This window comes from Toxorhynchites rutilus, chromosome 1, assembly GCF_029784135.1.
Source record: "Toxorhynchites rutilus septentrionalis strain SRP chromosome 1, ASM2978413v1, whole genome shotgun sequence".
NCBI lineage: Eukaryota > Metazoa > Arthropoda > Insecta > Diptera > Culicidae > Toxorhynchites > Toxorhynchites rutilus.
The window spans coordinates 88,726,038-88,870,216 of NC_073744.1; the positions used below are offsets into that span (position 1 = coordinate 88,726,038).

The following is a 144,179-nucleotide window of genomic DNA, read 5'->3' on the forward strand; positions in this document are numbered from 1 at the left end:
CTTACATTCCCCGTATTTTTAACCGAAAGTACTCAAAAGTCAATTGCATGAAAAGATACTTCACTGATGGGTCTCGCCTCAATGGATCCACTGGCTTCGGTGTTTTCAATGAAAATTCGAGCGCCTTCCGTAAACTGCAGGAACCTTGTTCCGTTTATGTTGCTGAGCTGGCAGCAATCGACTTCGCATTGGGGATGATCTCCAACAAGCCTGCAGACCATTACTTCATTTTCTCGGATAGTCTCAGTTCGCTTGAGGCTCTCCAGTCGATGAGAACTAGTAGGCACCCATCTTATTTCCTCACAAAAGTGAGGCTGCAGATGAGTGCACTGATCGAAAGATCTTATAAGATAACCTTTGTATGGGTCCCCTCTCATTGCTCAATTCCTGGCAATGAGAAGGCGGACACTCTAGCAAAGGTGGGTGCCCAGGAAGGCGAATTGTTTGATAGACAGATTTCATACGATGAATTTTTCCAATTACTGCGTCAGAGTTCCCTCTTGAGTTGGCAAACCGATTGGGACACTGGAAGTCTTGGGCGGTGGTTATATTCAATTATTCCAAAGGTTTCTTCGAGAGCGTGGTTCAAAGGTTTGGACGTAAGTCGTGACTTCATTCGTGTAATGAGTAGACTTATGTCCAACCACTACTCGCTAGATGTGCACCTCCACAGAATAAATCTTGTTCAAAACAATGTCTGTCGGTGTGGAAACGGTTACGATGACATCGATCACGCAGTTTGGCAATGTACGGATAATTACGCAGCCAGAGAGTACCTTTTGAATGCCCTTGAGGTCCAAGGAAGACAACCCTATGTTCCTGTTAGAGACGTGTTGGGAACTCGCGACATCTGCTATATGCAGTTGATCTATATGTTTGTGAAACGGTCTAGTATAAGAATTTAATGCTTTTGTGTTTTTTTTCTTTTTCGTTATTAGTTTGTTTGTATTGTCCCCACATCTCACCGTCGCCCACCCTCGACAGCTAGTCGAACACCAGATGCTTTCCCTGGTCATTATGCACAATGCTACAGTGCGTGCGGCAACCCTCGGTTGAGACAATGATACCTCATATCCATATCCCTAACCTGACCCGTCCCACAAAAATTGTTGCCCCTCTAACCTCGAGTAAACCGCGAGTAATCGGTCGAAACCTACTAAACATAGATTTAAGATGAAATTTTTGTATAAACAAAACTTGAGTTAGCGGCTCCGCAAAGCTTATGCGATTGAGGCTTACAAATAAACGAATTGGAAAAAAAAAAATTTATTCTAATCGGTTATAGAGGGCCATTAAATCCGTCAGGATAAAGACACCCAATAACTCAAAGAATGTTGGATTTTTTGTAGTATGAAAAATCACGACTTAGGTGCGGGTTGAATTCAGCTTTTGCTCTTGATGACAGAACTGTTTGTTTTTTTTTTTTGGATTTCTGAACATTGAAATATTGAAACAACAAATTCTTCCATGAGTGTACGGGCCGTATCTCTGGAGATCTATTTCTTGCAATGATGTTGTTCTTCATTGATGTCTGGTAATTTTTGTAATACGCTTCTTTTGAGTTGTCTGGAAAGTTCATGCTGCTACTGCTGATTAATTAAAAGAAAAGATTAATCCTTGATGCACATGAATTAGCAGATTCGCTACAGATGTCGAATCACCGTTCATGAGAAACGAAACATCTTGAAAAACATGCAAACAAGCAACATTGCATGGACTACATATTAACCCATATTACAGAACCCGATCGGATTTGACATATCGCAATCCGAACGAAATAAACTTTTGCATTCTGCATTTCAAGGTTGCAATATTTGCACAATCCGATAGAATTTGACTCGATCAGATTAAGGGGGACAGAGACACGAATTTCGGACGTTTCTTCGAACTCCGAAAAAGTAAAACAAGAATATTTTTACCATCCATTATATCACTATTTATTCCTCTATCTTTCAACAATAAAACAAAAATTGAACGGGGGAAAAAATCCATAATTAGAAGCTGATCAAGTGAGGTGGTCCAAAAAAAAGTTGTGCCATGGCGTACACGATTCCAGCTCTTCTGGTTACCTGAAAACAAAAAAAACGAACAGATTCTGAATCAGTAAAGATGCCACTATCGCATGAACCTCGGACCAAGAAGCTGGAATTGACAGGTGGTTCGTTTTCGACAGTATGGGGATAAGGCATGGAAGATGCGAGAGGGGATGAAAAATGACAGCGACTATTTTTGTTTATAAACAAAGCAGGTCTAATTTTTATGCTACATAGCGGTCCACATCAACATATACCTACGCTGGGCCGGTTTCAATCAAACTAGCTGTTGTGTCTCACAACCCGCACGATCAGGTGAGTCTCCAGCTAAAGCAACAGTCGCCGGGAAACGATATGCATGGATATCCACAGCGTATCGCTATCACTCAATCGTAATGGGTCGTCAACGACTAATGCCACCAAAACGAATGGAACTTAGAGCAGTACGGCACAAGCCCGCCAGTAGTGGCTCTTTTATATACCTACTAGTAAAGCTCCCACAATCGCTGAATTGCCAGTCCCAGCAGCAACGGCAACAACCCTCAAGTCCCATAAAACAGCAATGCAGACAATAACTTGCAGCTTCGTTAGAGGCGAATGAACTGAAAAGTTTAAAGCCTCTTTAATCCAACATCATCATCATAACTTGCAGCAGTCACCGAAACACAACAATGATGCCAACAGCGTAAACAAAACCAACGTTTATGCACAGCAAACACATAGCGGTATGCGCTTCTCATTGCATGCCATTCGTTATCCTCTTTCTCGGAAAAACCTAGCCGTTCGTTTGGCCGCTGTCAAATCGAACTCAAGTAATGGCTGAACAGCAGTTCTGACATAACGTTCCACCTTATTATACCGCCTTGCCTCGGACAAGTCAAAAACGTGTTTTTTGACAAAATGGCGGAAATTTGAAGATAAAAAAATGCTGTTTAAAACATTTTTTTCAAGTTTCTCGATTTTTTTAAAATAGTAAAGTTACGAAATTAGGATTTTTTATAGGTTTATGCGATAGAGAGATGCATACAGATTGTATTCATATAAACATAGATCGGATAAGTAGAACTTGAGATATCGTGTAAACCAGTTTGAAAAAACATGTTTCGAGAAAAACGCGTTTGAAGTTCATTGTATGGCCGTACTAGATAAGATATCGCATAACTAAAATGGCTATAACTTGGTAAATGATGAGATTTTCGAAAAGTCACATCTATGATATATTCTTAAATGTCTGAATTAGAGAAATATGAACAAAAAAAAATTGATTTTTTTTCAAATTTCTAGACCAGAATACCCTATTAAAGAACATAACATTTTACTAATTTCAAATCCGACCGGATTCCGGAATAAGGGTTTTTTACCGAAAAACACTTGAAGGGACTTATCTCAATCTGCGATTCGTTTCATAAACGCGACGAAATTACATATTTGTGGCGAATTGTAAAGGGCAAATCATTCACAAGAATGTTGTGTTGAAATAATCTTAGCAAGTGAATGGAACCTCGAAACAGGTTTTCGCTTGAAGAAAGTTATGACTGGGTCTGGTAGGACTGGAAGAAAATCTGTATCATTAGCTTCTACCAAGTAACTAGTTTCGATGAATTCCAACAAGTACTGCTAGCAGCTGAACGTATTAAAATCAAAGGTCCAGAACGCTTCTAGAGCACTTCTAAAACTCCACCCGCCTTACTCACCAGATATTGCATCTTCAGATTATTAACTGTTAAGATTCTTGTAAGAACTTCAACTTACTGTATAGCATAAGTTCTGAGAGGATAGAATTCTCAAGTTGCATGAAGGATGCTGAAATACTGCGGTGTATCTATGATCGAAAAGATGTATGTCTACAAAAATATACTTTTGGTTTTTTCCTTAGAATCGGCACGAGCCATCAGCCATCAGGCACTACCGAACCTGTAAAAGCGAAAGTCATTGATGTTTAGACTAGAAAATTCTGTTTTCAAACAAAGTGCTAGATTTCATTGTCGATTTTTTGAAAACTCAAACAGCCAGTCAGCTTTAATACTCGAGAATAAGTTCACAATCGATATTTTAAAATAGATATGGAGATAACGTAAATGGAATTCGGAAGAAAATAATGAGCTCCCGGACAATGTTGAAAAAAATCGAAGATTTCAAGAAAAATCGTTACCACTGGTAAGGCTATAATTTTTATCAATAAAAATATGGAATAGAAAATAGAAACAAACTTGAAATGAAATTTAAGCGAAAAAAAAGAATTTCTTGATTTTTTCCTCAAAACCGGAGGAATGTCCACGTGGACAACAGGAGGAGGGGTATAAGGAATGTCCACTGAAGGGGGTGGGGTGTCTAAAATCATGCTTTTTCTGTCCACGTGGTATGTGGACAGCCTCTTAAAAGGACTATTGAAACGGTAAAAACGTGAATGAAAAATTCGCTCGGTACAATAAAGGGTGTGTCACATCAAATTGCATCACGGAAAAAACGCTGTAGAAATTTAATTTTTAGGAATTATATCTTCAGCTTTCGCATATAATCAGATAAGAGTGTATAGATCACGTTGGCCATGCTTCACTGTCAATTTTTCGTAAATTTGGAAAAATGTCGTCGAACGAAAAAGAGCGTCGTGAATTAATCTTGTGCACTCATTTCGAGAATCCGGAGTTGTCACATCGGGACATCGGTAAGATGCTGGGAATCGTCCAATCAGCAGAGTACTAAAACGATACTTCGAGAACCTAACCATCGACCGGAAGATGAAGAACGGCAAAATGGATGCTCCGTCAGTGAAAAAGATCACAAGCGCGTAGTTAAGCAGTTTAGACGTGATCCGAGAAGTTCGGTCCGGGATGTCGCCAATAAGCTGAATTTGTCAAGTTCATTCGTCCAGCGGACCAAGCAGCGGGAGGGCCTGCGTACATACAAGGTACAGAAGGCTCCTTACCGCGACGAAAGGCAAAACATGGTGGGCAAGACGCGAGCCCGGAAGCTGTATACCGAAATGCTGACGAAGCCGCATTGCCTGGTAATGGACGACGAAACCTACGTCAAAGCGGACTTTCGTCAGCTGCCGGGCCTGTTGTTCTTCTCTGCAGAGGACAAATTCAGCGTTCCGGAGGAGATTCGCAAGCATAAACTATCCAAGTTTGCCAAAAAGTACATGGTGTGGCAAGCGATCTGCTCTTGCGGAAAGCGGAGCGCCCCCTTCGTGATGACCGGCACGGTAAACGGCCAGGTTTACCTTAAGGAGTGCCTACAGAAGCGCTTACTACCACTATTGAAGCAGCACGAGGGCCCGACCATCTTCTGGCCGGATCTCGCTTCGTGCCACTATTCAAAGGACGTGTTGGAGTGGTACGAAGCCAACGGGGTCACCTTCCTGCCAAAGGAAATGAACCCGCCCAACGCGCCGGAGCTTCGCCCAATAGAGAAATATTGGGCGATTATGAAGCAGGCCCTCCGGAAGAACCCAAAAGTTGTCAAATCGGAGGCGGACTTCAAGAGAAAATGGATTTTTGTTCAAAAAAAACTACAACCTGACGTTGTACAGAACCTTATGGACGGGGTAAAGAGGAAGGTGCGAGCATAAGGGCTTGGGCTCGAAGTATGAATAAAAAGAAAATGCCAAAAGTTGTTCAATAGTTCTTATTTTACTGTCTAAAAGTTTCAAAAGGATCGGTCTACTGAGCGAATTTCTACAGCGTTTTTTCCGTGATGCAATTTGATGTGACACACCCTTTATACGATTGTGATATAGCAGTGGTGCCAATGATGTGTATGTGCGTTCCAGAGTGTAATATGTGTAAAAAAAACCATTCAACAATTCATCCACTGCTGATATGCCTCTTTTGGTGAGCGACAATTCATTCCAAAGTAAGAACGATTAATTCAAAGAAATTCTGAATATTGATTCCCCTACAATTCACTTGATGCTATAGATTTTCCAACAGATCCCTGTAATATAAGAATGCGAGAAAACAAACATGTTCTGGTAGAGTAAAATTTTTAAACTGTGTGAAAGATAGAGGCGAATGAAGTGCGGAATTTAAAGCCTCTTTAATACAAAATGCAGAGTAAAGTGCTGCCATACAAATGAACCACAAATTTCTGCATTACTCGAGAATTAATCAAGGAAATGAAACTAAGTTTGGCGTGTGGAGGTTTTAGGGTGCAATAAATGTTTCTATGGTGGTTAGACTCCACTCCCCTCTCTAAGGAGGAGCTGCCATACAAATGAAACACAAATTTCTGCATTACTCGAGAATTAATCAAACAAACGGAACCAAATTTAGCATGTGGAGGTTTCAGGGTGCAATAAATGATTCTATGGTGGTTAGATACTCCTCCCCCATCTCTCAGGGGGGAGGCTGCCATACAAATGGTCGGGTTAAGCCGCAAAATATATATATATATATATATATATATATATTGTTGGATACAAGAGCAAGTTCAATTCGGTGAACACCCTGGCACAATAAAATTTGCTGCATAGGTCGAATCATTTGGTTTCCGAACTTCACTCACATATACATAAACATGGAAATAGAAGCAAGAAAGGAAAGGAACAGAAATGAGAAAAACAATAAATACAAGGGATTGTATTGTGACTATTGAGGATAAAATTTCAAAAGGTGACCCAAAAAGAACTCCTATCATTACAATCAAGGAAGCCTAGGAAGTTAAACCAATTTTCAAACCCAAAACCTATTCCCAAACTATTGTAAAATATTGTACATAAAGAGTGAATTGTAGTTATATTGTGAATAGATTCAAGTTGTGTAAATAGGCGTTTAAACCGAAAGAAGTGTTTTCAAAATTAAATTTACCAACAGAGTGATTGCAGTCAGAGTGGACCATGTACGTAAAGTCAGCCAAATAACTGGCTTTTTAGGCATGATACTTGATGTTTTTTACAAGTAGTATCTAACTTTTCTGAGAACAATATTGAACGAAAGAATTAAATGGGCAAGGGGCTGCCATACAAATGAAACACAAACTTTTACATAACTCGAGAATTAATCAAGCAAATGGAGCCAAATTTGGGAGGTGAGGGTTTTTGAGTATAATAAATGTTTCTATAATGGTATGACACCCCTCCCTCCTCTGGAATGGAGAGGGGGTCGCGTAAGAATAATACACATATCTCAACCAAACATATTCCAACGAACATAACAATTGAAAATTTTCGAAAAACTCTGAAGTAAAATGGGAAAATTCGAAAAATTCAATTCGCATATGTTCTACAATTACATATTGACAAGCGTTGTTAGTCCATTTGATGTTTGCGCTAGCGAAATTATTCTTCGCTCTTAAGTGGAAATGGATTTCAATGTGATAAAACGCACTCCTACGCAAAACTCGAGAAAGGAATTGTTCGATTTAGGGCTGTTTTTATTCTATCATATTTTCTGTATAAAACATTTATTCCATGTAACGGACAACTCTGGCACGATAATTGTGCCTGAAAGTAATATGATATTATAATGTCGAGTTTTGGTAGAAGTACTGAAATTTTATAGTAAAACATGATTTTAAAGGGTAGATTAGAAGATCAATCAATGAACACATCTGCGATTGGAACCATGAACGTGCGCTTAGTAAGAAAACGTGGATGTGATAACGAAAAATAAATTTTGGGCGGGACGAAGTTTGCCGGGCAGCTAGTATAGAATAAAATCGAAAATATGTAAGTCTGCCTATAAAAAATGATGCCTTTGTTTTTCCAAAAATCGAAACGTACTTTCCGGACAACCCAATATGAACTATCCTTATTTCTTCCTGATTTTTTTTTCAAATTATAGTTGGTTATGCAGTGGATCAGCATAGATAATCAATTGCCGGTGCCAGTAGTGTAAGCATAACTGTTATACCTTACCGTTGAAAACAAGACAGGGGGAGATTACGGTGGTCGATGAGTTTGGTCATGCATTACGCCAGTCCCATTGCTGGTCAATCGCTGCGAGTCGTTTTCGATTTAGCTTTTTCCTCAGACAATCAGGTCGTCGCCTTTAGGATGTGCAAGGTTCGGAAATATTTGATGGTATTCAGTTTCGTTTGAATGTATCTGCATTCACATGGTTTGTCACTATCACACGAATGCGACTCCCTGACATCACTGCGTTTGATAAACTTGACAGATATTCGGAAAATTGTTCTTTAACCCTTTGCGGTCGGAATTAATTTCCCTTTAAAGAAATCCCTTTATCTTTCCACGCTAATAATATTTGGTTTATACCAAGTACCGTTACCTATTACTCAGAGAAACTCGGTATAGATTCGTGAAAAAGGTCACTAGACATTAAATTTCGATAAAATGTAAACTATTACATCGTTGAATAAAGTATTTAACATGATTCCTTGGCGGCTGAGAGCAGACGAACGACCGCAAAGGGTTAAATTCTTTTTTGGTGAAATGAAACGGATCAAACTTCCAAATGAATATCTGCGAGAGTTCTGCACTGCACTTTGACGATAACAATAACTAGAGCCCATTAGATAAAATTCAATGGTCAATGAGATTTTGTGTTTTTCAAAATTAAATAAAACGACAGCAGAAATGAACAAAATAGAAAAATCGATGTTCGACCATTCGTTGCATGATTTTTTCTTTATTGGTGAAATAAATGACGATCAACTTAAAATGAACTTGCTCTTTTATAAAAGGTGTATTTCATTTCTTGGTTTGCAATATACCAACCCCTGTGCTTAAAGACTGCACGAAATATTGTAATCTTGGTTTCTTTTTAATTGGCAGCTCATATGATTCAATACGAAATCCATGAATGACCCCCGAAATTCCAAATTCATAGAAATATTAATATTATACCAAATACCAATAGCATTGCTAACACAACCTATGTCATGTTTATGTGCTATTGATGCAAACATATTTGATCGTCTGAAAGATAACTACAATCAGTGAACGCATAAGTGCAAGGTAATTCAGCGCACAGAGCGCACGCATGTTTGACTCACCGACTAAGAAGATCATCGTGTCTCAGTCACATAAAAGAATTTGTGAACAACAGTTGTGTCTCACATTACGTACGAACGTCATCTTTGTCATCTCAGTGGTATTAATTATTTTTAGACTCAACGATAAGTGCACATCTTTCACAAATCGGTAAAAAGAAAAGATAAAATAAATAATGCTATGGAAATATTCAAATGGCAATGGTCATTAGGCAGTATTATTTGCATTGTTTATCTTATCTGTGGTCAAACTGTTGTAGATAAAAGACAGGTAAACAACATCCTCAATTTGATTGGTCTTAAATTAAGCATTTGATTAGTGTGCAATTGACCTACTCGTTTACTGTTTACAGAGAACGTTCACCATCGACTATGATAACAACACGTTTTTACTTGATGGCGAACCGTTTCAATATATCGCAGGATCGTTCCATTACTTTCGAGCTGTGCCGCAATCATGGAGTCGAATATTGAAATCGATGCGAGCTGCTGGCTTGAATGCAGTCACAACGTGAACGATACATTCATATAAATCAATTAATAATATTATTCAAAATTGAATTTGTCGGTTGCAGCTATGTAGAATGGTCGCTACACAATCCAAAGGAAGACGTTTATAGTTGGGAGGGAATTGCCGATATAGAGCATTTCATCCAATTAGCACAGAGCGAAGATTTATTCGTTATCCTAAGACCAGGCCCATACATTTGCGCTGAGCGCGATATGGGTGGTTTCCCTTATTGGCTGCTTCATAAATATCCAGCAATTCAACTGAGAACTAGCGATATAGGTTCGATGTTTGTTTATCACACTATGTTGATTTTTTTCTAATGTGTTTTAATTTAATTTGTTTCATTTTCAAATGATTTTAGTTTAGCCTTTCTCTATGCATTTTTCTTCAAAAAGGCTAGTGTTGCATTCGTAGATTATATTTTTTTCATATTTCTTCGATAATTTTAGCTTATCTACATGAAGTACGAACTTGGTATGCTGAACTTTTTTCGCGATTGGAAAGGTATTTCTATGGAAACGGAGGGCCCATTATAATGGTGCAAGTAGAAAACGAATACGGATCATTCTTTGCTTGTGATCATAAGTACATGACTTGGTTACGTGATGAAACGGGTTCGAAGGAAACCAAATAATTTGTTTTTTTTTCATTTATTCATTTTCTATCGTTATTTCAGAGAGATATGTCAGAGGACAGGCAGTTCTGTTCACAAATAATGGTCCCGGATTAGCGGAATGCGGAGGCGTGGATGGTGTGCTGAATACACTGGATTTCGGTCCTGGAACAAGTGAGTGAACTTTCGTTGAAGAAAAAATGTGCGTTGAACTGTTGACATTTAGCCGAGGAAATAAATGACTACTGGAATGAACTCCGGAAACACCAGCCGAGAGGACCGTTAGTCAATGCCGAGTACTATCCGGGATGGTTAACACACTGGCAAGAACCAACGATGTCACGCGTAGCGATTGCACCCGTTACCGCTACACTGAGGTTGTCATCCAAGACAATGGTTTTTCTCCTCTATATAACAATCTATTTCGCAGAGAGATGCTGAGTGCCAAAGTTAACATCAACATATATATGTTTTATGGAGGAACGAACTTTGGTTTTACTGCTGGAGCTAATGAGCAGGGGGCAGGTCACTTTGTACCAGACATAACTTCATACGACTATGATGCTCCTATTGACGAATCAGGAGATCCGACTCCGAAGTACTATGCCATTCGCCAAGTCATTTCAATGTTCTTTCCTATCCCCAACGTTCCCGTTCCAATACCACGTAAATGCTAGAAAGATGAATTATTATACATAACTCAAATAACCATTTTTATAGTGCAAAAAATGTCCCTACCATCAGTTTTGCTAACTCCCATTGGTAGTGCATTAAATAGAGGTATCCTACGCGTAATAGGATCGCCCAAAGTAACGAGTATTTATCCTCTCACATTTGAGGCATTAAATCAATATTCTGGAATAGTTTTATATGAAGCTCTTCTGCCGAACAACATCAAAACAGACCCAATGAAATTAACCGTTAGCAAGATACATGATAGAGGCTACGTTTACATCGATTCTGTATGTACTTGAGTCAAATGCTAAGCAAATATCGTTAATGAACCCTTTTTTTCCAGACTTTCGTTGGTGTTCTATCAAGACAAAATGCAATTGATGCTTTGCCCATAATTTTAGGACTGGGAAGGAAGCTTCAAATCGTCGTTGAGAGCGAAGGACGTGTAAATTTCGGCACACCGAACGATTTTAAAGGCTTGATTGGAGATGTTTTCATAAATGAACAGAAGATTCAAAACTGGACAATGATAGGAATTCCCTTGGACAATATAGAAAAAATACAGAACTTATGCAACAAACACCGGTTAGAAAAACATTTTTCGAATATTGCTAGTAACTTTGGTGCAAAACCTGGTATTGTAAGGGGTCCTACGATATTCCACGGTACATTTGACATCGCAAAGGTAGATATTTTGGACACCTATGTAAATCCTATTGGTTGGGGCAAGGGAGTTCTCTTCATTAATAAACACAATTTGGGAAGATATTGGCCAGGAGTTGGTCCTCAACTGACATTGTATGTACCGAAGGCTATTCTGAAGAAAACAGCGAACGAAATTATTCTTATTGAATACCAAACAGTGAAAAGTCCCTCCATGACAATTGAATTTGATAGCTCAGCTAAATTCAATTAGATTCGTAAGACTGTATATTTGAGTTAGTAAATTTTAATGATCACCTTATTATGCTATTTATTTTGAGAAATCTCCGTTATAGTGAAACGATGTATTCGCTTAGTAAACTAGCGATAAAGAATTGAATCCAATTAGCACAGAAATGTAATTTCTCAGTTTGGGTACACTCACAAAACTCCCATTCAAAAAACCTCAGGGTCAACATACATGATTAACTTTGATGTCAGGCAGCATCTTTACGGGCCATCACGGTAGCTTTCCACCCACTCTCTTACAAGTCACACTCACGTGTAGTTTTCGCGGGAGGCTGAACTAAGTTGTCATGTAGACGATCGTCAAGTACTTCTAGGATCCTTGAGAACGGTGATCTTGAAAATTTAACTTCACACGCGTTTTTTTTTTAATTCAACTGTTCGATTTGAACGCCTTTGACCTTATAGTGCGGTTGTTACCCTGTTACCGACCAATGACGCAACAGGGAGGGCAGTTCAAATTTTGTTCAATTAAATGTAGTAATCGTTCAAAAATAGTCTTTAAGTAAATTGTTTGTTTTGTTTATTGTTGGCTGGTTCATTAATAAGATTGTCGTTAAATGTAATTTTTTTGTATGAATTGTTAATTGTAATAACTAACATTAGTTTAAGTGTATATTGTACTAACTCAACTTTGTAATTTGCCACGATCGAAAGCCCCCTTGAGTAACATCGGCGGGCAAGCTGATGGTGTTCCGGAAGTAGGAGAGAGAGAGAGAGAGAGAGAGAGAGAGAGAGAGAGAGAGAGAGAGAGAGAGAGAGAGAGAGGAAGGAATGAGATAGAGGAATATTTGGGAGAGGAAAGATTGAGAGAGGAGAGTAGACGGAAAAAGGAAGGAGGATTAAGGTTTCGTGGAGGGAAATGAAAAAGGCCTCAAGGACTTTAGCTGGAGTTTGGAAGCGACCAACACCTATCTAGGAAATAGCAAAGAAAACCCCGTTAAAAGTTTTGATTGAGGGTGAGTCGAACACTATCGGGCGTGTGATAAAAACCAGGGACGTTCCGGTTCACGCCACGCTGTTTCCAAGCGTGCCCCGGATTACGAACCTCCAGCCACCCGTGTGCAACATAAGTGCTGCAGTGATACCGAATTCTGTCACGGATCCGAAAGCCAGCAAGCGAGCTAACCAGTGGAAGCGCATTTTAATCCACGAAGAAGGTACGTGCTACAGTCTCTCCTCTCTCTCACCGTTATCCAACCACGTGTCATCGAAGGGCCCCAACGGTCGACGAACGGCGCCGGAACGAAGAAATCGAGTCAAATAAATTGTAAATTGTAAAACAATTATTAGTTTTTTCTACATAGTTTTCCATTTCGAACCAGCCCTATTGAACTTCTCTTTCGGTTGTGGTAGTGTCGTCCGCGGTACAGGGAGTCCCCCGTAGTTCGGAAGCCGACCCTGAGATAAATAAGATAGAGGTGAGCTATGCTGGGCGGTTATGGAGTAATCCATAACTTTCAATTGGCGATCCTCGAAAAACACAGAAAATATTCTAACATTCTGTTAGAATATTTTCACCGGACCTACGGGAGACTCGAGACTTAAATTGTCATTCGTCTCGACATACATAAGTACGATAACTATTCTTGAAGTTTAACTTTGATCAACGGATTCTGTTAGAATCTTTGCTTCGAAAAACCGATCGCGTGAGAATTGTCTGTTGAAAACGCCGTGAAAATAAATTACTAGCGATTGCTATACGTAACCTACTGTTAACGATTACTTTGTGCTTGAGATTGGATTGTCAGTGTTTCTCACCACTACATTTGTGAAATACACCAGCGATTAATTGCAGTTAGAACGCAATAGTAGAAAATACGATGGAGTCAGAAAACAGATTTACTGTAGATAATGTGCAGGATTTCTATTTGAAAATGAGAGTAGATTTTTTGGATGGTGATGAGTTGGATCATGAACTTGGTATGCGTAATATTATTCTTTCAGGAGATACGTCGATGACTAGACGAAGACGAATAATTCGAGATGCTTTCAGACAGGAAAGAGAGCAGGGAATAGTGACGAAAATGTTGATAAACGATGCGGTAAAAGAATTGGATATTTGTCAGCTGAAGATTTCGGATGCTGAATTCGCTTTGTCGGGTAATCAGATAGCCCCGAAAATTTTATCGGTATTGTTACATTTGGCGAACAGATTGAGGGTGTTAAGTGATAATGCGAGTGACGTTGTGAAACAAAACGCTGAACGATTGTTGTTGAAAGTGATTGGGTATCTAAATAGATATTTCGGAAGTGATGACACTAATACAACTGTTATTGAAGTATCGCAGGAAAGAAATTCCGAAGAAGGTGTCCGTGGAAATGTTGAATCAAATGATGATGAGAATGTTGAAGTGATGGGTGTGTGTAGTGTACCGGATCCGACAGATGGAAATAGGGAACCGCTAAAGGAACTCCAGTGTAATACAGCAGAAGTAGATATGATTGATTGCCTACGACGACTAGGTGTGTTAGACAAGTCGCCTGAGCAAACCGATATGAACAATATTCGAGACGCTTTATTGGCATTAGAGAGCGAACTCAACCAATCTAGAAAATATAGCAACAATTCTTGCTTACGAACGGTTCAAAGTAGTGTGGTAACATCGTCACACTGTCTTTCGAATACGGTTTACACTAACACCAATCCATCCACTTCAATTAGCATGTACACCAGGACAACTCCTAAAGTTTCGTTTTCTTCCATAGTTAACACGATTACCGTGTCTCAATATTCTCGACCGATAGTGTCTACTTCCATTCATCCGACAACTTCCGGACATTTAGATGGTTTTCATTTGAATTTTCCTTCAAGAAACATACCCACCCCTACTATTCACCACGTTCATCAAACCAACGAATTACCCTACTCCAGAATGAACATCCACAGTTCATTCGTGAACAAATGTTATGATCCATCTCGATGCGAACAAACGAGAGGGAATGAAAATGATCCTTATTCTGCGCGTAGCTCAATTCAATCCTATGTACCAAATAATGCGTTACCTGTGAACAGTTTCATTTGGCAACCTACTAACCTTCAGGCCAACCCTTCCAGATTTTCGGTGAATTCCTCAACAGATAATGCGCGTGCTACCACGCTTCATCGAACATTACCAGTTTCTCAATGGAATATAGAGAAATATTCAGGAACGGATCAGGGGTTGAAGCTCAATGAATTTTTATCCCTTGTACAACAGCTAGCTCTCTCCGAACGGGTTTCCGATGAGGAACTTTTTGATTCAGCGTTTCATCTGTTCACCGGACCAGCTGCTAGTTGGTATTTATCTATGCGATCCGGTGGTAGATTGCTCAACTGGAATCATTTGATGTACGAGTTACGGAAGTCCTTTGTACATCCGGAACTTGACACGTTGGTACGTTCTCGAATATATCAGAGACGCCAGCAAAGAAGTGAGTCTTTCCAAGAATATTATTTCGATATGGAAAAAATGTTTCGATCCATGATAGTCTCAATGGATGAGCGAGAAAAACTTGATATATTAAAAAGGAATTTACGTATAGACTACAAAAAGGCTCTGTTATGGCAGCCGATTTATGATATCCCTCAGCTTATTGAAGCAGGTCATATTATTGATGCGTCAAATTTTTCATTGTATCACAAGATGTTTGGTACAGAAAAATCAGTGAATTTAATAACCCAAAAGAACCCACCCACAACAAAAATGAACTCGATTAATCGAAGTGCTTATCAGCCCAAAACTGACAGTTGGAAATCTACTAAGTCGGAAAGGACTTCGAAATCACCACAAACTTTTGTATCAAATCACGAAACAATGAAGAAACCAGTTACAAATCACAAAAAAAACTCTGAAAACCCAAGAGAAGGTCCAGCCAAACCGTCGCGTACGCTGGAATATTTGGTCGCAGGATACAACCCACCTTCAGTAAATGTATGTCTGAATTGCCGTCAATCATCCCACCACATTGAAGAATGTCGTTCAATCGTAGGATTGATCTGCTACGTCTGCGGATTTAAAGGTTTCGATTCGCAGCACTGTCCGTACTGTCGAAAAAACGGTCTCCAGGCGACCGAAAAGCGCCGGCCGTCGACGGATTCTGCGTAAATTCAAATTTGTTAGTTCCAATTTCTGAATTTTGTGAACCAGTTTCTCAAAATCTATATTCCAACAGTGTACCTCAAATTTTACAAATCATGTTGCCCAATTCGGAGGATAATCGACCTTTTGCTCAGGTCAGTATCCATGGTATACGTGTAAAGGGGTTACTTGATTCCGGTAGTAACCGCACCTTAATTAGTGATTTGTTGTTTTCGCGTTTACCTCGAGCTAAGTTAAGGAACCCAGCCCAACCGATAAAGTTACGAACAGCGAATGGTAATTTTCTCGACATATTAGGAGAAATACATTTACCCTTCCAATTTAATGGAAAAATTAAAGTTGTTCCTACCATTGTAGTGAAAAATTTATTATTAGATTGTTTATTGGGGATGAATTTTTGGTCACGTTTCAAAATTTTTCCCCAAATTCAAAATGTTGTCGCGGTTCACGATTATGAGGACCGCTTAAGGACACCTGAGACTGTGTCCATACTTTCCTCTGAAGAATCACGTAGGCTCGCTGAAGTGAAAAACTCTTTCAAAGTGGCCACACTAGATTCTTTATCCATTACCCCTCTATTGAAACACTCGATAGAGATCCAAGAGCAATGGAAAAACAGTCCTCCGGCACGACAGTATCCGTATACGATGTCACCAAAGATTAGAGAAAAAGTGACAGAAGAATTGAATCGTATGCTTAAGTTAGGAATATTAGAGAGATGCCACTCTGAATGGTCATTAAATGTAGTACCCGTAATCAAGCCTTCTGGAAAGATTCGTTTGTGTCTAGACGCGAGAAAAATCAATGAACGCACTGTCAAGGACGCCTACCCTCTGCCCCATCCTGGTCGTATTTTAGGTCAGTTGCCAAAAGCCAACTACCTGAGTACGATCGATTTGTCAGAAGCTTTCCTTCAGATCGCTTTGGAAAAAAACTCACGACGATACACAGCATTTAGCATTCAGGGCAGAGGGATGTTCCAATTCACGCGTTTACCATTCGGCTTGGTCAACAGTCCCGCCACTTTGTCGAGACTGATGGACCAGGTCTTGGGACACGGTGAATTGGAACCGAACGTGTTCGTTTACCTAGACGACATCGTCGTGGTAAACGAAACGTTCGAGGAACACTTGCGGTTGCTTTGTGAGATTGCGAAGCGTCTAGAGAAAGCGAATTTATCTATAAATTTGGAAAAATCACGATTCGGAGTCAAAGAGTTGCCATTTCTAGGGTACCTTCTATCCACGGATGGAATAAAAGTGAACCCGGACAAAGTTCGACCGATTGTCGAATATGAACGTCCGACTACAGTGACAAAACTACGTAGGTTCCTAGGAATGGCAAACTATTATCGCCGTTTCATTAACGATTTTAGTGGTGTCACTGCACCACTTACAGATTTGCTTAAAACCAAAAGCAAAATTTTGGCATGGAATGATGATGCGGAAGAAGCCTTCTGCCAAATCAAAGAGAAACTTATTTCCCCACCATTATTGGTTAGTCCAGATTTTAGCCAGGAATTTGTTATACAAACTGATGCTTCGGATATTGCGGTAGCCGGGGTATTGACACAAACATTAGATGAACAAGAGCGGGTGATTGCATACTTCTCACACAAACTTACCACACCCCAAAAGAACTACCACGCGTGTGAAAAGGAGGCCCTTGCGGCTCTCTTGTCTATCGAAGCGTTTCGTGGATATATCGAAGGATCTCACTTTACCCTAATCACTGATTCATCGGCCTTAACACATATGCTCCACACCAAATGGAAAACCTCATCACGTTGTAGCAGGTGGAGTTTGACTCTACAGCAATACGACATGACCATCGTACACCGGAAGGGGAGAGAAAATGTTGTCCCCGATGCGTTATCACGTTGCGTTGCTGTAGTGTCAAACGAGCCAGACTCGACGTGGTATGAGAGCATGAAGCAGAAAGTTCTTGAGCAGCCAGATGAATACGCTGATTTCCGTGTAGAACAGGATATATTGTACAAATTTGTATCTACACCAAACCATCCATACGATTACAGATTTGAATGGAAAATTGTAGTTTCTCCAGATAAAAGGAGAAATGTTTTAAAGGAATGTCACGATCAGGCAATGCATTTAGGCTTCCAAAAAACATTAGCAAGAATTAAATTAAAATTCTATTGGCCAAGGATGTCACGAGACGTCAGAGAATATGTGAATGCATGCTCAACATGCAAGGAAGTAAAAGCTTCTTGTGTGCCCACGGTCCCCACTATGGGTGACCAAAGAATCACCACCCACCCCTGGCAAATTATTGCTACCGATTTTATTGGACCTTTGCCAAGAAGTAAACGGGGAAACCAATACATACTGGTAACGATTGATCTCTTTAGTAAGTGGATAATGCTGACTCCAGTCAGAAACATCAGCAGTCATTCGTTGTGTCAAATTTTAAAGGAGCAATGGTTCTCCCGGTTTTCTACCCCGGAAGTGATCATAAGCGACAACGCTTCCGTATTTCTATCTCGGGAGTTCAAAGGCTTCCTCGAGCAGTTCGAAGTCAGGCATTGGCTGAATTCGAAATACCACTCTCAAGCCAACCCCGTAGAGAGGGTAAATCGAACAGTCAATGCTGCCATTAGAACATACGTTCGAGAAGACCAGAGACTCTGGGATAGTAAACTGGCCGAAATAGAAACCGTACTAAACACTTCAGTTCACTCCTCTACGGAATTGACACCGTTTTTTGTAATCCACGGTCACGAAGCATTTGCAAAAGGTACCGATCACCAATATGGTGCGAAAGAAGATGAAGCCTTCATCAATAAGAGAACAGAGTCACGAAAACAGTTGTTCAGTCGTATTTATGACTTGGTACATAAGAACTTGGCAAAATCACATGTAGCGGGGAAAACTCGGTACAATTTGCGACACCGAACTTATGCTAAAACTTTTCAAGCGGGTCAACTCGTATACAGACGCAACATGAAGCAATCGAATGCGAGCGAAGCCTATAACGCGAAATATGGTCCACTGTTTTTACCAGCACGAATAAAGAGAAGAATTGGTAATTCTTCTTATGAACTAGAGGAAATCGGTGGAAAATCCTTGGGAGTGTGGCCTGCTGCCCACTTGAAACCAGGGTGATTTATTTGTCCTTCTAACATAACAGGTTTTGTTTCACAACACATCATCGCTGAAATCGTAGAGTTTCACTGATCCTTCCATTTCGGTCGTATTTTTGAAAATCGCGTCTGTTCGCCTTCCCGATCGATCGTTTGATCCACCTAGAAATAAAAAGGAGATTAGTTGTATATCCTTAGAAAAGGCAAAATACTTTTCGCCCCACGATGCTTCTAGTTCCATTTCATAATAACAAAACAAAACCACTTGTCATAAATTTGACAAATGTCTTTTTCATTGTTCGTTTCATTACGATCTGTCACATAGCAGATCACATCTCTAAACACTGTTTATTCAGTGATGCTAGACGATATCTGATGACAGACTAGGCAGAATTCACCAACTCAGCATTTGAAAACCGCGGTTCGAATAGTTTGATGTTGGAATTTTGATTTTTTTCAAAAAATTCTCAATGAATAGGGGATCCGATCAACTGACAATAATGTGGGTTCGCTGGAGACCGGAGTCATCGAGACGCTGATGGTCAGTAGCAGACAGTTCTCATCAGAATTTGTGCTGGAAACTGAGCGGAGTTGAAATATTCAACGTTGATGCCTTATGACCCCGAACCACATGATATAGTTGTTCGGAGAACTTATAAGTGGAGGTAGTAATAAATACATTACCCCTTTAGGGTTACGCGTAGTTATGAGAACAGGAACGGTTATTTTTGTCTCGAACGATTAGACTTAGGGAATGAATGGGAACTGGTGAAAGGAACGAATGAATGGTTTTTTTAGACGGACGCGTCTTTTGAGTGTAGAGAGTAAATGGTAATGCTGGTAATTAGTTAGGTTTTTCTCGGTTTAGAACAGAGAGGATGAAAAGGAATTAGGCAGAAGCTGGTGAGTAGTAATATGACAATTTTTCTCTGGTGTAGAGTGGTCGGGAGCAAGTATGGCGAGATATGGCAGTTAAAGGTATGGAAATGGATCGAGGTGATTAACAGATACAAGAAAAAAAAACATGATCCAGAATCCGATTCAGAGTTTCACGGATGGAGTGGGTGTTGTGCGAAACTATGTTTGGACGAAAAATTACTAGCATAATTTTTCTACCCTACCGAGGGGAGAATTGTTACCGACCAATGACGCAACAGGGAGGGCAGTTCAAATTTTGTTCAATTAAATGTAGTAATCGTTCAAAAATAGTCTTTAAGTAAATTGTTTGTTTTGTTTATTGTTGGCTGGTTCATTAATAAGATTGTCGTTAAATGTAATTTTTTTGTATGAATTGTTAATTGTAATAACTAACATTAGTTTAAGTGTATATTGTACTAACTCAACTTTGTAATTTGCCACGATCGAAAGCCCCCTTGAGTAACATCGGCGGGCAAGCTGATGGTGTTCCGGAAGTAGGAGAGAGAGAGAGAGAGAGAGAGAGAGAGAGAGAGAGAGAGAGAGAGAGAGAGAGAGAGAGGAAGGAATGAGATAGAGGAATATTTGGGAGAGGAAAGATTGAGAGAGGAGAGTAGACGGAAAAAGGAAGGAGGATTAAGGTTTCGTGGAGGGAAATGAAAAAGGCCTCGAGGACTTTAGCTGGAGTTTGGAAGCGACCAACACCTATCTAGGAAATAGCAAAGAAAAACCCGTTAAAAGTTTTGATTGAGGGTGAGTCGAACACTATCGGGCGTGTGATAAAAACCAGGGACGTTCCGGTTCACGCCACGCTGTTTCCAAGCGTGCCCCGGATTACGAACCTCCAGCCACCCGTGTGCAACATAAGTGCTGCAGTGATACCGAATTCTGTCACGGATCCGAAAGCCAGCAAGCGAGCTAACCAGTGGAAGCGCATTTTAATCCACGAAGAAGGTACGTGCTACAGTCTCTCCTCTCTCTCACCGTTATCCAACCACGTGTCATCGAAGGGCCCCAACGGTCGACGAACGGCGCCGGAACGAAGAAATCGAGTCAAATAAATTGTAAATTGTAAAACAATTATTAGTTTTTTCTACATAGTTTTCCATTTCGAACCAGCCCTATTGAACTTCTCTTTCGGTTGTGGTAGTGTCGTCCGCGGTACAGGGAGTCCCCCGTAGTTCGGAAGCCGACCCTGAGATAAATAAGATAGAGGTGAGCTATGCTGGGCGGTTATGGAGTAATCCATAACTTTCAACCCTCGGGGTCCGTGATCGAGGTCATGATTTTTCGTACATCTATTTGTATTCGGTCATAAACCAGTGCCGCCTAGTGACGGATATTGAGGTCCTCGGTAAGCGCATGGGAGTCGTCTTTGTGACTCTGGCATTGGGCAGCAAAAAATCACGCTAGTCTCAATCGAAAGTAATCAAAGAAAATGACAAAAAATGCCATTCGTCATCAAAGAGAGCATCTCTCGATCGTTTGAAAAAACACTCGATTTGATGCTAAAAAAAATAGATGGCCGGTTTCAGAACCATGAGAAGGTACACTTCTTATTTGAGCTCTGTTTTTCCCTTTTTTACATTTATGAACCATTTTCACCATCAAGTATTTCCCGCTAGACGGACAGGTGGCATCTATATTGCCACCAACATTTTACGCTAGCCAGGCAGGTGGCAGCTATATTGCCACCAACATTTTACGCCAGCCGGGCAGGTGGCAACTATATTGCCACCAACATTTTGGGCTAAACGGGCAGTGGCAACTATATTGCCATCAAATGTTTTTAATTTTTTTGCGCGTTGAAAGAAATGTTTGGTGTATTTTAGCATGATAACATGTCGTTGAAATGGAGTTTGGTAATTTTATTGTCACCAACATTTTACGCTAGCCGGGCAGGAGGAAACTATATTGCCACCAAAATTTTGCGCTAACCGGGCAGGTGGCATCTATATTGCCACCAACATTTTTCGCTAGCCGGGCAGGTGGCAGCTATATTGCCACCAACATTTTACGCTAACCGGGCAGTGGCAACTATATTGCCACCAATTTTTCAATGTTTTTGATTGTTTTGTGTATTTAAAAAAAATAGTTTATGTATTTTAGCATGTCGTTGTATTGGAGTTTGCGTTGATTACATGCCTAGTGCTCATGGCCTGTTAAAGGGTTAAAAACAGAAAACTTTGAAGTAGCTCGTTTGCGAGTAGCCTCATACATATAAATCAAATGTTAAATTTTGCGGTATGGATATGTTTATCATTCTTCGGTACGTTTAGCGCTTAACTCGCACCGAGTAACTGACAACGTATAAACCCGGCTTTACACCGGACACCAAATTTCGCAGTTACAGTGAGGTGAAAAATTTCGTCGGTCATAGCGATGGCTAAAATCAACGAAATTAAGTTCAAATTGTTCCTCAACAACATATTTCCAAGATTTCACCCCCAGTGGCTGTATTTTTTTATTCTGATCATACACATATAAATTTTGCAAGCCAAATGAGTATTTCAATGGTTTTGACGAAACGAACTAGGAAAATGTTATCACTGCGTTGGAGAAGCGTTAGGAAAAAAAACTCATTACTCTTGCCAGATATTGTGTTGGACAGAAAACGAAAAAAAAGTCCATAAACATAATGTGTTCACCTACTAATAAGTTTTGAACATCAAGGACTTCGATTTATGAGGATTAGGATGAGGACTAAAACGACTCCTTCAAGCATTGCTACTAGAGGAACGAAAACACTGCAACTCCCAGCGCATTTCATCTCAAATGCATTCCGTTTTGCAGTTAAAAAATAAAAGGTTGAGTAAAGTGAACAAACTACAAGCACTCGCGATGTTCGGCATTTCTTTTGTCGATAGTATTTTCTCTCCACTGCTCTGCTGCAATTGATCCTACTTTACGGTTCGGTGAAGAAGATCGGCGAACCCGAACAGGTTTGCTCACGATTGGATCATGAATCAATTATTCCCTAAAACAGGTTTCATACAAACTCTCATCGCGTCCATCAGTCAATGTCTCGTGTTGCGTTAGATAATTTTAATTCTTCTTTTACTCCGAATTCCTGCGTCCTGTTGTTCGTTTATCGCAGTCTTACGCGGGCCAATAGATAATGCAGCACACATGATTCTATGCATAGGGGACGACGGGTAAGACGGACCACTTCTAGTTTTATAAGAAACTAGCTGACCCGGCAAACTTCGTCCCACCCAAAATTTGTTTTTTGTTATCAATACCTTCAAACATCACGTTTTCTTAATATGAGCAAGTTCATGGGTCCAATCGCAGAACTGTTGTTCTTCTAATCGAACCCGTTTAATTTTGTATGGCAGCTCCCCCTTAGAGGGGTGGGGGGGGGGGGGGGCTGGAGTGTCTAACCACCGTAAACACATTTTTACTTTTACTTACTTAAGTATCTCTTCGGTTAACCGATTCCATCCACCTGTAATTTGACTACGGGAGATGGAATGAAGAGAGAGAAGTAGGAAAGGTGGCGATTTTATTTTTTACTTAAGTATCTCTTCGGTTAACTTCGGTTAATTAATTGCACCCTAAAACCCTGCGCGTGGAATATGGCTGGCCTTTTCAGAAGTTTGTGTGTAGTTTTTGAACAACCCTAAACATTTAGTACCTTAGACAACACTGCTCCTGTTATTTTTACTAGAATAAACTGTTTGAAAATAGTATCGCTCCGTCTACCCACGGGTGATCCTTCTTACCCCGCCAGCAGAATAAAAAGTATTTTTTATCATTTCAAAAATTAATGAAAAAACGCCGAAAAATTTATGCAATTATGCAATATACCAAATGATATGTAGCACAACAAATAAGGGAAATCCTGAAATACGTTTAACTGAAAATTGATTTTCTGAGGGGGCGGTCTTACCCCGTCTTCCCCTACGTTTAGCGGCTTTGTCTTTCATTGCTCCTGATGGTGGTTTCACTATTTCTGATGAATTTCAACAGTAGTACACGAACAGCAATCCGGCGGAGTGTATCGGTTTAAATAACGAAAGCCACACGAAACTGTAAGTATGTTTTCGGGGTTTTGACTAGACCGGTGCGATAGAACAAATTTATCTGCTCAGTCATGACTTCAGTTTCAAATATACGATACGTTGTTGATTATAGAGTGTTATACAGTGGAATTTGAATTTGATTCCATAAACAATGCATTACATACGTTTGTGAATAACGTCGTTATCCGAGGACTTGTTTCAATTCGGTGTCAAATTATATGCTTTGGGAGAAAATTTATATAACAGTACCAGTTCAAAATAAACTACCATCAATACTTGAGCTTACAAAATTTTTTCTAATATCGTTCTAAACAAATTAATATGGAGTAATATGAAAAAACACGTGTTCAATTTTTTTTTATCATGCAACCCAAAACTAATTATTTGGTTTCTTCAAGGGGGCTGAAATTAAGTCATTTTGACAAACAAGTTTATGCAATCTTGAACCATCCTCGAACTGTGTGGTTCACTAATCCTAAGTGCTATTCACTGTTTCTGTGTGCAATGTCGCTGGTTCAGGTCAGTCAACTGTAAATGTAGGTCTATTCAAATCCATGTTCAAACTCTTGAGCCATCAACAAACTGTGGACAGTATTAATGCCTACAGGGAACGAAAACACGAAAGAAGACAGAGAAATTGGAATACTCGGATGGAAGATACAGTTCACAAACGGTTTTGTTTAACAAAATATATTCAACTTGTTGCTCGTGCTAAAAAGTTTGAACGAAGAAAGGATCATTTCACGCGAAAAAAATATTTTTGTTGACAAAGTTGGTAGTGAATTCGGTAGCGCACATTTGGACATCACATGAGGCAATCTAGAAGGACACGGCACATATGATGTCTACTCTCAAAGCACCTTCTCAATGAGTTCTCAACCTTCTGGTTCGTCGACATCACTTGACACTTATGTTGACACTTTTCAGAATGTCCATCATATTGGATATGATAGGATTCCCAAAATATCCCAAACTAGCCTTCACTGACATATGTATGATTTCAATACATTGGGAGCGGCATTTCCATAAGAGAAAATAAAGATATTGGCATGCCTGTACATATTACAGTAGCAGTTATTTCAGCTATTCCCATTGGAACTGACTTGTAGATTTGCTCATTTCATTCAATCATTTGTTGTTATATTTTCTCCAGCTTTTCCCGAACTGATTTTTGTGTATTTATTTGTCTGGATCTAGGCCTCACTATTACCGAATAGTATCCAGTTCAATTTCCCGCCTTTTCCGAATATAGTTGGTTGGGGAAAAAGTTTTCCATTATTTTCTCGGTAGCTGGCTTTAGTGATCAACATCTCGCGTAATATCGGTCATACAATTTCAAGTTCAAGCTCGTTGTAAAAGTGATATTGCACACTAAAAAAAATCTCTGGCTGTTTTTTATTTGTTTCATTCAGTTGTGAGTTACAGGGTGTTAACAATAGAAGTCAACAAAGAGAAAATTCGGTACATTCTACACTTTTTCTTTTATAAAGGCGAAAATGCAAGCAAAATTGGAAATTGTGAATGGTGTCTATGGTGCCGATAGGGTAGGGCGGGGCTAGTTGGTCATATGGGTAAGTTGGTCAGTGACGATATCTTGGAATCTGAGCGTCCAAAATATTAGCGATCTATGGATGAAAAATAGCGAATTGCTGATACAAAAAAATAATCAAATCGGAAAAACGTATTTATTAAGTAGGTTAAAAAATACGGACATGGGTCCCATTTCGCCCAAAATCATTCACGGTTTGCGCATTATAAAATGTGTTCTAAAACTGGTTAATAACCATGAAAAAATCGGCTCAAACGTAAAACAAAGCTTTATTGTACGTATTAGCTTTGAGTGTTAATGAAAATCGCTTTTAAAATTTTTTTGTTGAATTTTTATGAATATTCTTTTTCATATATAGAGGGGCTAGTTGGCCACACAAATTGATCGCTTGAGAGCAACGCATATAAAATTTTCAGGTATGCTGTGTTTCATTACGCAACCTATAAACAAATATAGAAGGCATATGTTTTACTGCTTAACGCAGTGTATTTGAAACGAGATAACCACCACACAAACCACTTGCAATATAATTGTGATATTTACATGTTTTGTTGTAAAATTTTCATTAAATATAATAAACGCTAAGATTGAATATCAGAACTCACAAATAATGCATTGCATAATGTAGCATACCTGGAGGCTATTTCTATATACTTTGGGGCGAACGGTACAAATGTCATCAAAACAAATGCAAGCAAGAATGCAAGCGGTTGTGCGTCGCAGGGATGCCAGGTGATTTTTTTTTCAAAAGTCTTGACATGGTACGAGCAAATGTCTTCATCATAATATCGGAGGAAAGTTCTTCACACAAAAACGGAACTGTGATAACTCTATTTGTTTATTTTAGCTTTGAAATTTTGGTTGTAACTCAAACCATATCCATGAAACTAATTGTAGAAAAGGCATGTAACCGGGAGACCTTCGATTTGTGAAGTGGTCGTTTGAAAGATTTAGGTTAATCTATTGTATAGTAGGGCCAAAATAATAGAAATTGAATGTCAAAATCATTCGAATTTTCGAGCGCAAATGAACACTCTCTTCTAGAGAGAATATGTGTTCGGACCGCTTCGATCGCTGAGACTAAAGCCCTACTTTTTTGACGATATTTTCGGCCAATAGTTAAAATTCCATGGAAATAATATCTTTTAAAAATCCACGTACGCTATCATACTGAAATTTCTTCACATATTTCATAATGTCTTAACAAAATCAAATATCTTCAAAATGAAGACATGTATTCGAACTTGGCATCTGGTTCGCCACGAACTGGAAGAGAGACGAAATCGCTAGAAAAGACTGTCTGAATAATTTTCAACGATGATAATTTGAAATTTCAATTTATTTGTTTTATTACTTGCTACATGATATGAGTTAACTGTTTTTGTTTTGATTTTATTAATTTATTTAAAATGAAGGAAACTTCTAATGGAAAAACGCTTATTATTTGCTCAAAAATAACATGCCTATTATTGACCAATTTACCCCGTGTGTGGGGTTAGTTGGTCAATTTATTCTGAAATACAAAGACGTTAAATAAAAGAAAAATGTGAAATAATTGATTATCTTATTTATTTATTTTTCATTGAAAGGGTAAAATGTAAGCTTCATTGTGGTACATAACATTCTAACGCAAAACTTCGTACTACAAAGTTATAACTAAATTTATTCTAAAAGGACCGACTAGCCCCGCCCTACCCTACTGCAACAGTAAAATACGTGCAATTTCATGTATTTTTTTTTCTTCAACACACTGAATTCAGATATCTACTGTCAACAAATGGATCGGTTGATACTAGCGATTGACCAGAAACGCTTGATTGGTATGTTTTAGTGCATCCACCATATAGTCCGAAACTGGCACGGTTACCACCTTTTCTCGCATTGCAATATTTCCAGAGTGATAAGAAATTAGGATCAAGACAAGATTGTAAAAATCTATTACTAGAGTTTTTCGCCAATAAGGACCGAGCCTTCTATGATAGAGACTCTTCGTATAACCCTTCTTACCATCATGTTGGCAGAAGAGAATTCTGTTGAGTAATGATCAATGCATATGTCCCACCAAAAAACTGACGATTATATTGAGAAAACTCATACTCTGTTCCTGCAAGCAAATTAAAAGGAGCGTTTTAAAAGTTTTAGCCTTGCCCTCTGCTTCATCATTAGTTGTACGGTATTCTGGACTCGTCAATCTATGTCGTATGCCATCCGCTGCCAGGATTTTTTTTTAACATCGGCTGCCACAACATGGGGGCCATACTAGTTCGTCAGGATTCTCAGAATGTCGGTTTCTTAGGAACAAACTGATTAATTGCATAGAGAATCACATGGGACATGGATATTGTGGCTTCTTCAATGTTGCGGTCATTCAGTATATCATTCCAGTTAATAATTGAAAAGAAACGATTCATCAGTGAGAAATCCGATTTACGATAGTTGAAATGAGTTGAATCGATGATGTTTGCAAAAAACGAGCGATGACAATTCAAGTAATGAAACCAGAAGCGGAGGACGATGATGATGAATTTCACTAAAGCAGCTGAGCTGAGCTGAAGCTATTGTCGTATTATGGACCACCTCTAAATTGACAAAACATAGATCGAGAATACGATTGTTGTTGTTAAAGATTCTGTCCGCTGCAATAATATTCCCCTATCCGCTAGGAATTTCTTCAGTCGAGCACAAAACTACTTGCCCCCACTATCTACACGAATTACTTTGGGCGAGTTACCAAACTGAGTCTGCATCAAGTTGGTATATTGTATCATCTTCTCAGTAGCTTCCGACACGTGACGCTTTTGGGAACGACGACCTAGCCATTTTCCCCTCATAGCATACTCCACATTCCGACTCGACAGCATACTCACGCAAGTCCAAACCAACACCTAAATTGTTCTGCATAATTTTATTCACAGCCTGGTAGTCTCTGTAGCCCAGGCGCCGATGCCATACGTGTATGCAGTTACTATCATGTCCGGTCACCGCCAACAGCACTCGCTGTACACCAGGTTTCGGGTGATAAAGGTTACCACTACGAATTCGCGTAATCAAAACTCCATCATTTTTCTTTATTCGACAACCATCCTTATCGAAGATAACACTTGGGGATGCACACAGTTTACTCACTGAAAGAAGGCTTCCCGTCAGCGCAGATACGTGATATACCTGCTTCAGCTTGACGACAACGTCCTTTCCATATCCTTTTGTCGATTGAAATTTTGTGGAACCAAAACTCGCAACAGAGATCTTCTTCCCTTTAACGAATTCCAAGTTCAAGTCGTCCTCTGGTCGGCTTTCCAAGGCGGTTATCAACCCATCGTATGACTCGTGCAGACTGGATAAAATAATCGCCACCAGCCAATAGTCCTTCGGTGGATCGCCAATACTCGAAAAACGACTCTAGAGCTGAGTGATTTCGACGAGATTTTCAGCCATATTTCCATGTTCCGGCATGGATATGTTTTCGCACGACTTGAATTTGCATCGATGAAATCGTCGAACGAGCGTGATGTTTTTTATTTCCGCGAATACAAATACAACGCGATTTCTACCGACGAGTATATTAGGCTGTCAAAAAACTCCTGCGGTATTTCCGCGAGGTGTCGTTGTAAGCGCGTAGTTCTAGTTGTATTCATTGTATCGAGTCATACTATAGCTTGTCGGACAGTGTTTTGTTTGGTTAAGTCGTTCGTGAGTTATAGTGTCGCAAATATGGAGCAAAATAAAGAGAAAATCCGACATATTTTACAGTACTACTATGACAAAGGCAGAAATGCATCTCAAGCTGCCAATAAAATTTGTGCAGTTTATGGATCCGATACAGTTTCCATTTCCACCGCACAACGATGGTTTCAACGTTTTCGTTCTGGAGTAGAGGTCGTCGAAGATGCGCAATGCTCCGGAGCTAGGTAGTCAGAAGTTAGCCACAAAAGAGGCCTGTGAAAATTGGCTATCCGAGTTTTTTGACAATAAGCTTCTATAACAGGGGTATTATGAAGTTGGTATCTCGTTGGGAACAAGTCATCGAACAAAACGGCGCATATTTGACTTAAAACAGATGATTGTAACTAATTTTATGAACAAATGAAAATTCAAAAAAAATACCGCAGGACTTTTTTGACAGCCTAATATTTTCCACCCGCGCGACACTGGACCCATAACCTTTTGGGCAAAAACAGATTTTACGAAAAAATAATAAAGGTATGTTAATACAAAAAAAAATTCACGCCTTACTCCCACACCTTATTCTCCGGAACGGAGAAAAGGGAAAGGATTTGTGTAATGGTAAAAAAAATAATTTTACAAAAAAAACTATTATTAATTATGTTCAATGATTTCATATCGATGTGTATCATTGTTATAACACGAATTGCAAGAAAAGACAAATATCATGTACAGGGCCAAGTCGAAACGTTGCAGTAAATTGAAATATTCTATATCATAGAGATGAACCAGTCTACGACTGAACGTCTTTATAAAAAAGAGAAAAAAAATATAAAAAGCATGCGACATAATATTTCATTGCAGGTTTGTCGATCCTTATCAGATATGGTAGTAAGAACCTATGTACTGTTGCTGACATTCATTTTCCTTTTTGTGGAAATCAAATCTGGTGATCATGGAATCAATGTGAGTTACGATTTTAAATAAAAACAAGTATTTGATAGATTTCACTCATTGTCAAATCTTATTTCACAGAGATCATTTTCGATTGACTATGAAAAAAACACATTCTTAATGGATGGAAAACCATTCCGATTCGTTTCCGGCTCCTTCCACTATTTCCGTGCATTACCTGGATCATGGAGGCATATATTGCGATCCATGCGTGCTGCAGGATTGAATGCGGTCATGACGTAAGATGATTGATGCTGTAACATAGATGCAATATATAAAAAATAATTCATAGTTATATCGAATGGTCCACCCATGAACCAACAGAAGGCGAATACAAATGGGATGGCATAGCTAATCTTGAACAGTTCATCCGTATAGCAGAAGAGGAAGATTTATATGTGATATTGCGGCCAGGGCCATATATTTGTGCGGAACGTGACATGGGAGGATTTCCCTACTGGCTTCTCACAAAATATCCAAATATCAAACTGCGCGAGTACGACAGCGGTATGGTTTTCATACTCAATTTTCCAAGATAAATTACATATGTGTATATTTGTTTAGATTACTTAAGAGCGATTGATAAATGGTACAGTATGTTGATGCCTCGCATTCAAAGACATTTATACGGTTCAGGGGGACCTGTAATAATGATTTCAATCGAAAACGAGTATGGGTCATATTCAGCGTGTGACAGGAACTATTTACTTTTCTTGAAAAATATAACAGGTACGTATTAGATAGAAGGATACTTACTTTTTACTTTGTTGCCCGACGGGCCGTTCGCCGGTCTAGGGCCTAACGAATTAGAGATGTTCAGCTTCGTCTGTCTTGGGCAGCCAGCGCAAGCAGATCGTGCATCCTCTTCCACCGCGCACATCCACCTAGTGCGAGGCCTACCACGAAGTTGACGGCCTCTTCCTGGTTCTCTGCTGAAGATAGTTTTGGCGGCTCTCTCGTCAGGCATTCTGGGTACATGTCCAGCCCACTGCAGCCTGCCATGCTGTATTACCTTCACTATATCAGCATGTTTGTATACCTGGTACCACTCAGGCGCATGAATCACTCATGCGCCTGTGCCACACTCCATCTTCCAATTTACCGCCAAATATCGAGCACTCGTCGGTCAGCTTCCTTCAGCGTCCATGCTTCATGTCCGTAAAAGGTCACCGGGAGGATCAGCGTCCTATACAGCGCTAGTTTTGTGTGAGTTTGCAAACTACGGGACCTTAGCTGGTTATGTAGCCCGTAGAAGGCCCTGTTCGCAGCTGCAACTCGTCGTTTCCCTTCACGGCCATATCGTTGTTAAAGTCATAAGCGTACCAAGATAAACGAATTCATCAACCACTTCAAATCGTTCCCCATCAATCCATCACCAGTGAGAAATTCACAAGCGTTTACATATGCTGAATTTATTCAAGTTATATATACCTCGAATAAGTTTATCATATTTATTCTCACCCGTTTACACATATTTTCACGTGAATAAATCCATCTATAGCTATAGATCTCCCTAATGTAAACCCGCCATTAGCCCTGATGAAATTTCGACCTGTGTGTTGAAAAACTGTGCTGACGCTCTTGTCTATCCTCTGGCTGTTTTATATAGAGCTTCTCTGGACCAAGGTAATTTTCCCATTTGCTTGAAGTTTTCTGGCATGTTCTCAGTGCACAAAAACGATGATAAGGCTGACATTGGAAACTACCGTGGTATCACATCACTTTGTGCTACTTCGAAAGTATTCGAGATCATCGTAAATGATGCAATGTTTGTCAGTTCTCAACGCTACATCTCCACTGAACAACACGGATTCTTTCCAAAGCGATAGGTATCAACGGATCTTGTTCAATTCATCACCACATGCTTACGTGGCATGGATTCTGAGGCTCAAGACGACGCTATCTATACGGATCTCAAAGCAGCGTTCGATCGTTTTGATCATGGAATATTATTAGCAAGGCTGGCGAAAATTGGAATGTCTCCCGCTTTCGTCACATGGTTTAGATCTTACCTGTGTGATCGCACGCTGTGTGTCAATATCGGATCTGAATTATCTGAAACATTTTCCAACTCATCCGGAGTACCACAGGGGAGCAATTTGGCGCCATTGCTATTCGTATTGTACATAAACGAAATCGACATAATCCTTCCACCTGGATGCCGGACATTTCCCAAAATGTAGCATCATTTCCTCACATCGAAAGACTGCGGTATTTTTAATGACAATTTTGAGCTATTTGATTTTTACTTGACTACTAAGACGTTCCAACAACGACTTTATTCAAGACGATAACTGTTTGTTAGTATAGTTTCGCGTTCGTTACCTATGTCTTTGTCGATTAATCCGTTCCGTATTTCTAAATTTGTTGTTCGTGGTTAGGATGTGTTTCGATATGCTACCTTACCATGGTCGCGATACCTACATCCTGCTGATGAGGCTGCCATCTTAGGTGTAGCTGGAGGGATACAGCATTTCATTCTCAGCCGCTCGCTCCGAAACAGACGCTGTTTGGGCCGCTCCTTCTGGAGATCAAACGCACCGATTTTTTTTTTTGGGCTGAGACGCTTATGGCGGCATCAACTCGCCTTTTAGGAGTCGTTAGGGAAGATTGTGTAGAGCCCACTACGCATCTCCGGCCGTAATTAACTCTTGCTGCTTGTTCGGAGGTACTTATTCATTGTATTCGCACCTACCCTCCATATCTGGAGGCCGTTTCGCTATCCACGACCTGCGACCCGTCTGATTCCTTGCAGCTAGGCTGTGCATATTGAAACTCACATTGAACAATGCAAGAAGCGTTTTGATCCCTGTGATGTTATCACTACGACACCCATATTGAACCCCATGAGAACCACTATGGCACTCGGAAGATAAAACATTATTTTTCCCCCTAGAAAGATACGTTCAGAACAATGCAGTTCTTTTCACGAATGACGGTCCCGATCAACTGCGTTGTGGTAGAATTCCTGGCGTACTTGCTACATTGGATTTTGGAGCAAGTAGGTTTCAATTTTCAATACAATAGCGATAATGAAAATACTATGTTTGATTAAACACAGCTAACAATCCTGAAAATTATTGGAAGAAATTACGGATGTATCAACCCAAAGGGCCACTGGTAAACGCTGAATTCTATCCAGGTTGGCTTACACACTGGATGGAACCAATGGCCCGAGTACGTGCCGGCCCAGTAATAGATACATTACGCATGATGCTGAGGCAACAAGCCAATGTCAATTTCTACATGTTTTTTGGAGGAACCAATTTTGCATTCACATCCGGGGCTAACGATGGAGGTCCTGGGAGATTCAATACTGATATTACTTCATACGATTACGACGCACCATTGGATGAAGCCGGTGATCCAACTCCTAAATATTTTGCACTTAGAGATGTTATCTTAGAGGTAATATAAGATCCACCGTTTATTGTGATAAAATGCTATCTACGATTTATACTCTTTCAGTTCCTACCGGATCCTGGTGTACCCGTACAAATGAAACTGCCTAAGATGAAATTACAACCAGTTAAAATAAAACCATGTGGAACACTTCTATCCGAACAAGGTCGGCAGATTCTGGCTAGATCAGTTTTATCTAGCGAACGTACATTAAGTTTTGAAGAACTTAATCAACACTCTGGATTCGTTTTGTATGAGGCTAATATACCAAAAGAACTTCATCGTGATCCGTTGACGCTGAAAGTTACAAATCTTCGTGATCGGGCGTATGTTCACGTGGACAATGTAATAGAATAATGTACATAATAATTTTCAAACTGCTCTATTTTTTCCTTTTTGTATTTTCACAGAATTTTATTGGCGTATTATCCCGGGAAAACGCGATTTACTCAATTCCAATCAGTTTGGGTATGGGTAATCGGCTACAGTTGCTCGTTGAAAACCAAGGTCGTATAAACTATGGTATCGCTAATGATTTTAAAGGAATTTTAGGTGATGTTACACTCGACGGGCAACAAGTATTTAACTGGACAATGACCAGTTTTCCGCTAGATGATTATTTTTCTATACAGAACTACATTGAGCAATATTCTGCACAAAGTCTGACGACGAATTCAACAACGGCTTCCACTGTTGTTTACCACGGAAAATTTACAATTGATGCCGATGAAATACACGATACATATGTAAACCCGACAGGATGGGGGAAGGGCATAATATTCATTAATGGGTTCCATCTGGGAAGATACTGGCCACTGGTAGGACCTCAGATAACGTTGTACGTTCCACGTCATATTCTTTCTCAAGGGGAGAACACAATTGTTATTGTGGAATATCAGAAAATAATGCAAGGAGATATTACCATCACATTTACTGATGAACCCATATTAGACGGCCCATAACTTGTTTAGGCTTTCGGTTGTAAAGAATTAAATAAAAAAGACGGGTGGGTAATGTCGGTGACATAACCGGAGTGACGTAGGACTATACAAAGGGGACAGCTTTTACTAAATATATATTTTAAATATATTGTTTTATTTTCTTCTCCTACGTGAATACCTACCTATCTACCTGAAAAATGGATTAGTTTACTGTTTACTCTTTATGAACATGTTGGGGGTTCTGAAAAGAACCTTTGGTGTTGTGTTTTTGCGTTTTTTTTTACAAACTTGATTCTTGATTTTTTTCTGAGGGCTTTGTACTTATTAAATGTTCAACGTCGGGCATCTTTCGGCGTATGCACATATCGTACAATCAAAATGATGGCTGTGATAGGAAATGCATAGGTGGTCATCAGCTCGTTCACTACCATATATTTCACTATTGAGCACATTACCGTACCTTAAGGTGAAGGTGGAAGCTAGCCATTGTAGTAGTATAGGTAAATCCACGAGTAAAAATGGGGTAATAGTGTTTGTGAGAGAAGAGCAAAGCACACGTAAATAGATCAATTTACTTATCAGACTGTGTGGCGCTTCATTGACACGAGTCTTTGAATACATTTGAAAAAAAATAACAATTCAATACTAAAGTTAAATGTATGAACGATATGTTCCGATGAACAATTGCAAATATAAATATATATAGAAGGTGCATTTGCATATGAAGCAAAATTCTGATTATACGCGAGCGTAACATGAGCAAATTTATAACACATGCGAATTGGGGGTCTTTTGGTATTAATTTGGTTATTCCGCATAGTAACTCGATGTTGATAATTCCTTAATATTTTCCTTCGTTGATCGTATTGTTTTCACATATTCACGTTGGAGAGCCTTAATTTTGATTGAATGTAATACTTTTCCGTTTACTGTTTTTGAGAGCATAGGCAGCCGTGGCAGTGTTCCGAGCTCTGCGATACAATTTTCTTACCCAATGTTAAAGTTGCTAAAACATACATTATAGACCCATTAAACGTAAAAATAATAATCGTATTGATATCAACACAATTTCATTCTATTGATTTTCATGACATGAAACGCTATGACTCACAAATAACATTTTATTGAGTGGTTTTTATAGCTGTTTCGATGATGTTGTCTGGCATCAGTGTCGAAAAAATAACGATGCTTTCACCAATACAAACAAAACCAATGCCGAAGATTGAAAAACGAAAATTTAACTTTCAGAGCACTTGCTAGAGTTTTCCGACGTTTTTCACTATACAGCGCGACAGCAGATGAAAATTCAACATCTTGTAAGTAATCGATTAGAATTTGGTTGATATTATTTGATGGGAAGTGTGCGAAAACGATCATTTTCTTCACACTGTTTCGCAAAATTATTGATTTTCGGGCGAGAGGTGAGGGAGGGAGATGAATGAAATGAGCGCCATTGTGGCAGCCATTTGTGGCTAGCTTCCACCTTCACCTTAAGCTGTGGTTTCGGAGACGAATGAATTGTAAGATTTGTAGTCTCCGCAAACAAAGTAAATAAAAATGAAAAAGAACTGAGGTTTTGGAGACGAACTTTACGATCTGTCGAGAAATAAACGAGCTATAAGCGTTCTGAAAAACCAACAGTAAATACAGGGACGGATGTCCTTCGGATTAAAGCCCTTTAAAATAAGAACAGAGCAGCAGGAAATACATAGCTCATCGTGTTGCTCCTTAGTTATTTATCTATGCAATGCATATGTAACGTCAGTCAATTTTCAACATCAGTTATCAACCAAAGAAAGCAGTTCTTGCTACCGAGAAAATTCGTTAATGCCATCCTGCATACAATGTGTTGTAATTTGAAGCCACTTTTAATTCGGAAACCATACATGGGTTTGTAAAAAATGAATGATCAATTTAAAAGAACCCAACCACCAATAAGTTCAAGAACAAGCATAAACAAAAAAAATCAGTTTATATCATATGTCATATTATGTCACTTATAGTGTATTGGTATTGTGAAAAACTTTTAATAACTTTTATTTGAAAGGTTTAATGGCCCTGAAAAGCACCGTGTTTTACGGTGGCTGGTTTTGCCACCAAAGCAGTCTGTATAAACAAACTTTTTCTTTCTTCTACCTGCTGCCGTTTTGCGATTGCGTTTGCCTCTCGCTGAAACTAGTTGTTGCCTTGATGAGCGCCGAACCGAAGCTGCTCTGTTCTTGATGCGTGTTTTCTGATTGTCGTGAGCAGCTTTGCAAGCCAACTCGAGCACTCCGACGGCCGAAACTCTATAATCGCTGTTAGGTATACTGGTGCTCCGGCACCAATCCGTTCGGCCTAGTTACCCTTGCGGAGCAATCAGTGAATGCGACCAACTGGGAACTGGAGACCTGCACGGTTCGAGTGAGACTTTGCCTTTCCCTTAACTTGTCCTCCTTTGTTACGTCCACACGTCCACGTTGCTGCTTGTTTTGACGTATGACTACGTCTAACCGGAAGATATAGGGGGTGAAATGGAAATCTAGGCACTGAACAAGTAGGGAAAAATGCAAGATTTGGAACGCTTATAACTCGAGCATTTCTCAATAGATCGCAAAGGTTTTTGCATCAATTGATAGGAAATATATCTACGCATCTATCATAACGAATAACATTTCATTTTTCTTGAGATAAATAACTGAATAATTGTGAAATATCAAGCATTGTCCAAATGCACTATGCGCCCATTTTTGATTGGTCCATTTTGTGCTCCTCAAATCGTACCGACCAAAACGGGCAACCAGAGCAGCAGCGAAATAGAATGAAGCACGATTGGAAAGGAAAAAGAAAAAAAATGAACGAAACATTGGTCGCAGTCTCACACATGCGTAATTCTCGAGCCAGCCAGTCAAGCTAAAAATCCCCGCTCCGCTGCCGTAACGATCATTCTCATCCAAACCGTACACCACATCGGTTCGCATCACAACACATCAACAAACCAACCCAAGCAGCCATGTCTGGACATGGTAAAGGAGGAAAAGTGAAGAGAAAGGCAAAATCCCGCTCGAACCTTGATCTGGAGTTCCCGCTCGTGTTGATCTGGAGTTCCCCGCAAGGGTAGCTAGGCCAAGCGCGTTAGTACCAGTGCACCAGTCCACCTAGCCGGCGTTATATAGTTTCGGCCGCCGAAGTGATTGAGTTAGCTGACAAAGCTGCTCGCGACGATAAGAAAACCCGCATTCGGAACAGAACACATTCGGTTCGGTGGACATCAAGACAACAGGCAGTTGCAGCGAGTGGCGAGCGGCAAACGCAATCGCAAAACGGCAGCAGGTAGCAGAAGAAAAAAGTTTGTTCTTTCTACAATCTGCTTTGGTGGCAAATCCAGAACAAGGCGGCATCGAGGGCGTTCGAAATGGTTTTTTTCAAAACCACGAGTACAAAGTTTTCTAAATTGGAACCATTCCATAAACCAAGGCGCTTTTCAGGGCCATTAAACATTCCAAAAAAGAGTTTAGGAAATACAGTTCAATGCTTTCTAAAACAATATCCAAAATAATAATAAATCCCAAATTGATTTTTTCATAATTTGTTTGCCAGGATCTGATGAATATGTGAATTTGGCAGTTGTTCTGAGCTTATTGATAGTTGGGGACTTTCCTGATTATTCAATTTTCACCAATTCTTAAATTGTTTCCAGATTTAAAGTACAGTAATTTACAATTAGTTCGACATTTAGCTAATTGGACGGACATGTAATGCGACTTATTTAGTTGGACATTTTTGTAAACATAAAGATCCAAATTATGACCCCACATTGAAAGTCGACACTGTACCACTGTCATCGCAAATGTTCAATTACAGGTTAAAATCGCCTCCAATGCGACACTGAGTGGCGCTTCGGCACGTCGCATTGAATGTAATTTACTGTACAACATGTCACAAAGCTGGATGGGAAGAAATTTTCCAACTGTGAAAGCTGTGGCGAGTGGCAACAAATCGCTAAACAGGAAGGTTTAGCAGAACAAGATGGGGATATCGAGTGATAACAAAACAATAAACTCTTTAGATTGAAGATAATTTTGTGATCCTGAAAAGGACCCTTTTTAGCATGTGCATGTGAATGTGAATCCAACGAGCGAACAAATCGTAATGAATGTATTTTTTTGCCATCGCTCCCTTTTAACGCTTATTCGTTCGTCTCGTTGGACTCGCCCCTCTGGCTGAGTCTGCCGATTTGTCTCTATCCTGTGGGTGTGTACCGCTAGAGTATAAAACACGCGGACCCCAAAAAAATATCTTATTTTCTTTCAAACCGTAAAACCGTGTGGTTGTACGGCATCCGCATCGTGGACGTAACAAAGGAGGACAAGTTGAGGGAAACGCAAAGTTCCACTCGAACCGTGCAGGTGTGCAGTTCCTCGTAGGTGTATCCGCCAATTTCTCAGCAAGGGTAGATCGGCCGAGCGCGTTAGTACCAGTGCACCAGTCCACCTAACCGGCGTTATATAGTTTCGGCCGCCGAAGTGATCGAGTTGGCTGGTAAAGCTGCTCGCGACGATAAGAAAACCCGCATTCAGAACAGAACACATCCAGACAACAGGCAGTTGCAGCGAGTGGCGAGCTGCAAACGCAATCGCAAAACGGCAGCAGGTAGCAGAAGAAAAAAGTTTGTTCTTTATACAAACTGCCTTGGTGGCAAATCCAGAACAAGGCGGCATCGAGGGCGTTCGAAATGGTTTTTTTTTTCAAAACTACGAGTACTAAGCTTTCTAAATTGGAACCATTCCATAAAACAAGGCGCTTTTCAGGGCCATTAAGCCTTCCAAAAAAGAGCTTAGGAAATACAGTTCAATGCTTTCTAAAACAATATCCAAAATAATAATAAAACACAAATTGATTTTTTCATAATTTGTTTGCCAGGATATATTGAGTATGTGAATTTGGCAGTTGTTCTGAGCTTATTGATTTTCTCCCAATTCTTAAATTGCTTCTAGATTGAAAGTACAGTAATTTACACTTATCTCGACATTTAGCTAATTGGACGGACCTGTTATGCGACATATTTAGTTGGACATTTTTGTAAACATAGAGTTCGGGGTCCAAATTATGACCCCACATTGAAAGTCGACACTGTACCACTGTCATCGCAAATGTTCAATTACAGGTTAAAATTACCTCCAATCCGACACTGAGTGGTGGTAATGCGACGTGCCATTGAATGTAATTTACTGTACAATATGTCACAAGCTGGATGGGAAGAAATTTTCCAACTGTGAAAGCTGTGGCGAGTGGCAAACGCAATCGCTAAACAGAAAGGTTTAGCCGAACAAGATGGGGATATCGAGTGATAACAAAACAATAAGCTCTTTAGATTGAAGATAATTTCGTGATCCTGAAAAGGAGCCTTTTTAGCCTGCATGTGAATCCAACGACCGAACAAATCGTAATGAATGTATTTTTCTTTCTTTCTTTCTTTGTTTTTAAGAGGCTTTAAACTTTGCAGTTCATTCGCCTCTAGCCCAGTGAAGAGCCACAATAAAACCAGCCCAGAGGGGACTGGCGAAAGGGAAACCAACAAAATCACTCATCAGACCTGTCCGCTCGACTCTCGGTTAAAGAAGAAGGTAGGAAGGGATCCTATGCTTCATAAGATATTTAATATATGCTGTAAAGAAAAGTAAAAATTTACTGATCCGAGGACCAAAGCAGTAACGAAGCACAAGTGACCCAGCGAAAGGCGTTTTCCAAAGCCAAAAAACAAAAAGGCCCTTCTCAGGAGGATAGGGAGGAAAGGAGTGGAAAGGATTTGGGTGGGATTAGTGGAGTGGGAGGGGGTGGGAGTGGTATGGGAAGGAAAGAGGGGAGGAGTGGGTGTGGGGTGGGGTGAAATGAAATGAAATACAGTTTGAATAGATAATAAAATATAGTGGTTTTGAATTCAATGGTATATAGTATAGCTGAAAAATGGAGAGGTTTATTTAATGAATTTATCCTCCTTGGTGAGTGTGGCTGTAGGAATAGGAAGTTGATTAAAGTATAATGTAATGGATAGAAGATAGATGTGGGTATGAAAGTATATATTATATTATTTGTTATTTATTATTATTGAATGCGTGTATATCCATGTATGAATACCTTCCTTCCGACCCGTACATACATGTGTATACACACATAAACACGCATACATGACTGTGAAGTGGCGAACTTTAATAAGCAATTTCCAAGGTATTTAGTATTTCGGTTTAGATTTTACCAAAGAAGTCGGTTTCTTTCAGAAACGCAATTAAATTGGTTTCTTGGGTCTCGTCTCTACTGAGGATATCTCGGAGACTCTGACCTATGTTGTGTCGGACTCGAGCATCTTTGGTATGTTGACATTCAAGTAAAAGATGGCTAACGGAAACCGGAACTTCGTTGCAAGCACATTGGGGTTTTTCGGCTCTGCAGAACAAGTGTGAGTGGGTGAAGTTAGTGTGCCCAATTCGAAGACGGGTAAGGACTTGCCTTTCCCTACTATTGAGACGGTCCTCCCAAGGGAGAGTGGAGTTTTTGATTTTATGAAGATGAGTGGGACGGCTGTTTATCCAACCTATGTCCCAACTTTCACGGACTTGCTGTTTTACCCAGCGGACAATGTCAGATGGAGGACAGGGCATGTCTGGGGGTTCTATTTTGCTGCCCTTGCCGGCCAGTATGTCGGCGGCTGTGTTTCCGCGGATTCCTGAGTGACCAGGAACCCAGCAGAAGGAGATGTTTTTATTTGAAGCAGCCTCTTCTGTTTGCTTAATCCATGGGTGTTTGCTGTTTCCACTTAGAAGATCGTGGAGACAGCTAGCTGAGTCTGAGAATATTGTGGTAGGAAGAAACTCATGGGTGCATTCTTGGGTAGCTATTAAAAGGGCGAAAGCTTTCGCACTGAAGATGGAGCATTGCGGTGGAAGAGAAAAGCTACCAGTGTATCTACTCTCAAAGATTCCACATCCAACTCCATCGGCACTGACTGAACCATCTGTGTATACCTGGTGGTTGATTTGAAAATTGGATGCAACGAGGTTATTGAAGCAGGCTTTGACTTTTGGAGAAGGGTCTCCCGCCCGAACTGCCTTGAGAAGTTCAAGGTTAATGTTCGGCGGTTTGACGTTCCAATTTCTTCCCGTCGCAGATAAACGTTCACATATATCGGGAAGATCTTTGTTCGTGAGATTTTTGAACCATGTTTTAGCCCTATTTATTAATGGGACATTGTGGTCGCTTTCGGGGAGAGACAAGTGACGGATGGCTTTATTAGTGATGGCTTTTGTTACCAGGTGGGTGAAGGGAAGTTGCCCACTTTCTGCCATTACAGCAAGAGTAGGACTGGTGGGAAAAGCGCCAATTGCGAGCCGAATTGCTTTATTGTAAATTGGTTGAATGGTGTTTAACACCCTGTCCCCTCCACGGCTGAAGGTGCCTATTCCGTAAAGGATTTGTGGGACCAACCAAACATTTACAACATTTAGCAGCGTCTTTCTATGGCCAGAGGCTAGGTTGCCTGCGATAGCCTTGATGATGTTCAATTTCTTTCTGGTGGCTATTTTGGTCTTTTGGGAATGTGATAGGAAGTTGAGTTTCTTGTCGAAAGTAACCCCTAGTATTTTCAATGTCCTCATTGTAGGGATCGGGATTTTGTTGAGCTGAAGATAGGTTCTCCTTCTGAGAGCTTTTCCGATATGTATGTGTTTGGATTTCTCCGGGGAAAGTTTGAAACCTGTTTTTAGAGCCCAGTTTTGGATGGAGTCTAAGGTTTTTTGAAGCCTCTTTCTCTGAATTAAGCCGAAGCAGCTCGTAGAGATAAGAGTGATGTCATCTGCATAGACTATGACCTTTATATGGTCCGGGATAATCTCGAATAGAGATTGCATGGCAATGTTGAAGAGGGTTGGTGAAAGTGCTGAGCCTTGTGGGAAGCCGTTTTCTGGGATTTTTAGAGAAGATTGGTGGTTGTTAATAACGGTTTTGAAAGACCGGTTTTCTAGAAAACTTTTAATGAAGAGACCTAATCTCCCACGAATCCCCCAGTCGAAAAGGCTTTTCAGCACTGGGTACCTCCATGCCCGATCGAAGGCCTTGGATAAATCCAGGGAAACAATATCAATGTGATGTAATTTTTCAGTTGCGTCGTCTAGGATTTTTTCGATTGCTACAAGGCAATCTTCTGTACCTTTTCCCGCACGGAAGGCGAATTGTCTGGGATCAATCAGCTTATTTGACTCTAGAAAAGTCGTTAAGCGTCGATTGATCATTTTTTCCAAGACTTTCCCAACACAACTTAGAAGAGTGATGGGGCGGAAATTGTCAAGAAGATGGTTGTTCATGTCTGGTTTCGGGATACAGATCATTAAACCCTCTTTCCAGCAACTGAGGAGGGTTCCACTGTCCCAGACTTTGTTGAGGAGCTTCAGAAGTGCTTTTTTCCCGAGATGGGGTAGATTCTTAAGCATAGGGTAGCTGATGTCATCAGGTCCTGTGGATCCTTGTTTGACTTTGTTCAGTACCCAATCGAGCTCTTTGAGGGAGAGGTTTTTGTTGAAGTCAAATTCCACATCGGTATGAAAATCGATGGGAATTCTTTCGCATTCCGTTTTGTGGGTTAGAAAGGTTTGGTCGTAGTTTTGATTGGAGGAGGCGGAAGCAAAGAAATCTCCAAACGCCTCGGCGATGATTTTCCGGTCATTGGTGTATTGACCGTTAATTAGAAGATTATATTCTTTGCTTCTTTTCTTTCCATGAAGCCTGCCAATCTTACTCCATAACTCCTTTGTTGACGCGTTGGGATTAATTTCGCTGACGAATTTAACCCAACTGTTGTGCTTGGCTGTGTTGATAGCAGTCTTAGCTTCTTTGCGAGCCCTTTGGAACTCTGCAAGCAGAGTGGGTCTCAGTGGGCAGTCCGGATGGGCCTTTCTTAATTTGCGTAGGGCCTTACGTCGACCTTTGATCGCTGCCTTCAGCTCAGGCGACCACCATGGGACACATTTCCTGCCAGGGATGCCACTGGTTCTGGGGATATGTACCATTGCAACTTCTAGGACAACTTTGGAGAATTCCTCGGCTGTCCAATCTCGTTTAGCGGAGAGGCGGTTTTCAATGTCAAACTGATAGCCAGCCCAGTCAGCGTATTCAAATTTCCATCTTGGCCTTGTTGAAAACTCTGGAGAAGTTTGGCCGAAGGAAGTGAAGATTGGAAAATGATCGCTTCCGCAAGTATCATCGTGGATGTTCCAAGAAAGTTTTGAAGATAGTTTGTCTGATACTATAGTGAGATCGATGGCTGAAGTAGTACCAGAATAATGGATTCTGGTGTGTTGGCCGTTGTTAAGAAGGAGTAGAGAATGGTCGGATATGAAATCCTCAATGATGGATCCTTTTCGATCGAGGTATGCACCTCCCCAGGCGTATGAGTGGGCGTTGAAATCACCCATAAGCATGATTGGGGCGGGAAGTTGGGCGAACAGATGGTCCAGTTGTCCGCGTAGAGTGTTCGGATCGGAATCATTAGTGATGTAGATGCTAACGACGGTGATTGGAAAGGGGTGTTTAATGCGCACTACCACTGCCTGAAGATCAGTGGTAATGGGAAGAAGATCATGTGGAGTGCCATCTTTGATTGCGATTGCAACTCCGTTTTTTGAGGGGTTGGGACCCTCTTTGAAATATGTGATATATTTTGAGATGAAGTGTTTATTGAAATTGTTTGGTGTCATAGTTTCTTGAAGGGCTATGACTGTGGGATTAGAGTTTGAAATAAGCATTTTCAATTCTAGAATATTTCGTCGGATACTTCTGATGTTCCATTGTATCCCGAATTTCTGTGTTGGAGTGAATGTGTTGGTGTTTTTAACTCTAATTCCTAAGTCTTAATTGTGTGTATGTTTGAACTATTCAAAGAGAATTAGTTCGATGGTCCTTTACCCTTGGAAAGAGAAGCTTTCTTTGAGGTATTGGTGTTGTTTTTGTTTGGTGTAGAAGTCTTTGGAGTGTTTGTTGTGTTTGTATTGTTTTTTGTTGAATGTGCGTTGCTGTTGTTGTTATTGTTGTTTTTTGTTTGATGTGTGTTGTTGTTGTTGTTGTTGTTGTTTTCTGTTGGTGTTGTGTTGTTATTTGTTGGTGGTGTAGTTCTTTGTTCATTCTTAGTTCTTTTCTTGTCCTTGTTTGTTTGGATTTCATCTTCGGATTTTTGATCTGAATCTGAAGATGATCCTTTCGCCATTTTCCTTTTATTTTTATTTTTGTTTGGAACATCAGAAGTGTCCATTGAAATGACTGATTCGTTTTCGGATTCCGTTGTTGAGCTGTCGGTTGTCGACTCTGTCATGGAAGTATCGATTGTAGTGTCAATTGGGGGAGTGCTTTCGTGGCTAGAAGAGGCCGAAGCGGCCGAGGCGCAGTTACATTTGCAGTTGCAGCTGGGTGTTGGCTTTTGCAAGTTGGAGAGTCTGTCTTGCAGAACACTTGCAAAAGTTGGTCCATTATTTTGACCGTTGTGTTTTTCTTTCGCCTCTTTGTAGGAGATACCATAATCGATTCTGATTTTTGTGATGTTGTTCTCGGTTTGCCATACGGGGCATTTCCTATTCGAAGAGGAATGGTCCCCTTGGCAATTCAAGCAAAATGTTGAAGCGTTGCAGGTTTTAATTCCATCCTTTTGTTCTGGATGTTCCTGTCCACAATTTCGGCAAAGCGGGTTCTCGCGTTTGCATCGTTTGCTAGTATGTCCAAATTTGTAACACTTAAAGCATTGCATTGGGTTGGGGTAGAAATTTCTAGTGTGCTCCCGTGGCCGAGTGGTTAGCGTCGTAACTAACATGCCGGGTGTTCGGGTTCGATCCCCGTTCTGGTCGGGGGAATTTTTCGTCAAAGAAATTTCCTCCGACTTGCACTGTGATCACGCGTATTCTAGAGCTTGCCACTCAGAATGCATTCAAGGCGTGTTATTTGGCATAGAAATCTCAACTAAGTACTAATAAAAATGACGCAAGTAATACTACGTTGAGACGGCGAAGTTCCTCTAGGAACGTTAGTGCCATTGAAGAAGAAGAAGAAGAAGAAATTTCTAGTCCCAGCCCGAATAAATCCAAAATTAATGAAATCGGGAACAACAGTTCCACGAATCGTCAAAATAAGAGTGGCAGTTGGCACAACAATATTGTTCTCCTTTCTGGTGATGCGCTTGACATCGATCACACCTTGATCGGAAAGCTCTGTCACCAGTTCGGATTCTTTGATGTCCATGACATCACGGCAAGTAACAACACATTTGCGTTGGTTAAGGGTTGGGTGGTAAATCACTTCAATAGGGGTTTCATCAATTAATTTGTTGATTAAGAGGAGCTTACCAATGATATCTTCGTCTTTGGCCGTAAGGATATATTGCGTCCTCTTCTTGTCGTCTCGTTGCGGTCGCGCTGTGTAGTACTTCTTTCCTACAGCGTTGGCGATCGTCTTACTCACCCCGAACGCGTTAGCCGGGATCACGTTCTCTCCTGTGGCACGTAGTAACAGGATCTGTAGGTTGCCGTTCAGTGGGTCGGCCCATCTTGGAGCAGTACGTTGGGTAGGTTTACCCTCGTACAAATTTGTAGCCCGGCCTCCCGGAGATACTGGAAGCCATGCTGTTGTCAGGCTATCCCCTAGGTATAGCCGACAGTGGGTTAATCTTCAGATGAAAACACTGAGAAATTTTGTTGGGTCTTTACACTTGGGGATATGTGTCCAGAAATTCGCACTTTTTTAGCAAGAGCACAAAACCACCAATTATTAAAACTGTTTTTCCTACTGTCACTTCACTGTCCGTATGCGCGTGTTATTTCTTTTTTTTTTTAATTATAACTAGAGATCACTACAATCACTACAAAATAATTGGCAACACTCCCCGGAAAAAGGGGGCGTGGCGTCAGTGACGCCGTAAAAAGCGCGCGCCTTTCCGGTTTGCCGGTAAGCGCCCGCTCTCCACGGTCGAAACGAGCTATTGCCTTTTCCCGCTCTCCTTCTGCTGCCACTTAAAGATAATTAAAAATAACTCCTTCGGAATCGCCAGGGGGAGACGTCCTAGTCCGCTGTCCAAAACGCCAAACTGCCGAGCTGAAAAAAACGTGACCTTCTCGGTCGGAGGTTAAAATCAGTATGATGTATTTTTTTGCCATCGCTGCCTTTTAACGCTCATTCGTTCGTCTCGATGGACTCGCCCCTTTGGCTGAGTCTGCCGATTTGTCTCTATCCTGTGAGCGTGTACCGCTAGAGTATAAAACGCGCGGACCTCAAAAAAATATCTCATTTTCTTTCAAACCGTAAACCAGTGTGGTTGTACGGCATCCGCATCGTGGACGTAACAAAGGAGGACAAGTTAAGGGAAAGGCAAAGTCTCACTCGAACCGTGCAGGTCTCCAGTTCCCAGTTGGTCGCATTCACTGATTGCTCCGCAAGGGTAACTAGGCCGAACGGATTGGTGCCGGAGTACCAGTATACCTAACAGCGATTATAGAGTTTCGGCCGTCGGAGTCAGAAAACACGCATCCAGAACAGAGCAGCTCCGGTTCGGCGCTCATCAAGGCAACAACTAGTTTCAGCGAGAGGCATAAGCAATCGCAAAACGGCAGCAGGTAGAAGAAAGAAAAAGTTTGTTTATACAGACTGCTTTGGTGGCAAAACCAGCCACCGTAAAACACGGTGCTTTTCAGGGCCATTAAACCTTTCAAATAAAAGTTATTAAAAGTTTTTCACAATACCAATACACTATAAGTGACATAATATGACATATGATATAAACTGATTTTTTTTGTTTATGCTTGTTCTTGAACTTATTGGTGGTTGGGTTCTTTTAAATTGATCATTCATTTTTTTCAAACCCATGTATGGTTTCCGAATTAAAAGTGGCTTCAAATTACAACACATTGTATGCAGGATGGCATTAACGAATTTTCTCGGTAGCAAGAACTGCTTTCTTTGGTTGATAACTGATGTTGAAAATTGACTGACGTTACATATGCATCGCATAGATAAATAACTAAGGAGCAACACGATGAGCTATGTATTTCCTGCTGCTCTGTTCTTATTTTAAAGGGCTTTAATCCGAAGGACATCCGTCCCTGTATTTACTGTTGGTTTTTCAGAACGCTTATAGCTCGTTTATTTCTCGACAGATCGTAGAGTTCGTCTCCAAAACCTCAGTTCTTTTTCATTTTTATTTACTTTGTTTGCGGAGACTACAAATATCAACCAAATTCTAATCGATTACTTACAAGATGTTGAATTTTCATCTGCTGTCGCACTGTATAGTGAAAAACGTCGGAAAACTCTAGCAAGTGCTCTGAAAGTTAAATTTTCGTTTTTCAATCTTCGGCATTGGTTTTGTTTGTATTGGTGAAAGCATCGTTATTTTTTCGACACTGATGCCAGACAACATCATCGAAACAGCTATAAAAACCACTCAATAAAATGTTATTTGTGAGTCATAGCGTTTCATGTCATGAAAATCAATAGAATGAAATTGTGTTGATATCAATACAATTATTATTTTTACGTTTAATGGGTCTATAATGTATGTTTTAGCAACTTTAACATTGGGTAAGAAAATTGTATCGCAGAGCTCGGAACACTGCCACGGCTGCCTATGCTCTCAAAAACAGTAAACGGAAAAGTATTACATTCAATCAAAATTAAGGCTCTCCAACGTGAATATGTGAAAACAATACGATCAACGAAGGAAAATATTAAGGAATTATCAACATCGAGTTACTATGCGGAAGAACCAAATTAATACCAAAAGACCCCCAATTCGCATGTGTTATAAATTTGCTCATGTTACGCTCGCGTATGATCAGAATTTTGCTTCATATGCAAATGCACCTTCTATATATATTTATATTTGCAATTGTTCATCGGAACATATCGTTCATACATTTAACTTTAGTATTGAATTGTTATTTTTTTTCAAATGCATTCAAAGACTCGTGTCAATGAAGCGCCACACAGTCTGATAAGTAAATTGATCTATTTACGTGTGCTTTGCTCTTCTCTCACAAACACTATTACCCCATTTTTACTCGTGGGTTTACCTATACTACTACAATGGCTAGCTTCCACCTTCACCTTAAGGTACGGTAATGTGCTCAATAGTGAAATATATGGTAGTGAACGAGCTGATGACCACCTATGCATTTCCTATCACAGCCATCATTTTGATTGTACGATATGTGTATACGCCGAAAGATGCCCGACGTTGAACATTTAATAAGTACAAAGCCTTCAGAAAAAAATCAAGAATCAAGTTTGTAAAGAAAAACGCAAAAACACAACACCAAAGGTTCTTTTCAGAACCCACAACATGTTCATAAAGAGTAAACAGTAAACTAATCCATTTTTCAGGTAGATAGGTAGGTATTCACGTAGGAGAAGAAAATAAAACAATATATTTAAAATATATATATAGCAAAAGATGTCCCCTTTGTACAATCCTACGTCACTCCGGTTATGTCACCGACATTACCCACCCGTCTTTTCTTTTTATGATGTGATGCGATGCGATGTTAAACGATGCCGTACAACCACACTGGTTTACGGTTTGAAAGAAAATGAGATATTTTTTTGAGGTCCGCGCGTTTTATACTCTAGCGGTACACGCTCACAGGATAGAGACAAATCGGCAGACTCAGCCAAAGGGGCGAGTCCAACGAGACGAACGAATGAGCGTTAAAAGGCAGCGATGGCAAAAAAATACATTCATTACGATTTGTTCGCTCGTTGGATTCACATGCAGGCTAAAAAGGCTCCTTTTCAGGATCACAAAATTATCTTCAATCTAAAGAGCTTATTGTTTTATTATCACTCGATATCCCCATCTTGTTCGGCTAAACCTTTCTGTTTAGCGATTGCGTTTGCCACTCGCCACAGCTTTCACAGTTGGAAAATTTCTTCCCATCCAGCTTGTGACATATTGTACAGTAAATTACATTCAATGGCACGTCGCATTACCACCACTCAGTGTCGGATTGGAGGTAATTTTAACCTGTAATTGAACATTTGCGATGACAGTGGTACAGTGTCGACTTTCAATGTGGGGTCATAATTTGGACCCCGAACTCTATGTTTACAAAAATGTCCAACTAAATATGTCGCATAACAGGTCCGTCCAATTAGCTAAATGTCGAGATAAGTGTAAATTACTGTACTTTCAATCTAGAAGCAATTTAAGAATTGGGAGAAAATCAATAAGCTCAGAACAACTGCCAAATTCACATACTCAATATATCCTGGCAAACAAATTATGAAAAAATCAATTTGTGTTTTATTATTATTTTGGATATTGTTTTAGAAAGCATTGAACTGTATTTCCTAAGCTCTTTTTTGGAAGGCTTAATGGCCCTGAAAAGCGCCTTGTTTTATGGAATGGTTCCAATTTAGAAATCTTAGAACTCGTAGTTTTGAAAAAAAACTATTTCGAACGCCCTCGATGCCGCCTTGTTCTGGATTTGCCACCAAGGCAGTTTGTATAAAGAACAAACTTTTTTCTTCTGCTACCTGCTGCCGTTTTGCGATTGCGTTTGCCGCTCGCCACTCGCTGCAACTGCCTGTTGTCTGGATGTGTTCTGTTCTGAATGCGGGTTTTCTTATCGTCGCGAGCAGCTTTACCAGCCAACTCGATCACTTCGGCGGCCGAAACTATATAACGCCGGTTAGGTGGACTGGTGCACTGGTACTAACGCGCTCGGCCGATCTACCCTTGCTGAGAAATTGGCGGATACACCTACGAGGAACTGCACACCTGCACGGTTCGAGTGGAACTTTGCGTTTCCCTCAACTTGTCCTCCTTTGTTACGTCCACGATGCGGATGCCGTACAACCACACGGGTTTACGGTTTGAAAGAAAATAAGATATTTTTTTGGGGTCCGCGTGTTTTATACTCTAGCGGTACACACTCACAGGATAGAGACAAATCGGCAGACTCAGCCAGAGGGGCGAGTCCAACGAGACGAACGAATGAGCGTTAAAAGGGAGCGATGGCAAAAAAATACATTCATTACGATTTGTTCGCTCGTTGGATTCACATTCTCTTGCACATGCTAAAAAGGGTCCTTTTCAGGATCACAAAATTATCTTCAATCTAAAGAGTTTATTGTTTTGTTATCACTCGATATCCCCATCTTGTTCTGCTAAACCTTCCTGTTTAGCGATTTGTTGCCACTCGCCACAGCTTTCACAGTTGGAAAATTTCTTCTCATCCAGCTTTGTGACATGTTGTACAGTAAATTACATTCAATGCGACGTGCCGAAGCGCCACTCAGTGTCGCATTGGAGGCGATTTTAACCTGTAATTGAACATTTGCGATGACAGTGGTACAGTGTCGACTTTCAATGTGTGGTCATAATTTGGATCTTTATGTTTACAAAAATGTCCAACTAAATAAGTCGCATTACATGTCCGTCCAATTAGCTAAATGTCGAACTAATAGTAAATTACTGTACTTTAAATCTGGAAACAATTTAAGAATTGGTGAAAATTGAATAATAAGGAAAGTCCCCAACTATCAATAAGCTCAGAACAACTTCCAAATTCACATATTCATCAGATCCTGGCAAACAAATTATGAAAAAACAGGAAGTGGGTTATATCTATGGTATAACCGCAAGGGTGACGTAGGACTATCGTTGATTTAGAAATCATTTGTTTGAAGTTGAATCTAAATCCATTCTGAATGAATGAATAAATGAATACTTGGGGGACTTCGAAAACGAGAGCGTTACGTTGGAGGCACAAGGTTTTATGCATCCAATATAGGATACGAAAAACCTTGTTCTGAAGAATAATCTTCAGAAGCTTTCATGCTAACTGTACTTGATTGACAAATCACAAACCCAAATGTATTATATGGATATTTTATGGATAGAAAACATTAAAATAAACTCTTTCGCTTGAATGTAATTTTCAATTCCAAGGGGAACTGGCAGATTATTTTCCAGCAACGATTAGATATTTCCACATTTTCCTCGATACTGGAAGCCCACCAGTGGTTAATGCCAACTCGATAACTCGATAATAGCACTTGATTGAAACATATTTGGTCACAGTGTTACATGGATAGAAAACATTCAAATAAACTCTTTCACATGAATGTATTTTTAAATTCCCAGAGGAACTGGCAGATTATTTTCCGGATCTTTCTCGATGCTGAATGGCATCCAAACGGAAAGAATTCCGTGCGTGTATGTGTGTGTGTAGCGGCTGTTTCGATGGTCACCTTCTCTTCTCCTGAAGGATCGGCTTCTCTGTGCTCCCTCACAGTTTCAAACAAACTGCTTGCGTTTCAGGGCAGATCTCGATCCATCGCTGTCCAGCACCCTCAGCAACAATGTTGTCTTGTCGATGTCCTCACGAAAAATGAATGCCAGAAAATCGCTTAAGTATGCTTTTTGTGCGTGATTGAATCGAGAGAAGGCGTGGTTTACGATGGCAATTTGGAAGGCAAACTAGAGGGGAATGAACTCTCTGAGCTCGGAACTTTCGGCGACTGAGCAATAATCGATTGCGGGCGCATACAATATTGGAAACGGAAATATCCTACTGATGAGGAAGAATAATCTTCAGAACTTTTCTACAGCGACAGTTTGAAATCTTTGCCAGCTGGTGTGAAGCAAATTGTATGTCGCTGAACTCATCAAAATGCTCTGTCATCTCTTTTTCTCGCAAACACACAACGATACAGTACGATTATGAGCTTTTCGGATCGATACTCAACAGAGTCACATGTATAAAAGACCTGGGAATTATTTTAGATTCGAAGATCACGTTCAGCGAACATATCGCATACGCAGTCTCAAAGGCTTCCAAGGCTCTTGGATTCATTTTCCGCACTACTAAACACTTTACGGACATACAATGCCTTAAGGTTTTATATTGCTCTCTGGTTCGCTCGATTTTGGAGTACGCTTCGGTCGTCTGGGCTCCATATTACCACAATAACATACAAAGAGTGGAGTCTGTGCAGCGTAAATTTGTCCGTTATGCACTGCGTCGTCTCCATTGGAATGACCCTCAAAACCTTCCAAGATATGAAGATCGTTGTAAGCTCCTGGGTTTGGATCAGTTATGCGTGCGACGTAACACAGCTAGAATTGTTTTCGTTTACGATCTCATCCAAGCCAACATCGACTGTTCTGGATTGTTAAGTTGCATTAATTTCAACGTCAGAAGGAGAAATCTGCGTAACCACGAATTTCTCCGCCTTCCAACTGCACGAACTAATTACTCTCACCATGAGCCTGTTGCTAGCATGGCTCGAACATTCAATCGCCATTTTGAAAACATCGATTTTCATATATCAAGGAACAGAATAAAAAATCGTCTTAGACAAGCTCAAACGTTATTAGGTTAAGACAATTAGTTAAGTAGTTAGTATCATTAGGGTTCAATGTCAACCTGTTGATAAATAGTTAAATAAATAAAGAAGCTATCCTGTTAATTGCGATTGATTGAAAAACCACAAAACCAAATGTATTTGATCACAGTGTTACATGGAAAGAAAACATTCAAATAAACTCTTTAACATGAATATATTTTGAAAATTCCCAAAGGAACTGACAGATTATTTTCAGTAACGATTAGATATTTCCACATTTTCCTGGATACTGGAAGCCCACCAGTGGTTAATGCCAACTCGATAACCACCTGTTAATAGCACTTGATTGAAATATATTTGGTCACAGTGTTACGTGGATAGAAAACATTCAATTAAACTCTTTCACATGAATATATTTTGAAAATTCCCAAAGGAACTGGCAGATTATTTTCCAGCAATGATTAGATCTTTCCGGAACTTTCTCGATGCTGAATGGCATCCTAACGGAAAGAGTTCTGCGCGTGTATGTGTCGATCCTTCGCCGTCCACCTCCTCCAGCACGTTAGGCAACGATGTTGTCTTGTCGATGTCCTCACGAAAAATGAATGTGTCTCACCACCAGAATATCGCTTAAGTATGCTTTTTGTGTGTGATTGAATCGAGAGAAGGTGTGGTTTACGATGGCAATTTGGAAGGCAAACTAGAGGGGAATGAACTCTCTGAGCTCGGAACTTTCGGCGACTGAGCAATAATCGATTGCGGGCGCATACAATATTGGATACGGAAATATCCTACTGATGGAGAAGAATAATCTTCTGAAGCTATCCTGTTAATTGCGATTGATTGAAAAACCACAAAACCAAATGTATTTGGTCACAGTGTTACATGGATAGAAAACATTCAATTAAACTCTTTCACATGAATATATTTTGAAAATTCCCAAAGGAACTGGCAGATTGTTTTCAGTAACGATTAGATATTTCCACATTTTCCTCGATACTGGAAGCCCACCAGTGGTTAATGCCAACTCGATAACCACCTGTTAATAGCACTTGATTGAAACATATTTGGTCACAGTGTAACATGGATAGAAAACATTCAATTAAACTCTTTCACATGAATATATTTTGAAAATTCCCAGAGGAACTGGCAGATTATTTTCAGTAACGATTAGATATTTCCACATTTTCCTCGATACTGGAAGCCCACCAGTGGTTAATGCCAACTCGATAACCACCTGTTAATAGCACTTGATTGAAATATATTTGGTCACAGTGTTACATGGATAGAAAACATTCAATTAAACTCTTTCACATGAATATATTTTGAAAATTCCCAGAGGAACTGGCAGATTATTTTCAGTAACGATTAGATATTTCCACATTTTCCTCGATACTGGAAGCCCACCAGTGGTTAATGCGAACTCGATAACCACCTGTTAATAGCACTTGATTGAAACATATTTGGTCACAGTGTTACATGGATAGAAAACATTCAATTAAACTCTTTCACATGAATATATTTTGAAAATTCCCAGAGGAACTGGCAGATTATTTTCAGTAACGATTAGATATTTCCACATTTTCCTCGATACTGGAAGCCCACCAGTGGTTAATGCGAACTCGATAACCACCTGTTAATAGCACTTGATTGAAACATATTTGGTCACAGTGTTACATGGATAGAAAACATTCAATTAAACTCTTTCACATGAATATATTTGGAAATTCCCAAAGGAACTGGCAGATTATTTTCCAGCAATGATTAGATCTTTCCGGAACTTTCTCGATGCTGAATGGCATCCTAACGGAAAGAGTTCTTCGCGTGTATGTGTCGATCCTTCGCCGTCCACCTCCTCCAGCACGTTAGGCAACGATGTTGTCTATTCGATGTCCTCACGAAAAATGAATGTGTCTCACCACCAGAATATCGCTTAAGTATGCTTTTTGTGTGTGATTGAAACGAGAGAAGGTGTGGTTTACGATGGCAATTTGGAAGGCAAACTAGAGGGGAATGAACTCTCTGAGCTCGGAACTTTCGGCGACTGAGCAATAATCGATTGCGGGCGCATACAATATTGGATACGGAAATATCCTACTGATGGGGAAGAATAATCTTCTGAAGCTATCCTGTTAATTGCGATTGATTGAAAAACCACAAAACCAAATGTATTTGGTCACAGTGTTACATGGATAGAAAACATTCAATTAAACTCTTTCACATGAATATATTTTGAAAATTCCCAAAGGAACTGGCAGATTATTTTCAGTAACGATTAGATATTTTCACATTTTCCTCGATACTGGAAGCCCACCAGTGGTTAATGCCAACTCGATAACCACCTGTTAATAGCACTTGATTGAAACATATTTGGTCACAGTGTTACATGGATAGAAAACATTCAATTAAACTCTTTCACATGAATATATTTTGAAAATTCCCAAAGGAACTGGCAGATTATTTTCAGTAACGATTAGATATTTCCACATTTTCCTCGATACTGGAAGCCCACCAGTGGTTAATGCCAACTCGATAACCACCTGTTAATAGCACTTGATTGAAACATATTTGGTCACAGTGTAACATGGATAGAAAACATTCAATTAAACTCTTTCACATGAATATATTTTGAAAATTCCCAGAGGAACTGGCAGATTATTTTCAGTAACGATTAGATATTTCCACATTTTCCTCGATACTGGAAGCCCACCAGTGGTTAATGCCAACTCGATAACCACCTGTTAATAGCCGCGCGTGTATGTGTGTGTAGCGATGTCTTCCCAGGGAACCGTTTGTGGCATCACTCTCCTCCTGATAGATTCCCTTCTGGCCTAGGGTGCACAAACAGGCTCTTGGTGACACCGTTCATCCGCGCTTTCATGATAAATAAAGAGCTTCACCGCAACAGCGACAACATGCTCCAATCGCTGTTCAATTAGAACTGAGTGGATTTCCGAGCGCCGCTCGCTTATATACCGATTGGTGATTTCAATAGCCTGTTTTTAAAGCAATTTTAAGACTATTGAAACAAGTTTTTGGATCAAAAAGTAACAAGTATATAACGCGTAGACATTTTATCTTTCGAATGAAGTGTTTATCATACCATTTCGTTCAGTTGTTTAGGAGCTATTAACGCTCAAAATCTCGGTCTCCGGCGTAACGCTTTCGTTTTCGAAACTTTGATTTTACACCCCGGTATAGAAATGAAAGACGTAGTCCTACGTCAAAATCAATTTGTGATTTATTATTATTTTGGATATTGTTTTAGAAAGCATTGAACTGTATTTCCTAAACTCTTTTTTGGAATGTTTAATGGCCCTGAAAAGCGCCTTGGTTTATGGAATGGTTCCAATTTAGAAAACTTTGTACTCGTGGTTTTGAAAAAAACCATTTCGAACGCCCTCGATGCCGCCTTGTTCTGGATTTGCCACCAAAGCAGATTGTAGAAAGAACAAACTTTTTTCTTCTGCTACCTGCTGCCGTTTTGCGATTGCGTTTGCCGCTCGCCACTCGCTGCAGCTGCCTGTTGTCTTGATGTCCACCGAACCGAATGTGTTCTGTTCCGAATGCGGGTTTTCTTATCGTCGCGAGCAGCTTTGCCAGCTAACTCAATCACTTCGGCGGCCGAAACTATATAACGCCGGCTAGGTGGACTGGTGCACTGGTACTAACGCGCTCGGCCTAGCTACCCTTGCGGGGAACTCCAGATCAACACGAGCGGGAACTCCAGATCAAGGTTCGAGCGGGATTTTGCCTTTCCCTTCACTTTTCCTCCTTTACCATGTCCAGACATGGCTGCTTGGGTTGGTTTGTTGATGTGTTGTGATGCGAACCGATGTGGTGTACGGTTTGGATGAGAATGATCGTTACGGCAGCGGAGCGGGGATTTTTAAGCTGACTGGCTGGCTCGAGAATTACGCATGTGTGAGACTGCGACCAATGTTTCGTTCATTTTTTTTCTTTTTCCTTTCCAATCGTGCTTCATTCTATTTCGCTGCTGCTCTGGTTGCCCGTTTTGGTCGGTACGATTTGAGGAGCACAAAATGGACCAATCAAAAATGGGCACATAGTACATTTGGACAATGCTTGATATTTCACAATTATTCAATTATTTATCTCAAGAAAAATGAAATGTTACTTGTTATGATAGATGCGTAGATATATTTCCTATCAATTGATGCAAAAACCTTTGCGATCTATTGAGAAATGCTCGAGTTATAAGCGTTCCAAATCTTGCATTTTTTCCTACTTTTTCAGTGCCTAGATTTCCATTTCACCCTCTGTATCTTCCGGTTAGACGTAGTCCTACGTCAAAACACGACTGATCAAGTTGGCTGTAGTCAAACTAATAAACACATCAGTTTATTTTCTCAATTATTCGATCATTGTATTTGTTTACTACTTTTCTCTCGCTACCAGGTTTGGACACAAAGGTCGAATGAGAATAACTCCAACAACCCTCACCCCTTAAGCTTCTCGACAGAATAATTGAATTCATCATTCGAAAGTTCAGGCTTCTTTTCTATTAGTTCAGAGTGATATAAAATCAATTAAAACAAAATACAAAATCATCACATCTATTGTTAGTTTTGTTCCTTTTCGACCGCCATACTGGAGGCGTCCCGGTGATCTTACGCTTCCGCGACCTTGAAGTTCTTTCAAACTCAGTTTCTTGTTGACTTTGCTCTGGAAATTCGAATTCAGTCGGGCTGTTCGAAAAATATGTTACCAGGGCTAAACGGGCGCATCGAACAAATTTGGGTCCGATACAAATCCGTAAAAGCTGCTGGAGTGCATTCTCATTACCTTGGATAACTGGCGTTCTAGCGAGGCTCGATCGATTAAAATCCTTGTTCTGTTTAGATTTCAAGGATCTTTCACTAAAGGTGTAACCAAACGTTGGGTTACAATGCAAAATTTGGTGGGAAGGCCAACCGTCTGTTTGGACCTCCGCAACATTGTAAATACATTTTGTAAAATATTTGTTTGTGCTGTCTTGTCATTTGAGAAATTTACAGTTCATGTCCACATCTTGTGTTTGACTTAATGTTATTTCTCATATGACAATAAAAAAAAAGTAGTATTGGGAGTCTGTGATTAACTGTCGTAGAAAAGATGACGTATGAGTCCAATTATTGCAATAAACCAAATAAACAGTTAATCGCAGACCCCCAGGTTGGTGTTTCACAATAGATTATTTTTTTTGTTAGTTAGTTTTTTTGTATTTATTTATTTAGTAGTAGGGAAGAAAGATATTTATTTACTTATTTATATATTTATTTATTTATTTATTTATTCATCTATTTATTCAATTATTTATTTATTTATTTATTTATACATTCAAAGTTTATTTACAATTGCGTGTTTGATTTATTCAGTTCATTGTTTATTTATTCATTTATATGCGGAAAGCAAGTGCTAGGTTTAATTGTCCAGGTATAGCATGCTGCCTTAAATGTTTATTTATTAGTCGTGACACCAACCGAAACCAATAGTATTAAGTTGTGTTTGTATTGTACTAATCCGACGCCTTCTCTGTCATCGCATCGAAAGGGGGACGGCTCGGTGTATGAATTGGAAACGACCCTTAGTGGAAAAATACCAGGGAACCTGAATAGGGTCGAGAGCTTCAATAGGTTGAAAGAATTTCAAAAGACGAGCAAAGAATTTAAAAAGGAAAGAAAAGCGTTGAGAGGGGGAAATTAGCGAGGATCCAGGAGTCTTCGCGAAGATTTGGAACAGCACGGACGCAGTTGTTATCGCTGCTGAAACATTAAAAGAATCCCGCCATCTAAAAGGGATCCGGTTATCCGTGCTCGTGAGCTAGCATAGCAATTTTGCTAGGCTCTTAAAAAGTGGTTCCGGAACCGTGTGTGAAAAAATTACAAGCCGTCTCAACTCTCTGACCGACTAGTGTTGCCGGCCATCGTCACATCCGGCCGTGCGACGTGAGAAATAAGTTTGATCCCCCATCGTCGTGTGACCGTCCCTGAGTCCTGCCGAAGCCGTCCCGTTCCCGCCATCGCTTGTTCCAGCCCTCGAAGAAGAACCGGAAGTCGACCAACGCAGTGAACGGCCGCAACGAAACCGGTGAGCTCGAGCCATAAAAAAAACCAAAATTTGTAATAAAACAAAAAAAAATATATGTATAAAAATCAATTTATTTCTTAAGCGTGAATTGTGTGGCCATCCAAACCGCGGTGTCCTTTGTTTGTTAGGTTTTACGTAGCTAGTCTTGTTTTCCGCCGACGATAAAAAGTGTTGTAATTGTGCTTTTCCACCATTTTGTTCCGTGTTCCGTGTATCGAGTTATTGTTCGAAGTTTCCCCAGAGATCCCTCAACAGACGACCCAAGCTGCGTCGAAAGAACCAGCTAAATCAAATAGAAAACTATCAAAGGTAACTGTTGCTTATGGGCGGAAAACAGTCGATCGTCAAGAGAAACCTGGAAAATGTTCGTTATGAATCAAGTGAAGTGTTCGTGTATTTTAGTTATTGTTTAAGGTATATTTGAAGATGTATTTTCCATTTTTTGAGTGCACAAATAATGATTATGACGCTGTTGACAGCTGGATGCGTAGAAGCTATCTGAAAATCGACCTTGCTGGGTCTATCAGGTATCGGATCTGAAGCAACAGGGTGTCGTAGAACAAATCCCAATGAATATTTTAAAACTTTAGGATAATACCTAAAGTGTTACATAGTAGTTTTTGAAAATTCTGGAAATTGCCAAAACGGCGGTCATTTTTGTTAAAAATGAGGTATTTTTCATGAAAAACTTCTAAATAGCGGTTTTTAAAAAATCGAAAAAATGAGATATCAAAAAACGGCTATGAAACGCCTTAGATAATTCATTTTTACATGCTGATTAAAAATTTCAGCCAAATCGGTCGAGTAGATCCTGAGATATCGATGCCACCAGTAATACCATGGTTTCAAGAAAAACGCGTTTTAAAGTTCGTACAGCAATATTATATCCCTTGAGGTGAATTCATACTTTTGGCTGTAATTTTCCAACGAAATCAAATATCTAAAAATCCTTTTATGACAACATTTCTGAGGGTATAAGCTTCCCAAAACTGCAAAAAACAAAAGTTCATTTTTTTCGATTTTTCAGACCGGGATCCCCCCTTATGAATCTAGCTTTCAACCACCTACGAATATTAGTAGGGTTGTGGTTTTTATAACACACTGGATCACCTGCTCTCAGTTTTATAAATGGATCATGCAGTGGGACATCTGCTCCATTTTGGGAATATGCTTCATCATGCTTTGATTTAGTTATTTGTAGTGTTGTAGTGTGGGTTAATAAGATTCAAGTGGGTTTGAATGTAAAAACTCGTTCTGAAGGAAATTGACCGTTGTCCAAACAAGTATTCCGATAATTGAAAAGGAAACTATTTACTTTTACCTCTGTGTCCATCTTCTTCATCTGCGGGTTTAAAAAATACTTTTTAAAATACCTCTTTGATCAGTCGCACAATCCTCTCAGGCTGTCCATTGCTTTGCTTGTTATATGGAGGACTTTTCAGAACCTTTATTCCTTGATTCTCCAGAAACGTAATGAAAAGTGATGAATTGAAAGGAGGAGCCCCGTCCCTGACAACTACATCCGGTAATCCGGATCATGCGAATACGGTAATAATTTTTTTTAAACCTTTTTGTAATCGGTTCCATTTGGCATTAACTCCAGTTCTAACCATTTGCTATAGCTGGCAACTATTTTTCAAAATACCTTTTTTTTCCCAAAATATATATTTTACTAAGGCACATGTGGCGTTAGCCTGACGGGGCCGGGAGTCCAATATTTTGACAATTTTTGTCTTACAATTATGTTAGTAATATGTAACCGATTCCTCGCGGTTGGCTCGAGGTAAGTATTACAAAGATTCTCATAATTGGGATGTTGCAGTCTCCAGTACTATGTATGTGTGGCCGACACGGGATACTTCCTATTGGGGTGCAACCTACCGTTGATCAGCAACGCCCCTCTAGTCTGTACCTCATATCAATCGCGGTGCATCTCTCTTGACTTGAGGAATCCAGGGTAGAATGGTCACTGGGCGGTACAATCTTCAGCTCGTGTAGAGTTGTCATGAGCGGTACAACCTTTGGCTCTTGTTGAATGATCAGTGGCCTGCACAACCTTCGACCTGTGTATCTGTAAAGAGTATGTGTATGTAAAAACCTTTTGTTGGAAATAAAAGAAATCAACATGCAGATGACTGAAAGGACGCGTTGTGAGAATTCAAGAGTTTTTGATCTTAGGTTTTGGGACAATAGACGTACGACAAGCATTGTTTTCAATATTCAATAATGCTCTCGTGCAATCTTCGACATAGAGTTCTTGCTTCTGCCGCTGCGTATTTGTCCCGCTCAATCAACACGTTTTCTACATGCTGACAATCGATTCTAAGTTGAATAAGTCCTAACAAAGCGTTGAGGGTTTCTGTGTGAGATGATACTTTTGACAGGACGCCTTGGATGTAATTGTGAAGATCAAGTTGTGAGTTTCTCGGATGTGCTTGTTTGGGGAATTCCCCCAGCGTAGCTGTCCTGATGCAGGAACGTCTTACCTCGTGCTCGGTGATGGTTAAAAGTGAAGTGAAGTGCCAACGGTTGCTGCGCAACGGTTTATGTGGTGTCGGACTTCTACACCGCCATTATGTCGACACAGTTGAGTGTACGCCTGCGGTTAATATATATTTGAGAGAATACTTGTTGAAGTCAGTCGTTCTCTTATAGAGTACCACACATCTTCCCTCTTCTCAAAAAAAATTAAACGGAAAAAATTGTTTATGTTTATAAAAGTAATTGCTTTCGTTTGTACAAATTGATGTGAAATGCGGAATATTTCTGAAAATAATATTTTATATGCGATCGAATAATCCTCAATTAATATCGACTTGATGTTTCACACGCTGATTTTTAATCGGAATCATCACCTTTGTCTTGTTGTATTTGCACTGGGATACCGAAAAATGCTGCTGACCATTCCCCCGTCAGGAATACATGCGAAGTGAAGTGCACCAAAGAGAATGACTGAATGAAAACAAAAACAAAAAGAATGACATTTTTCGAAAAACCAGATAATCTCAGAGAGTAAACAAATGATCATCGGTTAAAGTGGTTGAAGCTCATTCTTCTCTGTTTGTTCTCGCAGTGTCATGTTGACCTTGTTGATTACCGTTATGAAATAAACAGACGCAAAGACTAGATACCTGTCTATGGTTCAGCATAACAAATTTATTTAGAATAGATATATTTAGAGAAATATTAATTTATTTATTTCAGGTAGGAATTCCCGGAATACTAATCGGTGTCAACTGACTGAACGAAGTCATTAAAATGTGCTGAAGTTCTTCTTTCCCGTGCTTTCCGAGAGGGTGATGATTCTTGTTGTATGGGATGTTTCCCAGGGAGATTCTTGACCGCAAGTGGTGCTTCAGGTTTTCGCCATTTGGAAACCTTCCTGGTTTGAGAGATGTGACGTTTCACTGCATGTCCGTTTTCGTCATTGAGCGTGAGGTTGCCGTTAACGATTTGGAAGCAAAGCTTATAATTCTCGTCGAACCATGCTTGTCCTCCTGTACTAGGACAGCCCCCGATGCGATCGGTGAAGCATCTGTATACACAATCGTTTTGTCCTCTTCGCAAAAATATCCTAACGACACGCAACAGTTAGCAATTCGCTCTTTGACTACCCTGAAAGCATGACTCTGTGGAGGGCCCCATGACCATGATTTTGTAGTGATAATCGTCCACAATGGGCTAGTGATATCAGCGAAATTCTGCACATGTGGGCTGATGTACGATGCCAAACCTAAGAAACTCCGCAACTCTGATGCGGTTGTGGGTTCACGAAAATTCCGAATGCTCTTTATCTTTTCTTCGTCCACGTGGAATCCCTCTTTGTCGAGCTCGTGACCAAGAAATTTGATTGCGGTTCTATCAAACTCACACTTTTTGGCATTCAACGTCAGGTTGTTTGTTTTGAAAATTTTCAGAACTCGGGTAACGGTTTTCCGTAATTCCTCTAGGGTCTTTGCGAAGACTAGGACGTCGTCTATGTAAACGATAATGTTCTCTACATTTTCTAGTATCCTAGTCATCTCCCGCTGAAAAATTTCGGGGGCACAATTTACCCCGAACATTAGCCTGGTGAATCGAAACATACCGTTCTCAGAGATGAATGTGGTGAGATCGCGTGATTCGCTGTGAAGTTCGAGGCGGCAAAATGCATTGTTTAGGTCGAGTTTTGTGAAGTATGCGGACCCGTGAAGCTTCACTTTCATTTCGTCTAATAGAGGAAGACGGAAATACTCCCGTTTGATAGCTTTATTTGGTGCTCTCATATTGACCACCAGGCGGAAGTCATCTTTTCCCTTGGAGACTGCAGACATTCCGCTAATCCAGTTTGGAGCCGTGGTCACCTTCTCTATTATACCACGAGACTCCATTTCCGCTAATCGACGTCTCGCTGCGTCCCGAAATGCTGCAGGGACGTTATAATATGCGTTCTTTACGGGTGGCACGGATGTATCCACGCTAAACTTCACCTTTACTCCAGGCATTTTTGGAAATTTCGTAAGGCTATTCAGTACATCTAGGTTATTGATATTGGTTCTTACGTGCAGTAAACCTATTTCGTTCGCCGTAGATCGGCCGAGCAGCGATCTAATCCCTTTCCTAACGACATAGAAGGACGCCCTTTTGGCTGACAACTCGTATCCTGGCACAGTAATTTCTGCTTCAAACATGCAGTCTACAATCAAGGAAGATTGGGATCCATATGCATGTAAGTTTTTCATGCCGGGATTTTCAACAAACTTGAGTTTGACCTGACCTGACTCGAACTCTTGCTTCAAGTGTGACCAGTCTGACCCACCGATGACGTTCACGTCTGCGCCCGAGTCGATTAAAAACTGAATCGGTCTGGATGCTCCTAAGCGACAATTTACCAACACATCTTCAAGAGAGAGAGCATTTACGCGCTAAAATAGGAAAGTAAGAATTTTAGATTGAAACAAATATTTTTCGAAATGGGAATACTATATTTATTTCCGCCATGGGGTTTCTATGAAATTCAATCGTTTATTACCTGCTCATTAAGCGTCATATTATCGCGTGTGGGTGAGCCATTGCTCTTGATTTGCACTTCTCGGATATGCTTCTTACGACAAGCCACTGCAAAGTGGCCTAGTTCATGGCAAAAGTTGCATTTTCTCTGCAACGCTGGACAAGGATAGTTTTTGTGTTGGAATCCGTAGCATCTCGAGCATCGGGCGCGACGACCTCGTTCCTGTAGGTCTCGGCGGTCGTGTCGATAACGCTTCGCTTGTTCTCTAGTATTCCATTCATCTGACCTTCCTCGTTTTCTGTTCGTTCCGTGATTCGAAAAATTTTGATTTCGCCGATTGACTGCATACACTTCTGATTGCTCATTCACGGGTGTTTCCGCTTCGAAGGCTTCATTCCGAGTCGCTGCTTGGACTATATAGTTCGTGTCATGTCCATATGTTCTGGCTGCCTTCACAATCTCTTTGTTTCTCAAACCCTTTAGGAGTTGTGAGCGTACAAACCTATCTTGATCGTCGGGATTATATCGACATAACCGAACTTTAGCCACCAAGCGGGAATGGAATGCAACCGCGGACTCGGTTCGTTCCTGCTTCAAGTTCGAGAAAGCTTCGTGTTCGGCCGCAGAGTCAGTCATTGACTGGAAATAGTTTCTGATGTTCGTTACAAATTTATTATAGCAGTCAACGTCCGTTAAGCTGGGCCTTAGTTTTGCAGCTCTTATAATCCCTTGTAGTTCATCTCCGATTGAGAAGAATAGCAGCTGAGATCTCCGGACAGGGTCATTGGCATTGCTGAGCGTGGCCGCGATCTCGAAGTTCTCGATGTAGCGGTTCCACTCTTCCCACATCTTGTTAGCAGGTACTCCGCTTGGAAATGGCTTTATGTTGTCCCAGCGGATACTCGGTGCAACGTTATTGGATGACCTGTTTAGAGCAACGGAGCTACTCCAATTTTGATCGGTTTCCTTATGAACATTAGTGTTTCCTTGAAACATGCTCAATGCCTTCGTTAGATCAGCGAGAACGTTTTCCACTCTTTGGAGACGTTCACTCGTTTTAGTGGGTTTTTTGCTGCCCTTCGGTCAACAACTGGACGGGATCATTCGACGTGTCCAACTCAGTAGTCCACACGTTTCTATCGCTGCTTTCGTCGGTATCGTAATCCTTAGTTGTGTCCTCTAGGAGCTCCGGCTGGTCTTGCTCATCTTTATAGTCGCTATTTACTACCTCGAGGCTGACGGGAGCCCGAACGTACTTTCCAGGTGCTTCCATTTTTTGAGAAGGAATTTCCTCTATCTGAAAATTTATCATATGTGTTCAAACACAATCGAGACATTAGCTTTGAGTATTGAACGTGTATTTACTACTTAAATAAAACAGACGCCTATCGAAATAATTATCAATCATCTAAGACTTTCATCGTTTTCTTTTGCAACGACATTTAAGCCAATTTTATTCATTGAAAATTCATTCTGCGGACATCCCGTTCCGCCATGTCACTGCGAACATCCCGTTCCGCCATAACTCTACGTACATTTCATTCCAACAAATATGTACGGACATCCTGTTCCGCCATATTCCTGCGGACATCCCGTTCCGCCATATCCCTGCGGACATCCCGTTCCGCCATTTCCTTGTGGTTCCGCCACAACTCTTCGGACATTCAATTACGTCAAATCTCAGCGGACATCCCGTTCCGCTGAAACACAAAGGTCATTTTGACCCTTCTATCTTCCGCGGACATCCCGTTCCGCTACAACACTTTTAGTCTTTTGTTGATAAAAAAATGACATAACCTCAATCTAATTTTCCAACTAATTTTTTGTAACGCTGGGTAATTCCCTTTTTCGTAATTATTAATTTATTGAAACCTTGACCATAATTTACCAAGTTACAAGACTTTTAATGTTGCTATATTAAGCAACTCCTGGCAGGATCGCCAATGTGAGTTTCTCGGATGTGCTTGTTTGGGGAATTCCCCCAGCGTAGCTGTCCTGATGCAGGAACGTCTTACCTCGTGCTCGGTGATGGTTAAAAGTGAAGTGAAGTGCCAACGGTTGCTGCGCAACGGTTTATGTGGTGTCGGACTTCTACACCGCCATTATGTCGACACAGTTGAGTGTACGCCTGCGGTTAATATATATTTGAGAGAATACTTGTTGAAGTCAGTCGTTCTCTTATAGAGTACCACACACAAGTGTTTTCAGTGCTCTGTAAAAAGACAAATTTAATATTTATTACATTCCGTCAAACACCTCTGTTCGTTGGGAATACATAGTATATTCTGAATATCGAGCTACGCACTCGTACACAAGAACAGAGACCAGTGATCTGTAAAAGTTCTTGTTTTGTCGAGAAAAAAAAAAAAAAAAGACGGGTGGGTAATGTCGGGGACATAACCGGAGTGACGTAGGACTATACAAATGGGACAGCTTTTGTTAAATATATATTTTAAATATATTGTTTTATTTTCTTCTTCTACGTGAATACCTACCTATCTACCTGAAAAATGGATTAGTTTACTGTTTACTCTTTATGAATATGTTGATGGTTCTGAAAAGAACCTTTGGTGTTGTGTTTTTGTTATCACTCGATATTCCCATCTTGTTCGGTTAAACCTTCCTGTTTAGCTATTGCGTTTGCCACTCGCCACAGCTTTTACAGTTGGAAATTTTCTTCCCATCCAGCTTGTGACATGTTGTTTAGTAAATTACATTTAATGCGACGTGCCGGAGAAACACTTTGCCACTCACTGAAACTAATTGTTACCTTGATGAGCGCCGAACCGAAGCTGCTCTGTTCTTGATGCGGGTTTTCTGATTGTCGTGAGCAGCTTTGCAAGCCAACTCGAGCACTCCGACGGCCGAAACTCTATAATCGCTGTTAGGTATACTGGTGCTCCGGCACCAATCCGTTCGGCCTAGTTACCCTTGCGGAGCAATCAGTGAATGCGACCAACAGGGAACTGGAGACCTGCACGGTTCGAGTGAGACTTTGCCTTTCCCTTAACTTGTCCTCCTTTGTTTCGTCCACGATGCCGATGCCGTACAACCACACGGGTTTACGGTTTGAAAGAAAATAAGATATTTTTTTGGGGTCCGCGTGTTTTATACTCTAGCGGTACACACTCACAGGATAGAGACAAATCGGCAGACTCAGCCAGAGGGGCGAGTCCAACGAGACGAACGAATGAGCGTTAAAAGGGAGCGATGGCAAAAAAATACATTCATTACGATTTGTTCGCTCGTTGGATTTACATGAAGGCTAAAAAGGGTCCTTTTCAGGATCACAAAATTATCTTCAATCTAAAGAGTTTATTGTTTTGTTATCACTCGATATTCCCATCTTGTTCGGCTAAACCTTCCTGTTTAGCGATTTGTTGCCACTCGCCACAGCTTTCACAGTTGGAAAAATGTCCTACTAAATAAGTCGCATTACATGTCCGTCCAATTAGCTAAATGTCGAACTAATTGTAAATTACTGTACTTTCAATCTGGAAACAATTTAAGAATTGGTGAAAATTGAATAATCAGGAAAGTCCCCAACTATCAATAAGCTCAGAACAACTGCCAAATTCACATACTCATCAGATCCTGGCAAACAAATTATGAAAAAATCAATTTGTGTTTTATTATTATTTTGGATAATGTTTTAGAAAGCATTTAACTGTATTTTCTAAACTCTTTTTTGGAAGGTTTAATGGCCCTGAAAAGCGCCTTGTTTTATGGAATGGTTCCAATTTAGAAAACTTAGTACTCGTGGTTTTGAAAAAAACCATTTCGAACGCCCTCGATGCCGCCTTGTTCTGGATTTGCCACCAAAGCAGATTGTGTAAAGAACAAACTTTTTTCTAATGCTACCTGCTGCCGTTTTGCGATTGCGTTTGCCACTCGCCACTCGCTGCAACTGCCTGTTGTCTTGATGTCCACCGAACCGAATGTGTTCTGTTCCGAATGCGGGTTTTATTATCGTCGCGAGCAGCTTTGCCAGCTAACTCGATAACATCGGCGGCCGAAACTATATGTCGCCTGCTAGGCGAACCGATGTGGTGTATGGTTTGAATGAGAATGATCGTTGCGGAAGGAAGGAAGGTATTGTATTATAGAGACTTTAAACTTTTGCAGTTCATTCGTCTCTAGCCTTGAGAAAGACCGTTTGAAAACTCTACTCTACTCTACTTCAGCGCTACCAACTCCGCCCTCTTGCCTTGAGAAAGGCACTCGATCCCTCGCCGTCCAGCTCGTCCAGCAACTATGTTGTCCAGTCGGTGTCCACACAAAGAATGATCGTTACGGAAGGAAGGAAGGAAGGTCTTGTATTATAGAGACTTTAAACTTTTGCAGTTCATTCGTCTCTCGCCTTGAGAAAGGCCCTTTGAAAACTCTACTCTACTCCAGCGCTACCACCCCCGCCCTCTTGCCTTGAGAAAGGCACTCGATCCCTCGCCGTCCAGCTCGTCCAGCAACGATGTTGTCCAGTCGGTGTCCACACAAAGAATGATCGTTACGGCAGCGGAGCGGGGATTTTTAAGCTGACTGGCTGGCTCGAGAATTACGCATGTGTGAGACTGCGACCAATGTTTCGTTAATTTTTTTCTTTTTCCTTCCGAATCGTGCTTCATTCTATTTCGCTGCTGCTCTGGTTGCCCGTTTTGGTCGGTACGATTTGAGGAGCACAAAATGGACCAATCAAAAATGGGCACATAGTGCATTTTGACAATGCTTGATATTTCACAATTATTCAATTATTTATCTCAAGAAAAATGAAATGTTATTCGTTATGATAGATGCGTAGATATATTTCCTATCAATTGATGCAAAAACCTTTGCGATCTATTGAGAAATGCTCGAGTTATAAGCGTTCCAAATCTTGCATTTTTTCCTACTTGTTCAGTGCCTAGATTTCCATTTCACCCCCTATATCTTCCGGTTAGACGTAGTCCTACGTCAAAAGACGGGTGGGTAATGTCGGGGACATAACCGGAGTGACGTAGGACTGTTGCGTGTTTTCTGATTGTCGTGAGCAGCTTTGCAAGCCAACTCGAGCACTCCGACGGCCGAAACTATATAACGCCGGCTAGGTGGACTGCTGCACTGGTACTAACGCGCTCGGCCTAGCTACCATTGCTGAGCAATTGGCGGATACAACCACACGGGTTTACGGTTTGAAAGAAAATGAGATATTTTTTTGAGGTCCGCGCGTTTTGTACTCTAGCGGTACACACTCACAGGATAGAGACAAATCGGCAGACTCAGCCAAAGGGGCGAGTCCAACGAGACGAACGAATGAGCGTTAAAAGGCAGCGATGGCAAAAAAATACATTCATTACGATTTGTTCGCTCGTTGGATTCATATGCAGGCTAAAAAGGGTCCTTTTCAGGATCACAAAATTATCTTCAATCTAAAGAGTTTATTGTTTTGTTATCACTCGATATCCCACCTTGTTCAGCTAAACCTTTCTGTTTAGCGATTGCGTTTGCCACTCGCCAAAACTTTCACAGTTGGAAAATTTCTTCCCATCCAGCTTGGGACATTTTGTACAGTAAATTATATTCAATGGCACGTCGCATTACCACCACTCAGTGTCGGATTGGAGGTAATTTTAACCTGTAATTGAACATTTGCGATGACAGTGGTACAGTGTCGACTTTCAATGTGGGGTCATAATTTGGACCCCGAACTCTATGTTTACAAAAATGTCCAACTAAATATGTCGAATTACAGGTCCGTCCAATTAGCTAAATGTCGAGATAAGTGTAAATTACTGTACTTTCAATCTAGAAGCAATTTAAGAATTGGTGAAAATCAATAAGCTCAGAACAACTGCCAAATTCACATACTCATCATATCCTGGCAAACAAATTATGAAAAAATCAATTTGTGTTTTATTATTATTTTGGATATTGTTTTAGAAAGCATTGAACTATATTTCCTAAACTCTTTTTTGGAAGGTTTAATGGCCCTGAAAAGCGTCTTGTTTTATGGAATGGTTCCAATTTAGAAAACTTAGTACTCGTGGTTTTGAAAAAAACCATTTCGAACGCCCTCGATGCCGCCTTGTTCTGGATTTGCCACCAAAGCAGTTTGTATAAAGAACAAACTTTTTTTTCTTCTGCTACCTGCTGCCGTTTTGTGAATGCGTTTGCCACTCGCTGCAACTGCCTGTTGTTGTTTTGATGTTCACCGAACCGAATGTGTTCTGTTCTGAATGCGGGTTTTCTTATCGTCGCGAGCAGCTTTACCAGCCAACTCGATCACTTCGGCGGCCGAAACTATATAACGCCGGCTAGGTGGACTGGTGCACTGGTATTAACGCGCTCGGCCTAGCTACCGGAGCATTATTGGCGGATACACATACGGGGAACTGGAGACCAACACTGTTCGAGCGGGATTTTTCCTTTCCCTCACTTTTCCTCCTTTGCCATGTCCAGACATGGCTGCTTGGGTTGGTTTGTTGATGTGTTGTGATGCGAACTGATGTGGTGTACGGTTTGAATGAGAATGATCGTTACGGAAGGAAGGAAGGTATTGTATTATAGAGACTTTAAACTTTTTCAGTTCATTCGTCTCTAGCCTTGAGAAAGGCCTTTTGAAAACTCTACTCAACTCTACTCCAGCGCTACCACCTTCACCCTCTTGCCTTGAGAAAGGCACTCGATCCCTCGCCGTCCAGCTCGTCCAGCAACGATGTTGTCCAGTTGGTGTCCACACAAAGAATGATCGTTACGGCAGCGGAGCGGGGATTTATAAGCTGACTGGCTGGCTCGAGAATTACGCATGTGTGAGACTGCGACCAATGTTTCGTTCATTTTTTTTCTTTTTCCTTTCCAATCGTGCTTCATTCTATTTCGCTGCTGCTCTGGTTGCCCGTTTTGGTCGGTACGATTTGAGGAGCACAAAATGGACCAATCAAAAATGGGCACATAGTGCATTTGGACAATGCTTGATATTTCACAATTATTCAATTATTTATCTCAAGAAAAATGAAATGTTATTCGTTATGATAGATGCGTAGATATATATCCTATCAATTGATGCAAAAACCTTTGCGATCTATTGAGAAATGCTCGAGTTATAAGCGTTCCGAATCTTGCATTTTTTCCTACTTGTTCAGTGCCTAGATTTCCATTTCACCCCCTATATCTTCCGGTTAGACGTAGTCCTACGTCAAAATGTTGATCGCAACATGAGAAACGACATCGAATGTTTTTTTGTTGATCGAAGTAGTCCTTGAATTTAAATATAGCAAATAAATCATTAACCGTTGCAATCAGATATGTCTTCTTTTGAGTAATGAGCCCAGTTGCGGCTAAGCAACGAACAAACAACGGACGAATTTTTTTTCACGCTAGTGATGTGAATATTTTTGTGAAAATCGGATGAAAAATGTCGCTTCAAAAATGTCCAGAAAGAACTAAAGGTGGTGCGATTGCAGGAGAAGTTCCAGGTGCTGGAGCAACGGCCGGAGCAGCGTGCGGATGGAGACGATGGAGGCGTTCATGGGCCGAACCGGATTCTATCGGCAGGAGGAAGCGTAAATTTACCCGATTACATGGTCAAGAAAACTATAGCTCTTGGCCTTTTTTGTCATCAAAATGGTTATGATCCGCGAAGGAACGTGGTTAGCCATCCGAGCGGAAAATCCGTCAGAGGAGCTTTCGGAACGTGCGCTTGCAAGCTGACAAAACTGTAGCTGTTCTTGTAATTCCAGAATCTGCTGCAAAGTTGGCTGCTGAATTTTCTGGCAATCTTTCAGCTTTTGTTGTAGCAAACGAAAGGCATCGTTTTTAGTTTCGACTGATGGAACTCTATTCGCACCTTGGATCCCACCTACTGCTCCCTCGTTCGGTTACATATTACTAACATAGATAATAAGAAAAATTGTCAAAGTATTGAACTCCCGGCCCCGTGAGGCTAACGCCATATGAGCCTTGATAAAAATATATATTTTGGAAAAAAAAAAATCAATAATTCATTCCGAACTCCTGCAGACCAATTGCTGCACTTTTGAAATTCCTGTATGATTTATGTGCAACATACTGATTTTTGTTATTGTAAAACTTTCGGAATAATTACTCTATCTTGAAACAGGATACATCCATCTACTATTTCAAGGTCCTGACAATGTGCCAAAATGCCAATGAGTGGTTTGTGGTCGTTGTACATTGTAAATTTTTTCCCATAAAGAAACTTTTGGAACTTTTTAATAGTCGTTACTACCGCCAATTACCAAGCGAATATCCTGATCTTTTTTTTACCATCACTACAACAAGCGAGGCCCACTCACTTGCTTCTATAGGTTTAATCATTCCATCCCTTTCTAGAAAAATCAAGGTGATCAAGAACTTTTTGTTTAAGTCTCAAAGGAACTTGATAAGCTTTCTTAAAAATAGGTCTACCTTCCTTCAGAATCAAATCTCCTTCAAACCGGATTATGGGATCAGTAAAACTCTTTTTGAAAATGTGATTGAACTTACACTTTACATCTTCCACAGCATTTCCAATCTCCCTCTCCGAGATCTGTATTATTCTCGAACCATAAAATGGTGCACGCCATTCTGGGAAGAACAAATCAAGCCATTTTCTTTTATTATTTTTTAACTGCACTTCACTTCCTCTATAACTTTCTTTAATCCACGTCGCCACTTTGGGTTTTCTGTATTAAAGGATTCAATAAAAAAAAACTGATCACGTTTCTCAACTCTTCGATCACTGATACACAGATTTTATCATTGTGTTTGTTTACTACTTTTCTCTCGCTAGTGGGTTTGGATACAAAAGTCGAATGAGAATAACTCCTACAACTTGTTCATTTATTTATCATTAAACTTTGTATCCATGTTATATAAAATTCACAAAACCATTTTTCATCTGGTATAAAGTTTGAAAGCCTTCATACCCAAATAAGTACCATATAAAAATAACGAAGCCAGGCAAACATTTTTGAAAATATAAGTCTTCTTAAGATATTTTGGCCAATGTCTAAACGTTTTGTTTAACTGTCCCTGTCCGATTTTATTCAAAATGTTGTTTATATAAGCCGTTCTCTCGTGCAATCTTCGACATAGAGTTCTTGCTTCTGCCGCTGCGTATTTGTCCCGCTCAATCAACACGTTTTCTACATGCTGACAATCGATTCTAAGTTGAATAAGTCCTAACAAAGCGTTGAGGGTTTCTGTGTGAGATGATACTTTTGACAGGACGCCTTGGATGTAATTGTGAAGATCAAGTGTTTTCAGTGCTCTGTAAAAAGACAAATTTAATATTTATTACATTCCGTCAAACACCTCTGTTCGTTGGGAATACATAGTATATTCTGAATATCGAGCTTCGCACTCGTACACAAGAAGAACAGAGACCAGTGATCTGTAAAAGTTCTTGTTTTGTCGAGAAAAAATGTTGATCGCAACATGAGAAACGACATCGAATGTTTTTTTGTTGATCGAAGTAGTCCTTGAATTTAAATATCTATCTATATATATAAAAATGGAGTGATGTCTGTCTGTCTGATTCTTATAGACTCGGAAACTACTGAACCGATCGACATGAAAATTTGTTTGTTGGGGTTTTTGGGGCCGGGGAAGGTTTTCGTGATATTTTGAGACCCCTCCCCCCTCTCTAAGGGGGGGCTGCCATACAAATGAAACACAAATTTCTGCATTACTCGGAAATTAACCAAGCAAACGAAACCAAAGTTGGCATGTGAAAGTTTTAGGGTGCAATAAATGTTTCTATGATGGTTAGACAGTCCTTCCCCCACTCAAAGGGGGGGCTGCCATACAAATGAAACACAAATTTCTGCATTACTCGAGAATTAATCAAGCAAATGAAACCAAATTTGGCATGTGGAGATATTAGGATGCAATAAATGTTTCTATGGTGATAAGATACTCCTTCCCCCTCTCTTAGAGGGGGCTGCTATACAAATGAAACACAATTTTTTGCATTACTCGGAAATTAATCAATCAAACGAAACCAAAGTTGGCATGTGAAAGTTTTAGGGTGCAATAAATGTTTCTATGATGGTTAGACAGTCCTTCCCCCACTCAAAGGGGGGGCTGCCATACAAATGAAACACAAATTTCTGCATTACTCGAGAATTAATCAAGCAAATGAAACCAAATTTGGCATGTGGAGGTTTTAGGATGCAATAAATGTTTCTATGGTGTTAAGATACTCCTTCCCCCTCTCTTAGAGGGGGCTGCCGTACAAATGAAACACAAATTTTTGCATTACCCGAGAATTAATCAAGCAAATTAAACCAAATTAGGCATATGGAAACTTTAGGGTGCAATGAATGTTTCTATGGTGGTTAGATACCCCTCCCCCCTCTCTTAGGGGTGGCTGCCATACAAATAAAACACAAATTTCTGCATTACTCGAGAATTAATCAAGTAAATGGGCGGGACGAAGTTTGCCGGGTTAGCTAGTAGCAAATAAATCATTCTAGTGTAATTAACCGTTGCAATCAGATGTGTCTTCTTTTGGGTAATGAGCCCAGTTGCGGCTAAGCAACGAACAAACAACGGACGAATTTTTTTTCACGCTAGTGATGTGAATATTTTTGTGAAAATCGGATGAAAAATGTCGCTTCAAAAATGTCCAGAAAGAACTAAAGGTGGTGCGATTGCAGGAGAAGTTCCAGGTGCTGGAGCAACGGCCGCAGCAGCGTGAGGATGGAGACGATGGAGGCGTTCATGGGCCGAACCGGATTCTATCGGCAGGAGGAAGCGTAAATTTACCCGATTACATGGTCAAGAAAACTATAGCTCTTGGCCTTTTTTGTCATCAAAATGGTTATGATCCGCGAAGGAACGTGGTCAGCCATCCGAGCGGAAAATCCGTCAGAGGAGCTTTCGGAACGTGCGCTTGCAAGCTGACAAAACTTTAGCTGTTCTTGTAATTCCAGAATCTGCTGCAAAGTTGGCTGCTGAATTTTCTGGCAATCTATCAGCTTTTGTTGTAGCAAACGAAAGGCATCGTTTTTAGTTTCGACTGGTGGAACTCTATTCGCACCTTGGATCCCACCTACTGCTCCCTCGTTCACGCTATCAACGTTCGGAATTGAACTGTTTTGCTGTACGTTTAGTGGTACAGCTAAGGAATCGCGTGGCACATTTGAAGATAGTTGTTCTTCTGCTTGGTTCTTCACCCAGTCAGTAACATGCTTCCGAGACTCAATCTCATCGACCGAACACTTTTATTCTCGATCTCTTCGAGCAGTGAATTCTTCATCAACCGGTACTTCTCATCGATGTATTTCCTCTCCAACTCCAATCGTTTTCTATCAAGCTCTCGTTTTTCCTCCAGGCGCTTCATGCCCAGCTCCAAGCGAGCTTTCCGGGACGCTGACGAGGCGTTGGAAGCTGTTTTTGCTGGTGATGGGATACATTTGAGACAGTACCACTTCTGTTGCTGCACGGAATCATCCACTCCGACACACGAATAGTGCCACCAACTCTCACACTTGTCGCAGCCGACAAGGATATCGACGGAGTCAGGCCTTTGGCAAACAGGGCAACTCTAAGTGTTGCTATTATCCTTGAACTATTAACCCTTTCGTTACGAGCGTCGTCTATAGACGACATCCGCGCGACGTCCTGTGTGTACGAGTGTCGTCTATAAACTACATCCGCGCGACGAGCTGTGTGTACGAGCGTCGTCTTTAGACTTTAGAAATTCATACTGCTCTTCGATCACACCAGCGCGATGTTCATACTTTTCAGCGCAGTGCTCCGTACAGGGGTAGCACTTCGGCGGAGCACACTGCCGTAATGAAAGGGTTAACCTTGAACATTCATTGTGATGAATTTCTTAAAGTTTTGTTCGGGAACGGATGAAATAACGCACGATTCGCGTTAGCGTAGTGCTTTAACCCTTTGCGGTCGTATTAAATTTGGGCATGGGTGTCGTACTGGTCGGAATTATGTTTCTTTGAAAAAGCAGTGATACATGCAAGTTTTATGAACTATACTGCCGTTCTAAGCATATTTGTCCCATGTTACTTTTTGACAATTTTCACTTTTTGTTTTTATGTCTGATTTCCTGGAAAAACACAATAAAAAGTTATTATTTGTTCCCAGCTTTCACAAAAACAACATCAATCTCAATTGTCCCATATTGATATTCCAGGAATATCTGTCCCACTATGTATTTGATCCATAATAAATGAATTGGTTTTAGAACAAGAATTTCATGCCACGCTAATGCACGTGCAATTTAGTTGGTTCAGGTCAATCGCGGAGAGCAACTACGAATTGTACAGTCTACCCAAGCCCAAGCTCAAGCTCAAGAATTTCATGCCACGCTAATGCACCCATTTCCGGTTTGGAAAAATGACTAATTCTCAAACAAATAAAACAAAGTTTAAAAGAACACGTGTACACCTTGTTAGCGAATGCCTAATAACAATTAGATTTTTATTATGCAAAGGTGTTGCAGATTACTCCTTTCTTCATAAAACGTTGTTGTTATGCTTAATATTCCGGAAAAACACAAAAAACCTACTGTTTGTTCCCAGTATTTCAGAAACCAACATCAAGTTCAATTGTTCCATATTGATATTCTAGGCATAACTGTCCCACCATGAATTCTAACTAACAATCAAGCTTGATGGATTCAAGTGAAAGGAACTTTTCACATTTCATTTCATTTCTTTGGAATATACAGTCACCTCTCCCTAACTCGATGTTCTGTATCTCGATATTTTCATGGCACCTTCTCGATGGATTTCATGGCACCTTCGATTTTACAAGCATTCTTCTCTCCATAACACGATACCTCCCTAACTCGATGCCTCTCTTACTCGATGTGTTTTGATTCATTTTTCCATGTATTTTCACCTTCCTAACTCGATTGATTTTCGCGTACATGTTTTTGTGCGTTATTACCTCAGATTTCAATTGCCCTTGAAAGTGAAGACAGAGTGTTCGTGTCATCAAACAATTTCTTTTCAAGTATGGAAAACCACGAGAAACCTTTCAAGCGAACAATCAAAACGCTAACCATTGCGCAAGGTTTGAGCATCATCGAGCAGGTCGAAAAATATGGACGGAATGGGGTCTGAAGCTGCAAATAATTTCAGTATTGCACAAAGTGCGGTATCAACACTACTCAAACTAAAGTAAAAATGGAATCGGAATGGAAAATTGTATCTAGACCAAAAGCATATAAGGTTGGTCAGAATCGAGAAGCTGGAGCGGTCAATGAATTTTTGTCTTGTCAAGCTAGACAAAATAATTTACCCCTCTTCTATTCTTCGGGATATGGCTTGAGAATTTGTCCAGAAACTGGGAAATCCTAACTTTAAAGCACAACCAACATGGACGGGAGTGATATTCCGCTGGCATAATTAATGTGTCGTGAGCGATGTCGACGGTACAATACCGTTCGATTGCTCAATGTCTTTTAATAATTAGTGCAAAAAGGACCAAAACGTGATTTGCTGTGATCTGATGCCAGATACCGATATACTAGAAAGTGTTGAAAAACCTGAGAAAAACGCTGAAGATAGTAGTTCTATTGAGATGTTAATTCGAACGTTAAATCAAACCTGAAGAATATGTCCGGAATATTGAAATCAACTGAAAATGTTCCTGTGAAACTATTCGAACATTTCTTTGTGATTGAACAGTTCCTGCGTGATCGTGACAATTCAGTTTGAGTAACATACTTAATCAATATTTTCTTTGTTAACCTAGTGCCTCGTGCAAGTCGGACTCGATTATATACAAACTCGATTATATATGATTCGATTATGTAAAATTTAGGACTCGATTGTATACAGTTTGAAAAAAAAAGTTTTTTTTATAATTCAAATATGAATAATTTCAAGAAAAAAAATTAACCTTTCAGCATTAAGGTGAAATTTAAGTGGCTTTTATAAGTACAGTGGGTTAAAAATCGCGATTTTTGAAGATTTTGATTGAATCTTCATCAGGAATTGTTTATATCGATATTGCAGCGAAATTAAGAGAGATAGAAGTTGGGCGTCAAAGAACAAATTGTAGAGAGGTTAGAGAGCTTTAATTTAATTGATAGAAACAATCAAGTTTAGTATGAATTTTTAGGATAAAATTAATAATTACAAATAAAAAAAAACTTTTAAATTTTCCACTTCAAAAATGTTTAATCCACTAATTTAGATGTTCCACTACTATATCCTGTACTAAATTTTCTCATCTTTCAAATGAAAGCAACAAAATCGGATTACGTAGCATACTTTTCAATGTAGAGTCAGTTTGAGCCAACAGAATCCGAAACAAAGAAAAAGTTCTATAAGTCTGTCATCGTTGAAATTCTAACATATGCGTAGAAGGATTTTTTTCGTGAAATATAACCGTCTATCACCTCCTGAAAGATTCTGGAAAAAATATTTTTTTTATATGAGAAAGGTGTTTTTTCACTTTAAGGGAATGAATCAAAAATTCAAATTCATACCATAATTGGGACACTTACCCTAATATATGACAATTTGAGACATAAAAAAAAATTAGGAAAAAATGTTCTGTATCTCGATACCTCCCTAACTCGATGGTCCCTTTGGATATCGAGTTAGGGAGAGTTGACTGTATATTCAATAGTCTACGGCTCATAAAAAACCCGGTGTATTGCTAAACCGAAATGCTTGAAGCTTTTGGTTGATTAATAACTTGAATTATTAGCTATTAACATAACATTAAATTTTAACTTAACAATGTATTTTAATGTGATGTTTTTATATAAAAAAATAATTTGTCGCTTGAGACATTTATGCAAACAGAAGTTCTGATACTTATGAACAATCTTTTCCATCACATCAAAGTGTTACAATGGCTTAATTCTGCTGTTATGATTTTTGTCCCACATTTCTTTGCATTCAACGCACTATCTTGTGTGGGTGACTACTTTGTTTGTTACTGAATACCGTTATCTATTACTCATAAGAGCGTCGTATTGATTCGCGAACAGGTTCACTAGACATCAAGCTTCGTTTAGGAAAAGCATAAACTGATACTTGGTTGAGTGAAATATAATATTAGCATGGTTTCTTTCTGTGGTGGCTGAGAGCAGACAGACGACCACAAAGAGTAGAGCTACAAAAAATATTTATTTACATTTTTTTCCTTTTTTATAATGTATAAATGATGCTTACAAATTCAGTGCTTTTATGTTTCCTATTACCGCGAACAAATCAATTTTAGGTTAGGTAATAGTAGTATCGCGTGTTAATCCTATAATATATCGTTATTATTTGTTTGAAAATGATTTGCTCACCTCTTATTCGAGAGAAATAAAAAATTCTATCTAATCAGCCAATTATTAGAACCACAATTTACCTCTAGTTTTAATTGAATGCTAAGGTGTTGCCTATTGTTTATTGAACGTTTCTGATTTATTCGGTTGGTATTGGATTTGTACTAGAAGCGTTGCCAGTAGCAACAGTGAACTTGTAGGTGGCTTACAATTCATTGCACAGTGTACCAAACCCGATATTTCGTTTGCGGTGAACGCGGTCAGCAGCTTCTGTAGCAACCCAGGCGAAGCTCATTGCACAGCAACCAACCGCGTACTGCGGTACCTTAAAGGAACGATAAATGTCCGACTTACATAAAACAATGGAAATAAAGAACAATTCCACGGTTACACGGATTCGGATTGGGGCAATGATGCGGAAACAAGGCATTTAATAACAGGTTACGTGTTTATGCACTCAGGCAGGTTGCGTGGAGTTGCAGAAGGCAACCTACAGTTGCTTTATCCACAACAGAAGCGAAGAATCATATAGCAGCAAGCCTTGGGAATAAGGTGACGTATATTTCAAATCATCACGAAGAAAAACGTATTTTCCGTTCCTTTTTTCTCTCTGTGATTTTCAGTTATATTCAAGACTATTTTTGACGGTATTTCGAAAGAAGCCGGAACGATATACTGAGAAGAAAGAAATTTTCTTGAAGTCGGAATTATTTTTCAAGTGTTTTTTTTTGGAGTGTGAAGTTGCCATTGGACCCGCTTCAAGGATTTTAGAAGTTCTCTATCATTCATCTAGATACATTTAAGATAAGTTTTCGTTTTATTTTTCTTTCACGCATACGTATACATATACATATACATTCACATATTTCATTTTATTAATTTTTTATTTTTTTTTATTTTTATCATTTAATATTTACGTGTTCTAAAGAATCTTCTCTCTCATTTTTACGACTCTTTCGACTCCTTTTTTTTAAATGGAGGGTAATGAACCCTTCGATGCTGAAATGAGGGTCTTAGACCCTCCTCCAGATGATTTTACGGTTTCTTCAGGAAAAAAACAAAAACAATCGCAGTCAAACTCTTCGTCTGTACCAAATAGTGACTCTGTTCTACACTCTTCGACTCAATCTCTGCCTAATTCTGCTCAACTTCCACGTATTAGACAATACCAGAACGCCCCGGCATCATCGAAAAACCGTTGGGTGGTATTTTTCCGTCCGAAAGGGAAACCTCTAAGAGTATCTCAAATTTGCAAAGACCTGACGTCTAACTACTCAGATGTCTTAGAAATGACGAAAGTCAATAAAGATAAACTTCGTGTTGTGCTCTCAAATTACAAAGACGCTAACGCGATAGTGAAAAACTCTTCGTTCACTAATGAATATAAGGTTTATATTCCGGCTCACATTGTTGAAATCGATGGTGTAGTTACGGAAAAATCTTTTCAACTTCAAGATTTTTTAAAAGCTAAGGGTATCTTCCACAATGCAAATATTCCACATGCTAAAGTTTTGGAGGTGAGATCTCTGAACTCTTTGAAATCTGAGGGTACAGAAAAAAAAGTATTATCCTTCTGGCTCTTTTAGAATTTCCTTCGAAGGCACAGCACTTCCAAATTATGTGCTTATTGACAAACTTCGTCTTCCAGTTCGGTTATATATTCCTAAAATAATGACTTGCTTAAATTGCAATCAGTTAGGTCACACTAAAACCTACTGTTGTAATAAAACGAAATGCTCAAAATGTGGAGACGACCATGACGAAGTCACTTGTAACAAAGATGTTGATAAATGTATTTTTTGTGGAGATGTTCCTCATACAATTAAGGATTGTCCGAAATACAAATTACGTTCGATGAAACTCAAGCAATCACTTAAGGATCGTTCTAATCGATCCTTCGCTGATATGCTCAAGGCAGCTTCACCTCAGGTACCCGAGGCTTCAGAAAATCCTTTCTCTGTTTTATCAGAGGATGATGATTCGGATTCTCAATTTGATCCAGTAATCACAGGAAGAGTCAGGAAGAGAAAAATTGCTTCTTCATCTAAGCCATCTAAAAAAAGAGGATTGATCTCTAATAATCCAGAATCTTCTAATTATTCTGCTCCACCCAAGAATAACCCTCCTGGTTGGAGATCTTCAAATTATGACGTTCATTTCCCTGAATTGTCAAGCCATTCTCAATTTACTTCTCAATCGGTTCCTGAATCCTCATCTTTTTCAGGAGGTATATCCTTTTCATCAATTGTTCAATGGATTCTTGATTTTTTCGGAATATCAGATTCAATGAAAGGTTTAATTTTTGCTTGGCTTCCTTCTATCAGCCAGATAGCTAAACAAATGACTTCAAAATGGCCCCTCCTGTCGTTCATTAATTTCGATGTCTAATTTATTGGATGAGCCAGGAAAATCCTCTATTTTGCAGTGGAATTGTAGAAGTATTCTTCCTAAACTTGATTCTTTCAAGCAAATGCTCCATTTTTTGAATTGTGATGCATTTGCTCTTTCTGAGACATGGCTTCGTTCGGACAATGTGTTAAACATCCATGATTTCAATATTATCCGTTTAGACCGCGATGATTCCTATGGAGGAGTTCTCATAGGTATTAGAAAATGCTACCCATTTTACAGGATTCCCCTGCCTTTAGTCACAGGAATTGAAATTCTTGCGTGTCAGGCACGTATCAAGGGTAAAGATTTATGCATTGCTTCTATTTATATTCCACCAAGAACTATGCTTAATTATAGAAATCTTGTGAATATTGTTGAACTTTTACCGCAACCTAATCTTATTTTGGGAGATTTCAACTCTCATGGAATTGGATGGGGTGAGTCTTTTGATGATCGTAGGGCCAATTTGATTTATTATCTTTGTGAGGACTTCAACATGGCAATTTTGAATACAGGTGATGTAACAAGAATTGCTCCATCTTCAGGCCGCACTAGTTGCTTAGATTTGTCCCTGTGTTCTTCCTCTTTTTCTTTAGATTGTTATTGGAATGTCATCCAAGATCCACATGGAAGTGATCATTTGCCAATCACTATTTCCATTTCAAATAATTCAAAATCGTCTGAAACAACAAATATTCAGCATGATTTATCTAGAAACATTGATTGGAAGAGATTTTCTTCAATTATTTCAGAATCGGTGGCATTAGTTCATGAGTTACCCCCGCTGGAAGAATATAATTTTCTAACTGGTTTAATTCTTGACAGTGCTATTGATGCTCAGACGAAGCGCTTTCCTGGTAATTCGTTTCGTAGACGTCCTCCTAATCTATGGTGGGACCAAGAATGTACAAATCTCTATAAAGATAAATCGAATGCGTTCAAGGATTGGCGAAAATTGGGCACCCGTGAACGTTATGATAACTACATTTATCTGGAGCGTAAATTCAAAAGATTCATTAAAGCTAAAAAGAGAGGCTATTGGCGTCATTTTGTAAATGGGCTTTCACGAGAGACTTCCTTGAGCACTCTTTGGAGAGTTGCCAGACAAATGAGAAATTCATCTCATTCAAATGAAGAAGTTGAATATTCAGAAAGGTGGATTTTTTACTTTGCCAAGAAGATATGTCCAGACTCAGCCCCCGCACCTTCTCCTTCTTAGAGACATCTGATGATGTTGAGCCTCCGTTCAGTATGACTGATTTTTCTCTTGCTCTTCTTTCTTGCAACAACACGGCTCCAGGGTCAGATAGGATCAAATTTAATTTGTTGAAAAATCTACCTGATAATACGAAGAGACGTTTGTTGAAACTGTTCAATGCTTTCCTTGAGCAGAATATTGTTCCGCATGAGTGGCGACAAATTAAAGTTATAGCTATTCTGAAACCTGGTAAACCTGCGTCTGATTATAATTCTTATAGACCAATTGCAACGCTATCTTGCATTCGCAAATTACTAGAAAAAATGATTCTCCATCGTTTAGACAGCTGGGTTGAATCTAATAATCTTCTCTCGCCTTCGCAGTTCGGGTTTCGTAGAGGCAAAGGAACCAATGATTGTCTTGCGCTTCTTTCATCAGAGGTTGACTTTGCCTTGTGTAGTAAGCAACAAATGGCATCAGTGTTCCTAGATATCAAAGGTGCGTTTGATTCTGTTTCCATTGAAGTTCTTTTTCAAAAACTTCGTTGAAATGGGTTTTCCCAGAAATTAAATAGTTTTCTGTTTAACCTAATGCGTGAAAAACATATGAGTTTTTCTCATGGTTCTTCGTCAGTTTTACGCATTAGCTACATGGGTCTTCCTCAAGGCTCATGTCTTAGTCCAATTCTTTACAACTTCTATGTAAATGATATTGATGTTTGTTTATCGGGAAATTGTACTTTGAGACAGTTTGCAGATGATTGTGTAGTATCGGTAATGGGCAAAGACAGCACCGATCTTCATAATCCTTTGCAAGATTCTCTTAACAATTTGGTTGATTGGGCCTGTAGATTGGGTATTGAATTTTCTACTGAGAAGACAGAGATGGTTGTATTCTCAAGAAAACATAATCCTGCACAAATACAGCTTAAACTTTTGGATAGGCCTATTCGTTGCTCGATGTCATTCAAGTATTTAGGAGTTGTGTTTGACTCCAAAGGAACATGGGGTAAACACATAGGCTACTTGAAACAAAAATGTCAGAAAAGAATAAATTTTCTTCGATCCATAACAGGAACTTGGTGGGGAGCTCAACCTGAGGATTTGATTAGGTTGTATAAAACAACCATTTTATCTGTTATGGAGTATGGTAGTTTTTGCTTCAGGTCCGCTGCCTGTTCCCATATTTTGCATCTGGAAAGGATTCAATATCGCTGTTTACGTATTGCTCTAGGTTGTATACTTCCCTGGCATACTTCCTCTTTCCGTACGTTTTTTCGAGTTATCATTCCGTTTTTTAATACGGTGTGAAACACTTAATCCGAAGGTGATAGCAAACTTTGAAAAAATGTTGATCTCAGGCTTTCGATCTAGGCGAATGTCTCTATATCATGAATTTATGACTTTGGAAAGTCCATCTACTTTATCTGGTTTCCAGATCATTCCTTCAATTTTGTTCAATTCCTCTATTACTATTGACCTGTCAATGAAGGATTATGTGCATAATATTTCAGATGATCTCCGCCATTTAGTTATACCTGCGATATTCCTGTCAAGGTATAAACATATTGACCCAACCAAATCTTTTTTTACTGATGGATCTTGTCTTAATGGATCCACAGGCTTTGGTATATTCAATATCAACTTCTTCACTTTCCGTAGGCTTAGTTTACCTTGTTCGGTGTTTGTTGCAGAATTGGCTGCAATATACATGGCCTTACTCCATATTCAGACCTTGACCCCAGATCACTTTTTTATTTTTTCTGATAGTCTCAGCTCTTTAGAGGTACTCCGTTCAGTGAGAACTAGATATGCGTCGTATTTCTTATCTGAAATCCATCAACTTTTAAGTGCTCTGATAACTAGTTCATTTAATATCACTTTTGTATGGATTCCGTTTCATTGTTTGATACCAGGAAATGAGAAAGCAGACTTTCTTGCTAAGAAGGGCGCTATGGAAGGAGACTTATTCTATAGGCCTATTACTTTCGATGAATATCTTCATTTTCCTCGTGAACGGGCACTTGTATCTTGGCAGTCAAGTTGGAATAGTAGTGATAAAGGCCGATGGCTATATTCTATCATTCCTAGGGTTTCTCTCAAACCATGGTTTAAAGGGTATAATTTTTCTCGTGATTTTATACGGGTAGTGTGCAGACTCATGTCTAACCATTATTCTTCGAATGCACATCTTTTTCGAATTAACATCAGTGATAGTAACCTATGCGTGTGTGGTATAGGATATCAGGATATTGATCATATTGTGTGGTTTTGTTCTGAGTTTCAAAATGACAGGTTATCTTTAATAGAAATTTTTCGCAATAAGGGAATGCCACTTAATTTTCCGATTCGCGACGTTCTGGCTACTAGTAATATTGATGCTATTTCTTTAATTTATGATTTTCTCAAATCCATACACTTTCAAATATGAATATATATGTGTTTAGTTTTCCTTTATTGTTTTGATTTTTATTATTAGCGTTTCCTTTTCTCTATTGCAACTTTCTTCTTCAGAATTCGAAAAGTGAGCAGATTTTCATCCCTTCCTCAGTCCCAAGGTGATAGCAAGTTCCTATGAGATGGACATCTCTGTAACAAGAAGCTTAAACAAGAAGCCTATAATATTATGTTATTGTGAATTTTGTCATTATCCATATTGTAACATTTTACGAAAAGATAATAGGGTTTTTATGCCTTTTTGAGAAAGAACATTGGAATTGTTCTACTCAAATAGGCTTTTCCCTATTCATTAACTCGGCTCATTGTTACTTAATGTTGCTGAGCCATTTGAAAATAAATTTAGTACAAAAAAAAAGAAGCGAAGAATATGGCTATTGCAGCAGCTGGTTAGGAAGCTTTGTGGGGGCGCTCATTTCGGGCTGAACTGAGCGGTACTAAACCAACAATCTCATTACAATGCGAAGTGCTATCTCTTTAGCCGTGAAGGATAAAGGATATTCGGCGCGAACAAAACACATCGATTTGCGTCATCACTTCGTTAAGGAGCAGCTGGAAAAGAACACCCTTGTTCTTCAACACGTTACTTCCGGTCAACTATTGGCAGATACCATGACGAAACCATTCCAACTCCAAAATTTCAAGATGTAAGGCAATCACTTGGATATATTATAGATATACTATAAGACCTTATAGTCTTATAGAAATTGTACAGAGTGTAGAATCGAAGGAGGTTTTAACACACTCCCAGGAAATCCACAATATTTTCGGTGTTCGTAAGCCACCTCAAAGTCAGGATCAGGCTAACAAAACCATATGAATTTCTCTCTCAAATGTAACCAGTCAAATTTAAATACATAAACACATTTTTCTTGAAGACTATTCAAATATTGACTAAATTCAGTTAGTCTCGTTCTTTTTATAGATTGACTAATTTAGTTAGTCTCGTTCTTCTTGAAGATCACCACACGTTTTCGATGCGTTTCGTCACGAGGAGACCATTGAATGTTTTTTTTTTCATAAAATCTCAAGTGTATATTTTTTCGAAAAGGAAAATGATACTCTTATTGCCACTCACATTTCGTAGTGTTCCACCTGGTTCGGGAGGCAAGAAATTTCAGCCAATACCTCTTCTCTTATTTTTGTATTTTTTAGGCCTAGAATGGTTAGGTCCTCATCAACCAGGCCAGAAAGGTGCTCGTACTTGATTCCATACTTCCTAAAAAATACAATGTATATTACTAACAGTTTAACAAGTATGCTGTGATAAATACCGCAATTCTTCAGTTAGATTTTCTGCCTCTCCACCAATACTCGACAATAATGCTGCGATAGGATCGAAAAAATCAGTTGTTAGTGTAAACCCATTATCCTCGTCTCCAGAATCATGGGTATCGTCAACATTAACTGAACGCAAGGCTTCATTCATTTCACTTTTGCTTGATGTACCAAATTTATGTATGTCGTAAATAAAAAATAGTCGTGACAGAATAGAACAGCATTCGACTAACAAAGCCGGTATTTTTTATCAGCAATGAAAGCTTTCTCCAAAAGCTTGTTCGAAACCAAAACATGAGAACAGAGTAGAGTTGCCAGATGTAAAAGCATGTTTTCATTTTAACGACATTTTCTTCGCGTTGAGGGTTTTAAGGGCGAAACACATACAACGTCACCGTCACCGTTCCATCAACTATATTATGTTGACTTCATGATGACGGGAAGTTGTACGCATAGCGCACTTTAATCTTTGTGTCCCGTTGGTGTGGAAAAAGTAATGGATTTTCAGATGGAATAAGAACACTTTTAACACGTTGAGCCATGCACCGTCATTGTTGCGCATAGACTTTTCGAGATCTCGCACATCACGCAAAAGAAACAGTGTGCTTCGCGTTATCCAGTCTCGCATCTCACAAAGTCATTGGGAGCTGTTACAACAAATGAGCGAAGCAGAAGGCAGCCGAGCGAGCACACTTCCTGTTGTATCGATTTTTTCCCTTACAACCCAGCAAACATTAAATCGTATAATTTTGCACGTGCCAAGTCTTACAAGAAATCCGAATAAATCATAATCGCCTATAATATCAATCAAAGTATGTATCGTGTATATTTGAAATCGTATAAAATGTAAAAACTCGATTTTATATACCATTATCAAATTAAGTCGCAATTCGGTATAATAAACATCGGTTTTATGATGTACATTGTCGTAAAATATTTTTAATCCGCATCATATGCGTATATTACGCTGATGCAGTTTGTGTGTCGTATAAGCGTATAATTTAAACCGATTCAGTACTGTAGTAAATCGTGTTGCATGTTGAAGAAAATCATCAAACAGTAAATCATATTAGATCCTAATAAAGAACATATTACATCATATTGAAATGTCAATGATGCACTCGAAAGTTTTAACCGCTGTTGAATTAAATTTCAGATAGCCGCGCGAGATAGCTGGTGGATGATATACCAGACGACCGGAGTTCGAACCCACAACGGAGCAGTTTTCACCAAACATCAATCTGTGGCATTTTAAACATTCATATTCCACTCCCAACACAAGTCAATCAAACAATTATTATTTCTACGAACATAAATACTCATATATAAAAATGGCGATTCGTGAGGTTGTAATAAACATTTCACAAAAATATTTTGCGCCATTTGTTTTTTTCTTTGTCTGTAATAAATCGTATATAAGTATGGCAAAAGTCGTATTTGGTGCTTTGACAATTCATGAATATATTCATATTCAGTGCTTGGAAATATCAGTTTCACATCAATTTTTTCAGCTGAATTTCAGACCACCTTCGATCATTATACCATTGTATTCGGGATATCGAAAATGAACCAACGCCAAGCCTCACAATAACAGCAAGCCACTGACAGTTGATTCATTCACTTTCGTTCATTCCCTCTTTCGCTCTGCTCTGCGTTCACGGAGTGTAAACAAAAAGAAATATCCCAAGTTTTGCCATTCATTGATATTAATGCACCAGTTCATTCAATATCAACATTGTTCTCGGACATTGTCATACTGTTATAGAAGATTATTCACCTAACCAGGGATGCAAATTGCAAACTATAAAAGCGATGCTTCGCTGCAGTTAACATTCAGTTTTGTCTTTCTATCTATGCGATTGATTTGCAAAGAAACATCTACATTCATTCATAACGTCCGATTGGAGAACTGGATTCCTGTGTTTGATGGTCCGTCCGCGGGAACCGCTTTGTTTCCCAGAGTACGAGAGGAAGGATTTGTGGTGGAGCAGTTACAACGAATGGCCATTGATATTCCGTTGAATTATACGGCTTCACAGGCGGATGTAGAACAACGAATGGCTTACTTCCGGGAATATATCGGGGTGAATCTTCACCTGTTCCGGACCCCACTTCCCTGAAATTTTGAACAGTGCCACAAACAAGATCTATGCATCTAGGAATAGAAATACATCGCTAAGCGTAAGCATTTCGATATTTTTGATAAAAAATGTTCTATAAAAAAATTGATTACTGAACGTAAATAGACCAGCTGATGCAGTTGGAACAATTTTGGAAATTGAAAATTGAGTTGCTCGATTTATGGATGCAGTCCAATCACGAACAGTAGTTGAGGTATTAAACGATAATAGTTAATTTGGATATATGTTTCAGTATTTCTCATTTCAGCCGGATGGTGAGCGCCTCCCTCTCGAAGATAGTAACGGTATAGACATCCCCGGATATCTAATGGAAATTATATTCTACTCTATTCTATCTGTGACCATACTATGGAAACATCCATTCGATATTGCATAAATTGTTAGGATTCGCTCATGTTCCAGACATTTTGTACCTGGAAGGACCTGGGGTGATCGGTGAATTATCGACAGCGATGTGTGATCCCATTTTCTATCGACTGCATCAGTTTATCGATGATCTATTCGAACAATACAAAAAAGGGCTTACACTCTATACTGAGCAAGAACTGGGATTCCCTGGTGTAGGGATTGGAGACGTTTCGGTGCAAGTTACCAATGGGAGAGCGGCAGTGAATCGTCGGCTCACGTCTGCAGACATATGGGTTTCCCGTTTGATAGGTTCATCGACAAGACGATTGTTCAGATGGAAGATTTCGTGAGAGCATTTCCCAACATGAAGCGAACGTCATCCGTGGGGAATATTTTATACATTATGTATTAGGAACGGTACTTCTGGATTTGAATTCAAATTAGATTGGTGCAAGATTGCGTAATTAAACAAAAAGTGGATTCAGCTACAGTTGAAATAAAAATATTTGAGAAATGACTAAAAAAATATAAATTTATTTTATTTTCATTTTACGTAGGAAAAATCGAAGCATTCGAATCTACAATGGCTTAGTTGTTGTGGTTACATCCTTTCACTTATATAGTGTTGGCAGTATCTGATCGAAGACGTCTTTATTCAGTTTGACGATCATAATATTGGCCAGAGTCTCTTCCTTCAAGCATGTTCTCTGGTTAGAGAGCACCAGTGCGAGTGCGCTAAATGCCCTTTCCACTGATACCTGACTAGAAGGAGTAGCAAATACAACCTTGACCACTGCGTAAAGTTCAGGATGCGAACTCTTTCTTTTGATCCATCGAACATCGAAGTTATGCTTCTTTCGAGGCTCGATATCCAGCGCTTTGAGCTGAAGTTTGAATGCTGATTGATTTGTGTCTATTTTAGCAGCAATTGAACCCTCGAAAAACTCGGTGATGTAGCCATCGCTTGCATCCATGGCATCAGATGTCGAAGACGTAGTAGTTGAAGAGGCAGCATTATCATCAGTATTATTGAGTCGACATATGCGGTTCCAAGTTTCTGTGATGAAACCCTAGAATAATCGAATGCATCAGTACAATTTTGGAAATAATTTATTTTTCAATTTGACATACCTGAATAAGCTCCTTTTCTTAATAGCTGAATTGACAAAATTCAGTCTTGGATCCAAGTACAGGGCCATTCTGAAAGCTTGAGATAGTCGCAGCCTGGAAAGCCTGCTCTGAAGAGTTTCATAGCCAACGGATTTCTATGAAATCGACGAACTTCGCCTATAGCAATCAACCATGCTATACAAAAATCTGAAAGCGATACGTGTGAGCCCTGCAGATTTTGAGAGCATATGTACACTGGCTTGAATGCTTCTGCATAACTTTCAATAAACTCCCAGTGGCTTGAGATATCTGTAACGAATAAAATATTGCTGGTAAATCAAAAATATTTCATCAGAGAACCTGATAGTACCTAGTTCTGCAAATTGTTCAGTCAACTGTTCGAAAAACTGTTTCTGATTCAGGAAGCTGCTTACCATTACATAAATGCCGCCCCACCGCGTCTGGCACCAAGTTGGCGGATAAGTGGCATTGTGATGACCGAAATTTGTCGTGTATTTGACGTTTTTGCATTTTTTCGCTATTTCCGTTATTTCCTTAATAGAGTCATTGCTTTTATTTACTACGTACAAAACAACTAGCTGCAACGTGTGTGCCGCACACCTGATGAGATTTAATCGCTCTCTGAACGCCTCGCACAGGCTGGCCGTAAGTGTGTCGTTTGTCTCGAAATATTCTTCGCTATCATCATCTTCTTGCAAAGACAACATGACCAATTCCTCCTTCAGTTTTCTGACGGCTGCCAACATATTAGCACCGTTATCTACTACCATTGAAAATACTTGGTCGAGGGTCATTCCGTAGCTTGTCAACGTATTCATTATTTTTTGTTTTAGTAAGTTGGCAGTCTGACTCTCATTGATCTCAAGTATGCCTATAATATTAGGCTGTCAAAAAAGTCCTGCGGTATTTTTTTAAAATTTTCATTTGTTCATAAAATTAGTTACAATCATCTGTTTTAAGTAAAATATGCGCCGTTTTGTTCGATGACTTGTTCCCAACGAGATGCCAACTTCATAATACCCCTGTTATAGAAGCTCGCTTCCTCATTGGCAAAAAACTCGGATAGCCAATTTTCACAGGCCTCTTTTGTGGCTAACTTCTGACTACCTAGCTCGTTCGCCATGGACAAAAACAGGTGGTAGTCACTTGGTGCAAGGTCCGGACTATACGGCGGATGCGACGAACCTCCCATCCGAGCTCCCGGAGCTTCTGGCACGTCACCAAAGAAGTGTGTGGCCTGGCGTTGTCCTGATGGAAGACAATGCGGCCTCTGTTTATCAAAGATGGCCTCTTTTTCATGAGTGCTACCTTCAAGCGGTCCAGTTGTTGGCAGTATAGGTCCGAATTGAGCGTTTGGCCATAGGGAAGTAGCTCATAATAGATTATTCCTTGACAATCCCACCAAAAACACAGCAGAACCTTCCTGGCCGTTAATGAGGGCTTGGCCACCGTCTGAGCCGCTTCAGCGGGCTTCGACCACGACCGTTTGCGCTTCACGTTGTCGTAAGTGACCCACTTTTCATCGCTAGTCACCATCCGCTTCAGAAACGGGTCGATTTTGTTGCGATTCAGCAGCGATTCACATGCGTCGATACGGTCAAAGATGTTTTTTTTGCGTCAGCGTGTGTTCTTTGCGAATCCAAGCTTCTTCAAATGGTTAATAACGGTTTGATGACTTATCCCCAGCTCTTGGCCGATGCTACGGTTTCTACTATGCCGGTCTTTCTCGGCTAATTCAGCGATTTTATCGCAATTTTCGACGACAGGCCTTTCGGAGCGTGGCGCATCTTCGACGACCTCTACACCAGAACGAAAACGTTGAAACCATCGTTGTGCGTTGGAAATGGAAACTGTATCGGGTCCATAAACTGCACAAATTTTATTGGCAGCTTGAGATGCATTTTTGCCTTTGTCATAGTAGTACTGTAAAATATGTCGGATTTTCTCTTTATTTTGCTCCATATTTGCGACACTATAACTCACGAACGACTTAACCAAACAAAACACTGTCAAGGACTATATATATAAAAATACCTTTCCAACAAGCTATAGTATGACTCGATACAATGAATACAACAAATACAATGAATGAATACGCGCTCACAACGACACCTCGTGGAAATACCGCAGGACTTCTTTGACAGCCTAATATGAAGCTTTTCATTAACGGTTTTACATAGCTACTCAAACTAAATCTTACCCAACGTCCGAATGACAATCTCGTCGCGTATGCAATATTGAGCATTTATGCACAATATGTGGCGGTTATGGCGACTTGCGGAGTCGAGCTTAATCGAGATAAGCTTATTTTTCATCTCGTCAGCTATCGCACTTTTCACTTTTCCCGCAGCTGCTTGCAGATGATTCTTAGCTGTCTTCCCATTGAATGAAATTCCTGGTCCAACAGCCTCGGACAATCGATCCAGGAGTAGTTTAGTTTCGTCCCATTCGACAAACGAAATGGGAAGATTCCGGTTAGCGATCATTTTGACCACATACTCAAATAATAGTTGATGATCAACTGAAACCGGACGCTTGGGGATAAGTCGAGCTTTCTTCGCAGACGAATCGAACTCCTTCAGCAAACCGTATTCGGTAGATGATTCCGGGTGTTGCGATCGGAAATGGCGGATAAAATTGCCAACATCCAGCTTCCTCGCCGTCCAAGCCAATGTAGTCTTTAGCGATTTCTGTAAATATGCGTGTCGATCTCGCTCTCTTGTTGGCATTTCCATTTGAACCACTGATTTTGGTTGCCATTTCGGAGTAACTTCAGAAATAACGGTATAAATTAACAAAATATGTCACTAAATAATCAATAAACACTGTCTCATTGAAAAAATCACACACTTGTCAGGATATTGAGAATGAATGGTCACAAAATTCCTGACAATTCAATTGCAATGAATGAAAGAAAATGAAGTCTCATGACTCGAGCTTTAAAGAAAGCTCAGATACAACAGAATGAATATGAATGAACACAGTAGTAAATTTGTTTGACGTCGGATGAATGACAGCAGTATCGACAAGAGAAATGAGCGTGTTACACTGATAAAAAATTATTTTCAATATTATTTAATAAGCTCAATATTTCCAAGCCCTGTTCATATTAGATCGCAATTCAATTCCAACATAATCGCTATTATAGCCGGTCAAAGTTGCATATTCATCCAAACAAATTCGGTAAGCATTTGCCATGTTTGTATATGGCCTCCACTTTTGCATGCATATGCCAGTTAGGCGCATTATATGCCAACCAAATTTTAGGGCATATGATGTTATATATACGCTTGTTATGCGATTTAATGTTTGCTGGGAACTCTTGCATGTGCAAGCTATGAGACCGGGCTTTAGCACGCCAGCTTGGGATTGGCTCTTTATCTTCTCTTACGTTAAATTTTGTGATGCGTTCAGGAATGTCCCGTCGCGTTTCGATGCGAACGATGTACATGTGTTGTGTACACGAAAAGAAGCTGGTGCATTAGTGCTCACGAGATGTTCTCGTGTAACTGCTTCAAAGTGACATTTGGTCAGGCCTTCTGAGATCTCGCACAGTACGTAGAAGAGACAATGTGCTTAGCCCTATTCAGCCTCGTATCTCATACAATCATTGCGAGCTGTGTGCAACAAATGAATTGATTGGATGACTTTAGCAGCAGTATTTATGTGAAACAGTTCTTCGTCACTAATTGTTCTACGTGCCATATTGCGAAAATTAAAATTTTAAAACCAGAAGCACAACATCCCTCGATAGCATCAAATGTCACTTTGAGGCAGGTACACGAGAAAGTCTCGCGAGCACTAATGCGCGAGCTTCTCTTACGTGCATACAACACATGTGCATCGCTCATGTTGAGGGTCAACGAGGTATTCTTGAGCGCATCTCAATATTTCACGAAACAGAAGAGAAGGAGCCGAACCCAGGCTCATGGCCAGGCTCTCATCGCTTACACATGAAGAAGTCGTGAGGATGAGAAAATCAATACTCGTCTCTCGAAATTTAGGCGCGTGTGCATAGGAAGTCTGAACACCTCTCAATATTTTACGAAAGAAAAAAGAAAGAGCCAACCCCAAGCCCGTGTGCTAAAGCCTGATCTCATCGTTTGCACATGGAAGGGTTGTGAGGAAGAGCAACGTCTCTCGAAAATAAAGCGCGCGCACAGGAAGTCTGGTTGCGCATTCCATTCAGCCCACATCAAGAGAGCGAGAGAACAATCAATGGGAAGCATTTGCACAATATCAGTGTCAGTCCCAGCTCCCAAAACTTTTTTTTTCCATAAAATGAAAACATTAATAGCGAATTCGTTTTTAAAACTGAATCAGTGCCAAACTGATTCTGTAATAAAAAAAACGTTTTCAGTTTCACGAATGCGGTGGTTTGTGCGTGTGCGTTATATAGTCTGATTAGTTTATATTTGCGACTAAAAATGTACAATGTCAACGTCTGGTAGCAATATTAGTGCTTGGGAGGTAAATTATTCTTTTTCAGATCAGAAGGGCCAAGTGCAGTGTAAAAATATAAAAGTTTGAATGAAAATCATTGATCATTCAACAAGAGCCAAAGGTTGTACCGCTCATGGCAACTCTACACGAGCTGAAGATTGTACCGCCCAGTGCCCATTCTACCCTGGATTCCTCGAGTCAAGAGAGACGCACCACGATTGATATGAGGTACAGACTAGGGAGGCGTCGCTGATCAATGGTCAGTTACACTCCAATAGGCAGTATCCCGTGTCGGCCACACACACATAGTACTGGAGACTGCAACATCCCAATTATGAGATCTTTGTAATACTAACCTCGATCCAACCGCGAGTAATCGGTTACATATTACTAACATAGTTGTAAGACAAAAATTGTCAAAATATTGGACTCCCGGCCCCGTCAGGCTAACGCCACATGTGCCTTAATAAAATATATATTTTGGAAAAAAAAAATTCTACTTCATATTGTTTGATTACCTAAAACATGTAGTTCTGACACTCACTTAACCATTTGTCGATGCATTTCCTGTTTGTTCCACAAATAATTACTGTTATAATACAAAATCATCATTAGACACAGTTTTCCGTTCAATATGTTTCTGCGATATCGGAAAAAACCTCTTATTTCATCACATAATATAAATATTCGATACGTTAATGTAAATATTCATTCATAATTTTGATTTTGAAAGCAGGTTTATTCCACCTAAATATCCATCGTTATTTTCGCCGTCCACTCGAATATACTCTTCAAAATCAGAATCAGAATTGGATTACGATTTCAATAATACACAAGCAAAAGCAGCAGGTTTTCAATTTTCATGGTCTTTATTTTTAGATTTACTCGGAACTTGACAGTTCAGTATAGTTGTATTGGTGAACCCGAGTGCCAACCCGTGAAACATCTCAGTGCGAAACTAACAGCTTTCGGGGCGAACTAGTGCGACACTGAGTGAATAAAAAACGTTTTGACAGCAGTTAAGGTCCATTTATACGTTGCTAGTAGCTGACTTCACAATGAGCAGCTACTGACCCGGTGAACTCGCTTGACAAATGGTTGACTCGCCTTGTCCGTTCACACAATGTGAGCTGCTGGCAAGAAACTAGATACTACGGCACGGGTTTACCAGAGATGCCAGACGATTTTTCAAATGTTCATCAAATAGTCAGAAACAGCAATCAGGTCCGAATTTGTCAGATGAGGAAAATGAAAATGATAGTAGATTTGCAGAAGGAACAAATACGCCTCGAAAACTAAAATAATGAAGGAAAATCTACTTTTTTATATCGATTATGTATTCTGTTTCTTAGAACAATATTTTTTTTTGCAAGTTGTGAGTGTATTCTGAATGAAAATTGTGCCCGATAATGATTTTATATTCAGATTCCCAATAAAGTTATCTCAAAAAGAAAACGTATTAGTTTTCCAATAATTTTCAAATCTATAAATATCTTCGCACATTTTCAAATATCTTAAAAATAGAGACATGTCAAGACAATGTAAAGATTTGGCATCCCTGATTCGAGCGCTAAATTCTGTTTTTGACGTTTTGAGGGATGCGAGTGCGAGTAAATTCAAAAAACTTTGAAGTAGCTCGCACGCCGAATCACACATGACACTAACTGGAATGATGTGTTCACACGGTGTGAGTAGCTGCACTGCAGTAACTGACTAGATCGACTCGTATGCTTACTCGCACCGTCTGAACCCGGCTTTAGTGACGAAACGGCCTCACCTAGTACCATAGATCCGTCTTGCTTGACACTGGGGTTGAACTCAATGAGTATATATGAGGTGGAGCAGTAGGCCGAGTATATTTGTATTGGTAAACAAAATATTGTGTTGGCATTATTTGCATTCAATATGGAATGTATATGGAAAAGACGAAACAATATTTAAATAACTCACAACTTGATGATGTCATGAGCCAAAATGCTCACGAAATCATGTAGTTGATTGTTTTTCAATAGATGATAATTGTATTGTGACTTACTTCCATAATTTAAGGAACTAAAACGTCCAAGGAACAGTTCTATTCTTAGTCCTCGGAAAAAGCAGAATGAAATATTGCTTAATTGTAAACTATTTTTCTCAAATAACATACAACTGTACTAGGAGCCTTCAAAATACCATCATATTACCGCGAAAAAAACGAAAATTTGTTTGTTTATATGGAGGTGAGAGAGTGAAAATGACACACAAAAACAGGGAGTGGGTTATATCTATGGTATAACCGCAATGGTGACGTAGGACTATCGTTGATTTAGTGTTGTTGAATCTGAATCCATTCTGAATGAATGAATAAATTAATATTTGGGGGACTTCGAAAACGAGAGCGTTACGTTGAAGGTACAAGGTTTTATGCATCCAATATTGGATACGAAAATATCCTACTGATGGGGAAGAATAATCTTCAGAAGCTTCCCTGCTAACTACACTTGATTGAAAAATCACAGAACCAAATGTATTTGGTCGCAGTGTTATATGGTTAGAAAACATTAAAATAATCTCTTTCGCTTACATGTTATTTTATTTTCAATGCCGAGGGGAACTGGCAAATTATTTTGCAGCAGCGGTATCTTACCGGATTCTTCCCGAAGTCCACCACCAGTGGGTAATGCTAACTCGATAACCACCTGTTAATTGCACTCGATTGAAAAATCACAAAACCAATTGTATTTGGTCGCAGTATTATATGGACAGAAAACGTTAAAATAAACTCTTTCACTTGAATGTAATTTTCAATTCCAAGGGAAACTGCAGCAACTATCACTTCTTTCCGGATTCTTCTCGATAACTAGCAAACGTAAAGATTTGCGCGCGTGTATGTGTGTGTGTGTGTGTGTGTGTGGCGGTTGCTCCGATGTCTCAAGCGGAATCAATTTTCGATGCTTGTATTCTCTTGGTCGTCTTCCCTTCTTCTGATGGATCGGCTTTTCTGCGCTCCTTCACAGTCCCAAACAAACTGAATGCGTTTCAGGTTAGGTCAGGCCAGGTAATGAATCCCTTGATCCCTCACCATCCAGCTCGTTCAACTCGTTCAGTAACGATGTTGTCTTGTCGATGTCCTCACGAAAAATGAATGCGTTTCATGGATAGAATGGTTTTGTATTATAGAGAGTTTAAACTTTCCAGTTCATTCGTCTCTAGCCTTCAGAAAGGCCCTTGGAACTCTACTCTAACTCCTGCATTACACCTCCACCCTCATTGCCTTGAGAAAGGCACTCGATCCCTCGCCGTCCAGCTCGTCCAGTAACGATGTTGTCCAGTCGGTGTCCACATAAAGAATGGTGCGTTTCACCACCAGAATATCGCTTAAGTATGCTTTTGTCCGTGACTAAATCGAAAGAAGGTGTGGTTTACGATGGCAATTTGGAAAGCAAACTAGAGGCGAATGAACTCTCTGAGTTTGAAACTTTCGGCGACTGAGCAATAATCGATTGAGAATTGTTTTTCGCGATGTGAAACATTTTCCGTTGCGCGCGCATCCAATATTGGAAACGAACATATCCTACTGATGAGGAAGAATAATGTACAGAAGCTTTCCTGCTGATTGCATTTGATTGAAAAATCACAAAACCGAAAGTTTTTGGTCGCTGCGTTATATGTTAGAAAACATTAAAAAAACTCTTTCGCATGAATGTATTTTTCAATTCCCAGGGGAACTGGCAATTATTTTTCAGCAACGATAATATCTTTGCTGATACTCTCTTGGTCATCTTCTCTTCTCCTTCTGATGGCTCGGCTTTTCTGCCCTCCCTCACAGTTCCAAACAAACTGCATGTCTTTAAGGTCAGATCAGGCTAGGTAACGAATCCCTCGATCCCTCGCCGTTCAGCTCGTCCAGCACGTTCACCTCGTTCAATTACGATGTTGTCTTGTCGATATCTTCACGAAAAATGAATGCGTTTCACCACCAGAATATCGCTTAATTATGCTTTTTGTGCGTGATTGAATCAAGAGAAGGTGTGGTTTACGATGGCAATTTGGAAGGCAAACTAGAGGGGAATGAACTCTCTGAGTTTGAAACTTTCGGCAACTGAGCAATAATCGATTGAAAATTATATAATTTTCACGATGCGAAACATTTTCCGTTGCGCGCGCATACAATATTGGATACGAAAATTTTCTACTGATGGGGAAGAATAATTTTCAGAAGCTTTCCTGTTAATTGCGATTGATTGGAAAAGCACAAAACCAAATGTATTTGGTTGCAGTGTTGTATGGATAGAAAACATTAGAATAAACTCTTTCGCATCAATGTATTTTTCAATTCCCAGGGGAACTGGCAGAGTATTTTTCAGCAACGATTAGTTCTTTCCAGATTTTCCTCGATACTCGAAGCCCACCAGTGGTTAATGCTAACTCGATAATCACCTGTTAATAGCACTTGATTGAAAAATCACAAAACCAATTGTATTTGGTCGCAGTATAACATGGATAGAAAACGTTAAAATAAACTCTTACGCTTGAATGTAATTTTCAATTCCAAGGGGAACTGGCAGATTATTTTGCAGTAACGTCTTTCCGGATTCTTCTCGATTTTTCTCGAAGTCCACCACCAGTGGTTAATGCTAACTTGATAATCACCTGTTAATTGCACTTGATTGAAAAATCACAAAACCAAATGTATTTGGTCGCTGTGTTATATGATTAGAAAACATTAAAATAAACTCTTTTTTTTTTTTTTTTTATTTAAATCGTTTATTTTTACAGGCTCAGTTACATAGGTTTAAAGGAGCCGAACTCCTTACTGTATTGTTACTAGTATATATACATTTTTCCTTAATTCTAATGTTAATAATATAGGAAACCGATTACTCGCGGTCAACTCGAGTTTAGAAGGGTGACATATTTTCTTCAGGAAAAGGAGGGGATATGAGGATATGTTGACATTGATCACACTCACACTCTCAATCACACTCTCAATCACACTCATCACACTCAATTCTTAAACCTATCTTATATCTAATATGTATTTACATTTCATCTTATTCTTAAGAAGGGATCCGATCTCTCACAAAGGAAAAGGAAAAGGAAAAACTAAGGGTATAAGGACAATCACACACGAAGATCGATAGCTTTAAGGAATACATATATTTGGGACATGTAATCAAGGTCTAACCGAGCCAACACGTCTCTCACCGGCACATTGGGCTGCCTTCCTCGGGCCCGAAGGGTGACTACTAAATTCGATCTGGCGACAAGATACAGCTCGCACGACCAAACAACGTGCTCGATGTCGTGGTAACCTTGGCCACAAACACAAAGATTGTTGTCGGCAAGATTAATACGAAAGAGTAGTGCATCTAACGAACAGTGATTGGACATGAGTCGGGAGAAGGTGCGAATAAAGTCCCGGCTCAAGTCCAGACTTTTGAACCATGGTTTGAGGCTAACCTTAGGGATAATCGAGTGGAGCCACCGGCCCAATTCATCTTCGTTCCATTTGCGTTGCCAGTTAACTATGGTATTTTTGCGGACTAAAGAATAAAATTCATTGAAGGCGATTTGACGCTGATAAATATCGCCTTCAATTGCACCTACCTTTGCTAATGAGTCAGCCCTCTCATTACCCATAATTGAGCAATGTGAAGGGACCCAGACAACGGTAATGACATAACAGCGTCTGGATAAAGCACTCAAAATTTCTCGTATTCTCTCAAGGAAGTACGGCGAGTGCTTTTCCGGCCTCACTGAACGGATAGCTTCGACAGAGCTAAGACTATCCGTTACAATGTAATAGTGTTCAACAGGTCGTGAGGCGACGCTGTCCAGCGCCCAGTGTATCGCTGCCAATTCAGCAATATACACTGAGCAAGGATTCTGAAGACTGTGTGAGGTGCTAAAAAATTCGTTGAACACTCCAAATCCTGTGGACTCATTCATAGAGGACCCATCAGTAAAGTATATATTATCACAATTGATATCCCCATACTTTGCATCGAAGATCGTTGGAACGATCCTCGATCGAAGATAATCTGATGTTCCATGGATATCCTGCTTCATGGACAGATCAAAATGCACAGAGGAATTGATGTAGTCAGGAAAACAAACACGGTTGGGAATATACGAAGAAGGATCAACCTGCATGGAGACGAACTCATGATATGAGCTCATGAATCCAGAATGAAAATTTAGCTCGATCAGCTGCTCAAAATTTCCGATCACCAATGGGTTCATAACCTTACACCGGATGAGGAACCGAAGAGATAATAAATTGAAGCGATCTTTTAGTGGGAGTAGGCCTGCCAAAACCTCGAGACTCATGGTATGCGTTGAGGACATACATCCCAACGCGATACGGAGACAAAGATACTGAATTCGCTCGAGTTTAATGAGGTGTGTTTTGGCAGCTGATTGAAAACAGAAACTGCCATACTCCATCACTGAGAGAATAGTTGTTCGATACAACATTATAAGATCTTCGGGATGGGCTCCCCACCAGGTGCCGGTAATTGTACGGAGAAAGTTTATTCTTTGTTGACATTTTTTACTCAGATACCTAATATGGGCCCCCCAAGTACATTTAGAGTCGAACCAGACCCCAAGATACTTGAATGACATAGCATGAGTGATCGGTTTACCCAAAAGTTGAAGCTTTGGTTTTGCTGGTTTATGCTTCCTAGAAAAAACCACCATCTCTGTTTTCTCCGTGGAGAATTCGATCCCTAGCCCAATGGCCCAGGTTGAAAAATTGTTCAAAGTATCTTGTAAGGATTCTTGCAGGTCGGATTCGTTTGATCCTACGACAGACACCACTCCATCATCTGCAAGTTGTCTTAGGCTGCAATTTTGTGTAAGGCAATTGTCAATGTCGCTTACGTAGAAGTTGTACAAAAGGGGGCTTAAACATGAGCCCTGGGGGAGTCCCATGTAAGAGACCCGACTTACTGCCGAATCTCCGTGAGAAAAGTTGTCAAATGTTTCTCACAAAGCAAGTTATATAACATATTATTCAATAGAGGCGGCAGACCCCGAGATTGTAATTTGTCTGACAAAACCTCTATTGAAACAGAATCAAAGGCCCCCTTTATGTCCAAGAATACTGAAGCCATTTGTTTTTTTTCGGCGTAAGCCAGTTGAATTTCTGAAGAAAGCAACGCAAGACAATCATTCGTCCCCTTGCCCCTGCGGAACCCATATTGTGTATCTGAGAGTAGGCCATTCGTTTCAACCCATCGATCAAGGCGAAACAAGATAATTTTCTCCAACAATTTCCGTATACAAGACAGCATTGCTATTGGGCGGTACGAATTGAAGTCGGACGCGGGTTTTCCGGGTTTTTGAATAGCTATAACTCGTACTTGTCTCCAATCATCTGGAACAATATTATGCTCCAGAAACCGATTGAATAAGTTCAACAAGCGATGTTTCGCCACATCAGGGAGATTTTTCAGCAAGTTGAACTTAATTCTATCCGATCCCGGAGCAGAATTGTTACATGTAAGGAGAGCAAGAGAGAATTCTACCATCGAAAACTCGGAATCAAGATCGCACCTATCTTGTGGTATATCTCGAATAATTCTTTGCACTGGAGCGGAATCGGGACAAACCTTTCGTGCAAAATTAAAAATCCATCGATGTGAATATTCCTCGCTTTCATTGGATGAAGAGCGATTTCTCATGTTTCGAGCCACTTTCCATAATTTTTTCATTGACGTTTCTCGTGACAAACCTCCCACGAAATTTCGCCAATAAGCACGTTTTTTCCCTTTGATCAAGTTTTTAAATTGATTTTCAAGGTCCAAATACTTCTGAAAATTTTCAGGGGTTCCACGTTTCCGAAAAGCTTTAAATGCATTCGATTTATCTCCATAAAGCTTGGAACACTGGCCATCCCACCATGGATTGGGAGGCCTTCGACGAATAGTGGAACCTGGGATGGGTTTCGTTTGAGCGCGAACCGCGCTGTCATATATCAAACGAGAAATGAAGTTATACTCCTCCAATGGAGGCAAACCATCTCTGGAATTGATGGCTAGAGCAATCGCGTCCGCATATTTTTTCCAGTCAATGTGTCTTGTGAGGTCGTATGCCATGTTTATTGATTCAGAAGAATTCAACCCATTGGTGATAGAAATTTTGATTGGCAAGTGGTCACTACCGTTGGGATCCTGGATTACATTCCACTTGCAATCTAACGATAGTGAATTCGAGCAAAGCGAGAGGTCAAGAGCACTTGGTTTAGCAGGAGGTTTAGGTACACGTGTTGTTTCCCCAGTGTTCAAAACGGTCATATTGAAGCTGTTACAAAGGTCATATATCAACGATGAACGATTGTCGTCGTACTGTTCCCCCCAGGCAGTTCCGTGAGAGTTGAAGTCTCCCAAGATTAATCGTGGCTCAGGAAGGAGTGAGCACATGTCAACAAGTTGCTTGCGGCTAACCGCAGCTCTCGGAGGCCAATACAAGCTGACTATACAGAGGTCTTTGCCTCTGATGTTTGCATGACAAGCAACAGCTTCGATCCCTCCAGTAGGTGGAAGGTCAATTCTAAAAAATGAGTGACACTTATTGATCCCCAATAGTACCCCTCCGTATCTGTCATCACGGTCCAAGCGTATTATATTAAAATCGTGGAAAGAGAGATCATTTTGAGAAGAGAGCCAGGTTTCGGATAGAGCAAAAACATCACAATTGAGTTTATGAATTAGAAATTTGAATGTATCCAATTTAGGGATAAGACTACGACAATTCCACTGTAAAACAGTGATATCTCCGACCTCTCTATTTAAATTAGACATCAAGAGAGATAATCATTGCAAGGAGGGGCCATGTTTGCATCAATTGCTGCAAAATTGTCTTTAGTACTGGAAGCATTGCGGTGACAATGGTTCTGATGGAGTCGGAAACATTAAAACACGTGAAGATTTGATCCACAAGGTCAGACAACTTTATAAATCCCGATTGGGAAGTTGAACTTGACGGAAAAACAGGGACAGTTGGGGTTTTTGATGTCCCCTCGAGTGCTGGGTCGTTCGAAGGTGAACTATTACCACGGAGGCCAGGAGGGACCTGATTTTGCTTATCCGCTGCACTCGATTTTTTGGGCAAGCTAACAGGGGGTATCACCGGAGGGACTTGTCCTTGAACTTTGGGAGTGGTCACATTTTTGCGCCGGGGATTCCCTTGAGAAATAAACGGCGTGCCCCCGTTAGCTGTATCCGCTTCCATTTCGTCAACTGGCAACGTAGCGAAGACATTGTGTGTATTGATTGGTTGTTGTTCTTGAGCCAGTGGAGAAGCGCCCTTCAAAATTTCTGCGAAAGTGCGTTTAGAGCGTTCCCTCAAAGAGCGCTTCTGTTTCTCCCAGCGAGCCTTGTATGTTTCACAAGCTGAGAGCACGTGTGGGGATCCCCCGCAATATGGACACTTATGCTCAGTCGCACTGCAGGATTTCCCCTCATGTTGTTCTCCGCAAGTGGCACATCGTTCTTTATTGGCACAATAAGCAGCCGTGTGACCAACTGACTTGCACTTTAGACAAGTCATTGGCTTTGGAATAAAAAGTCGTACGGCTAACCTCAATTTATCTGCCATCACGTAGTCAGGGAGAGCTGAACCAGCGAAGGTGACTCGAAACGAGTTGGACGGCGTAAATTTCTTTTCTTCTCCTTCATGGGAGACTGTTCCGAGCTGGCGGCAACCCAAGATCTTAACAGTCGTCGAGGGCAGTTTTTTAAAACGGCCGGTACCTTCACTCGTAATGTATTCGCACGTCAAGCCCGTTTCGGTTATCACACCCTCAATTTCGACTATGTGAGAGGGTATGTAGACCCGATACTCAATTGTAAAATGCTGATCGACAACAATCTTGTTTGCGTCTTTTCGATCATTCACGACAACTCGCAATTTGTTTGGTCTAACCTTCGAAATTTCCGAAACGGAGGTATACCTTGCCAGATCTTTTGCGATCTGCATGACTCTCAACGCCTTTCCATTTGGCTTAGGCCTGAAGAAAACAACCCAGGGACCAGTTCCGGGCGCATCTTCTGGATAGACCTTTACACGGGGAGTGGGAATAACAGGGGGGGAAGGCGAGGACGGGGATTGAGAGTGGGAAGGCGAAGGTTGAGAAGGAGCGGGAAGAACAGAGGGAGAAGACGAGGTTGAAGGTAGAGTGGGATCGTTAAGGGCAGATGGGAGATTTGCTAGTTTTTTGGAGGGAGGCTTGGTAGGGTTAGCTGACTCGTCCCCAGAAGAAGTATCTTCCGTATTTGGAACACGTTTGAGTGACTTTTTTTTATCCGTTAGGAGGGAACTAGAGTCAGAGACCTCCATATCCGAAGGTCCCCCACTCTCTGCCATTTTAAATTTTCACTTATATTCTATGAACGCACTCCAGTGCAGATGAACGGGAGCGTGCTGAAAGCTCGTTGGTGGTGGGAATGTGCCTACGACACCACTACACACAGTCGTCGGTGAAAGCTTACCCGCACTGTCACTGTTGGCACGATGACTCGGCGAAATCTCCAATGTCGGCGAAGCAGCGACAAAACAAAAACCAATGCTTGGCTTTCCGAGGATGAAAGCCTTTATCCACTTGCAGGCAGGGCACTTCACTCACTATCCAGATAGTGAAATCAACTCTTCAGCGGCAAAAAAACAACAATCACGCGGTAACCGATAACGGAACTTGGACGCGACTTTCCTTCGTCTGGTTACTTCGGGCAATCGGCGAAGAATGAAAATAAACTCTTTCGCATGAATGTATTTTTCAGTTCCCAGGGGAACTGGCAGATTATTTTTCAGCAACGATTGAATCTTTCCGGAATTTTCACGATGCTGAATGGCACCCAAACGAAGAGTTCCGCGCGTGTATGTGTGTGTGTGTGGCGGCTGCTCCGATCTCTTCCCGCTGTTCAATTATAACTGAGTGGGTTTTTTTTTTATCCAGTTCATTTATTTGTAAGGCTCAATCGCATAAGCTTTGCGGAGCCGCTAATTCAAGGTTTGTTTATACAAAGTTTCAACTAATTTCTATGTTTAGTAGGATTCGACCGAATACTCGCGGTTTACTCGAGGTTAAAAGGGCAACATTTTTGTGGGACGGGTCAGGTTGGGGATATGGATATGAGGTATCGTTGTCTCAACCGAGGGTTGCCGCACGCACTGTAGCATTGTGCATAATGACCAGGGATAGCATCTGGTGTTCGACTAGCTGTCGAGGGTGGGCGACGGTGAGATGGGGGGACAAGACAAACAAACTAATAACGAAAAAGAAAAACACAAAAGCATTAAATACTTATACTAGACCGTTTCACAAACATATAGATCAACTGCATATAGCAGATGTCGCGAGTTCCCAACACGTCTCTAACAGGAACATAGGGTTATCTTCCTTGGACCTCAAGGGCATTCAAAAGGTACTCTCTGGCTGCGTAATTATCCGTAAATTGCCAAACTGCGTGATCGATGTCATCGTAACCGTTTCCACACCGACAGACGTTGCTTTGAACAAGATTTATTCTGTGGAGATGCACATCTAGCGAGTAGTGGTTGGACATAAGTCTACTCATTACACGAATGAAGTCACGACTTAAGTCCAAACCTTTGAACCACGCTCTCGAAGAAACCTTTGGAATAATTGAATATAACCATCGCCCAAGACTTCCAGTGTCCCAATCGGTTTGCCAACTCAAGAGGGAACTCTGACGCAGTAATTGGAAAAATTCATCGTATGAAATCTGTCTATCAAACAATTCGCCATCCTGGGCACCCACCTTTGCGAGAGTGTCCGCCTTCTCATTGCCAGGAATTGAGCAATGAGAGGGGACCCAAACAAAGGTTAACTTATAAGATCTTTCGATCAGTGCACTCATCTGCTGTCTCACTTTTGTGAGGAAATAAGATGGGTGCCTACTAGTTTTCATCGACTGGAGAGCCTCAAGCGAACTGAGACTATCCGAGAAAATGAAGTAATGGTCTGCAGGCTTGTTGGAGATCATCCCCAATGCGAAGTCGATTGCTGCCAGCTCAGCAACATAAACGGAACAAGGTTCCTGCAGTTTACGGAAGGCGCTTGAATTTTCATTGAAAACACCGAAGCCAGTAGATCCATTGAGGCGAGACCCATCAGTGAAGTATCTTTTCATGCAATTGACTTTTTGGTACTTTCGGTTAAAAATACGGGGAATGAAAGTTGGTCGAAGCTGATCTGAAATCCCAAGTATTGCTTGTTTCATCGACAGATCGTATTCAATTGAGGAACTGCTGATGGTGAAGTGAGCAAGGTCTGGAGTAAACGATGGAAGACAAATATCTGATGAAATATAGTGATGATAAATTCTCATAAATCGAGATTGTATATTTAGATGAAGCATTTTATCAAAGTTTTCAATCACAAGTGTGTTCGTGATACCGCATTTCACCAGTATTCTGAGAGAAAGTTCCCAGAATCGGTTCTGTAGAGGAGTTACTCCTGCCAGAACCTCGAGACTCATGTTATGCGTTGAGTGCATACAGCCGAGAGCTATACGCAGACAATGATATTGAATTCGTTCCAATTTTAGAAGGTGACTTTTAGCTGCTGAGAGAAAGCAGAAAGAGCCGTCACGTCACCGCTCGGAGACGTTTCTCGAAGAATATGTTGGGCTGGAACTGAGTCTGGACAGACCTTTTTAGCGAAATCGAATATCCATCGGTTGGAGTATTCTTCACTCTCGTTGGTAGATGAGCGGTTACGCATGTTGCGAGCTACCCTCCACAAGGTGCGTATTGAGGTTTCACGAGAAAGACCTTCGATGAAATTGCGCCAGTAACCGCGTTTTTTTACTTTAACTAGTTGTTTCAGCTGTATTTCAAGCTTTGAATATTCCTCGAAGTGTGTGGATGTTCCATGTCTGCGAAAAGCTTTGAAAGCATCATATTTTTTCAAATACAATTTTGTGCATTCATCGTCCCAGCCAGGAGTGGCTGGTTTTCTTTTAAATGAAGCACTTGGAACTTTTCTTTTTTGTGCTTCCAGTGAGCTTTTATACAATAAATCGACGAAGAATCGATATTCTTCCAATGGTGGAAGTATATCTATTGATTCGACACCGATTGTTACCGCCGTTGCAAATTTTTGCCAGTCGATGTTCCTTGTTAGATCAAATGGAACTCGAGATGGTTCAGTGGATTGCGGGCTACACTTGATTGATATATTGATTGGCAAGTGATCGCTACCATGGGGATCATTGATGACCTTCCACTGACAATCTAATGATAACGAGTTTGAGCACAAAGATAGATCGAGTCGGCTTTCCCGAGCCGGAGGTTTTGCAATTCGTGTCACTTCACCAGTGTTCAAGATAGTCAAGTTGAAATCGTCACATAAATCGTAAAAAATAGCCGCCCTAGCGTCATCATAAAGATCGCCCCACCCAGTACCATGGGAGTTCATGTCATCCAAAATTAGAACTGGGGTTGAGAGAATCGAAATTAGATTCCAAAGTTGACTGCGGCTAATGGAAGTATTCGGGAGAACGTATACTGAAGCTAAGCAGAGTTCTTTATTCTTTGCAGTTATTTGACAAGCGACGATTTCGACGTCTGATAGAGCTGGGAGAGGAATTTTATAGAAAGAGTAGCACTATTTGATCCCTAAAAGTACTCCTCCATAGGAATCATCTCTATCCAGGCGAATAATATTAAAATCGTGGAAGTTGAGTTCTGTGTCAGAAGAAAGCCATGTTTCGGAAAGAGCGAATATATCACAATCATAATTTTGAAGTAAAAATTTGAACGAGTCTAGTTTAGGCACTAGACTACGGCAGTTCCATTGTAGCACATTGATCATATCTTCTACTACGTTAGATGAATTATCCATCGAAAGATATGATTGATGCAAGGAGGGGCCATGAAGCAGTCAATTGCTTAAGATAAGACTTTAAAGATGGAAGCAAGGCAGAAATAAAGCTTCTGAGGGGGTCTTGAATTTTGAACGTGTTTAGTATGAAGTCCACAATGTCCGAAAAAGCTATCAATCCTCGATTAGACGCGAATTTTCTACGAGAAGATCGAGGAGCAGCATTTTTATTTCTCTCTTCTCTGGGTAATGACGTAAAATCCTTGCTGCAACCAGGAACTGTCTGAGAAGGAGCCTTCGGATTCGTTTTTTTGCTACTATTACCCTTGGAATTAGACAATCTTCCGAAGGTCATTTTAGCTTTCTTACGGTGCACCATTGGTGAAGAGAGCTTTCTTTTTGATGATTCATCCTTTATTGAAGATTCTGGTGCAGCCGAAGTATGACCCTCATCAGAATCAGAATCCGATTCTTGAGATGACAAAACCGAAAATTGGTTTTCATTTTGAGCGGCTGATGCGGTCTTTAGCATTTCAGCATAAGTCCGCTTGGAGCGTCCAGCGATAGAACGCTTCACTTTATCGGAGTGCTGTTTGTACCTTGGGCACTCTTGTAGAGGGTGAGGATTCTCGCCACAGTGAATACATTTTTCCACTGTTTGAGTGCAAGAATCCTCACTATGTTTATCGCCACATTTGCCGCAACGAAATTTGTTGCCGCAGTGGCTAACCGAGTGTCCCAACTTTTTACATTTGGTACAATTATAAACCCGCGGTACAAACAGACGCACTGGGAAAAAACATTTTCTACTTTCACATAGTTTGGGAGAACAGAACCTGCGAAAGTAACTCGAAAAGAGTGCGAGGGCTTATAAACTTTTTTATTTTCTTCCAAAGATGCTGAATGCAGATTTCTAACATCCAGGATCTTTACAAGATCTCCAATCATCGAGTTTTTGAAGGAACCCGACGCTTGTTTTAGTTCATCGACACTCAGACTCGCGTCGGTTACTACGCCTTCTATCTCCACTTCTCGAGAAGGGATGTAGATGTGATACTCCCTGTTAAAAACTTCGTGGTCAACAATCTTGTTGGCCACATCAAAAGTCGGTGCTTCTACACGCAGTTTGTCCGGTCTCTCTTTATGTATCGAGACGCCCTTATAATTACGCAGCAAATCTCTTGAAATATCAAGAGTTCTCAAAGCTTTTTCCTTGGGCCGAAAGAAAACAACCCATGGTGCCTTCGAGGACTGTTGATAATAACGCGTCCGCGCAACATTGGCATCAGCAAATGTCATAACGGTTGCGCAGACGGTGCGAAACTTTGATTTTACACCCCGGTATAGAAATGAAAGACGTAGTCCTACGTCAAAATACTACTTTTGTTCATCTTTTCCGACATCACTTCACCAATATCCACTGCACACTGTCACATTATACGCATATTCGGTGGGAACTCCACGAAAAGATCTGTTTTTAATTGATAAAAAAAACTTGCCGAAAAAAGCGTTTTCACATGGATGTGCATAATGCAATTGAATAAAAACACAAATGTCGACGTCACAATGTGAAATGTAGCTATGGCCGCGCATGCTATCACGCACACTACGCTCGCAAATTCTGTTTTCTGCTCCACCTAATAATCCTTCTCATGGGGTTGAACTGAACAAAAACGAATTCGCTAGTAGTAGAGGTGTGCAAATCAGCTCATCATGATGAACAGCTCTGATCATATCAGCTCATCTAAATGAGCTGTTCTTTATGAACAGCTCTTCAGCTCAGTTGTCAGGCTTTACATTACAATAGAAAGTTTTCTTCAAAAAAAAAATCTTATGAGATTTTTGCACCGCCTGCAAACAAAGTGTTTTTCATTGAAATAGAATACTCATTTGATACACAGAAGTTAATTTTCATTAATAATTTGAATTTTAAAAACGTGTTCATTCTGCCTGAGAGCCAATTATTATTTTTGGCGCCCCCTAAACTGGTAAACAAAGCTCAATGCCGTCAACGCGAATATAACAGTTGAAAAGACGAGGGACAAATGAAACTAAACTGATGTCTTAACACGAAGAGCGAGAGACGGTCAGTTCATTTGAATCTTACAGCTCACACACTCTCTTCAATTCTACAGCTCTTTTCTCTCCTTCATCATCATCAAAGTGAGCTGAAGAGCTGTTTGATTTTTTTTGCGAGCTGTTCCGCGTCAACTCACTTCAAAGAGTCGATTCTTCGGAACAGCTCATGAGCGGATGGCACATCTCTAGCTAGTAGACAAACTCAGTTGATAGAGAATAACAAACATTCTTAACCGATCAGTGAATCTGCGCGAAAATGTCCGTCGTAGCTGAACCAACTCGTGAAAAAGCATTGCAAGATTATAGGAAAAAGCTATTGGAACATAAAGAAGTAGAATCTCGTTTGAAGGAACGTGAGTATTAATATTTCGTTATCATTACATTTCTGTAATGGAGGTTATGATGAAAAAGTGAAGAGTCATCTTGACAGTAAGTATTATAAATTGTATGTTTATTTCAGTTCGAGAATCATTGAAGGAACTTACGAAGCAATTTGATAAATCGGAAAATGACCTAAAAGCATTGCAAAGCGTTGGCCAAATTGTTGGCGAGGTTCTGAAACAATTAACCGAGGACAAATTCATTGTTAAAGCAACGAATGGACCGCGCTATGTCGTTGGATGTCGACGACAATTGGACAAAACTAAACTGAAATCGGGAACTCGAGTAGCGTTAGATATGACAACGTTGACAATCATGAGATATTTGCCTCGGGAAGTTGATCCGTTGGTATATAATATGTCCCACGAAGATCCCGGTGAAGTAACATATTCCGCTATTGGCGGACTTTCTGAACAAATTCGGGAGTTAAGAGAAGTAATAGAGCTTCCATTGCTGAACCCGGAATTATTCCTTCGCGTAGGGATTACACCCCCTAAAGGTTGTTTACTGTATGGACCTCCAGGTACAGGGAAAACCCTTCTCGCTCGTGCCGTTGCTTCGCAGTTGGATGCCAATTTTTTGAAAGTCGTTTCTTCTGCTATCGTTGATAAGTACATTGGAGAGTCAGCTCGTTTGATTCGTGAAATGTTCAATTACGCCCGTGACCACCAGCCTTGTATTATATTTATGGATGAAATTGATGCTATCGGCGGAAGACGTTTTTCCGAGGGCACTTCGGCCGATCGTGAAATTCAACGTACTCTGATGGAACTACTAAACCAGATGGATGGATTCGATTCTCTGGGTCAAGTGAAAATGATTATGGCAACTAACAGACCGGATACACTTGACCCTGCTCTTCTGCGTCCTGGACGTTTGGACAGGAAGATTGAAATACCCCTACCGAACGAACAAGCGAGGTATGTAATCGATGCGTTGAATTGTATCAATTTGGTTTGGCAAATATTTTGTTTCCAACAGGTTGGAGATTTTGAAAATACACGCTGGTCCAATCGCCAAGCATGGAGATATTGATTATGAAGCTGTAGTGAAGCTTTCGGACAATTTCAACGGTGCTGATTTGCGTAATGTGTGCACGGAAGCCGGCCTTTTTGCAATTCGTGCCGAACGTGAGTATGTCATTCAAGAGGATTTCATGAAAGCGGTTCGAAAAGTAGCAGATAACAAAAGACTGGAAAGTAAGTTGGATTATAAGCCAATCTAAGATACTATGATGTGTGTCGTGAAATTATTATTAATATTTCCGATCTATACATCCATTTTCATCAATGATAAAATAAATATCTGAAATTGAAACACAAAAATTGTTTTATTCCATTTATTAACTTTTAACTTCTAAACGTTTTCGTTTACGTTCATGATAGTTTTTTATATTGTCAAACTTTTTCTTGAATAGAAACGAAACAGAATCTGTGTAAGACAGTTTGCAATTGCTGATCATTTCAGAAATTTTCTGTGAACTTGTATCGTTTTCCCGGAACGAAAAGTTTTCTCGGTTGAATTGAAATACATTTATCGAAACAAGTTCGGATTTTTCGTCTATTGTCAGAGCTAACAAATTCGATGCACTGTCGAACGTAAGTGAAGAATAAATATGGTTCGATTTCGCGTTGATGCCTTTGAGAAAATCCCATTTGGAGAGACCTTCAGTTAGCACATATACTGAAATTGTTGTAGGTGGATAACAAAGCATTGCAATCAGACTCTGTCCATCGCCAAGATCTTTTACTGCTAACTTGTTTCCTGCTTGATCACATTCTTTCTTGGCCTGCTCTTTTCCGTCCTCAACGTTCCATAGTCGCATGGTTTTATCTCCGGACAGCGATAACAGGAGCAAATCTTCATCGTCTTTCAAAAATTCAATATGGGAAACGAATTCGCTATGACCTAAACAAAAAGTTTCGATATTATGGCAATCTGGATAGTTGGTTATACGAATTTTCTCATCCCGATCGCAAGTAACGATTAAACTGGAAAATAAAACGGCATCAGTAAAGGCTGAACATAGTTGAATATGAATAATTACCTGTCATCGGAATTTATGAGTATATCCAATATTTGACTCATGTGTCCAAAAAGCCACAGTCCAGGGTTTTTACTTTTCTCACAATCATATTTATAGCAGTCTCCTCCTTTATCACACACGAGAAGAAAATTTCCATCCGCCGAAAATTTCAAACAACTTGATGTTCTAGAAACTAAGCGTCTCGATAACAATTTCAATTGCCCACCACATCCATCGATATCAACAATTGCATAAAGGTAGAGTGATTTGTCACTCGTCGCTATTGCCAGCAATGATTTAGCATCGTGAACATCCATACCAACAACATGTGCATTATTGACATTGCAGTTACTATTTTTGTTCTGAACATCCTCGTTTTCACTGTCACTATCGGCATCAAAATACTTCCGTGGACGACCTTTTTCTATTGGAACTTCCAAACTAATTCGATGAGACCAAGATTTTTCTTCATGGTAAAAAAAAATGTTTTGATTAAAAGCAATTATTACGGATTTCCCGAAGGATTTTAGGAATGACATATTTAATATTCTGTATTTTTTCAGCGCAAGGCAATTCCTGTTAGCCGAAAAGTGAGGTAACAAAATTTGACAGCTACTTCATGTCATGGCCAAGGTATTTATATATAACTAAAGGTGTGACCGTGTCGTCAATAAGTGCGCTAAAGCGGACCTTACACCACGGCTGTGGAACTTCATACAAATCACTCGTCGAAAAGTGTCTCCTTTTTCACCGCTTGTTTACATCGACGAATATATTTTTTTCCACTATGTTTCGTAGGAGAGTGCAAGGCGTGTAGAAGTATATCCTAAGGTGGGCCAACTTGCTAAAACCACTCTTCAGCCATCTTGGAAGTCTACTGTGTTTTGTTTGTAAACAAAACACAATACGCTAGTGCCGAAGCTCGCTCCTGATCAGTCTGTCTCTTTCACGCTACAAGCAAATAATTCCCCTTCTGCTTTCTTCCGTACTGCTTTCATATACCGCTCCCCTACCCAACTTAGTGACGAAACGGCCTCACCTAGTACCATAGACCCGTCTTGGGAGAGTGTATGCATACTGACAGATTTCTACTACGAGGTGTTTAATGAAGGATGAAGGTGGGAATGTTTATGTTTATATATGATTTATTGTACGATTTAATTGAATGCATAGAAGATGTCAACAAAACTGGAGTTAAGCACCTTTTTAAGTTTGAACAAATATTGATAAGAGATTCCCAGCCATTCTTGATGTTTATTGCGTGATTTGGTTACTGTATAAGTTGTTTGAAACGAAGGTTTAGTGTAATCATTTTATTTTGAGGATTATATTCACAAACATACAAGTATGACTAATATAAATTGCATGTATATGATGCGCCTGCCAGCCCATACATGCAAACGTGGAGGCGATATACATACATCCTAGAAAAACTTAAATCGTATAATTAATATCGTTTAATATCGTTTATATTACATGAGGTATATATACATGTAAATGGCCTCCAATTTCATATGCATATACCAGTTATACACATCATACAAATAATGTGTCTTGGATGTATGTATATCGCCTCCAATTTTAGATTTTTGACGTAGGACTACGACCTACATTAAGGGTTCCAAATCAGAAAACAGGTCACGTTTTTATGAAATAAAGTTAACGTTAATCACTATTTTTTCTACGAACGGATTTAAACGATTTGCATACCAATCAAATTGGAAATTTTCTAAGAATTTTTTTTTGTATGGTATGCTATACATTACAATCCCATAGTCTGTATATGGTTTAAATAGATGAAAATTGGAAGCATTCCCATTTTCCCATACATTTGTTCTGCTCATTTGTGTGCTTTCCCGAACAGATCTGTCAATAACGGATATTTTATGCAGCCGCTAGATCAGAAACAACGAAGGGGGATAGCAGAAAGAGAAAATTTGCGAAGTAAACTCCACCCTTGCATAATAAGTAAGCTGTCCCTAGCGTATAAGTATTGCATCTCCTCTGAGGAAAATTCTCAGAATCTTTCTGTGCCCGAAACAACAAAGGTCGCTTATTCTGCTCGTTTTGTGTTCAATGTTTCCCCTCGAGCTGTGAACGCTAGCGAATATTTCACTTGAAGTGCAATTGGCTTTGCAATTAACACAACCATCCAAGTCATGGCAAAGAAGGCGAAAAAAGAGAAAAGTGCAAATGATTATAGGTCGCTTCTAAACATCGATGTTTGATTTTTTTGTGTGTTGCTTGTTTTCGTTGCGCGAAACATAGAAACTTAGAGAAACTTTGTTGACGGTTTTGACCGAGAGTCGAGAAACGATTTTTCATAAACGGTCATTCTCGCGACGTTTCATTTTTAGCACTGTAACTGTGTGCATCTGTTAGACGCGTGTTTGATGCTTGTTGAATGACGATGCACTTCTTCTTTTTCTTAAATTATAGACACTGTAAACTCAGACAGTTCATTCGTCTTTGATGGCGATGCGCGGAAGATGCCTCTTGGTATTATCTAGTTCAATGCATGCATTGATATAAAGAAACAAATTGCGACATATGACCATTTAGTGTATTGTTCCTGCAAAGGTAAAAAATGATCGTTGCTTCTCGAAATGATTCTACAAAACTACGCAAGTCATCAAACCTTTTCAGGGTCTCCGGAACTTTTTACTTAAGAGTTATTTATTAAATTTCGACGTATTCGCAAATAATATTCGAAATGATAAACCATCAAATTTCAAAAGAAAAAAGATTGCGTAGTCCTACGTTCTAAGCGGTCGTGTCTCGGATACAACCCCTCGAATTTTTTACGATTTAATGTTTGCTGGGCAGGTTTTAAATTGTTAAAATATGAATGAAGTTTTTTACTTCATGTTATTTGATTACTTGAAACATGTAGTACTGAACTTTATTTAAACATTTCTATATACATTTTGCGATATTTCCACTAAAGCACAATAAACAATCAGGAATGACGTATCCGATTGCAACTCTTTCGTATCATATGTAAGAGCTTTAATTGCCCTAAAATCACATTTCAGATAGCCGTACGAGATAGCTGCGGCTTGATAATCCAAACAACCGGAGTTCAAATCCCATCGGAGCAATTTTATAACCGTCGCCACCACTCATATCAAATATTTATATCCCTAAAAGTCAATTGATTAATTCCTATTTGTACAAACATAAATGTTCATAAAGGCTCTATATACATACAAAAATGGTGATTCCCCGGGCCGAACATTTTACTTTAATATTTTCCGCCATTTTTTTTTATGGCAGTGATGAATCGTATATTCGTATAACAACAGACTTATTATGTTATTAGGTATTGCCTAATAACCTTGCATGTACAGTAAGTTACCTCTAATTATTTAGTTAATTGGACAGACCTTTAATGGGACACAAATAATTGGACATTTTCATCTCTAATTGGATATTTTGTAAACATCGAGTTTGGTACCGAAAGTATGGCCCCAGATTGAAAGTCGCCACCTGATGTCGACATTGTACCACTATCATCGTGAATGTCCAATTACAGGCCAATCACCTCTAATATGACACTGAGTAGTGTCTCGGTATGTCGACGATTAGAGGTAGCTTACTGTATATGCTATTTGGGCGCATCATATACCACTCAAAATATCAGATATTCGATACTCTATATACGATAGTTATACGATTTAATGTTTGCTGGGTTGGCATACTTGGCAGTTTGGTTTGTCAAGATCATAATTTCATGTTTACAGTTTTGAGTTAAGTGCAATTGAATGACGAAGTTTAACTAATTTATTTTTGTCACTATGTTTATCAGAACGCAAAAGACCGGCAAACAGATAATATTTCATTCTTAAAAGTCAAAAATAAAAAAAGCAACTTTAACTTTCACTTTTCTTGAAATCGGCAATATTCGGACTCAACAATAATTTTTAACGTAATATTCCAAACATACATGTATTTACAAAAATCTATAATAATTATTATAATTAACAAGAACGTTTTCTGCCATTCGTTTTTTAGTTGTCTGTAGTAAATCGTATATACACATGACAATAGTTGTACTAGGTGCATGTATAAGTCGTATATTCATCCATCCAATCATCGTGAATACTGTTGCAAGTGGAAACTAAGTGTGCTCGTTGCTTATGATGCGAACATAGTTAACAATATAATACAGTAATTTAAATTTAATACGACATGCCGAGGCACCACTCAGTGTCGCTTTGGAGGCGATGTTGGCCTGTAATTGAACATTGACGATGTGAGTGGTACAGTGTCTACGTCTGGTGGCAACTTTAATGTGGCGCCATAATGTGGACCCCGAACTCGATGTTTACAAAAATGTCCAATTAAACTTGTCACATTACAGGTCTGTCCAATAATCGAAACGTCGCATTAAATGTAACTTACTGTATATAAACAATATTTATTCCCAGCTGTTTTGAGGCATCTCGCACAAATTGACAATATCATTCAGCTCAGCGTAAGAACACACTGGACGGCTTCCCCGCGCGGATTTTGCAATGACAGACCGCCGCGGGGCCTCGATAATGGAATGTGAATGAGATAAAACACACAAGGCGGAGCGGGTACGGCCGGTTCTAAAGTCACTGTTGTAAGGTTCCTCATTCTCTGCGGTGGCTCGAATGAGATGATGCGCCGCAACGGTTTTGTGATAGTATTAGTGTTTATGCGGTGCACATGAAGCAAGGTAATAGTTAATGTACTATCGGTGAGCCAATACGTGAAAATCACTCTGCGGTCATGTAGCTGCGGATTCTCGAATACTACCCAAATTATCGAGAAATGCAATATTTCAGACGTGTGCGATCAACTTCTTTCTCCCTCTCGCTCAGGTAAACATCCCTCTTCCGTTTTCCACCATTCTGTCTTTATATACCTCCCCTCTAATCCGCTTACTGTCCAAACAGTTGTACCTTGTACCATAGACTCGTCTTGCATCCGTCTATAAAAATATGATAATGGCCGCTAGTGAAGCCGTCGAAAGCCGCTGAATGTGTTTTTCATCGAGCTCCTACTGCGACTTGTCATTGCGAGAATCGCGCGGGAGAGCCGTCTAGTGTGTTTCCACGCTAAGTGGTGCGGACTCAATCCACTTCATTCTCAAGCAAATTCTTGCATGTTTTCAAGCGATTTCTTGCAATAAATTCTCAGACCGCCAGAGATGCCAGATTTACAAATATGTTTGTAAATTTACAGACATATCTGTAAAACATTCATCACATCAAAAATATTTGACTCACCATATGACATTTTTCCAATAGTTTTAATAAAGTTATTATATTTAGTATATATCAATACACATGACGTTAGACCAGCGATACTCAACCTGCGGCCCGGCAGTCCTTCTTGTTGGCCCAACTGGTGTGTATGATGTTTGGAACTCATACACATAAGTACTTTTGCCTTGACATCATTGCAGACGAAAAAGAGGATACGGTTATTCACAATTAATGAACAATTGCATTCTCTGCAGGTAAGGAAAAATCTTGAACGAAAATTGTCTCTGATAATTATTTTCTGTTCTAGACAAGATTGTTTTGCTGAAATGCAAGGAGATTTATTGAAAAATAGTTAAGTTAGGGTCAGGACTATGCAACCTATGTATTTAAACAACATCGAATAAAAATTTTCATTCTATTTTCAACAACTTACATTTGCTTTCGGGTCTGCTTATGACGAAATATGGGTTACTGTTCGATATTGTTACGACAGACATGGTTCATGGCCGTGTGGTGGTCTAAAACTTGTATAGCCTTGCATGGCGGATGGAAAATATACACTGCATTTTTTTAAAAATAAAAACGACAAGACCGCAAGCCTTAGTGGATGTCCAATATATCAACGGAGAAATACTGTGTTTTATAAAAATTAACAACGCGTATGTTTGTGTATGTATGTGTAGATCGTTGAAACATTTAAACACACTTACAGCACATAAGTTATTAAGTGGTCCGAAAAATCATTGAAATGAATGAAATGAAAATTAATAACATTTGAATCACTGAATCGATTTAGATGATCGACATATAAAATTGACCTAGCCTTTTATGAAAAATATTTAACTTGCGAAAAACATAATTATATTTTAGTAATTATAGATTGTAGTCGTTTTTTATTTTTTTTATGACTTTGGACTAGAGGGCGCTATATATTTTTATATTTTTTCTTGAAAGCTGAGGATTTTTTACACAACATATCTCGATATCAGGGTTGCTATTTTTTCGTTTTTTAGATATGATTTTAAAAAAAAATCATTTTTCCCCATTTGTCCAAAAATAACTTTCTGCAAAAAATCATAACATTTGAACTACTGAACCGATTTAGATGATCGATATATTAAATTGAAGCCAATAAGCAAAACTCACACTTGCGGGAAGATTGGATTCTAGTAGCATAGGTCTAGTTTAGTCACATATGAATATTGATCGAAGACTTAAAACATGTTAAATTTACAAAATTCTAACTTAAAAACGATAATTATAGCATCTCTGATATCGAGATATGTTAAGTAAATACTCCTCAGCTTTCCATAAAAAATATAAAAAAATATAGCGCTCCTATCTTCAACCGAGAAAACTATGAAAAACTAACTCAATCCATAATTACAAAAACAAAAATATTTATAAAATAATAAAATAATATTTTTTTTTAAAATATATCTCGTAAGCTTCAATTTGATATGTCGATGATATGAATCGGTCCAATAGTTCGAAAGTTATGACTTTTTGTAGTGGGAAAAATGGGGAAAAATTGTTTTTCGAACCATCGATTAGTTTTGCAAAATCATATTTCAAAAACGAAAAAAATAGCATCTCTGATATCGATATTATTATATGCAAGTTAAATATTTCTCAATTAAAGCTCATTGGCTTAAATTTGATATGTCGATCATCTAAATCGGTTGAGTGGTTCGAAAGTTATAAATTTTTGAAAAAAGTCATTTTGGGAAAAAGTGGAAAAAATGATTTTTGGGATCACCCTAAAATGGAAATGGGCACCCTAATGACAAATTAAAAAAATACGAGTTTAATGTCTTGCGATAAAGAACAAAATTACCACTTTTGACGAAGAGCTGAGAACCACTATATTAGTTTGGCATGGAATGGCTGTATATATATATACAGAATACAATCTTACGTGCATCGTGATGTACAAAGTATTAATGAATAAGTGAAAATTAACGTTAAAAGACATTTCTATAGATCTGCACACTTTTACAGACTTTTCCACATTTTTAACAGACATTCACATGTTTTTACAGACTTTTTTTAAAAATCATCTGGCAGCTCTTCCTTCCACTTTTTATCGAATATTTCCAAATCGCAGGAGTAAACATTTACGTGACTCTGACTTTGTTTGTTTTTATTACGTTCGGAAAAACGTTATGACAAAGAGAGGGGACATTAAAAATGCGTTGCTCAGTGAAAGGCTGAGATGGTCTTTTAGAGATGCAATGGTTAATTAAACAATTGACGGAAAAATGTAGTTCGTTCATTTTATAATTTTACTTATTTTTGCCCTTGACAACAATACCTCTTCTATAGTGTTGATTATCATAAGAAAAATAACACTCCTGATCGTTGGATCTCTTTTGACATTTCAATTGGATCTTTTTTGACAGCCGTTTTGATTCAGTCCGCACTACCTAGTCATTCAGTTGTCAGTGCAAGTCGGTGCAATTTTTAGAGTGTAAAAAAAGTTCACTGTTTACATAAAAGCAATCTCGAATCGGTCCCACTTTTTTGCTTGAAGTTAAGGCTGATTTAGACGGTGCCAGTCAACGCGCTAGTAGAAGAATCCAATCACTAGAGTCTAGTTATTAGAGCCATGTAAACACCCGGCTCCAGTTACTTGCGCAAGTATCGCACAAGTAATTGGCCACGCCAGCGAATAGAAAATTTTCTAGATACTGGCGCCAATAGATAAATGACAATTTCTTCCAAACAGTGCGTCATTTTAGACATTTGTGTGAAATCGAAATGCCAGGCAGTTTCAGTGGTGCCATATATTTATTTGTACTGGAAGGGGAAAAATCTTTTTCGGCTATGGTGAAGACAATTATTAAACGGTGTTATTTGGCTTGCTCTGTAATTTGTATGTTTGTATGTTTGTAACATGTTTGTTTGTAGCGCTTTACCACATTAAAAGAAATTTAACCCCCTTCCTGTTGACCGATTGGTCTGAAATTTGGAACACACATTACATATTTTTTACATATTTTCTCAAAATCCCATCAACAAGGGTATCAAATGAAAGAGCTTAACTAGTAGAACATAGTTATTCATGAGAAATACAAATCCAAAATTGCCGCCACCACAAAATGGCGGATCACATATTTTCTCAAAACCCTATCAATATGGGTATCAAATGAAAGGGCTTGACTAGTAGAACACAATTATTCATGAGAAATGCAAATCCGAAATGGCCGCCACCACAAATTGACGGATCTCATATTTTCTCAAAACCCTTTTAATATGAGTATCAAATGAAAGGGCTTGACTAGTAGAACACAGTTATTCATGAAAAATGCAAATCCAAGATGGCGGCCACTACAAAATGGTGGATTACATATTTTCTCAGAACCCCATCAATATGGGTATCAAATGAAAGGGCTTGACTAGTAGAACACATTTATTCATGAAAAATGCAAATCCAAGATGGCGGCCACTACAAAATGGCGGATTACATATTTTCTCAGAACCCCATCAATATGGGTATCAAATGAAAGGGCTTGACTAGTAGAACACAGTTTTTCATGAGAAATGCAAATACAAAATGGCCGCCACCACAAAATGGCGGATTACATATTTTCTTTAAACCCGATCAATGTGGGTATCAAATGGAAGGACTTGACTAGTAGAACACAGTTATCCATGAGAAATGCAAATTCAAAATGGCCGCCACCACAGAATGGTGGATTACATATTTTCTCAAAATCCCATCAACAAGGGTATCAAATGAAAGAGCTTAACTAGTAGAACATAGTTATTCATGAGAAATACAAATCCAAAATGGCCGCCACCACAAAATGGCGGATCACATATTTTCTCAAAACCCTATCAATATGGGTATCAAATGAAAGGGCTTGACTAGTAGAACACAGTTTTTCATGAGAAATGCAAATACAAAATGGCCGCCACCACAAAATGGCGGATTACATATTTTCTTTAAACCCGATCAATGTGGGTATCAAATGAAAGGGCTTGACTAGTAGAACACAGTTATTCATGAGAAATGCAAATCCAGAATGGCCGCCACCACAAAACGGTGGTTCACATATTTTCTCAAAACCCTTTGAATATGGGTATCAAATGAAAGGGCTTGACTAGTAGAATACAGTTATTGAGGAAAAATGCAAATCTAAAATGGCGGCCACTACAAAATGGGGGATTACATATTTTCAGAAATTTATGGAAAATTATGAAAAATGCAAATCCAAAATGACCGCCATCATAAAATGGCGCCATGTTTTTCTCAAAGCCCATCAATATGGGTATCAAATGAAGATGCTCGACTGGTAGAACACAGTAGATCATGAAAAATCCCAACAAACATCGAAACATACTTTTAATTCTACTGTCATTATAAAACTGCGTATTCCATGTTCATGGAAAATTTGATTTGGCCGCCGCTAAAAAATGCTGAATGGCTTGACTTGGAGAATACACTACACTATGAACAACCTAATTTCGAAAAGGTCACCGCCATAAAATGTTCCACTATGTATTTTTTGCAATCCCCTCAATATTAGTATCAAATGAAATGATTTCACTAATAGAATACAGTACACCATCGAAATATTCCGAAGAAAGTTAAGTAAGAAACAAAAATTGAAAAAACACAATTTTCTTAAATGTTTTTCATGTAGAGAAACTAGGAAATAAAATAAGTAAAAAAAACCTTTTTAAGTTAAACGGTTTAATGTACTAAGAGCTAGAAAATAATTGGACAAGTAGCTGTTAGTATTATCACGTTCTTTCATTGATCTAGGGCAATGATGAGACGAAAATAACATCGTGGGGTACATGATGAAACAACTAACTGTGGATAATGGAAATCCAACGTTTATTTCTTACCTAATTTTCTTCGGAATATTCTCATGATGTATTGTATTCTATTAGTCAAATCATTTTATTTGATACCGATATTGAGGGAATTGCGAAAAATACATAGTCGACCATTTAGTGGCGGCGACCTTTTTGAATTTATGTTGTTTATTATGTTTCGTGTTCTTCATGCCAAGTCATTCAGCCATTTTTAGCGAAAGACAAAATAAATTTTTCAAGGTAATAGAATACGTAGTTTGATAATGGCAGTAGAATTAAAAGTATGTTCCATATTTCAGATCAATCAGTCAATAGGAACGGGGCAATTTTCTATTAATATGGGACAACCCTACAAACATTTAAAAAGTAATTAGTTGTTTGGGGACTGCGGTCATTTTGGATTTGCATTTTTCATAAATTACTGTCTTCTACTAGTCAATCCCTTTCATTTGATATACATATTGATGGGGTTCTGATAAAATGTGTAATCTGCCATTTTGTAGTGGTCGCCATCTTGGATTTGCATTTCTCGTGTATAACTGTGTTCTACTAGTTAAGCTCTTTTAACTGATACCCATATTGATGGGGTTTTGAGACAACGTGTAATCAGTCATTTTGTGGTGGCGGCCATTTTTGATTCGCATTTTTTATAAATAAATGTGTTCTACTAGTCAATTCCTTTCATTTGATATCCATATTGATCGGGTTTAAAGAAAATATGTAATCCGCCATTTTGTGGTGGCAGCCATTTTTGATTTGCATTTTTCATAAATAACTATCAATCCCTTTCATTTGATACCCACATTTATCGGGTTTAAAGAAAATATGTAATCCACCATTTTGTGGTGGCAACCATTTTGGATTTGCATTTCTCATGAATAACTGTGTTCTACTAGTCAAGCCCTTTCATTTGATACCCATATTGATGGGGTTTTAAGAAAATATGTAATCCGTAATTTTGTGGTGGCGGCCATTTTGGATTTGCATTTCTCATGAATAACTACTAGTCAAGCCCTTTCATTTGATACCCATATTGATGGGGTTTTAAGAAAATATGTAATCCGTAATTTTGTGGTGGCGGCCATTTTGAATTTGCATTTCTCATGAATAACTACTAGTCAAGCCCTTTCATTTGATATCCATTTTGAAGGAGTTTGGGAGAACATGTAATCCGCCATTTTGTAGCGGCAGCCATCTTGGAGTTTTAAAATCATGAAATTCCCAGTTTTATAATGACTGCAGAGATAAAGGTGTGTTCCAAATTTCAGATCAATCGGTCAACAGGAAGGGGCTCAAATTTCTATCGATGTGGTAATGCGCTACAGACAAACATGTTACAAACATATGAACGTACAAACATACAAATTACAGGGCAAGCTAAATAAAACCGTTTAAAAACAGTTCCTATCGGTGCTTTATGAGAAACATCTGTGTTCTTACTGTACAGAACAAAACAAAAAAAAAAAAAACTGAAATAATATACCTTTCCGGATAAATTTGTACATTTGCCAACACTGGATGGTTCGACGGTACAAGGAACATTAAATTCAATTCCCTCAACGTATACATGGTAGAATCTCCATTCGCGTTGACGGCATTTTTCTTCATGTGTTCGATTTATGAAGCGAAAATGATAATAGACAATGAAATCATGGAAATATCAGGAAATTTATATAAAAACAGCTGATGAAGGTTCATTACGACGTGTTTTAATTAGTAAACTAACAAGAAGTAAAATTTTTTATTCAAATTTTGACAATTTAAAACTGCCCCCGGGCCTACAAAACCGATAAAGATTAATTTGCCTCCCAAAGTGGTAATCGCCACCAGATGTCGCCACTGTCATTCGTCATCGAGGATAAAGTGACAGCCAAGCTGTCCAGTTGCTGAAAATGTGTATAAACGCACAGCACCAGTCAACTAGTGATGTAAATATGGCGTGCCGTTGACGTTCAAGTAACTGGCGCCAATTACTGGTCAATGTGTAAATCAGCTATTACTATCCCCTGCTTACACGGTCAACTTTATTGACAATATGATGACATTTGAGAGCATAATGACAGCTGAACCAAGGCGCCTAGAAGTATATCCTAAGGTGAGGCCGTTTCGTCATAAAGTTGGTTAGGGGAGCGGTATATGAAAACAGTACGGAAGAAAGCAGAAGGGGAATTATTTGCCTGTAGCGTGAAAAAGACAGACTGATAACGAGCGAGCTTCGGCACTAGCGTATTGTGTTTTGTTTACAAACAAAACACAGTAGACTTCCAAGATGGCTGAAGAGTGGTTTTAGCAAGTTGACCCACCTTAGAATATACTTCTAGGCGCCTGTTGTGTTTTGTTTGCAAACAAAACACAATACGCTATTGCCGAAGCTCGCTGGTGATCAGTCTGTCTCTTTCACGCTACAAGCAAATAATTCCCCTTCTACTTTCTTCCGTGCTGTTTTCATATACCGCTCCCCTAATCAACTTAGTGACGAAACGGCCTCACCTAGTACCATAGACCCGTCTTGGCATGATGTTGACGTTTTACCTCACGTACTTCCAGACTGAGTTGCCAGATATGCAAGCGCACATTTAATTTTTGTTAGTCTCGCATCGCAAACGATTGCAATTAAAATTTATAAACTACTGAAATTGTAGGAATCATAAATGGAAGCTTTTTGGTTTGGAAAACCGATACTTTGAATAGCAAAATACGGTACTTTTCACGATACAAATCAAAACTTCAAAGTAAACTGACAATGTGATGGTGAGAGAGTGGTTGAAACTTAACAACGTTTTAGGAATTTTTTAACGTTGAACTCGGTCATTCTTTGCGCTAGTGAGCGGGTTGTGTGTTTCTTCACACTCCGCTATAAAATTTGGAGAATGAGAAGATCTGGGAAAATCACAGATGAAAAAACATCATGTGTCAATTCAAGCTACAGTAGAATCCCGATTATCCACGGAATAATCGGGCAAACTCACCGCGATTAACGAAAATCGCGGATGACCCATTAAAGGACAAAAAAAAATGCAAACACGAAAAGAGATGTTTCAACATAAAAACTATGTTCTATCAATACAGAAATCAATCAACTATCCATCTATAAGGTCGTGGCTACCAGTGGCCGGTTGATCGTGTAATGGGCACCTTACACGATCAAAATGATTGACAATAAGTGTCTTCAGTATCGTGACAGCTAGGCTTTCAACATCCGATCTAACCTCAATCAATATTTTGCCACCTTACACGGTCAATATCGCCCTCAACCCGAGACAACGAAAGTATCCGCGATGGCTAGTAGCGACATTCGAGTTTGGGATCCATACTATTCTCCATCAGATTAAGAGGCTAAAAGGCAGTTTTAAATTGGTAAAATTTGAATGAAAATATCTACTTGGTATTATTTGATTAGTTGAAGCGCGTAGCCCTAACTCTAACTTATCCTATTTCCTCTGAATTTTCAGATTGGCGATCTAACGTACAAATCTACACTTAGGCAGCGCTGCGGTGAAATTGATGATGGTTTTAAATTTTGCCATGTGAGCTTATGGAAGGTTTGTAGTTCTTTCCACAAATTACAATGTTATAATCATAAAAGAATATTTGATTGCGATGAGTTAGTAAGAAATTTAATTCTGCGCAATTTTATATATAACATGTTATATATATAGTTAGTAGTGAAAACTATAAAAATGTTGACAATGGTTGAATTAAAGAAGGAAATTCGAGAGCACAATCAAACACAAGTAGAAAAATGCACGATTCCTGCATGTGAGAACTACCTTGGAAAGCCCGGAAGTAAAATATACGTGATTTGTTTTTTGAGTTTTAGGTTACATTAGCATCATTTTCTTAGTTCAAAAACAAAATCCAGATGTCTCACCGATCGTTTACGTTTTGCGTTAGATCGCCAATATTCCTACCAAAATTTATTATTATAATATAACGTCAATTTCAGACACAATTTTTGTATGGGATTTTCTCATCACTTGCAGAAAAAAGTGATTTGCATTCACATATAATACTAATTTGATTCGGAAAAGTTAATTTTCATTCATAATTTATACTTGAAAACTCGTTTTTCCTTCTCGAAAACTCATCATAATACTCGATTCACAAATACAGACTGTTCCTTTCAGTTTCAGAGATGCCAGATTATTTTAGTTTGCGAAAATATATGCAAGTTATATTATCTACATGCAAATGTTTTTATTCCATAAATAAGACTATGACAGTAGTGTTAGACGATACAACGATTCACCCCTCTATTATTAACCGTGTGCTGTAAGCTCGCGCACTACCTACCAGTGTGACTATATTGCTCCAATCATAATTGTACCAACATTCAGAGTAAAATAAAACGTTAACAACGACGCCTCGTGTTCTTAATTCGTTCCAAGTTTCTTTATCATATTTTCCGGTGTCTGTTTCCTCCGAACGGCGTGATTCCACTTCGTATCCTGCATATAGTCTATCAGGTTATGGGCCCAGGTGGAAGTTCCGAGGAAAAGTTTATTTAACGGTCGATTTTTCGGTGTGAAGAAAATCGCGCTTTAGCTCATTTGCAGCGGGTGCTCTCGCGGTGCATTAGTGTGCGTGTATTTTGCGAAACCGGAAAAAGTTTTTAACTGCGTTGTGTCGTGATGGAAGCGTTGAGCAAATTCTCAAAACTGAACAACCAAAACTGGCAGTCATGGAAGTTCAGAATGGAAATGCTCTTGATTCGCGAGGACCTTTGGTACGTGGTCGGTGAAGAAAAGCCAGAGCCGATGCCGCCTAAGTGGTCAACGGATGACAAAAAGGCGAGGGCCACTATGGGGTTATGTATTGATGATAACCAATATAGCCTCGTGAAGAATTCGACTAACGCGAAAGATTTTTGGAACGCGCTTCGTGATTATCATGAGAAAGTAACGGTTACTTCTCGAGTGAGTCTGCTGCGGAAACTATGTAACCTGAACCTTCTGGAAGGTGGTGACATGGAGGCTCATCTGTTCGAGGTTTTTATATATATGTATATATATATATATGAAGTATATGAAGCTTACCGCGAAGGGATTTAAAGTGATTTTCGCGAAGAACAGTTGTGACATTTGTGACGATTCCGGAAAAGTGGGTAATGTCGGGGACATAACCGGAGTGACGTAGGACTATACAAAGGGGACAGCTTTTGTTAAATATATATATTTTAAATATATTGTTTTATTTTCTTCTCCTACTTGAATACCTACCTATCTACCTGAAAAATGGATTAGTTTACTGTTTACTCTTTATGAATATGTTCCTTTTAATTCGTTTATTTTTACAGGCTCAGTTACGTAAGTTTAAAGGAGCCGAATTCTTAAATATAATTTCAAAACTATATATATATAAACAACTCTCTTACATCTATGGTTAGTAAGGTGTACGCGGTGTACTCGAGTTTAGGAGGGTGACGAACCACCCGCAAAGGAAGGAAAGGAGGGTATAAGGATGTAGGGGCAATCACACACGAAGATCCATAGCTTTAAGGAAAACATATATATGGGACATGTAATCAAGGTCTAACCGAGCCAACACATCTCTCACCGGCACATTGGGCTGTCTTCCTCGGGCCCGAAGGGAGTTTTTTAAATTCGATCTGGCGACCAGATACACCTCGCACGACCAAACAATGTGCTCGATGTCGTGATAACCTTGGCCACAAACGCAGAGATTGCTGCTGGCAAGATTGAAACGGAAGAGTAGTGCATCTAACGAACAGTGATTGGACATGAGTCGGGAGAAGGTGCGAATAAAGTCCCGACTCAAGTCCAGACTTTTGAACCACGGTTTGAGGCTAACCTTAGGGATAATCGAGTGAAACCACCGGCCCAATTCATCTTCATTCCACTTGCGTTGCCAGTTAGCGATGGTATTTTTGCGGACTAAAGAATAAAATTCATTGAAGGCGATTTGACGCTGATAAATATCGCCTTCAATTGCACCTACCTTTGCTAATGAGTCAGCCCTCTCATTACCCGGAATGGAGCAATGTGAAGGGACCCAGATAAAGGTAATGACATAACAGCGTCTGGATAAAGCACTCAAAATTTCTCGTATTCTCTCAAGGAAGTACGGCGAGTGCTTTCCCGGCCTCACTGAACGGATAGCTTCGACAGAGCTAAGACTATCCGTTACAATGTAATAGTGTTCAACAGGTCGTGAGGCGACGCTGTCCAGCGCCCAATGAATTGCTGCCAATTCAGCAATATACACTGAGCAAGGATTCTGAAGACTGTGTGAGGTGCTAAAAAATTCGTTGAACACTCCAAATCCTGTGGACTCGTTTATAGTGGACCCATCAGTAAAGTACATATTATCACAATTGATACCCCCATACTTTTCATCGAAGATCGTTGGAGCGATCCTCGATCGTTGGTAATCTGAATATCCATGGATATCTTGCTTCATGGACAGATCAAAATGCACAGAGGAATTGATGTAGTCAGGGAAACAAACACGGTTGGGAATATACGAGGAAGGATCAACCTGCATGGAGATGAATTCATGATATGAACTCATGAATCCGGAGTGAAAATTTAGCTCGATCAGCTGCTCAAAATTTCCGATCACCAATGGGTTCATGACCTTACACCGGATGAGGAACCGAAGAGATAATAAATTGAAGCGATCTTTTAGTGGGAGTAGGCCTGTCAAAACCTCGAGACTCATGGTATGCGTTGAGGGCATACATCCCAACGCAATACGGAGACAAAGATACTGAATTCGCTCGAGTTTAATGAGGTGTGTTTTGGCAGCTGATTGAAAACAGAAACTGCCATACTCCATCACTGAGAGAATAGTTGTTCGATACAACATTATAAAATCTTCTGGGTGGGCTCCCCACCAGGTGCCGGTAATTGTACGGAGAAAGTTTATTCTTTGTTGGCATTTTTTACTCAGATACCTAATATGGGCCCCCCAAGTACATTTGGAGTCGAACCAGACCCCAAGATACTTGAATGACATAGCATTAGTGATCGGTTTACCCAAAAGTTGAAGCTTCGGTTTTGCTGGTCTATGCTTCCTAGAAAAAACCATCATCTCTGTTTTCTCCGTGGAGAATTCGATCCCTAGACCAATGGCCCAGGCTGAAAAATTGTTCAAAGTATCTTGTAAGGGTCCTTGCAGGTCGGATTCGTTTGATCCTACGACAGACACCACTCCATCATCTGCAAGTTGTCTTAGGCTGCAATTTTGTGTAAGGCAATTGTCGATGTCGCTTACATAGAAGTTGTACAAAAGGGGGCTTAAACATGAGCCCTGGGGGAGGCCCATGTAAGAGACCCGACTTACTGCCGAATCTCCGTGAGAAAAGTTCAAATGTTTCTCACAAAGCAAGTTATATAACATATTATTCAATAGAGGCGGCAGACCCCGAGAGTGTAATTTGTCCGACAAAACCTCTATTGAAACAGAATCGAAGGCCCCCTTTATGTCCAGGAATACTGAAGCCATTTGTTTTTTTTTCGGCGTAAGCCATTTGAATTTCTGAAGAAAGCAACGCAAGACAATCATTCGTCCCCTTGCCCCTGCGGAACCCATATTGTGTATCTGAGAGTAGGCCATTCGTTTCAACCCATCGATCAAGGCGAAACAAGATCATTTTCTCCAACAATTTCCGTATACAAGACAGCATTGCTATTGGGCGGTACGAATTGAAGTCGGACGCGGGTTTTCCGGGTTTTTGAATAGCTATAACTCGTACTTGTCTCCAATCATCTGGAACAATATTATTCTCCAGAAACCGATTGAATAAATTCAACAAGCGATGTTTCGCCACATCAGGGAGGTTTTTCAGCAAGTTGAACTTAATTCTATCCGATCCCGGAGCAGAATTGTTACATGAGAGCAGAGCAAGAGAGAATTCTACCATCGAAAACTCGGAATCAAGATCGCACCTATCTTGTGGTATATCTCGAACAATTTTTTGCACAGGAGCGGAATAAGGACAAACCTTCCGTGCAAAATTAAAAATCCATCGATGTGAATATTCTTCGCTTTCATTCGTTGAAGAGCGATTTCTCATGTTTCGAGCCACTTTCCATAATTTTTTATTGACGTTTCTCGTGACAAACCTCCCACGAAATTTCGCCAATAAGCACGTTTTTTCCCTTTGATTAAGTTTTCAAATTGATCTTCAAGGGCTAAATACGTTTGAAAATTTTCAGGGGTTCCACGTTTCCGAAAAGCTTTAAATGCATTCGATTTTTCTACATAAAGCTTGGAACATTGGCTATCCCACCATAGATTGGGACGCCTTCGGGAAATGGTGGAACCTGGGATGGGTTTCGTTTGAGCGCGAACCGCGCTGTCATAGATCAAACGAGAAAGGAAGTTATACTCCTCCAATGGAGGTAAACCATCTCTGGAATTGATGGCTAGAGCAATCGCGTCCGCATATTTTTTCCAGTCAATGTGTCTTGTGAGGTCATATGCCATGTTTATAGATTCAGAAGAATTCGACCCAATGGTGATGGAAATTTTGATTGGCAAGTGATCACTACCGTTGGGGTCCTGGATTACATTCCACTTGCAATCTAACGATAGTGAATTCGAGCAAAGCGAGAGGTCAAGAGCACTTGGGTTAGCAGGAGGTTTAGGTACACGTGTTGTTTCCCCAGTGTTCAAAACGGTCATATTGAAGCTGTTACAAAGGTCATATATCAACAATGAACGATTGTCGTCGTACTGTTCCCCCAGGCAGTTCCGTGAGAGTTGAAATCTCCCAAGATCAATCGTGGCTCAGGAAGGAGTGAGCACATGTCATCAAGTTGTTTGCGGCTAACCGCAGCTCTCGGAGGCCAATACAAGCTGACAATACAGAGGTCTTTGCCTCTGATGTTTGCATGACAAGCAACAGCTTCGATCCCTCCAATATGTGGAAGGTCAATTCTAAAAAATGAGTGGCACTTATTGATCCCCAAAAGCACCCCTCCGTATCTATCAGCACGGTCCAAGCGTATAATATTAAAATCGTGGAAAGAGATATCATCTCGCGAAGAAAGCCAAGTTTCGGACAGAGCAAAAACATCACAATTGTAGTTATGAATTAAAATTTTAAATGTATCCAATTTAGCGATAAGACTACGACAATTCCACTGTAAAACAGTGATATCTCCGACCTCTCTATTTGAATTAGACATCAAGAGAGATAATCATTGCAAGGAGGGGCCATGTTTGCATCAATTGTTGCAAAATTGTCTTTAATACTGGAAGCATTGAGATGACAAGGGTTCTGAGTCGGAAACATTAAAACACTTGAAGATTTGGTCCAAAAGGTCAGACAACTTTATAAATCCCGATTGGGAAGTTGAACTGGACGGAAAAATAGGGACAGTTGGGGTTTTTGATGTCCCCTCGAGTGCTGGGCCATTCGAAGGTGAATTATTCCCACGGAAACCAGGAGGAACCTGATTTTGCTTGTCCGCTGCACTCGATTTTTTAGGCATGCTAACAGGGGGTATCACCGGAGGGGCTTGTCCTTGAACTTTGGGAGTGGTCACATTTTTGCGCCGGGGATTCCCTTGGAAAATGAACGGTGTGCCCCCGTTAGCTGTGTCCGCTTCTATTTCGTCAACGGGCAACGTGGCGAAGACATTTTGTGTGTTGATTGGTTGTTGTTGTTGGGCCAGTGGAGAAGCGCCCTTTAAAATATCCGCAAAAGTGCGTTTCGAGCGTTCCTTCAAAGAGCGCTTCTGTTTCTCCCAGCGACTCTTGTAATTTTCACAAACTGAGAGCTCGTGTGGGGATCCCCCGCAATATGGACATTTATGCTCAGTCGCACTGCAGGATTTCCCCTCATGTTGCTCTCCGCAAGTGGCACAGCGCTCCTTGTTGGCACAATAATCCGAAGTGTGACCAACTGACTTGCATTTGATGCAAGTCATGGGCTTTGGCACGAAGAGTCGCACAGGTAGTCTCAATTTGTCCACCATAACGTAGTCAGGGAGGGCGGCACCAGCAAAGGTGACTCGAAACGAGTCGGACGGCGTAAATTTAGTTTGGTCCCCATCATGGGAAAGTTTCCCGAGTTGGCGACAGTCCAAGATTTTCACTTCCATTGAGGGGAGCTTCTTGAACTTGCCTTTTCCTTCTGCTTTTATTTGTTCGCTCGTCAGACCCGTTTCAGTTATCACTCCCTCAATTTCTACGTTATGGGAGGGTATAAATGTTCGATATTCGAGAGTTAAATGTTGATCAGCAACAATCTCGTTTGCGTGTTTCCGTTCATTCACGACAACTCGCAATTTGTTCGGTCTAACCCTGCGAATTTCAGATACAGAAGTGTATCTGGCCAGATCTTTCATGATCTGAATCACGTTAAGGTTTTTTCCTTTCGGTTTTGGCCGGAGGAAAACAACCCAAGGGCCAGTTCCAGGTGCATCTTCTGGATATACTCTGACACGTGGAGCGGAGACAACAGAGGGGGAAGACGAGGACGAGGACGAGGACGAGGATGAGGATGAGGACGAGGACGAGGATTGGGTTGGATCGGAAGCATCAGAAGGGGGAAGCGAAATCGATGATGGGAGAGGGGGAGTGGAAGTAACAGTGGGTTGAGAAGGGAGGCTTGCAATTTTCTTAGAGGGGGGCTTGGTAGGATGAGCGGATTCGTCCCCAGAAGAATTATCTTCCTTATGAGGGACTCGTTTATGTTTTTTCCCAGATCTTGTATGAGATTCATTATCGGAGATCTCCATCTCTGGAGATCCTCCACTATTCTCCATTTTACAAAAATTTCTGTCTTATTTCTAAATTATTTTTGATTTTAACAATAATCTTAAAAAAAATAGCAAAAAAAAAATTATGATAATAATATCAAACAATGAACAAATGAATTGAATAATAATATTAATAATAAATATGTGTACCTTAATATATAAGTTGTTCCAATAATGCGCTCTACTGCCCTAATCAGGGAGAGACAGAGGCTACGCGCTACGGAGACAACACAATAGCGCAAGAATAGCTTACGCAGCCACGTGATGATGAATCCCGTTTGCGACAGTCACGCGATGGCGATCCCGTTATGCCGAATCAGTTCAACAGCCGCAATCCGGCTCGCTGCAAGAGCGCTGCTTCCTTTGTTCCTTCGTTCCACTTCACAAAAGGTCAGGTCGAAAGCGGACAGCAATGACCTTCACTCGTACCAATAGCACAATAGCAAAAGTGGCAACGCACAATACCGACACTGAACTTTACTCGTCAAGAGTTGGATAGCGAATGTAAAAGTGATGAATATGTTGATGGTTCTGAAAAGAACCTTTGGTGTTGTGTTTTTGTTATCACTCGATATTCCCATCTTGTTCGGTTAAACCTTCCTGTTTAGTTATTGCGTTTGCCACTCGCCACAGCTTTCAAATTTGGAAAATTTCTTCCCATCCAGCTTGTGACATGTTGTTCAGTAAATTACATTTAATACGACGTGTCGGAGAAACACTTTGCCACTCACTGAAACTAATTGTTGCCTTGATGAGCGCCGAACCGAAGCTGCTCTGTTCTTGATGCGGGTTTTCTGATTGTCGTGAGCAGCTTTGCAAGCCAACTCGAGCACTCCGACGGCCGAAACTCTATAATCGTTGTTAGGTATACTGGTGCTCCGGCACCAATCCGTTCGGCCTAGTTACCCTTGCGGAGCAATCAGTGAATGCGACCAACAGGGAACTGGAGACCTGCACGGTTCGAGTGAGACTTTGCCTTTCCCTTAACTTGTCCTCCTTTGTTACGTCCACGATGCCGATTTACGGGTTTACGGTTTGAAAGAAAATAAGATATTTTTTTGGGGTCCGCGTGTTTTATACTCTAGCGGTACACACTCACAGGATAGAGACAAATCTGCAGACTCAGCCAGAGGGGCGAGTCCAACGAGACGAACGAATGAGCGTTAAAAGGGAGCGATGGCAAAAAAATACATTCATTACGATTTGTTTGCTCGTTGGATTCACATGCAGGCTAAAAAGGGTCCTTTTCAGGATCACAAAATTATCTTCAATCTAAAGAGTTTATTGTTTTGTTGTCACTCGATATCAACATCTTGTTCGGCTAAACCTTCCTGTTTAGCGATTGCATTTGCCACTCGCCACAGCTTTCACAGTTGGAAAATTTCTTCCCATCCAGCTTGTGACATATTTTACAGTAAATTACATTCAATGGCACGTCGCATTACCACCACTCAGTATCGGATTGGAGGTAATTTTAACCTGTAATTGAACATTTGCGATAACAGTGGTACAGTGTTGACTTTCAATGTGGGGTCATAATTTGGACCCCGAACTCTATGTTTACAAAAATGTCCAACTAAATATGTCGCACCTGTAGGTCCGTCCAATTAGCTAAATGTCGAGATAAGTGTAAATTACTGTACTTTCGATCTAGAAGCAATTTAAGAATTGGTGAAAATCAATAAGCTCAGAACAACTGCCAAATTCACATACTCATCATATCCTGGCAAATAAATTATGAAAAAATCAATTTGTGTTTTATTATTATTTTGGATATTGTTTTAGAAAGCATTGAACTGTATTTCCTAAACTCTTTTTTGGAAGGATTAATGGCCCTGAAAAGCGCCTTGTTTCATGGAATGGTTCCAATTTAGAAAACTTTGTACTCGTGGTTTTGAAAAAAACCTTTACGAACGCCATCGATGCCGCCTTGTTCTGGATTTGCCACCAAAGCAGTTTGTATAAAGAACAAACGTTTTTCTTCTGCTACATGCTGCCGTTTTGCGATTGCGTTTGCCACTCGCTGCAACTGCCTGTTGTTGTCTTGATGTCCACCGAACCGAATGTGGTCTGTTCTGAATGCAGGTTTTCTTATCGTCGCGAGCAGCTTTGTCAGTCAACTCGATCACTTCAGCGGCCGAAAATATATAACGCCGGCTAGCTACCCTTGCGGGGAACTCCAGATCAACACGGTTCGAGCGGGATTTTGCCTTTCCCTTCACTTTTCCTCCTTTACCATGTCCAGACATGGCTGCTTGGGTTGGTTTGTTGATGTGTTGTGATGCGAACCGATATGGTGTACGGTTTGAATGAGAATGATCGTTACGGCAGCGGAGCGGGGAGTTTTAAGCTGACTGGCTGGCTCGAGAATTACACATGTGTGAGACTGCGACCAATGTTTCGTTCATTTTTTCTTTTTCCTTTCCAATCGTGCTTCATTCTATTTCGTCGCTGCTCTGGTTGCCCGGTTTGGTCGGTACGATTTGAGGAGCACAAAATGGACCAATCAAAAATGGGCACATAGTGCATTTTGACAATGCTTGATATTTCACAATTATTCAATTATTTATCTCAAGAAAAATGAAATTTTATTCGTAATGATAGATGCGTAGATATATTTCCTATCAATTGATGCAAAAACCTTTGCGATCTATTGAGAAATGCTCGAGTTATAAGCGTTCCAAATCTTGCATTTTTTCCTACTTGTTCAGTGCCTAGATTTCCATTTCACCCCCTATATCTTCCGGTTAGACGTAGTCCTACGTCAAAAGGAGACTTCGAAGAAGATAGTTTTCCATTCACATCGGAAGGGAGAGAAAAGCAACTGATTGCTGAATCTGTACCAGATGAAGAGTACGAAGAATATAGTGAGTGTGAAGAATACATAGAAAGAGAGCCTGATATGGCGGAAGATCCCTTGATAATTAAAAATGAATCCGGAAGTCGGCTGGAGAATGCTGATTTGAAGCTGGAGCAACCAATCAAAATTGTGATGATGCTTCGCAGTTTGCCCGATTCATACGGTGGGCTCGTTACAGCGTTAGAGAGTCGCTCTGACGAAGATCTGACAACGGAGCTTGTCAAATCGAAACTCCTCGACGAACATGAGAGGCGAAGGGAACGAGGTTGTGGTTCCACACAAGAGCGTGTGATGAAAAGTGATTCTAAAAACAACAATGTCGCGGAAAAAGTTTGCTTCTTCTGCAAGAAGAAAGGCCACTTGCGTCGTAACTGTCGGTTGCTACAAGCGAAGAAAGAGCCTAAAGAAAATCCACAAAAGGCGAAACAAGTCAGTGCGGAGTGTACCAGTGCGATGTTATTTATGATTGGACAGAAGCAAAAATTTGACTGGGTTGTTGACAGTGGTGCGACCGCTCACATGAGCAACGATCGAAAGTGGTTTTGTTCATTCGATGAAAACGTTACTCCGGATGTATCGCTGGCTGATGGTAGCACAGTGAAGGCTGCGGGAAGTGGCAAAGTGACTGTTTTAGGGGTTGATGGCTCTGGAAGTTCAGTGGAAATTACTCTTAGTGAAGTGCTTTATGTACCGTCATTGAACAGTAGCTTGATATCTGTGCCGAAGCTTACCGCGAAGGGAGTTAAAGTGATTTTCGCGAAGAACAGTTGTGACATTTGTGACGATTCCGGAAAAGTGGTTGCTAGGGGTGATCTTCGAGGATGTATGTATCATCTTGACTTAGTGTTTGTGAATGAAGATACCCTAGCGATGTGCAATCTCGTTGAACCACACGAACCACTGATACCGATTGATCCGCTGCACCCTCCTATCCTTGCAACTCTGCGATGCCCGGTCCGCATCGTTTTCGCTGAACACGTCATGGAAAAACATCGAGATTTCTCGAGAGCCTATTTTGAACATCTGAACGAATCTCTTCTCTATCGACTGGTCGCCTTTATACAATGCATCCGATGTCAACGAGGCAGTTGAGTTTTTCACCACCACCCTCACGCGACTGTTCCTTGAATTTGTACCTCCTTCTCGTCCGCGCCAAAAACCGCCCTGGTCTAACCACTTTCTTCGAACTCTCAAAGGAGAGCATGCCAGGGCTCTCAGGAAATTTTCCAGAGAGCGAAACTTAACCACCAAAATAGCGTTCAACACTGCTAGCTCCAAATACAAGCATTACAACCGAGTGCTCTATGCCCACTATGTAGAACGGAAACAAAGAAGCCTGAAAAATAATCCCAAAAGTTTTTGGGCATTTGTAAATGAGAAGTGAAAGGAGACCGGGTTTCCGATGAGCATGTTTTTAGGGAGTGAAACGTCTACTACAACTGAAGGAATATGCAACCTATTTGCCAAACATTTTACCAGTGCATTTGATGATATGGTAATTACTCAGGGTCAAACTGACAGTGCTGTAGGGGACGTGCCTCCAGGAGCGATGAGTTTGAGTATTCATCTTGAGTATGAGTGGCCCGATGCGCACCCCAACGCCGGGAGGAAAGCGTTTCTCATGACAGTAATCGATGATTACAGCCGATATACTGTCGTTTATTTGCTTAGCAAGAAATCTGAAGCAACCGATCGTTTAATGGAATACGTCAGGTATGTAGAAAACATGTTCAACAGAAAACCGCGCATTATACGATCAGATGGCGGAGGCGAGTACGCCAACGCGAGACTGCAGAGGTTTTTAGCTGCTGAGGGGATAAAGGCACAGTTTACTACGGCATACACACCCCAGCAGAATGGCGTCGCCGAACGACGTAATAGGTACCTGCAGGAAATGGCTAGAACGATGCTTCTCGATGCGAAATTGGACCATAAGTTCTGGGGAGAGGCGGTTCTAACAGCGGCATACTTGCAGAACAGGTTGCCAACGAAGTCGGTAGATACAACTCCGTACGAGAAATGGCATGGAAGAAAACCCGTATTGGATCATTTGCGGGTGTACGGCAGTAGCGCGTGGGTTCACATCCCAGCAGTAAAACGTGGGAAGTTCGACAGTAATGCTCAGAAATTGGTGTTCATTGGGTATTCGGATCAACACAAGGCCTATCGATTTGTCGATTTGGGTACGATGAAGGTCACCATAAGCCGTGACGCACGATTTCTCGAGATGGGAGAAACGGATGATCGAACTGATGAAAAAGGAGACTTCGAAGAAGATAGTTTTCCATTCACATCAGAAGGGAGAGAAAAGCAACTGAGTGCTGAATCTGTACCAGATGAAGAGTACGAAGAATATAGTGAGTGTGAAGAATACATTGAAAGAGAGCCTGATATGGCGGAAGATCCCTTGATAATTAAAAATGAATCCGGAAGTGATGATGACAATCCAATTTGTGATGAACTGACGGGTGGCGATGACATTTCAGTGAGTGAAACGTGTGAAAAACGAAAGAATCGCGGTAAGATGCCTGACCGGTATTCCGAATTTCTAGTGGGTACAGCCAAAGAAATGGTGAAAGAGCCGGTGACATATAACGAAGCAATTAAGTGTGCGGAACGTGATTCCTGGAAGCAGGCGATGGATGATGAAATCCGATCGCATAAATGTAATGGGACCTGGGAGCTTACGGATCTGCCAGCAGGACGAAAGGTTGTAGGATGTCGCTGGGTATATAAGGTCAAACAGAATGCAGCAGGACAGCTGACGCGTTTCAAGGCACGTTTAGTGGCTCAAGGACACGTTCAAAAGTACGGAGTCGATTATGACGAGATATTCGCTCCTGTTACTCGTTATTCTACATTGAGAATTCTGTTAGTGATTACTGGAAGAGATCGATTGATTTTGAAACATTTCGACATCAAGACAGCATATCTTTATGGCGAGATTGAAGAGGAAGTCTACATGAGACAACCACTCGGATACGTCATACGCGGCCAAGAGAAAAAGGTTTGCCGTTTACGCAAGAGTATTTATGGACTTAAACAGTCCGCTCGTTGCTGGAACAAGAAATTGTCTAGTGTGCTGAAGACAATGGGTTTCACAGCAAGTTCTACTGATCCCTGTTTATACATCGCAGTTAGAAACGGAAGAATAGTGTATATCCTTGTGTACGTGGATGACTTGCTAGTCGGTTGCGCAGTCGAGGAGGAGATTACACGGGTATTCAGCGAGTTGAAGAGCCACTTCGAGGTTAACTGGCTTGGTGTTCCGAAATTCTTTTTGGGGTTGGAAATACGTAGAGATGCAGATGGAGTTTTTAGCTTGAGTGTTCAACAGTACATTCACAAGTTGATCCGGAGTCTGGGATTTGAAAACGCTAAGGTTGCTAGAACTCCGATGGACACAGGTTACCTGAAGCTAGTGGAGGAAGGCGAAGAATTCGTTGATAACACAAAATACCGCAGCATTGTAGGAGCTCTGATGTACATCGCAACTTGTGCTCGACCCGATATCGCAACAAGTGCTTCTATATTAGGAAGAAGCTTCGAGAATCCGACGGAGAGTGACTGGACAGCGACCAAACGAGTTGTTCGCTATCTAAAAGGAACAGCTGATTGGCGACTTAGACTTGGTGGTGAAACGATTTGCAAGCTGGAAGTATTTTCGGATTCCGATTGGGCCGGTGATCCTAGAACTAGAAAGTCTATGACCGGATATGTATTGTTCTTTGGAGGAGGAGCAGTAACATGGACAAGTCGACGACAGGATTGCGTTAGCCTATCTACAATGGAGGCTGAATACGTTGCCCTTGGTGAGGCGTGCCAGGAGGTGGTTTGGACAAGGCTGCTACTTCAAGATTTATGTGAGAAGCAGAATGGACCTACCATGGTGCACGAAGATAATCAAGGATGCTTATGTTTTGTGCAGTCTGAGAGAACAACTAAAAGATCAAAACACATCGGGACAAAACAATGCTTCATTCGTAATTTGGTAGAACGTAACATAGTAATCTGAAGTATTGTCCTACTGAAGTGATGAAGGCGGATATACTCACGAAGCCGCTTGGAGCAGTGAAGCACAAACAATTTGCCGAGGCTCTTGGACTTGTAGCTAATAGAGAGCCTTACGTTGAGGAGGAGTGTTAGACGATACAACGATTCACCCCTCTATTATTAACCGTGTGCTGTAAGCTCGCGCACTACCTACCAGTGTGACTATATTGCTCCAATCATAATTGTACCAACATTCAGAGTAAAATAAAACGTTAACAACGACGCCTCGTGTTCTTAATTCGTTCCAATTTTCTCTATCATATTTTCCGGTGTCTGTTTCCTCCGAACGGCGTGATTCCACTTCGTATCCTGCATATAGTTTATCAAGTAGAACCCCGATTATCTGCGAGCGGGTGATCCGCCGTGCGGATTATTCGCGACTGCGAGTTCCATAGTAAATCAATAGGCCTTTCCGGAATTTGATAGTGAGTGGTAGGGCCATGATTTTTTGTTGTGGTCATGGCTTTTACATTATTTAGCCACGACCTTATAGATGGATAGTTTAATGATTTCTGTATTGATAAAACATAGTTTTTATGTTGAAACATCTTTTTTCGTGTTTGTTATTCTTTTTTGGTCCTTCAATGGGTCATCCGCGATTTTCGTTATTCGCAATGAGTTCACCCGACTATTCCGCGGATAATCGGGATTCTACTGTAACTTGAATTAACACGTGATGTTTTTTCACCTGTGATTTTCCCAGACCTCCTCATTCTCCAAATTTTATAGCGGAGTGTGAATAAACACACAACTTAGACTAAAGTGGCTGCCCCGATCGCTAGCGCAAAGAATGACCGAGTTCAACGTTAAACAATTTCTAAGACGTTGTTAATTTTCATTCACTCTCTCACCATCACATTGTCAGTTTTGATTTGTATCGTGAAAAGTCCCGTATTTTGCTATTTAAAGTACCGTAATTTACATTTAATGCGACATTTTTCTAATTGGACAGACCTGTAATGCGACACGTTTAATTGGACATTTTTACTCCTAATTGGACGTTTTTGTAAACATCGAGTTCGGGGCCCAAATTATGACTCCACATTGAAATTCGCCACCAGACGTCGACATCGTACCACTCTCATCGTCAATGTCCAATTACAGGTCAAAATCAAGGCGCGTAGAAGTATATCCTAAGGTGGGCCAACTTGCTAAAACCACTCTTCAGCCATCTTGGAAGTCTACTGTGTTTTGTTTGTAAACAAAACACAATACGCTAGTGCCGAAGCTCGCTCCTGATCAGTCTGTCTCTTTCACGCTTCAAGGAAATAATTCCCCTTCTGCTTTCTTCCGTACTGTTTTCATATACCGCTCACCTAACCAACTTAGTGACGAAACGGCCTCACCTAGTACCATAGACCCGTCTTGGTCAAAATCACCACCAATGCGACACTGCATTGAGAGAAATAATTAGTAAATATAACGAATTTTTTGGTAAATACTACCAATCTATAGTCATTTTCGACCGTACTAATAAACATATATGTCAAGCAGAACCATGATTCGGAAGCCCAATATCGGCTACATTTTCTCGCCGAAAATGCACGTATCAGAATTATATCCTTATTATACCTCCGTATTGCCTTATGGGAACAATGAAAATGGTTAATACGCGCTTTTCTCACCAATTTTCAGATATGACAATATCCAAGTTTACTAATGTTATCGAGTAAAATATACTAATCTCTGGTAGGGATGCGGGTTTGTTGACAATATGTACAAAAAATTTGTACATTCTACTAATTTTGCATTACCAAACGTATTTAGTAGTTTTCGACCGAGGATTTGTCTAAGGGTGAGTGGTTCCTCGGCATGTCGCATTAAATGTAAATTATTGTATCAGTTTTCTAAACCAAAAGTTTTCCATTATGATTCCTACATTATGAAATGTCACGATATTGATGCCCGAAAATCAGAAAAGCCGGATTTCTGCTTTGTCGGCCATGTTCAGCTGTCATTATGCTCTCAAATGTCTTCATATTGTCGATAAATTTGACCGTGAAGGTCCGCTTAAGGTGCCCATAAGGGAAACGCACCCTTAGGGCGAGATGGAGAATAGAAGGTGGGAAGATTCACGGATTTTTGGTTGTGTTGAACTTTGATTGTGTTGGTAGCCAGGAAAATAGGAAGTTCACATATCAGGCATACCAGTCACTTACTCAAATGGTACAAAATTGAATGTGTCAACGAACAACGTTGAAAGAGGATATACAGAAGCTAATTACAGATTTAGATATCATGAACTAAAATGTTTAATTTTTCTAATGTCTACTATGTTTGGATTCTAGAGCAACTTCATGGAAGTTGTAACCGTTGGTTCCAAGCATTAATTTGGGCTCTACCCAAATAATAGATTCCAACATAATGTTTCAATAAAAATCGCCATAAATACCCACCGCCTGTTGCTTGTGAACAGTTGGCCCAATAGTGAACGGTGTGAGCCCTGGGTAAAGATGCCCATCGCGAAATACGCTTCATGGGACCATCTGTCATTCAACAGAGCTGCCAACTAGGCAAAACATAAATGAACTCACACAAAAGAAAAAAGAAAAGAAAAGCTCGGTAAAGAGTAGTGCCGGCTAACGAATTTTCACCATCAAGGAAGTAGGAAGTGCGCGCCGGAACAAGTAAATTTTAATAGTGCCAGAGTGCATCGAGAGTAAATAGAGAAGATAGAAAGAGATTGTCATAAGAAATAAAAGGTTAGTGGGAATGAATTATTAGTAATTTAATATTTAATTTATAGAAATTATAAGAGAAAAGATAAGAGCTAAAAAGAGGAAGAGAACCGGAAGAGAGAAAAAAAGGTAAAGTAGTGTATTGGCGAGAATCAAGACTAAGAAATAATGCGCTGGACAGGTCCTTTTAGCAGGCCTTTTTTTATATTTCATCTTTTTCTCCGCCGAGACGTGTGGTACCCGCAATTGAGATAAGGGTCGTTCGACTGCAATTTCCGCCATTGATAGTCGACGTCGAGTAAGGATACCGGAACCAGAAGAGCCATATTCACGCCTGGAGGTTACAGCGGGGATTTTATCCGGTTAAACGACGGAGAAAGAAGAGAAAAAATACACGAAAAGTACTGCAAGTATGAAGGCATAAAACTTTGTGACGTCACAATTAGGACAGAGGAAGAAGTGATAGGGAAAATAGGATAGGGTCAGAAGAACATTAAAGAGTAGATTTAAAAGGAAGGAATAAAAGAAGAAAATTGTAAGAAAATTACATTTATCTCCTCAATTGCGGTTTTGGAAATTCCCGTTTTTCGGACTCGAAAGGAGTCGCCAGCCCTCGTCCTCGATTGGTCGGCGGAGTTGGCTAGGTCATACGGAGTCAATTAAATTAATTTTTCAAGTTCATTTTACATTAAAAAAAAAACAATCTTTTTTCCCATGCACTGTCAAATGTTTATCCGTCGTCAAAAGAACAAAAGATTGTGTGACTCTGACTTTGTTCGCTTACGTTTTTAGTCGACGTAACGAGAAGTAAAATTGAATTGAAATTAAGTTTAGAACACTTCAAAAATACTGAAATTTCAGTTTCTGTTAAAATGTCGGGCCCTTATGGTTTTGAACGCTAGCATTGATTTAGGAAAAAAAACTAGTTCGTTCATTTCATTTCCTTATTTTCATTTTTAATAACAACACTTTTCCTATGTAGCGGACTATTATAAGAAAAGTAATATACATAAACAAAATCTGTGACGTCACAGATTTAGAAAATCTTCCC

At 40.0% G+C, this 144,179-nt stretch overlaps 5 protein-coding genes across 7 annotated transcripts; 3 read left to right on the forward strand and 2 right to left on the reverse strand.

Moving 5' to 3' along the window:
- Window positions 1-2,045: 2,045 nt before the first annotated feature.
- LOC129762595 (uncharacterized) lies at window positions 2,046-86,630 on the reverse strand. Of its 3 annotated transcripts, none has more exons than XM_055761024.1 (3): window positions 86,354-86,630; window positions 86,158-86,298; window positions 2,046-2,069 (listed from the first exon to the last, which is right to left on the reverse strand). In XM_055761024.1, exons 1-3 carry the CDS (start codon window positions 86,506-86,508, stop codon window positions 2,066-2,068), a joined length of 300 nt encoding a protein of 99 aa, XP_055616999.1. In that variant the 5' UTR covers window positions 86,509-86,630; the 3' UTR covers window positions 2,046-2,065. The 3 variants fall into 3 exon arrangements, with proteins under 3 accessions (XP_055616999.1, XP_055616997.1, XP_055616998.1); XM_055761022.1 differs by lacking the exon at window positions 2,046-2,069 and adding an exon at window positions 72,536-73,043 and having other exon boundaries at window positions 86,354-86,629; XM_055761023.1 differs by lacking the exon at window positions 2,046-2,069 and adding an exon at window positions 85,155-85,194.
- On the forward strand, window positions 7,424-11,750 carry LOC129762588 (beta-galactosidase-1-like protein). The gene is made up of 9 exons (XM_055761014.1): window positions 7,424-9,258; window positions 9,341-9,498; window positions 9,563-9,777; window positions 9,948-10,112; window positions 10,175-10,285; window positions 10,338-10,488; window positions 10,542-10,777; window positions 10,832-11,073; window positions 11,130-11,750. Exons 1-9 carry the CDS (start codon window positions 9,169-9,171, stop codon window positions 11,700-11,702), a joined length of 1,941 nt encoding a protein of 646 aa, XP_055616989.1. The 5' UTR covers window positions 7,424-9,168; the 3' UTR covers window positions 11,703-11,750.
- On the forward strand, window positions 23,943-34,513 carry LOC129762584 (beta-galactosidase-like). The gene is made up of 9 exons (XM_055761012.1): window positions 23,943-24,375; window positions 29,933-30,034; window positions 30,104-30,261; window positions 30,315-30,529; window positions 30,587-30,751; window positions 32,919-33,023; window positions 33,084-33,430; window positions 33,491-33,769; window positions 33,835-34,513. The coding sequence occupies exons 1-9, from the start codon at window positions 24,220-24,222 to the stop codon at window positions 34,384-34,386; spliced, it is 2,079 nt and encodes a 692-aa protein (XP_055616987.1). The 5' UTR covers window positions 23,943-24,219; the 3' UTR covers window positions 34,387-34,513.
- A 23,796-nt stretch (window positions 86,631-110,426) lies between the features above and the next one.
- Window positions 110,427-112,022, forward strand: LOC129762590 (26S proteasome regulatory subunit 10B). Its single transcript, XM_055761016.1, has 3 exons — window positions 110,427-110,686; window positions 110,794-111,634; window positions 111,696-112,022. Exons 1-3 carry the CDS (start codon window positions 110,590-110,592, stop codon window positions 111,937-111,939), a joined length of 1,182 nt encoding a protein of 393 aa, XP_055616991.1. The 5' UTR covers window positions 110,427-110,589; the 3' UTR covers window positions 111,940-112,022.
- A 17-nt stretch (window positions 112,023-112,039) lies between these two features.
- On the reverse strand, window positions 112,040-113,363 carry LOC129762591 (tRNA (guanine-N(7)-)-methyltransferase non-catalytic subunit wuho). Its single transcript, XM_055761017.1, has 2 exons — window positions 112,762-113,363; window positions 112,040-112,705 (listed from the first exon to the last, which is right to left on the reverse strand). The coding sequence occupies exons 1-2, from the start codon at window positions 113,277-113,279 to the stop codon at window positions 112,057-112,059; spliced, it is 1,167 nt and encodes a 388-aa protein (XP_055616992.1). The 5' UTR covers window positions 113,280-113,363; the 3' UTR covers window positions 112,040-112,056.
- Between the last annotated feature and the right edge of the window lie 30,816 nt (window positions 113,364-144,179).

Bases quoted from the DNA above. Each gene is read 5' to 3' on its own strand.
- LOC129762590 (XM_055761016.1), top strand. From the start codon at position 110,590: ATGTCCGTCGTAGCTGAACCAACTCGTGAAAAAGCATTGCAAGATTAT. The intron at 110,687-110,793 runs GTGAGTATTAAT...TGTTTATTTCAG, and splicing joins AGAATCTCGTTTGAAGGAAC to TTCGAGAATCATTGAAGGAA. The intron at 111,635-111,695 runs GTATGTAATCGA...TGTTTCCAACAG, and splicing joins CTACCGAACGAACAAGCGAG to GTTGGAGATTTTGAAAATAC.
- LOC129762584 (XM_055761012.1), top strand. From the start codon at position 24,220: ATGCAACCCAAAACTAATTATTTGGTTTCTTCAAGGGGGCTGAAATTA. The intron at 30,530-30,586 runs GTATGGTTTTCA...ATATTTGTTTAG, and splicing joins ACTGCGCGAGTACGACAGCG to ATTACTTAAGAGCGATTGAT. The intron at 33,431-33,490 runs GTAATATAAGAT...ATACTCTTTCAG, and splicing joins TTAGAGATGTTATCTTAGAG to TTCCTACCGGATCCTGGTGT.
- LOC129762591 (XM_055761017.1), bottom strand. From the start codon at position 113,279: ATGTCATTCCTAAAATCCTTCGGGAAATCCGTAATAATTGCTTTTAAT. The intron at 112,706-112,761 runs GTAATTATTCAT...TTTATTTTCCAG, and splicing joins CTCATAAATTCCGATGACAG to TTTAATCGTTACTTGCGATC.
- LOC129762588 (XM_055761014.1), top strand. From the start codon at position 9,169: ATGGAAATATTCAAATGGCAATGGTCATTAGGCAGTATTATTTGCATT. The intron at 10,286-10,337 runs GTGAGTGAACTT...GTTGACATTTAG, and splicing joins GGATTTCGGTCCTGGAACAA to CCGAGGAAATAAATGACTAC. The intron at 10,489-10,541 runs GTTGTCATCCAA...TCTATTTCGCAG, and splicing joins CCCGTTACCGCTACACTGAG to AGAGATGCTGAGTGCCAAAG.
- LOC129762595 (XM_055761022.1), bottom strand. From the start codon at position 86,508: ATGAATGAAGCCTTGCGTTCAGTTAATGTTGACGATACCCATGATTCT. The intron at 86,299-86,353 runs GTATTTATCACA...TGTATTTTTTAG, and splicing joins AATCTAACTGAAGAATTGCG to GAAGTATGGAATCAAGTACG. The intron at 73,044-86,157 runs GTGAGTGGCAAT...GTCTTTTTACAG, and splicing joins CAGGTGGAACACTACGAAAT to AGCACTGAAAACACTTGATC.